Source organism: Pelodiscus sinensis, chromosome 5 (assembly GCF_052426305.1).
Source record: "Pelodiscus sinensis isolate ZL-2025 chromosome 5, ASM5242630v1, whole genome shotgun sequence".
In the NCBI taxonomy this organism is placed as follows: domain Eukaryota; kingdom Metazoa; phylum Chordata; order Testudines; family Trionychidae; genus Pelodiscus; species Pelodiscus sinensis.
Genome location: NC_143056.1, coordinates 135,089,538 through 135,199,710, shown reverse-complemented (window position 1 = coordinate 135,199,710; position 110,173 = coordinate 135,089,538). Strand labels below are relative to the sequence as shown.

The following is a 110,173-nucleotide window of genomic DNA, read 5'->3' as shown; positions in this document are numbered from 1 at the left end:
GGAGGTGGCACCATGGGTGCATCGCCTGTGCCTGTTGGATGGGCAGCCTGGGGCAATGTCTGCCCCTCCCCCCTCTGCCCGTGTGTGGGCGCGTCTGACCTAAGAGAAGAACAAGTTGTGGGGCCAGAGGGGGAGCCCCTCCCTTTAGTTCCTGCTGTTTCTTCCCCTTAGAAATCCGGCTGGATGGATTCCATTACTGCAGAGTGCCCAGACCAGGTCAGGCCAATGGCCCGTCCAGCCCAGGGTCCTGCCGGCCCACAGCAGCCAGCGCCAGGTGCCCCAGAGGGAGGGAACCGAACAGGGAATCCTCGCGTGATCCCTGCCCTGTCACCTATTGCCAGCTTCTGACAAAGAGGCCAGGGACCCCTCCCTGCCCAGCCTGGCTAATAGCCAGCCTGATCCTCCATGAATCTAACTAGCTCTTCACATCCTCTGGCGAGGAGTTCCACGGGTTGACTGCACTGCTGTGAGGAAGTGGGGAGTTTTGGGGGTTTAAAGGGGGGTTGCACACAGGGGGGCTCAGTGCCTGGAAGTTACTGGTTTAATGAGACAAAGGGGGGGGGGAGTTTTTTTGTTTCAGAGAACAGCCCAGAGTTGGAGCCATGGTGTCTGGTGCCCTGGTGACCCCGACCCTCCTTGGAGGACACGGCCGGTTCCGGCCAGACGCCAGACAAGGGGCTGCAGAGGGGACCCCGGCGACCGGCCCAGCTGACCCCAGCAAGGGGAGAACATTGGACGGAGGAGAAGAGAGGCCCAGGAGACCCTCTTACCTGGGGAGAGACAATGGACGGGGGAGGGGCTGTTGCTGGGGAGGCTCTGCTGGGAGACGGGGGCTGTTGTTTTGGGGGGCTGAGGGCAGAGCAGGCAGGACTCAGCTGGCTGCAGGGGAGGCTGATGTGGGGCTGAGGGCCCAGACTGACTGGCCTGAGGGATCCGTTGCTGTTCAAAGCTCAATAGACCCTCCTGTTGGGTGCTGGCTGGGAGTTGCTCTGGTCTAGAGAACGGGGGCGCTGCTCCCTCTGGGAGTGGAGGCCCCGGGAGCCAGAGGGAGAGGACCCCCCGAAGGGGCTCATGGCGGAGGCAGGCGGCTGGAGGCCCTGAGAGGCCCCAGCTCAGACGTGGAGGGATGAACCCCCCAGGGAAGAGGGCCCCCCAAGAGAGGGTCACCGCACTGGAGTGGACTCCCCGAGAAGGGGCCGTCTCGCTGCCGCTGGAGTGGAGGGGGTTCCCCGGGAAGGGGCTGCCGCACTGGAGGGGGGGGTCCACCCAGGAGCCGAGGGGCCAAGTGTGGGCACCTGTGAGCCGGGACAACAGCCTAAAGAAAAACTTCCTCAAGTTTCTTTTAAACCTGCTCCCAATGCTGATTCCCAATTTGACAGGGAGGGTCCCCCGAAGTCACCTGAGGGGGCAGAAGGGTCTGAATCATGGTAGCGGGCTAGGGAGGGCAACAGTAATGTGGGGACAGGAGAGTGGACAATGGAGGAGCCAAGGCATGAACCCAGGCAGCAGGCAGGGAAGCTCTGAATGGAAGTGTGAATGGGCCCCCCCTCCGGCTTGTGAATGGGCTGTGCCTGCCAGAGGATAGCTCAGTCCCCGTGCCCTGAATGGCCCCACCCATGAATGGGCCACACCTTTTGAATGGCCCGACCTGTGAATGGGACGCGCCTGTGAATGGTTGCGCCCATGAATGGCCTAGCAGGAGAATGGGCCGCTCCTGCCACAGAGTGGCTCAATCTGTGAATGGCCCCACCTGGGAATGGCCTAGTGGCCAGTGAATGGGAGGTGGGAGGCAGAGCCGGGTCAGCCCCAGGGCGAGGGGTAACTGGCAATGGGTGGAAATGGGGGACAAAGAAGCCAGTGAGGCTGAAGGAGCCTGCAGGGGCCTGTACTTGTCAGGCAACCCGCAGCCCCTGGCAGCGCGGGACGCAGGAGCAGTGGGAGCAGGACGGGTGCAGCAGGGAGGGAAGCCGGGCAGGGGCAGCACTGGGGGCAGAGGAGGGGCTGGGCTGAGGCCTGGAGGTAGGGGCTTCCCTTCCAGCATCTTCTCCCCACTCTCTGAAGTTGTAAATTGTAAAACGGTGCTGAAGCTTTGCTGGGCCAGGAGCTCTGTGACCACACGAAGAGCCAGCCGGGAAGGGAGGGGTTAATACTCAGTCCGTCCCCCCACCACGCGCGGATGTGTCCCTGCTGCCCTGTGTGTGTGTGTCCGTGTGTTCCTATGTCCCCTGCTCTGTGTGTGTGTGTCCCTGCTGCCCTGTGTGTGTGTCCGTGTGTTCCTATGTTCCCTGCCCTGTGTGTGTGTCCCTGCTGCCCTGTGTGTGTGTCCGTGTGTTCCTATGTCCCCTGCTCTGTGTGTGTGTGTCCCTGCTGCCCTGTGTGTGTGTCCGTGTGTTCCTATGTCCCCTGCTCTGTGTGTGTGTGTCCCTGCTGCCCTGTGTGTGTGTCCGTGTGTTCCTATGTCCCCTGCTCTGTGTGTGTGTGTCCCTGCTGCCCTGTGTGTGTGTCCATGTGTTCCTATGTCCCCTGCTCTGTGTGTGTGTCCCTGCTGCCCTGTGTGTGTGTGTCCGTGTGTTCCTATGTCCCCTGCTCTGTGTGTGTGTGTCCCTGCTGCCCTGTGTGTGTGTCCGTGTGTTCCTATGTCCCCTGCTCTGTGTGTGTGTGTGTCCCTGCTGCCCTGTGTGTGTGTCCATGTGTTCCTATGTCCCCTGCTCTGTGTGTGTGTCCCTGCTGCCCTGTGTGTGTGTGTCCGTGTGTTCCTATGTCCCCTGCACTGTGTGTGTGTGTGTCCCTGCTGCCCTGTGTGTGTGTCCGTGTGTTCCTATGTCCCCTGCTCTGTGTGTGTGTGTGTCCCTGCTGCCCTGTGTGTGTGTCCATGTGTTCCTATGTCCCCTGCTCTGTGTGTGTGTCCCTGCTGCCCTGTGTGTGTGTGTCCGTGTGTTCCTATGTCCCCTGCACTGTGTGTGTGTGTGTCCCTGCTGCCCTGTGTGTGTCCGTGTGTTCCTATGTCCCCTGCTCTGTGTGTGTGTCCGTGTGTTCCTATGTCCCCTGCTCTGTGTGTGTGTGTCCCTGCTGCCCTGTGTGTGTGTCCGTGTGTTCCTATGTCCCCTGCTCTGTGTGTGTGTCCCTGCTGCCCTGTGTGTGTGTCCGTGTGTTCCTATGTCCCCTGCTCTGTGTGTGTCCCTGCTGCCCTGTGTGTGTCTGTGTGTTCCTATGTCCCCTGCTCTGTGTGTGTGTGTCCCTGCTGCCCTGTGTGTGTGTCCGTGTGTTCCTATGTCCCCTGCTCTGTGTGTGTGTGTCCCTGCTGCCCTGTGTGTGTGTCCGTGTGTTCCTATGTCCCCTGCTCTGTGTGTGTGTGTCCCTGCTGCCCTGTGTGTGTGTCCCTGATGCCGTGTGTGTGTGTGTGTGTGTCCCTGCTGCCCCCTGCTCTGTGTGTCTGTGTGTTCCTGTGCCCCCTGCTGCCCCTTGCGCTGTGTCTGTGTGTCCTTGCTGCCCCCGGTGTGTGTGTATGTCCCTGCGCCCCCTGCTCGCTCTCTCTCTGTGTAGTGGTGGAGATGCAGCCGTGTTAGTCTGGTGTAGCTGAAACAACAGACAGGGCTGTGCAGCACTTTAAAGACTAACAAGATGGTTTATTAGGGGAGGAGCTTTCCTGGGCCAGACCCACTTCCTCAGATCAAACTGGAAGAAAATCAGCACGACCATATATCCCAAAGGGTACAACCAAAAAACAGTGAACGCATGTGAAATTGACAAATCAAATTTTAGAACAGAATGGGAGTGGGGGGGAAGGTAAGTTTCGGTGAGGTAGTGACATAGGAAAAGTTTTCCGTTAAAAGCATTTTCGGAAAAGTGCATCTAGATTGGGTCTAGCATCTTTTTGCAGAACAGTGTCCATGCCAATGTAGACGCGCTTTTCTGCAAAAAAGCCCCAATCGCCATTTTCGCTATCGGGGCTTCTTTGCGCAAAACAAATCTCAGCTGTCTATACTGGCCCTTTTGTGCAAAAGTTTTGCGCAAAAGGGACTTTTGCCCGAACGGGAGCAGCATAGTGTTTCCGCAAGAAGCACTGATTTCAGACAGTAGGAAGTCAGTGCTTTTGCGGAAATTCAAGCGGCCAGTGTAGACAGCTGGCAAGTTTTTCTGGAAAAGTGGCTGATTTTCCAGAAAAACTGGCCAGTCTAGACACATCCAGTGGTGATAATAGGGGACGTTTCTGTGAGGTAATGACATTAGGGGTGATTACAAAGAGCTTCTCCAATTATCACCCCTATGTCACTACCTCACAGAAACTTGCCTTCCCCCCTCCACCCGCATTCTGTTCTAAAATTTGATTTGTCAATTTCACATGCGTTCACTGTTTTTTGATTGTATCCTTTGGTATATGTGGTCGTGCTGATTTTCTTCCAGTTTGATCTGAGGAAGTGGGTCTGGCCCACGAAAGCTCATCACCTAATAAAGCATCTTGTTAGTCTTTAAAGTGCTGCATAGTCCTGTCTGTTGTTTCTGTGTGTGTGTGTGTGAGAGAGAGAGAGAGAGAGACACACACATAGTGGGGGACTGTCTGCTTTGGCTGTGCTGTGCGATTCCCACTGACTCACCCACATGTGCATTGGCCCAGACACCTAGTCCCAGCCTGGGCAGGTAACAAGGCTCATCCCAGGGGGAGAGACAAAGGGAGGGAGACGGACACCTGGCTGGGGGCAGGGCAGGGAGCTGGGCAGGTTGGCTGGGAGAACATGAAGAGAACAGACTAAGCCGAGTGCTGGGGGTTCAGGGGCCTGTGTCCCCTACCCCAAGGGGTCTGAGGCTGCCGGCCCCTTACTCCTATGTCCACATCGAACCCAGGCTGGGCTGTATCTCTGAGAAGCAATAAACTCCCTATTCTACTGGCTGGTGGAGTCACATCTGGCTGCAGATGGGGGTGCAGGGTCGGGGGTCCCCAATGTGCCGTCACAGTGTGTGTCCCTGCTGCCCCCTGGTGTGCGTGTGTGTCCCTGCACCCCTGCTGTGTGTGCATGTTTGTGTGCCCTGCTGCCCCCTGGTGTGTGTGTGTGTCTCCGTGTTGCCCCCTGCTGTGTGTGTGTGTGTGTGTGTGTGTGTGTGTGTGTGTGTGTGTGTGTGTCTCTCTCTCTCTGTGTTGCCCCCTGCTGTGTGTGCATGTGTGTGCATCCCTGCTGCCCCCTGGTGTGCGTGTGTGTCCCTGCATCCCTGCTCTGTGTGTGTGTGTGTGTGTGTGTGTGTGTGTGCCAGGTCCTCCCCGACTGAGCCAGGGTGCAGACGGGGGGAGGGGCCCCCCGGGCTTGCTGAGAGAGTTGTGGGAGGGGGAGGCCTCCCTGGATGAAGCGTCGGGGGTGGGGGACGCTGGCTTTCTGGGAAAGACTCGCTGGGCTCATGGGCCCGGCCAGAGAGACCTGGGCAGAGCCCAAGGGAAGCAGAGGGGCTGGTCCGGCCTCAGGGAGTGGGCCCGCGCCGGCCCCTCCAAGCCGTGCAGTAGCCCAACGGGGGGAGCCGGCTCCTACAGGGCAGCACCGCGGCCGCCCTGAGCCAAGGGGAGCCAGTGTCACCGTCGCTGCTGCACCCGGCAGGGCCCCAACTTCCCCAGGCCACAGGCGGAGTGACCCCGCTCAGCTCGCTCTGAGGGGGGAGAGATGGGACTCTGGGGGAGCGGTTCACTCTGGGGGGGCTGTACCGTTGGGGGGGCAGTCACTCTGGGGGAGCTGTACAGTTGGGGGGGCAGTCACTGGGGGAGCGGTTCACTCTGGGGGGCTGTACAGTTGGGGGGGCTGTCACTCGGGGGGGCTGTACAGTTGGGGGGGCAGTCACTCTGGGGGAGCGGTTCACTCTGGGGGGCTGTACAGTTGGGGGGCTGTCACTCGGGGGGGCTGTACAGTTGGGGGGGCAGTCACTCTGGGGGAGCGGTTCACTCTGGGGGGCTGTACAGTTGGGGGGGCAGTCACTCTGGGGGAGCGGTTCACTCTGGGGGGCTGTACAGTTGGGGGGGGGTCTGTCACCCTAGTGGCCCTGGCTCCGCTCTGGCTGGTTGCTGTGGGAGCTGGGGGGGCCCCGGGTTCCACACAGACAGCGGAGTCAGGGGCCGGCAGCCTCAGGGCCCTTGGGGGGTCCACAGGCCCCTGGTCCCCAGCACTCGGCTCAGTCTGTTCTCCTCATGTTAGCCCAGCCCAGCCCAGCCCAGCCCAGCCCAGCCTGCCCTTCTCCAACCACCGACCCCCCAGGCAGCCCCTCCCCTCCCCTCCCCTCCCCCTGTTCACCCCCTTCCCCTGGCCAGGGGAGGCATTGCTAGGCCACGGCCCACGGACCTGCCTGTCCACAGAGACCCCCCCCGGCAGTGCTACAGACACCGGCCAGTAGGGGTCACCCCCAGCCTACAGCCACCAGTGACTGCCCCACAAGAGTGGACGGCCCCCCCACTATGTCACATGTGCCCCCCCAGCCCCTGTGGCCTGGCGCCCCCTGCCCAGAACAGCCCCATCACCACACACAGCAACCCCATTACCACAACACTGCGCACAGCCACCCCGGTACAGCAACGACACCACACACAACGACCCCATCACCACGACACCACACACAGCAACCTCGTCACAGCAACGACACCGCACACAACGACCCCATCACCACGACACCGCGCACAGCCACCTGTCACAGCAACGACACCACACACAACGACCCCATCACCACGACACCGCACACAGCCACCTGTCACAGCAACGACACCACACACAACGACCCCATCACCACGACACCGCGCACAGCCACCTGTCACAGCAACGACATCACACACAACGACCCCATCACCACGACACCGCGCACAGCCACCTGTCACAGCAACGACACCACACACAACGACCCCATCACCACGACACCGCACACAGCCACCTGTCACAGCAACGACACCACACACAACGACCCCATCACCACGACACCGCACACAGCCACCTGTCACAGCAACGACACCACACACAACGACCCCATCACCACGACACCACACACAGCAACCTCGTCACAGCAACGACACCACACACAACGACCCCATCACCACAACACCACACACAGCAACCTCGTCACAGCAACGACACCACACACAACGACCCCATCACCACGACACCACACACAGCAACCTCGTCACAGCAATGACACCACACACAACGACCCCATCACCACGACACCACACACAGCAACCTCGTCACAGCAACGACACCACACACAACGACCCCATCACCACGACACCGCGCACAGCCACCTTGTCACAGCAACGACACCACACACAACGACCCCATCACCACGACACCACGCACAGCAACCTTGTCACAGCAACGACACCACACACAACGACCCCATCACCACGACACCACACACAGCAACCTCGTCACAGCAACGACACCACACACAACGACCCCATCACCACGACACCACACACAGCAACCTTGTCACAGCAACGACATCACACACAACGACCCCATCACCACGTCACCGCGCACAGCAACCTTGTCACAGCAACGACACCACACACAACGACCCCATCACCACAACACCACACACAGCAACCTTGTCACAGCAACGACATCACACACAACGACCCCATCACCACGTCACCGCGCACAGCAACCTCGTCACAGCAACGACACCACACACAACGACCCCATCACCACGACACCACACACAGCAACCTTGTCACAGCAACGACACCACACACAACGACCCCATCACCACGACACCGCGCACAGCAACCTCGTCACAGCAACGACACCACACACAACGACCCCATCACCACGACACCACACACAGCAACCTCGTCACAGCAACGACACCACACACAACGACCCCATCACCACAACACCACACTCAGCAACCTCGTCACAGCAACGACACCACACACAACGACCCCATCACCACGACACCACACACAGCAACCTCGTCACAGCAACGACATCACACACAACGACCCCATCACCACGACACCACACACAGCAACCTCGTCACAGCAACGACACCACACACAACGACCCCATCACCACGACACCACACACAGCAACCTCGTCACAGCAACGACATCACACACAACGACCCCATCACCACGACACCGCACACAGCCACCTGTCACAGCAACGACACCACACACAACGACCCCATCACCACGACACCGCACACAGCCACCTGTCACAGCAACGACACCACACACAACGACCCCATCACCACGACACCGCACACAGCCACCTGTCACAGCAACGACACCACACACAACGACCCCATCACCACGACACCACACACAGCAACCTCGTCACAGCAACGACACCACACACAACGACCCCATCACCACAACACCACACACAGCAACCTCGTCACAGCAACGACACCACACACAACGACCCCATCACCACGACACCACACACAGCAACCTCGTCACAGCAACGACACCACACACAACGACCCCATCACCACGACACCACACACAGCAACCTCGTCACAGCAACGACACCACACACAACGACCCCATCACCACGACACCACACACAGCAACCTCGTCACAGCAACGACATCACACACAACGACCCCATCACCACGACACCACACACAGCAACCTCGTCACAGCAACGACACCACACACAACGACCCCATCACCACGACACCACACACAGCAACCTCGTCACAGCAACGACATCACACACAACGACCCCATCACCACGACACCGCACACAGCCACCTGTCACAGCAACGACACCACACACAACGACCCCATCACCACGACACCGCACACAGCCACCTGTCACAGCAACGACACCACACACAACGACCCCATCACCACGACACCGCACACAGCCACCTGTCACAGCAACGACACCACACACAACGACCCCATCACCACGACACCACACACAGCAACCTCGTCACAGCAACGACACCACACACAACGACCCCATCACCACAACACCACACACAGCAACCTCGTCACAGCAACGACACCACACACAACGACCCCATCACCACGACACCACACACAGCAACCTCGTCACAGCAACGACACCACACACAACGACCCCATCACCACGACACCACACACAGCAACCTCGTCACAGCAACGACACCACACACAACGACCCCATCACCACGACACCGCGCACAGCCACCTTGTCACAGCAACGACACCACACACAACGACCCCATCACCACGACACCACACACAGCAACCTCGTCACAGCAACGACATCACACACAACGACCCCATCACCACGACACCGCACACAGCCACCTGTCACAGCAACGACACCACACACAACGACCCCATCACCACGACACCGCACACAGCCACCTGTCACAGCAACGACACCACACACAACGACCCCATCACCACGACACCGCACACAGCCACCTGTCACAGCAACGACACCACACACAACGACCCCATCACCACGACACCACACACAGCAACCTCGTCACAGCAACGACACCACACACAACGACCCCATCACCACAACACCACACACAGCAACCTCGTCACAGCAACGACACCACACACAACGACCCCATCACCACGACACCACACACAGCAACCTCGTCACAGCAACGACACCACACACAACGACCCCATCACCACGACACCACACACAGCAACCTCGTCACAGCAACGACACCACACACAACGACCCCATCACCACGACACCACACACAGCAACCTCGTCACAGCAACGACATCACACACAACGACCCCATCACCACGACACCACACACAGCAACCTCGTCACAGCAACGACACCACACACAACGACCCCATCACCACGACACCACACACAGCAACCTCGTCACAGCAACGACATCACACACAACGACCCCATCACCACGACACCGCACACAGCCACCTGTCACAGCAACGACACCACACACAACGACCCCATCACCACGACACCGCACACAGCCACCTGTCACAGCAACGACACCACACACAACGACCCCATCACCACGACACCGCACACAGCCACCTGTCACAGCAACGACACCACACACAACGACCCCATCACCACGACACCACACACAGCAACCTCGTCACAGCAACGACACCACACACAACGACCCCATCACCACAACACCACACACAGCAACCTCGTCACAGCAACGACACCACACACAACGACCCCATCACCACGACACCACACACAGCAACCTCGTCACAGCAACGACACCACACACAACGACCCCATCACCACGACACCACACACAGCAACCTCGTCACAGCAACGACACCACACACAACGACCCCATCACCACGACACCGCGCACAGCCACCTTGTCACAGCAACGACACCACACACAACGACCCCATCACCACGACACCACGCACAGCAACCTTGTCACAGCAACGACACCACACACAACGACCCCATCACCACGACACCACACACAGCAACCTCGTCACAGCAACGACACCACACACAACGACCCCATCACCACGACACCACACACAGCAACCTTGTCACAGCAACGACATCACACACAACGACCCCATCACCACGTCACCGCGCACAGCAACCTTGTCACAGCAACGACACCACACACAACGACCCCATCACCACAACACCACACACAGCAACCTTGTCACAGCAACGACATCACACACAACGACCCCATCACCACGTCACCGCGCACAGCAACCTCGTCACAGCAACGACACCACACACAACGACCCCATCACCACGACACCACACACAGCAACCTTGTCACAGCAACGACACCACACACAACGACCCCATCACCACGACACCGCGCACAGCAACCTCGTCACAGCAACGACACCACACACAACGACCCCATCACCACGACACCACACACAGCAACCTCGTCACAGCAACGACACCACACACAACGACCCCATGACCACGACACCACACACAGCAACCTCGTCACAGCAACGACACCACACACAACGACCCCATCACCACGACACCGCACACAGCCACCTGTCACAGCAACGACACCACACACAACGACCCCATCACCACGACACCGCACACAGCCACCTGTCACAGCAACGACACCACACACAACGACCCCATCACCACAACACCACACACAGCAACCTGTCACAGCAACGACACCACACACAACGACCCCATCACCACGACACCACACACAGCAACCTCGTCACAGCAACGACACCACACACAACGACCCCATCACCACGACACCACACACAGCAACCTCGTCACAGCAACGACACCACACACAACGACCCCATCACCACGACACCACGCACAGCAACCTTGTCACAGCAACGACACCACACACAACGACCCCATCACCACGACACCGCGCACAGCCACCTGTCACAGCAACGACACCGCACACAACGACCCCATCACCACGACACCACGCACAGCCACCTGTCACAGCAACGACACCGCACACAACGACCCCATCACCACGACACCACACACAGCCACCTGTCACAGCAACGACACCGCACACAACGACCCCATCACCACGACACCACACACAGCCACCTGTCACAGCAACGACACCGCACACGACCCCATCACCACGACACCGCACACAGCCACCTGTCACAGCAACGACACCACACACAACGACCCCATCACCACGACACCGCACACAGCAACCTCGTCACAGCAACGACACCACACACAACGACCCCATCACCACGACACCACACACAGCAACCTCGTCACAGCAACGACACCGCACACAACGACCCCATCACCACGACACCACACACAGCAACCTCGTCACAGCAACGACCCCATCACCACGACACCGCACACAGCCACCTGTCACAGCAACGACACCACACACAACGACCCCATCACCACAACACCACACTCAGCAACCTCGTCACAGCAACGACACCGCACACAATGACCCCATCACCACAACGACACTGCAAACAACAGCCCCGCCACCACAACACCACACACAGCAACTCCATCACAACAACAACACCGCACGCAACGACCCTATCACAGCAATGACACCACACACGACAACCCCGTTACCACAATGACACTGCACCCCACAGCCCCATCACTGTAAGGACATCACACATGATAAAGCCATCACCACAACGGCACTGCACACCACAGCCCCGTCACCACAATGACACCACACATGACAACAGTGAGGGGCACGGTGTGACGGCGCGTTGGGGGTTCCCCGTCTCCTGCACCCCGAAATGGCACAAACAGACTGCACCAGCCGGTGGAATTGAGGGTGGTTTATTGCTCCTCCAGCACAGCGCAGCACAGATGTAATCTGGTTACAGGAACTGGGGCTAAGAGGCCTCAGTGCCCCCCCTTGAGATAGGGGAGTCCCAGCCCCCTCCCCAGCTCCTTATTCCCTGCCTTCCAGCCAGGAACTAACTAACCCTCTATCAGCCCTGCCCCCCAGCCAGGGCAGCATCCACCTTCCTTTGTTCCTCTCCATGGGGGGTGTCTGGCCACTGGTTCAACAAGTTTGGCATTACCTCTGCCTAGTGAGGCTTTCCCTGCTGGGTCTTGCTCCAGACAGCAGGGGTCACCACAGCCCAGCAAGTACCCCCACTACGTCACACACTGGCAGGGCTGGGCCGGCAGGGGCTGTGGGGTGGAAGTGAGGGGCACTGGCAGGGCCGGGGGCAGAGCTGGGCAGGAGGAGCTGTGGGTCGGTGTGAGGGGGCAGGGTCAGAGTTAAGGAGGAATTTCTTACCACCCGGGCTGTGTTGGAGGAGGAAAGGGAAGGGTGGCCTGGCTCTAGAGTCTTTGGGGAGAAATGGGGGTGTGAGGGGCAGGGCAGAGGCTCCTTTCACAGCAGGCTGGTGCGTAGCAGGATGCTGAGCCCATGGGATTAATATCTAGGTGGGGCTCCGCTCAGGCTGGGCACCGCTGTGAGATTAGCCGGCTAAGCCGACCCCACCTCGGCCCTGCTGCCCGCCCGGGCGCACGAGAGCTCTTTCGGTCCCCTGCTGGAAGGAGGAATTGGCCAAGTGGTTCCCGTCGGTGAACGGCAGCCCTGGATTGCTCTGCCCCTAACCTTTGGCGGCCTTCCCCTTTGCTCTTCCTCTGGTTCTGGGAAGGAAACTGAGTCAGCAAATCTGGCCTCTCCCTCCCTTGAGTCAGTGGCTGCTGTGGCTGGGCTGGACGTTGTAGGGACGGGCCCACCCCTGGGACTCAGCCGGGCGGGCAGCAGGGCCGAGGAGGGGTCGTCTTAGCTGCCTAATCTCACAACGCTGCCCAACCTGAGCTGAGCCACACCTAGATATTAATCCCATGGGCTCAGCATCCTGCTACGCACCCTGCCAGCCCAAAGCGATTGGCGTATCCGAGATGGCGCCCGGCCCAAAGCGATTGGCGTCTCCGAGATGGCAGCCAGCCCAAAGCGATTGGCGTATCCAAGATGGCAGCCAGCCCAAAGCGATTGGCGTATCCGAGATGGCGCCCGGCCCAAAGCGATTGGCGTATCCGAGATGCCGCCCGGCCCAAAGCGATTGGCGTATCCGAGATGGCGGCCGGCCCAAAGCGATTGGCGTATCCGAGATGGCGCCCGGCCCAAAGCGATTGGCGTATCCGAGATGGAGCCCGGCCCAAAGCGATTGGCGTATCCGAGATGGCGGCCAGCCCAAAGCGATTGGCGTATCCGAGATGGCCGCCCGGCCCAAAGCGATTGGCGTATCCGAGATGGCGGCCGGCCCAAAGCGATTGGCGTATCCAAGATGGCAGCCAGCCCAAAGCGATTGGCGTATCCAAGATGGCAGCCAGCCCAAAGCGATTGGCGTATCCAAGATGGCAGCCAGCCCAAAGCGATTGGCGTATCCAAGATGGCAGCCAGCCCAAAGCGATTGGCGTATCCAAGATGGCAGCCAGCCCAAAGCGATTGGCGTATCCAAGATGGCGGCCAGCCCAAAGCGATTGGCGTATCCAAGATGGCCACCCGGCCCAAAGCGATTGGCGTATCCGAGATGGCGGCCGGCCCAAAGCGATTGGCGTCTCCGAGATGGCGCCCGGCCCAAAGCGATTGGCGTATCCGAGATGGCGCCCGGCCCAAAGCGATTGGCGTATCCGAGATGGCAGCCAGCCCAAAGCGATTGGCGTATCCAAGATGGCAGCCAGCCCAAAGCGATTGGCGTATCCAAGATGGCAGCCAGCCCAAAGCGATTGGCGTATCCAAGATGGCGGCCAGCCCAAAGCGATTGGCGTATCCGAGATGGCCGCCCGGCCCAAAGCGGTTGGCGTATCCGAGATGGCGCCCGGCCCAAAGCGATTGGCGTATCCGAGATGTCGCCCGGCCCAAAGCGATTGGCGTATCCGAGATGGCCGCCCGGCCCAAAGCGATTGGCGTATCCGAGATGGCGCCCGGCCCAAAGCGATTGGCGTATCCAAGATGGCGCCCGGCCCAAAGCGATTGGCGTATCCGAGATGGCGCCCGGCCCAAAGCGATTGGCGTATCCGAGATGCCGCCCGGCCCAAAGCGATTGGCGTATCCGAGATGGCAGCCAGCCCAAAGCGATTGGCGTATCCAAGATGCCGCCCGGCCCAAAGCGATTGGCGTATCTGAGATGGCGGCCGGCCCAAAGCGATTGGCGTATCCGAGATGGCGCCCGGCCCAAAGCGATTGGCGTATCCGAGATGGCCGCCCGGCCCAAAGCGATTGGCGTATCCGAGATGCCGCCCGGCCCAAAGCGATTGGCGTATCTGAGATGGCGGCCGGCCCAAAGCGATTGGCGTATCCGAGATGGCGGCCGGCCCAAAGCGATTGGCGTATCCGAGATGGCAGCCAGCCCAAAGCGATTGGCGTATCCGAGATGGCGCCCGGCCCAAAGCGATTGGCGTATCCGAGATGGCGCCCGGCCCAAAGCGATTGGCGTATCCGAGATGGCGCCCGGCCCAAAGCGATTGGCGTATCCAAGATGGCGCCCGGCCCAAAGCGATTGGCGTATCCGAGATGGCTGCCGGCCCAAAGCGATTGGCGTATCCGAGATGCCGCCCGGCCCAAAGCGATTGGCGTATCCGAGATGGCGCCCGGCCCAAAGCGATTGGCGTATCCGAGATGGCGGCCAGCCCAAAGCGATTGGCGTATCCGAGATGGCAGCCAGCCCAAAGCGATTGGCGTATCCGAGATGGCGGCCAGCCCAAAGCGATTGGCGTATCCGAGATGGCAGCCAGCCCAAAGCGATTGGCGTATCCGAGATGGCAGCCAGCCCAAAGCGATTGGCGTATCCGAGATGGCGGCCAGCCCAAAGCGGTTGGCGTATCCGAGATGGCGCCCGGCCCAAAGCGATTGGTGTATCCGAGATGGCCACCCGGCCCAAAGCGATTGGCGTATCCAAGATGGCCGCCCAGCGCAAAGCGATTGGCGTATCCAAGATGGCCGCCCAGCGCAAAGCGATTGGCGTATCCAAGATGGCCACACCCACAGCCACGGCCACGCCCACGGCCACAGCCACAGCCACGCCCATGCCCACGCCTTGCCTTAGGCTGGGGGAAGAGGAAGCAGGCCGGGCGCCGGGATGCCTGGGCTCTCCCCAGCTCTGGGACGGTGGGAGGGGTCTCCTGGGTTCGTCCTACAGGGAACGGGTCTGGGATGCGCCGTCACCGCAACAACACCGCATACGGCAACACTGCACATGACAACACCGCACATAACGACCCCATCACCGCAACGACACCGCATACGGCAACACTGCACACGACAACACCGCACATAACGACCCCATCACCACAATGACACCGCATACGGCAACACTGCACACGACAACACCGCACATAACGACCCCATCACCACAATGACACCGCACACAACGACACGGCACATAACGACCCCGTCACCCTGACAACACCGCATACGATGACCCCGTCACTGCAATGACACCGCACACGACGACACCGCACATAACGACCCTGTCACCGCAACGACACCGCATACGATGACCCCGTCACGCAATGACACCGCACACAACACCGCACATAACGACCCCGTCACCGCAACGACACCGCACACGATGACCCCGTCACTGCAATGACACCGCACACGACGACACCGCACATAACGACCCTGTCACCGCAACGACACCGCATACGATGACCCCGTCACGCAATGACACCGCACACGACAACACCGCACATAACGACCCCGTCACCGCAACGACACCGCATACGATGACCCCGTCACGCAATGACACCGCACACGACAACACTGCACATAACGACCCCGTCACCCCGACAACACCGCACATAACGACCCCGTCACGCAATGACACCGCACACGACAACACCGCACATAACGACCCCGTCACCGCAACGACACCGCATACGATGACCCCGTCACGCAATGACACCGCACACGACAACATCGCACATAACGACCCCGTCACCCCGACAACACCGCACATAACGACCCCGTCACGCAATGACACCGCACACGACAACACAGCACATAACAACCCCGTCACCGCAACGACACCGCATATGATGACCCCGTCACTGCAATGACACCGCACACGACAACACCGCACATAACGACCCCGTCACCCCGACAACACCGCACATAACGACCCCGTCACGCAATGACACCGCACACGACAACACCGCACATAACAACCCCGTCACCGCAACGACACCGCATACGATGACCCCGTCACTGCAATGACACCGCACACGACAACACCGCACATAACGACCCCGTCACCCCGACAACACCGCACATAACGACCCCGTCACCGCAACGACACCGCACACGATGACCCCGTCACCGCAACGACACCGGATACGATGACCCCGTCACTGCAATGACACCGCACACGATGACCCCGTCACTGCAATGACACCGCACACGACAACACCGCACATAACGACCCTGTCACGCAATGACACCGCACACGACAACACCGAACATAATGACCCCATCACCCCGACAACACCGCACATAACGACCCCGTCACCGCAACGACACCGCACACGATGACCCCGTCACCGCAACGACACCGCATACGATGACCCCGTCACTGCAACGACACCGCACACGATGACCCCGTCACTGCAATGACACCGCACACGACGACACCGCACATAACGACCCCGTCACTGCAACGACACCGCACACGATGACCCCGTCACTGCAATGACCGCACACGATGACCCCGTCATTACGACACGGGGTTCATCCTACAAGGAAGGGGATCAGGGATGTGCTGGCAAGTTCCCCGCTGCTGACTTAGGGTTTTGACATCACAATGTGGATTGGGGCGCAAGGCTGGGGTGGGGCAGCTGGCATATATTGACTCCCAGCAGGCAGGAAGGGAAGGAGAGAGCGCGGCGGGAGGAAGAGGAAAGGCGCCCCGGGAGCGGAACAGGTACCAGCACACGGGCCGGGCGGGGGTGCAGGTCCAGCGCAGGGAGCCGCTGTTGTGTGTCGCCACCCCCAGGCTGGCATGAGAGGGCTGGGGGCCCCCGTATGTGGGCCACGGAGGCAGAGCTGGGAGCAGGCCGCAGCTGCTCGTCAGGGTGGAACCAGAGGCGGCTGGACCGGTCCTGGGCTGAGTCAGAGCTGGAGGAGCCGAGGGAGAGCGGAAGGGAATGTGGGACTGGCTAGGGAGACGTGGGGAAGGGGAAATGGGAACGAGGAAGAAGGAAAGAAACTGAGAGTCTGGGCCAGTAAGGGGAAGGGAGGAAGGAAGGAGGAAGAAGGAGTAAGGGGAAGAATGAAGGCGAGAGAGGATGAGGGAATAAGGGTGAGAAAGAAAGAGAAAAAGGAGAAAAAAGAAACCCCCGGAGTGAAGGAGGCTGGGGTTACACTGCAGCTTTGTCCGATTTTTTTTCGGAAGAGGCTTTTCCAAAATGTGGCCTGTCTACACTGGGCTAAAGTTTGGAAAATCCCCCTTGCGGAAGAGCCCTTCTTCCTCCCACAAAAAAAAGCAGAAGAGCGGACGCGCTCCCTGGATGCAGCCGAGCTTTTCCGGGATCTCTGGTATCCCGGAGACCCCCTGCGGTGTAGACTTACAGAAAGAAAGAAAGAAAGAAAGAAAGACGAGAGACTGACGCAAAAGGAAGAAAATAAAGGAGGCAGAGAAAGGGGAATGAGAGAGAAGGAAAAGAGATGAGAGAAGGAGGAGAGGAGTGAACGGAAGGGAGGGAGGGAGGGAGGGAGGCACAAAGTAAGAGGAAAGAAAAAGGAGCCGAGCGCCAATGGGAGATGTGGGAGAATCCCCTCGCCAGGGTGGTGTGCGAGATGGCCAAGTGCTGGTTGGGGTAGGGGAGGGAGAGTCTCCGTGCCAGGGCAGTGTGCGAGGTGCCAGGAGGAGCGGCCGGGCGCTGTGGGGAGAGTCCCCGTGCCAGGGCGGCGTGTGAGGGGGCCGGGAGCTGTGGGGAGAGTCCCCGTGCCAGGGCAGCATGTGAGGGGGCCAGGCGCCGTGGGGAGAGTCCCCGTGCCAGGGTGGCGTGTGAGGGGGCCGGGCGCCGAGGGGAGAGTCCCCGTGCCAGGGCAGCATGTGAGGGGGCCGGGCGCCGAGGGGAGAGTCCCCGTGCCAGGGCAGCATGTGAGGGGGCCGGGCGCCGTGGGGAGAGTCCCCGTGCCAGGGTGGCGTGTGAGGGGGCCGGGCGCCGTGGGGAGAGTCCCCGTGCCAGGGTGGCGTGTGAGGGGGCCGGGCGCCGTGGGGAGAGTCCCCGTGCCAGGGTGGCGTGTGAGGGGGCCGGGCGCCGTGGGGAGAGTCCCCGTGCCAGGGTGGCGTGTGAGGGGGCCGGGCGCCGTGGGGAGGGTCCCCGTGCCAGGGCGGCGTGTGAGGGGGCCGGGCGCCGTGGGGAGAGTCCCCGTGCCAGGGCGGCGTGTGAGGGGGCCGGGCGCCGTGGGGAGAGTCCCCGTGCCAGGGCGGCGTGTGAGGGGGCCGGGCGCCGAGGGGAGAGTCCCCGTGCCAGGGCGGCGTGTGAGGGGGCCGGGCGCCGAGGGGAGAGTCCCCGTGCCAGGGCAGCATGTGAGGGGGCCGGGCGCTGTGGGGAGAGTCCCCGTGCCAGGGCGGCGTGTGAGGGGGCCGGGCAACGTGGGGAGAGTCCCCGTGCCAGGGCAGCATGTGAGGGGGCCAGGCGCCGTGGGGAGAGTCCCCGTGCCAGGGCAGCATGTGAGGGGGCCGGGCGCCGAGGGGAGAGTCCCCGTGCCAGGGCAGCATGTGAGGGGGCCGGGCGCTGTGGGGAGAGTCCCCGTGCCAGGGCGGCGTGTGAGGGGGCCGGGCAACGTGGGGAGAGTCCCCGTGCCAGGGCAGCATGTGAGGGGGCCAGGCGCCGTGGGGAGAGTCCCCGTGCCAGGGCAGCATGTGAGGGGGCCGGGCGCCGAGGGGAGAGTCCCCGTGCCAGGGCAGCGTGTGAGGGGGCCAGGCGCCGTGGGGAGAGTCCCCGTGCCAGGGCAGCATGTGAGGGGGCCGGGCGCCGAGGGGAGAGTCCCCGTGCCAGGGCAGCATGTGAGGGGGCCGGGCGCCGAGGGGAGAGTCCCTGTGCCAGGGCAGCATGTGAGGGGGCCGGGCGCCGTGGGGAGAGTCCCCGTGCCAGGGGAGCATGTGAGGGGGCCGGGCGCCGAGGGGAGAGTCCCCGTGCCAGGGGAGCATGTGAGGGGGCCGGGCGCCGTGGGGAGAGTCCCCGTGCCAGGGCGGCGTGTGAGGGGGCCGGGCGCTGTGGGGAGAGTCCCCGTGCCAGGGCGGCGTGTGAGGGGGCCGGGCAACGTGGGGAGAGTCCCCGTGCCAGGGCAGCGTGTGAGGGGGCCGGGCAACGTGGGGAGAGTCCCCGTGCCAGGGCGGCGTGTGAGGGGGCCGGGCAACGTGGGGAGAGTCCCCGTGCCAGGGCGGCGTGCGAGGGGGCCGGGCACCAGGGGGAGAGTCCCCGTGCCAGGGCAGCGTGCGAGGGGGCCAGGCACCAGGGGGAGGGTCCCCGTGCCAGGGCGGCGTGCAAGGGGGCCGGGCACCAGGGGGAGAGTCCCCGTGCCAGGGCGGCGTGCGAGGGGGCCGGGCACCAGGGGGAGAGTCCCCGTGCCAGGGCGGCGTGCGAGGGGGCCGGGCACCAGGGGGAGAGTCCCCGTGCCAGGGCGGCGTGCGAGGGGGCCGGGCGCCGTGGGGAGAGTCCCCGTGCCAGGGTGGCGTGTGAGGGGGCCGGGCGCCGTGGGGAGAGTCCCCGTGCCAGGGTGGCGTGTGAGGGGGCCGGGCGCCGTGGGGAGGGTCCCCGTGCCAGGGCGGCGTGTGAGGGGGCCGGGCGCCGTGGGGAGAGTCCCCGTGCCAGGGCGGCGTGTGAGGGGGCCGGGCGCCGTGGGGAGAGTCCCCGTGCCAGGGCGGCGTGTGAGGGGGCCGGGCGCCGAGGGGAGAGTCCCCGTGCCAGGGCGGCGTGTGAGGGGGCCGGGCGCCGAGGGGAGAGTCCCCGTGCCAGGGCAGCATGTGAGGGGGCCGGGCGCTGTGGGGAGAGTCCCCGTGCCAGGGCGGCGTGTGAGGGGGCCGGGCAACGTGGGGAGAGTCCCCGTGCCAGGGCAGCATGTGAGGGGGCCAGGCACCAGGGGGAGAGTCCCCGTGCCAGGGCGGCGTGCGAGGCGCCAGAGGCGGTGGAAAGCAGGGCAGGACAGGAGGACAGGAAAGAGCCAGGTCTCTCTCTCTCCACAGATGGCTACCATTGTTGCTGGCATCTCGCGGCTCGCCCAGCCGGCCCTGGGCTGCCTGTCGGAGGACACCAAATGCCGCGGCCTGATGCCCTGGTACTTCCTGACGGGCCTGCGCCTGGTGACGCTGGTGCTGGTGAGCTCGCCCTGGGAGTCGGACGACTCCATCCTCGCCTGCAGCTGGCCGGAGGAGAAGGGCGCGGACCGGAGCTTCTGCAACGCGCTCTGCTACAACCAGCACTTCCCCGTCCCCATGTTCGGCCTCTGGGCCTTCGCCTTCCTGGCCACCGTCTTCACGCTGGGGCTGATGCAGCTGGTGCGGAGCCGGGGCGTGCGGGCGCTGGCCGAGGGGCTGACGCCGGTGGGGACGCCCAGCTCGGCCGCTGGCCCCCCGGCGCGTGAGCCCTCCGGTCCGGCCGCCTGCGTGCCCTGGCGCCACCTGCTCTTTGGCCTGTGCGTGGGGCTGCTGCTGGCCACCGAGCTGAGCTTCCTGTGGGCCGTGCTGGCCCTGCAGTTGCCGGCCATGTCGGCCACCTCTTTCCGCTGCACCCTGGGGAGCCCGGCCTGCCCCCCCGCCCTGGAGTGCGCCCTGCGGAGCCAGGCCGACAAGCGCATGGCGCTGGCCTCCTTGGCCTTCACGGCCTGCATCAACATGGTCGTCTGCCTGGGCTTCGGCACGCTGGAGCTGCGGGGCAGGGCCTGTGGCAGGGGGCGACGGGGCTGTGGGGGGGAGGCAGAGGCTGTGGAGCGGGGAGCGGGGTCGGCCGTGGGGTGGGGAGGGGCAGGGCCAGAGAGCAGAGAGGGCAGGGGGGCCCAGGCGGGGCGGAAGGGGGTCTGGGAAGGGTGGGCTATGGAGATGGGCGAGACAGGGGGAGGTGGGGGGAAGGAGGAGGGGGAGATCCTGAGGGGGGAGTGGGAGGGGGGCAGCAAGGGGAGTGAGAGGCTGGAAGAAGGGGGGTGTGGGGGAGGGGGCTGTGGGCTGAGGGTGGGGGAAGGGAGGGCAGTGGGCAGGGGGGCAGGGACGGAGGGTGCCAAGTTTGTGGTGGGCAGGGGGAAAGGAGGGTTGTACACAAAGGGTGAGGGGGAGCTCCTAATGAAGGGACCCCTCGCCCGGCGCCGGGACATGGACCCTCTAGCGCACGGCAGGGCTGGGCACGCGGGGGACCCTTCGCCCGGCGCCGGGACATGGACCCTCTAGCGCACGGCAGGGCTGGGCACGCGGGGGACCCTTCGCCCGGCGCCGGGACATGGACCCTCTAGCGCACGGCAGGGCTGGGCACGCGGGGGACCCTTCGCCCGGCGCCGGGACATGGACCCTCTAGCGCACGGCAGGGCTGGGCACGCGGGGGACCCCTCGCCCGACGCCGGGACATGGACCCTCTAGCGCACGGCAGGGCTGGGCACGCGGGGGACCCCTCGCCCGACGCCGGGACATGGACCCTCTAGCGCACGGCAGGGCTGGGCACGCGGGGGACCCCTCGCCCGGCGCCGGGACATGGACCCTCTAGCGCACGGCAGGGCTGGGCACACGGGGGACCCCTCGCCCGGCACCGGGACATGGACCCTCTAGCGCACGGCAGGGCTGGGCACACGGGGGACCCCTCGCTGGGTTCCTCGCCTATGTGATGCGGCCACCTCTGGGGTGAGGCACCAGGGATGTAGATACTGTGATCCTTCCCCATGTGATGTGGCCACCTCTGAGGTGGGGCACCAGGAATGTTGACACGGTGATCCTCGCCCATGTGATGCGGCCACCTCTGGGGTATGGCACCGGTGATGTTTATATCTAGATCCTGCCCCATGTGATGCAGCCACCTCTGGGGTGGGGCACCAGGGATGTCGACACTGTGATCCTCGCCCATGTGATGCGGCCACCTCTGGGGTGGGGCGCTGGGGATGTTTATACCAGGATCCCTGCCTGACATGTGATGTGGCTGCCTCTGGGGGGATGTTTATGCAGGGATCCTCCTTACGGGATGCAGCTGCCTCTGGGGAGGAGCAGAGAAACAGAGGCGCGGTTTCGTGTCGAGTGATTGGCCTTTCCTTTGCTCTGTCAATAAACACTCACACGTTTCCTGCAGTCTCCTACTTGGGCTTCTGGGGCACGGCTGAGCGGGTCAGATCAGGGTGAGTCGCTCAGCGACAGGGCACCGCACAGCCCCCACCTCGGGGTTCTCCACTCTAAGGCACAAACCAGCACCGAGAGCTGCCTGTTTGCCACACTGGCCATGTTGGGGAGGCCCGGGCCCTGCCCCCCACCTGCAGCCAGAGGGACTGCCAGCCGGCAGGGAGCACAGGGGACCCAGCGTAGAGCAGACTTGTTAGCACAGGGGCCAGGAGCAGCCAGCACAGTCTTGGGGAGAGGGGGCCCAGAGCCAGGGCCCTGCCCCCCAAGTCAGCTGAGACCAACCCCCACTCTGCAGCTCATCCTAGCGCCCCAGCCAGCCCTCCTCCGGCCTTTGTTCCACTTTGGGGGGGTCCCCGGGTCAGGTTACAAAGGGCATTGTGTTCATGGGGAGTCTGTCACACTCAAAGTCCCACCACCAGCTAGGGACTGGTGCGGTGTCCAGGGAAACTGAGGCACACACACGGGGTTACTACAGGCCAGTAGAACTCGCATGCAACATCACAAGGGGAATAAAGTCCCCACAATCCCCCCTGAGAGCGAACCGAGCAGGGTCCCCTCGGCCGGGGCTGGGGAAGAGCTTCGGCTGTGACCTGGGGGGCCCTGAACACGACCCCCGGAGCAGCCTCCGTCTCGCACCGCGGCGCTGGCCCTTGTCCGTTGGGGTGCAGCCCCTGGAGCCGCCTGGCTGCTGCCAGCAGGGACGGGGGCCGACTCCCTGGGGCCGCCATCGTCCTCCAGTTCCCGCCCTCCCCGGCACCGCTCGCCAACGTGAGCGCTCCTGGCTGGCTCGCCAAATTCGGAGACCCAGGGTTTTCAGGACGCCCAACAGTGGCAACTTAACTATTTCACGCCAGGAACAGGGGCGGCCCGTCCACAGAGCCGAACTAGGCGGTTGCCCACGGCGCCAAGTGAAATGGGGCCCCAAACGGTGGCACAATCTCACTGAGGGGTTTGGGGGTGGGGTGCCGATCACATGGTTCGCTGAGGCGGCTCGTCTAGGGCCACCCCGGCCAGGGATAAATGAACGGGAGCGCGGCTATTCCGTCGCAAGGCCGCGTGCTCTTCCCTAGCCCTGCCATTTATTAGACGCAAGCCAGTGGTTCTCAAATGTCACTGCGACCCCCTTCTGACAACAGAAATTAGCACACAACCCCGGGGGGATCGGAGCCTGAGCCCTCCTGAGCCCCCTCAGCCCATATCGGGGGGGAGCTCGAGTCCCACCTCTCTGCGTGTGAGGGGCCCAAGGGGACTTCAGCTCCAGGCTTGGTACCCACAGGACTGGCGCCCTTGGGTGTGTCTCTGGTCCCAAGCAAGGGGGCTCAGGGTTCCGGGCGTCCCATGAAAAGCCGCAGCTTGAGAGCAGGTGAGGTGGGCACAGGCAGCCGTAAGCAGCAGGCCCAGAGCGTGGCAGGAGGGAAGGCGGGCGGGCGCCAGGCCGGCCGCGGGGCAGTGAGCTCAGTGCGAACGGGCCAGGCCGGAGTCGGGCCGAGCATGCCCAGTCGGTTTGCCGGGGCTCACACGCAGGGCAGGCGGCCGTGAAGTAGGAGCCCTGGGCTCCAGCAACGCCCCGAACGGATGGACACAAATCCCACAAGCACACGGCCACTGTCAGGGAAACGCCCGTCAAAGCCAGACGGAGGGAGAAGCGGCCGTGCTGGGATTCATCCGCCAACGGGGCCCCGTCAGAGGGGTCTGCACGGAGACCTGGGCCGGCTCGCTCATGGCACCCGGCCACGTCCCCTCCGGCGCGTCCCCTGCATCATGGCTAAAGGCGCACACACGCCCTCGTTTCGTTAGCGGATGCCACCCTCCCAGCTCCGCAGCCCGGCCTCTCTGCCTGCAAGCACATGGGGAAGGGAGCCTCGGCTCATGGAAGCAGATGCCCTAATACATCTGTAGGTGCTGTAGAAGCTATTTTATGTTTAGCTAGAAGCCATCTTGTGTATCAGAAACCATTTCAGCTTCTCTCTCTGGCACGTAGACCAGAGTGAACGTTCTGTCCCCCCGTGAGAAGAGGCCTACAGGATGGGCTATTGGGATGTGTTCATTGGGCTGGCTGGGACAGGAGATGTACTCCCTCGTACCTGTCCGCCATCTTGTTGGTAAGGCTTTGTTTTTCCAAATTTAATTGAGGATTTCTGTAATTGGATGCCCTGACGTCAGACTGTTTGGCTAAGGGTAGAAAGATACTAGGACTGATTGTATTAGCAGCCTTACTGGGCCCGACTTTGCTGGGACCACGTTTGGCTCACTTGGCTTTACTGATCAATAAAGCAAATCAGTTGTTAGCTGCCTAAACAGAGAGGAGCGTGGTTTTGCTTCGCCAGTGCCTCTGGACTCCTTGCCGAACAGACTCGCACGCGCCTCCCCAAGTGGCGTCAGAGGCCTGCTTTGGAGTGCACTGACTGCGAAACACAGAGGACCCCACTCAGGGTTACTTTCCAGAATTGCTACTAGCTGGTTCCTACTGGAGACCCTCGGCCGCTTCCTACTGGAGACCCTCGGCCGCTTCCTACTGGAGACCCTCGGCCGCTTCCTACTGGAGACCTTCGGCCGGTTCCTACTGGAGACCCCCGGCCGGTTCCTACTGGAGACCTTCGGCCGGTTCCTACTGGAGACCCTCGGCCGGTTCCTACTGGAGACCCCCGGCCGGTTCCTACTGGAGACCCCCAGCCGGTTCCTACTGGAGACCCTCAGCCGGTTCCTACAGGAGACCCTCAGCTGCTTCCTACTGGAGACCCTCGGCCGGTTCCTACTGGAGACCCGCGGCCGGTTCCTACTGGAGACCTTCGGCCGGTTCCTACTGGAGACCTTCGGCCGGTTCCTACTGGAGACCCCCGGCCGGTTCCTACTGGAGACCCTCGGCCGGTTCCTACTGGAGACCTTCGGCCGGTTCCTACTGGAGACCTTCGGCCGGTTCCTACTGGAGACCCCCGGCCGGTTCCTACTGGTGACCCTCGGCCGGTTCCTACTGGAGACCCCCGGCCGGTTCCTACTGGTGACCCTTGGCCGGTTCCTACTGGAGACCTTCGGCCGGTTCCTACTGGAGACCTTCGGCCGGTTCCTACTGGAGACCCCCGGCCGGTTCCTACTGGAGACCCTCGGCCGGTTCCTACTGGAGACCTTCGGCCGGTTCCTACTGGAGACCCTCGGCCGGTTCTTACTGGAGACCCCCGGCCGGTTCCTACTGGAGACCTTCGGCCGGTTCCTACTGGAGACCCTCGGCCGGTTCCTACTGGTGACCCTCGGCCGGTTCCTACTGGTGACCCTCAGCTGCTTCCTACTGGAGACCTTCGGCCGGTTCCTACTGGAGACCCTCGGCCGCTTCCTACTGGAGACCTTTGGCCGGTTCCTACTGGAGACCTTCGGCCGGATCCTACTGGAGACCCTTGGCCGGTTCCTACTGGTGACCCTCGGCCGGTTCCTACTGGAGACCCTCGGCCGCTTCCTACTGGAGACCCTCGGCCGGCAGGTCCTGTGGCCAGCAAGGCGGCTAGGGCGTGTCTGCGCAACCCGGCGTTCGGGGCCCCCAGCCGCGTTGCGCAAGCCCGGCGGTGTAAACACTTGGCGGCACTTTGCCGAGACACAACGTCCGCCCCCGGGGTGCTGCTGGCCTAGCTGGCAGGAAAAGGCGTCTGCGGACAAAGGCTGTTTATGCCGGGGCGGGGTAAGCACCTGTGAATGACAAAGGCTGTGTCACTCAATGGCCAGGGCAGACACAGCCGAGCCCTGTGGTAATTGGTTAATTACGCGACTGGCTCTGCCCCTGCTTTGGAGCCTGCGTCGGATGAGCCGGGCTCCGGGGCTTTGGAATGGCAGGAGCGTTGTGGGCGCGCACGCCCCTTCGCGCCAGGGCAGCAGGGCAGGGAGAAGGCATCTTGCTTGCTTGGGCCCTTCCTCTCCTGTGGCCGCCTGCCTCGGTGGGCCTGTCTGCTGGCGGCCTCCACAGGCGCCCGGCCTCACCATGCCTTGCCACCTTCTGCAGCCGGCCTCTCCGCTGGGGCCCGGCTCAGCTGGGGAGCTTTGCCCAGGCCCTCAGCGACCCGGCTCCCGGGGGAGGGACGTCACTGGGTAGGCAGAGATTGCAGCGCTGTTGATACCAGTCGCCCTCCCATGGCGCCCGGCCGCGCTCTGTCCGGGATCGGGGGGAGGGCAGGCTAAGCCAGGCCAGGGCTCTGAGCCGCTTCCCTACAGCCTGGTCCTGAAGTCTCCTCCCCGCACAGGTACCCGTCCGGGGAGAGAGCTTCCAGATCCGCTGCCCAGTGCTCAGATGCGGCCACCTCTGGGGCGGGGCCTGTCACGGCTCACAGGTGCCCACACTCGGCCCCTTGGCTCCTGGGTGGGACTCCCCTCTCCAGTGTGGCAGCTCCGTCTCGGGGAGCCCCCTCCAGCGAGACGGCCCCTTCTCAGGGAGTCCACTCCAGTGCGGTGACCCTCTCTTGGGGGGCCAATCTCACTGGGGGGGTTCATCCCTCCGCCTCCGGGAAGGGGCCTCTCAGGGCCTCCAGCCCCCTGCCCCTGCCGTGAGCCCCTCGGGGGTCCCCTCCCTCTGGCTCCCGGGGCCTCTGCTCCCAGAAGGGATGGTGCCCCCCTGTTCTCCAGCCCAGAGCGACTCCCAGCCAGCCCCAAACAGGAGGGTCTATTGAGCTTTGAACAGCAACGGATCCCTCAGGCCAGTCGGCCGGGCCCCCAGCCCCACGTCAGCCCCCCCTGCAGCCGGCTGAGTCCTGCCTGCGTCCCCCCAACTCAGCCCCTCTCCCAGCAGAGCCTCCAACACCCCAGCAACAGCCTCTCCCCCGCCAGTGCCTTCCCCCCAGGTCAGAGGGTCGCCCGGGCTCCTCTTCTCCGCCCCCTCCCCGTCCAATGTTCCCCCCTCGCTGGGACCCGCTGGGCCGGTCGCCGGGGTCCCCTCTGCCGCCCCTTGTCTGGCGTCTGGCCAGAACCGGCCGTGTCCTCCAAGGAGGGTCAGGGGCACCAGGGCTGTTCCCTGCAACAACAAACTCCCCCCCTTGTCCCATGAAACCAGTAACGGCCGGGCACTGAGCCCCCCTGTGTGCAACCCCCCAAGCTCCCCCCGCCTCACAGGGCCAAGAAGCGCGGGTGGATTGATGGGGCAGCCCCGCTTTGCCGAGGTCTTTCCTATTAGCGCTTAATGACACTTGCCATTCCTCTCCCCAGCTCCGGAAGGGAGTGGCGCCCAGGGGTTACAGCAGGGGCTGGCAGCAGGATGCCTGGGCTCTCTCCCTGGCTGTGGGAGCGGAGCAGGGCCTGGTGGATGGGAGCAGGTCGGCTGGGAGTCTGCACTTCTGGCTTCGGTTTCCACCGTGGGAGACGGGGCAGCCTCCTGGGTCCCTTCCAAGCCGTGACCCCGCCCAGAGGGGGTGGAGCAGCTACGCCCTTTGCCAGCTGATCTGGGAGCCGGGCGTGTGGGAAGATGTTGATGTCTGGGCCATAGCTCTGGCCCGTCTCTCTGTGCGGCTCCCCTTCCCGGGCTGCCTGGCTGGCAGGACGCTGCTGGGCGGGAGGAATCGCAGCGCCCCGCGGAGGGACAGGGGATCCCCGGACGAAGAGGAGAAAGGAGGGACGGCGAGCGAGCTAGGAGAGAGGCAAAGGTACCAGGGAACAGGGGCACGTGGGGGTGAGGGAAGGGGCCGGGATCCCGCTGGGCTGAGCCGAGACAGAAAGCGCGAGGGAATGAGACAGACAGGTGGGGGGAGGGGGTGTCTATGGGGCAGGGTCTGTCTCACTGGGTGTCTGGCAGGGCCCGGGGGGGGGCACCCCGATCTTGCCCTTGGAGGGGGGTGCAGTGCTCACCACCCCGCAGGCCCAGACCTGGGCGCAGGGAGGGAAAATTGACACCTGGAGCCGCCGGCGCCCAATCTCGGCCGAGGCCATAGACGGGGGCGAAGGGAGCGAGGAGCAGAGGACGCGGCAGGCGAAGTCACGAGAAGGAGGGAAGGGGCCGGAGAGCGAGGCCGTGGAAATGGGAACCGATGGCGGCCGGTCCCTGGCCCGGGCCCCACAGGAGACTGACAATCCCAGAGGTCCCCGCTGGCCCTGCAGTCGCCGTGTCCAGGGGCCGGTCTGGAAAGGCAGGTGCCTCCCAGGTGTGGCTCCCCTGTGTGGATGCCATTTATGCTTCCAGGAGGGGTTCTCCCGTCGCCCTGGTGAATCCACCTCCCACGAGCCGGCGGCTCGGTTGACAGAAACATTGTGCCGTTGACTTAGTGCCGTTTATACTGGGAGTTAGGTTGTCTTAATTGCAGCTGTATGGGGCTCAGTGCTCATTGTAGCCTGGCCCTGAGCTAGGCAGGTAGGCAGACAGACAGTCAAATGGATAGATGGTCAGATAGTTGGACAGGCAGGCAGGCAGACAGTCGGAAAGACAGACAGTCAGAGAGACAGTCAGACAGTCGGAAAGACAGTTGGACAGACAGCGAGATAGGCAGACAGTCGGAAAGACAGTTGGACAGACAGCGAGATAGGCAGGCAGACAGACAGTCGGAAAGACAGTCGGGCACACAGTCGGACAGACAGCAAGACAGGCAGAACGCAGAGAGGAATGGAAGCCTGCTAGCTCCCTCTCCCATGGGTGGCATGTGGGCATGCTGCCATCCCTCTCTGTTCCCGGTGCCACTCCCCACCGTGCCTCTCTCCTGCCAGATGATCATCATCTCCTCGCTGGTGAGCCTGCTGCAGCCGGTGCTGTCGGCGCTGTCGGGGTCGGTGCAGTGGCAGGGCCTGGAGCACTGGTTCTTCCTGCTGGGCCTGCGCCTGCTGGCCATGTACTTCGCCATTTCCTCGTGGGAGAACGTGCAGCAGGACATCGCGTGTGCCTGGGGCCCCGGGCAGGAGGCCGACACCCGGACCTTCTGCACCTCGGTGTGCTACAACCGCCACTTCAGGGACCCGGTCAGGCCCACCTGGGGCTTCTCCTTCCTCATCGCCCTGTTCCCCATCACCATCATCCGAATACTCTACCCCAAAGGGCCGGGCGAGGCCGCGGCGGGGACGGAGGCGGGGACGGAGGCCGCGGCGGCCCAGCCCAACAGGGCCTCTGAGCGCCGGTTGTCGGTAGGATCCGGCATGGCTGCGAGGCCGAAGCTGATGGGGGAATCCAAGATGGCCTCTAAATCCAATATGGCTGTCACAGTCAGACTCCTGGGCGAATCCAAGATGGCTGCCAGGCCCAAGATGGGAGAGGAATCCAACATGGCCACTAGATCCATCATGGCGGCCCCGGTCCAGCCAGCAGCAGGTTCCAGCACGGCCGCCGTCTCCACGCCGGCAACCAGCGTAGCTGCCAGAGCCACGGACGGCCTGAGCGCTGAGGCCGGGCCCCTCGTGGCACCTGACTTGTCCACCCACCCGCCCTGGCATGCTGGAGTCTTCACCGTGTGCATCGCCTCCCTGCTGGCCACCGAGACCGGCTTCCTCTGGGCCGTGCTGGCCCGGCAGCTGCCCTTGATGTCGGGGCCCACCTTCCGCTGTTTCTCCGGCACCCCGGCCTGCCCCCCCGCCCTGGAGTGCGCCGTGCGGGGGCAGGCCGACAAGCACATGGCGCTGGTCGTCTTGGCCCTCACGGCCTGCATCAGCATCCTGGTGTGCCTGGGCTACGGGGGCGCCTGCCTAGGCCAGGCCACGTGCTGCCGTGGGAGGCGGGAGGGGGAGCGGGCCCCGGAGGGGGGGTGCATGAGGGAGGGGAGCGTGTGCTGGGAGGAGGGGGAGGTGGGGGAAGGCAGGGTGAGGGGGGACTTCGAGGGAGGCGAGTGGGTGGGGGACGCCAGGCCTGGGGGGTGCAGGTCGCAGAAGGGCCAGCGGGAAGAGGGCAGGGAAGGGGAGGGCGGGCAGGGCGACCAGGACTGGGCCGTACTGGGAGAGGAGGGCCCGGAGCTGGGCCGGGGGGTGGGAGGGGAACAGAGGTGGCGGAAGGGAGTGGGGCTGGAGGGGGCCATAGAGGTGGGACATGGGGGTCTCCAGGCCTTGGTCTGAGGTGGAAGGAGGGGTGGGGGATGGGGGCCCAGGCAGGGGCAGTGTGGGGGGGCGGGCGGAGGAAAATATTCCACAAGGCCCTGTGAGGGGTCTCAGCCGGGCCCATGGGGCCTCAGCCACACAGGAACACGGCCCCTCCTCCGCCAGCAGCTAGCGGGGTATCCAGGCCTGGGGCCCGTCTCCAAGCCCCTTAGGCCAGCGGTCCAGGGGCTGCTCCGGGGGCCACAGCCACCTGCGCTGGGTGTGTGGGGGAGGGGGGAGGGAAAACCCATCAGTCCGGGTGCTCCTGCCGCCCCCCCGGGGTGTTGCTGCTGACGTTCCCTCTTGGGCCCTGCCCCCACCAGAGGCGCATGGGGCAGAAGGCTGCAGGGGCCAGCAGCTGGCGAGTGCCCCCTTCCCCGGGTGTGGGGCTCAGCTCAGGCTTTGGGCTCCAGCCTTGGCTCTGGCCACATGGCTTTGGCGTCTGCCCCCCGCTGCCTCCCCGCCGGGCTGAACAGCTCCCCAGCCATGCCGGGGCTGAGCCGCCCGGCAGTGGGAGGTGGCGCTTGGCTGGTTGGTGCCGTCACTCCCCAGAGCAGGGCGCAGGGCACAGAGCGCGGGGCACACGTATTTATTTGGTTTTGTGAAAATAAACATTTGCATTCGAAGTGGAAGGGCGGCCGCCCGCCGCCCTGGGAGCCACCCAAGAATTTGTCTGGAGAACCCCTCCCTTGGGCCCTTCGGAGTATCCACACAGGCGCCTACTGGGTGCTCTGGGAGGGGAGTGGGGTCTAGTGGTTACAGTGGGGCGGAGCGGGGGGTGCTGGGAGCCAGGACTCCTGGGTTCTATCCCTTGGTCTGGGAAGGAAGCGGGTCTGGTTGGTTTGAATTGGGAGCTGGGGGCAGGACTCCTGGGCTCTCTGGGAGGGGAGTGGGGTCTAGTGGTTAGAGCAGGGGGGCAGGACTCCTGGACTCTCGGGGGGGGGGAGTGGGGTCTAGTGAACCTTCCTATCAGTGTGCACTGAAGCTGCCAAACTTGCCCCAAGGTGCCTTCACCAGGCTGGCGTGTTTACGGCCTTCGAGAGCAGGAAGCCCCCGGGGTTGTGCCCTGTGTGTCTGAGCTCAGCCGCCCTCCTGTGCCCCGGGCTCGGCACGGTGACACGCCTTGGGCACCCGATGGGAGTCAGCGTCTCGCATAGGCCACTGGGAAGGGCTATGAGCAACCGGGGCCAAGCGCAGACGCCTTCCTCCTTCCGACAGGCGTGCCTTCAGCGGGTGTGTTTGTGTGTGGACGTGTGTGCCTGGTGTGTTTGCACAGGGATATGTGTGCCTGGTGTGTTTGCAGGGGGACGTGTGTGCCTGGTGTGTTCGCATGGGGACGTGTGTGCCTGGTGTGTTTGCAGGGGGACGTGTGTGCCTGGGGTGTTTGCAGGGGGACGTGTGTGCCTGGGGTGTTCGCACGGGGATATGTGTGCCTGGTGTGTTTGCAGGGGGACGTGTGTGCCTGGTGTGTTCGCATGGGGACGTGTGTGCCTGGGGTGTTTGCAGGGGGACGCGTGTGCCTGGGGTGTTCGCACGGGGATGTGTGTGACTGGTGTGTTTGCACGGGGACGTGTGTGCCTGGTGTGTTCGCACGGGGACGTGTGATCCTGGCGTGAGGACATGCGCGTGTGCGGGGTTTCTCTCTGGGATGCTCAAGGAGCACTAGCTGCTGCTGTCGCCAGCGGGGGAATAGCAGGTCACCAGACACACGGCCCGTCCCTGCAACCAGCACTGGGCGCTGGGGCGTGCAGGTGGGGGGCTGTGTTCAGATTGCTCCTGTGTCGGGAGTGGGTGCTGTGGCTCACGGTGCCACGGGGAGGTCAGGCTGCCTCAGGGCAGCGAGTGCTCCCGAAACTGACGTGTCCCACTGACGCTCGACTCCCCAGCCCACCCCAAACGGTGCTCCGGATGCCCCCTGGTTATGGGGCAGCTGAGAAGCAACCGCCCAGCTGTCTCTATTGGCTGCCAGTTCTCTGGCTCCCGCTCAGCCCCGATTCCCAGCGCAGCGAGGAAACCCGCTGCCCGCCGCACACACCGCTCTTGGGAGCCCAACGGCCCGGCCCTGGGACTGGGCCAATACGAGCGTGGGCCTTCCCCAGCATCCCGAGCCGCCGGCCGGCCCTCTGGCCCCCGGGCTCCTAGTGCAGGGAGGAGCGCTGGACGTGTGCGCCCAGGGACGGGCCCGGCCTTCCGAGTCTCAGCGGGTTCTCAGCAGCATGGGGGCGTATGCTGGCTGGAGGGACCCGGGCTGGCCTTTGTCCAGCGCGCTGGGGCCAGAGACGCTGCTCCGGAGATGGGAAGCTGGAGGGAAGACAAACCGGAGAAGATGCAGCTGCCTTGTGAGATTCTTTGCCATGTGGCTTGTCCGGCCGTGGCCCCAAACACCAGCTCGCAGCACACGGGAGCCCCCTGCCCACCAGCTGGCCTTGCCATGTCCCCCGGACGCCTAGGGCGACGTGGCTTTTCTCAGGGGGCTCTGGGAGCGACGGGCGTCCCTCGATGCCAACAGGCCTGGGGAGATCACCCTGGCGCCCAGCACAGGTCTGACACTCGCACACGCCGCGCCTGTTTCTAACGCACAGGACTAAGGCGGCGCGTGGCTACCAACGGGATGCGCACACCTAGCGCCTTGGAACTTTCCCACGCCCGCCCGCCGGCGCCTCTCTGGCACGAGGCGCTGCCGTTGGGTAATATCGCTCTCCGGAGGGTCCCGGTAAAGTCTCTCCCGCCTTGCAGGCAGTGCCACACGGGTATCCATAGAAGGAGCCCTGTGACAATCAGAGGGTTGTGTCCGTGGCCTCCACGTGGTCTTCGGCCACCCCTGCGGAGCCAGGGAGAGCAGATTAAGGGGGAATTAGGCGGGCTCTTGTGTGGGCACCCCAGAACCTGGTTTGGGGGGTAACACTTGGAAGCTAATCTCCTAGGCTGCAGCACAACCCGATTCGTACATTTCAAGGCCAGAATCCGGCCTCCCACGCAACCGGGGCCGCAGCCCTGCCCGGAACGAAATTGCTTTTGGAACAAGGGCTCTTAGAGAACATCCCCTCTGGATGTAGGAAAGCCCCAGGCTGCCATCCCCCATCGTAGCCTGGTCCCTGCACCGCTCCCACTAGTCCCAGTGTCGCTGGGGCCGCGCAGGGAGCACGGCGGCCAGTGAGCAGGGCCGGGGGGTCACCAGAGCCAGGTTCAGAAGCAAGAATCAGGACAGAGTCAGGCTGGGGTCAGAGATTGGAGGGTAGAGGTGACACCAGGCTGGGGTGAGGGTCAGAGGTCAGAGGTGATACCAGGCGGGGGTCAGATGCTGGAGATCAGGGGTGATGCCAGGCTGGGGTCAGAGGTCAGAAAAGAAGGGGGGGGCCCAGCAGGCCAGACATTTGGGGAGTTCCCAGGTAACTGCCCGGGCACCTCCCAGGGTTCAATAGGGCAGAGGTGCCGTCAGAGGGCTGCAGGGTGCTGTCCCGCTCTAACTTTTGGGCCTCACTTCCTGGGGTGCCTCCTCTCTGCTCTGCATGCCCAGCCCGAGTTCTCGTTGCGGGAGCCTATGGCCAGGTGGGAGCCAATCACCTGGGCACCGTCTGTCGACACGGCCTGATCTCCTGAAGCCCCTCACGCTCAGGGAGCACGACCCGCAGCCGCTCTCCCAGCGCCCCACTGAACCCTTGCTCTGACGGGCGGGGCACGGCGCTGAGGGGTGATCTCCAGCTATGGGGGGGGCGACAAAGGGGATTTTCCCTTGTTATTTTGTATATGAACCTACGGGAGCGTGACTGCCTTGCATGAATGCTGCACGTGCCTCAGTTTCCCTGCGTGTGGCACCAGTGTTCAGGTGGTGGGAATAAGGGCATGTGACTTTTGTGGGGGGCTGCTCCAAAGGCCTGCATGTGAGCCCCAGGAGGGGGAAGCGACCAGTGAATCAAAGTCTAGGGGAGGATGAGCAGGCCTGTCGGGGGCCAAGCAGCTGGAAGTGGGTCAGTCTCACCTGGCTGAGGGTGCGGAGCGAGCCACTTCCAGGCGCCTTAGATGGACTTGACCGAATGCTCCGTTCTATGCAGCCGACTAACAACCTCCCGTTTTGCATCCCGGCTGAGAGTCACAGCTGCCTACACAGCTGGGGTGCAGGCCCCCCGTCACCTTATTGGCTTTTATAATGAGCAGCCGGATCCCTGCTGCGCCGGGCGGGGGTTGCCCCAAAGTCTGTACAAAGGGGGCCATGTGAGGTGTCCAATGAAAGCTCGTGTCCTACTGATCCTGTGTCTGCTGCTCATGTGCTCGTGCGATGTCTGGATGTGGAGTTATGAATATGGGCTCTCTGCGGGTGCTGGGAACGCTCTCTGTCTGAGACAGCCATGGGCCTGGGCTGCCTGCTGTAAGGAAGGAGTGTCCAATGAATGACTGTGCTAACTAGCACGGCCCCAAGGACAACGGTGGCCAATTCACACCTGAGGAATGTGTCTGGAACGGGCAGACCAAGCAGGGCGGAATGGCGTCTGGCATGTGAAACAGACAGGTCACTTGATCATGTGACCCACTCCAGCTTGGGAGACACCAGGAAGGGCTATAAAGTGCCATGAAGCGGGATCCATCTTGTCTTCAATCTTGCTACTGATCCCAGACGCAGGCTTGCGAGGGACAGAGCCGGGGACAGAGCCTGACATTGGATGGACACCAGAGACTTTTAAGCTGGCAGTTTGTAACAGCTCTGCTGAGAGCCTGCATCAAGAACTTGGTGACGGGTGCATGTCATGTATTCTCCTTAACAACCTCACTCTCCACCTTTTCTTTCTCTTAGTAATAAACTTTTAGCTGTTAGATTCTAAAGGATCGGCTCAGCGTGACTTTGTGGGTAAGACCCAGAGTGTAAATTGACCAGGGACCTGTGGCTGGTTCTTTGGGACCAGGAGGATCTGTGCGGGGTAGGCGAGATCGGGTTCTATAACCCCTCACCTGTGTGTTAGGCCTGGGGCTGATTGTGGCACAGGGAGAGCTGGGGTGTCTGAGGGGTTTTGCTCGTGAGGCTTCCTGCTCTCCGGATTGACAGCTGGAGCGCTCAGTGTGACTGGTTTGTGGCCTGTGTGGAAGGTCTCCAGTCGAGGGCTGTAAGGAGCCCTGGTTTTCAGCAATTCGCCCTGAGCTGATGCCTTCAGCAGTGCCCAGATCCGGCCTGGTCCCTCACACCTCCGACTCCCCGAGGAGCTCCGCCAGGGTGGACTCGCAGCGGGGGGCACATGGGGTGGATGCCTGAACGCTCTGAGGTCAGACCCAGGGAGGGAGAAGTGGTGTGAGCGTCTTGCCCTGGGATTGGTGGGCTTGGAGAGAACAGGCACTGGCTGGCCTCTTACAGAGCAAGCAGGGCCAGAGCATCAACCCCACGAATCCCTGACAGAAGGGGCGAGAGCGGAAATGAATGTGCATCCTGCCAGACGTTTGTGCACCACTCGACCCAGTCAACAGTGCTATTCTGACAGCTGGAGGCCAGGCTGGAGTGTCTGATCACCTACTAGTGCACGGCCTTTGTCGTAATCAGGAGTGCTGACCAGCACCTGGTGACTAAGGGGTTAACTCTATACCTAGCAAGGTATCGAGTGGCCAGCCAATAACAATGCAGGTAGAAATTTGAAACTAGAAGAGAGGGGTTTTCTCTCTCTCTCTTCTGTGTTTGAGGGGACAGAGCAGTTTCTTCCAAGACTGAGGGAGATGGGAGACACATCCCGCTCCAAGAACGGACTTCTTAAAATGTGTAAGTAGGGAAAAGTTTAGATAGTCCGTCAGGATTTGTTGTTTTCCTTGTTTGGGGATGTGGAAATAATGGCTGAGCTGTTAATTGTGTTTTTCTTTTTTCTTTGTAACTAAGTTTTAGCCTAGGGGGTTTCCCTGAGTATCTATGTCAATTGGTGGCTCTTTCCATCTGTAGCCTTGTTTTTATAATAAAAGTTTGTTTCTTTTTATAAATTAACCGGTATTGGTCGATTGTTGTGCCTAGTTACAAGGGCAGAGTCCATTGTTGTCTGTGAATTCCCTCTGTTTTTCCCAACTCGAAGTAAAAAGGAGGTTTGGAGCAGGGGAGAGTTTTGCCTTAGGGAGATTGGCCAAGTGATCTCTTCCCTGGTTTTCTTGGAATTACTTGGGTGGTAGCAGCGGATTCCCTAAAATCTGGGTACCAGAGCCTGTAGAGACAAGGGTTTGGAGTGCTCTTGTGGGCCCCCACTTCTGCATTCATTGTTCCAGAGCGGGGAAGAGCCTTGACAGCGTTAGACGTCACTCAGCACTACCCTGAGCTGGGCAATTTGAGTTTGGCGGGAGAGTCTAGCAAGGCCTCCCATCCGTGTCTGAACGTCCTGCACCGTCAGAAAGATGTGGAGAGACTGGAGAAAGTCCAGAGGAGAGCAACCACAAAGAGCAGCGGCTTGGAGAACATGAGACACAAGGAGAGGCTGAACGAATTGGCCGTGTGCAGTCTACGGAGAAGACCGAGGGGGACTCGAGCCGCCTGTGAATGTGTCAAGGGTTGCTCTGAAGTGGGTGCTGAGCTGAGCTGCGTGTCCGCTGGCGGGAGGAGGAAAAAAGGGGCTTTGTTTGCAGTGAGGGAGTTGAAGGTGGGAAATGAGTGAAAACGTCCCAGCTCTGAGGTAGCTCGGCAGTGGGACGGGTTACCCAGGGAGGCTGGGGAGTCCCCGTTGCTGAAGGCTTTTAAGAAGTTGGACAGACATCACCAGTGCTCCATGGAGGGCTGGAGAACCCACCCCCCGTGGGAATTGCAAGTTGGGGAAGGGGCTGGCCTGGACTTGCTTGTAGGTTTGATGGTTGCAGGGGTGTCGGTTGGAGGGGTGTTGTTCACGTGTCTGCTTCCTGCTCACAGTCTGGAATATTTTTAGAAAACGCCCCGTTGGAATTGTGGCTTGTTTGGGGTGCACTTGTCGGGAGCGGGCTGTGCCAGCCGAACAGGGAACTGGCCTAGTTTGTCGCCAGGCAAATGGGTGAGGGTCATTCGGATCGGCTTCATTTTGCGGCTTGTTTTGTTTTTTTATCTTGTGCGAACTGGCTACTCCCCACCGCCGAGGAGCCAGGCCGGCTGCTGACCACTTCTGGGGTGCAGCCCGGTCTGCAGTGCCAGGACAGGCAGGAAGCTGCCTTAGCACCTCCACTGGGCACCTGGTCACCCTGCAGCCAGGCGCCCCAGTGTCTGACTAGCTGTGCGAGACAAAGTGGGGATTGCATTCGCTCAGTGCGCTTTGTTCTGTTGCATGGGATTCTACTGTCCTGTGGTAACTCCGTGTGTGTGCCTCAGTTTCCCTGGGCACTGCACTTGTTCAGTTGCATGGGATTCTACTGTCCTGTGGTAACCCTGTGTGTGTGCCTCAGTTTCCCTGGGCACTGCACTTGTTCGGTTGCATGGGATTCTACTGTCCTGTGGTAACCCTGTGTGTGTGCCTCAGTTTCCCTGGGCACTGCACTTGTTCGGTTGCATGGGATTCTACTGTCCTGTGGTAACCCCGTGTGTGTGCCTCAGTTTCCCTGGACACTGCACCAGTACATAGCTGGGGATGGGAATTTCTATGTGACAGCCTCCCCCATGGACACACTGGCTGATGCCCTTTGGAACCTGAACTTGGGGTGTGTGTGTGTAACTTTTGCCCAGGAAGCTGGACAAGGCTGGAGAGTGCTGGCTGTTGGGTGTGGGAGCATCCCTAGCTTGGGGTGCAAGGAGGGAGGTGGGAGTCCTTGGCTCTGAGTCCCCTCTCGCCAAGATGGATGGCGCTGGCTGCTTTTGGACCCTGTGCTGACAAGTCTGAGCTATGCTGTGTCCCTGCCAACTAATCAATCTGCTGTTCTCCCTGCCGGCTGGTGTCACGTCTGGCTGGGGATGGGGGGGGGAGGGTCTGGGAGCTCCCTACACCTTGGTGACACCACGACCCAGGAGTGGGTTGCGACCCACGCTTTGAAAATCACTCCCTGAGATCTCCTGCCCTCCCCTCTCTCAGGGTGGGAGCCTGAACTTCGGGCCTTCCCCCCCTGCAGGCCTGACATCTGCAACATCTGTGGTGGGCGCTGGCTTCAGCTCGTTAAGCAAAATAGCATGATTTGGGCAGAAGAAACGGTTTCTTTCTTGGCACCTTTAAACTCCTCTGCTGTTTGATTTTGGTTAAAGCTGGCCACATTCCAAAGGAACAGGTCTTTTGAAATGCAACATTGAAATATTTCTTTTTGGGAAGTGACTTTTCTGTGGGGTTTTTTAGGTCGTCTTGTTTTGTTAAATCTGGCTCTGTCTTGAAACAAAACGTGGTGTCAAAATAGGAGACCGAAGTGTTTTGGTGAGGGGTAGTGTTACCCCTTTCGGCAGTATTTTGGCGGGGAAAGGGTTAAGGGCTTAAATTTGAATATGAAACCTCATTTGGAAGTCAAAAGTCAGACTATTTCATTTTGTGCTGTTTTTTCTGTCCCATCTAGCTGAATTGCTACCCGAAACACCCTTCCTAAGGAAAGAGCCGCAAGGTTCTGTTTTGCCGAGAGTGAAAGGAGATATTCCTCCTTTCTGGAATTCTCTGAATTTGCAAAGAGCTTAGCTTGCCCCAGAACCATTGATTTCCTAGCCACGCACTGAGAAGTAACTCCCCCAGCCCTGCATCAGCCGGATTGCAATAGGAGAGTGGGGCTGTTCTTACCCCTGCACAGAAGAGCCGTCAGGAGGTCATCTAGTCCAGCCCCCCGCTCTAGGCAGGACCAACCCAACTAAATCCACCCGGCCAGGGCTTTGTCAAGCCGAGACCTAAACACCTCTAGGGCTGGAGACTCCACTACTTCCCTAGGGACCCAGCCCAGTCACTCACGCGGCGATGAAGGCATGTAACGGGGTACACAGTCGGTTCCTGACTTTGCTGGGTCAGGCGACAGGGCCTGAGTAGAACATTTGCCTTGCAAATATTACAATGTGGCTGAAGATTAAAAAAAAATCTTTACAAATTCCCCCTCCCCCCCAAGCTGCCATCAGGCTTGGGGGCACCAGGCGATAGTACTGTGTAGTCTTTGAACACCCCACCTGTCTATAGCATGGGGGGTTGCAGTGATCACAGAAAAGGTGGCGGGCTCAGGGAGGAGACCAGTTCTGTGGTGGATGAGGGGGTGCGATCCCCTAGCTAACGTCTTTCCCAGCAGTGAGCTCTCGGGACCTGGCCCTCACTGTGTGGCCTGTAAGGGTTGTCTCCTGGAATGCAGGGAAGCAGGAAGTGAGTTGGCAGGCGGCCAGCAGAGCCAATGGGAACAGGGTGCAGTGACCTTTCCTGCTCCTGTGGTGTGGCCAGGGCAAGGCTGGGAGACATGAAATAAGCCAGGGAGCCAGGCTGGGAGAATCCGGCGACATCCGCGCCTAGGGAAGGGCTAAACCTTGGGACAGCAGAGAGGTGAGTAGACAGGGAATGTTTAGTCAGATGCAATCAGGCAATTTGCTTCATTTCTGGGTCTCTTGGACTTCTCTGTGCTGAGCACTCGTGCTACCCCCTCACAGGGTCACTGTTAAATGGAATCCCAGGGAAGCAAAGGCCCAGCAAGCCAGTAACGTCTCAGCAAGTGTGTCCTTTTGGCTGTTGTTGTTAATTAGTCACCCACTTAAAATGATGATCTAATTCCCGTGTCCTAGAGGGCGGGAGGTTCTGGGTGCACGTGCCCACGGCTGCAAAGCCAAACTACAGTTTTCATGCTCTGTCCAGAGGGAGGGTTAAAGAGCGTGAGGGTACCCCCCACGCCCCCGGGGAAGACTCCCCAAACGCCCCTTGCTGAGATCTCAAGAGGGCTTAGCATTTAGCTGGTGGCAGCCGTACCAATCCCAGGCCAGGGACCCGGTGACCTTGGGGGGCTTTCCCACAAGCCTCTAGAGGCAAGGCATTTCCCAAGTCTCTTGCAAGCCCCCCACCCTCTGCCCTCGGAGTGCCAGAGTGGGGAACAGCCCGGACATGCTCACAGAGGCAGAACAGCCGAGGCAATGCTGCAGGACAGCACGAGCCAAGGGAGGGGTCAGAGGCTGCGGTGCTGTCTGCTTTAGTTCAAGGTGTGGAACCAGCATTAGTCAGGTCTGAGATGCAGCTACCTCTGGGGTGGAGCATACGGGCTGTTTATTCCGGAACCCTTTTCCTGGCATTGAGAGGCGGCCATCTCTGGGGCGGGGCCGAGAAATGCCATTGGATTGATTGTACAGCCTCGCTTTGCCCTGTCAATAAAAACAGAGGTGCAATTTATTTCCTTTTAGTTCTTAATTACACTTAATCTCCCCAGCTCCGGAAGGGAGTGGCGCCCAGGGGTTACAGCAGGGGCTGGCAGCAGGATGCCTGGGCTCTCTCCCTGGCTGTGGGAGCGGAGCAGGGCCTGGTGGATGGGAGCAGGTCGGCTGGGAGTCTGCACTTCTGGCTTCGGTTTCCACCGTGGGAGACGGGGCAGCCTCCTGGGTCCCTTCCAAGCCGTGACCCCGCCCAGAGGGGGTGGAGCAGCTACGCCCTTTGCCAGCTGATCTGGGAGCCGGGCGTGTGGGAAGATGTTGATGTCTGGGCCATAGCTCTGGCCCGTCTCTCTGTGCGGCTCCCCTTCCCGGGCTGCCTGGCTGGCAGGACGCTGCTGGGCGGGAGGAATCGCAGCGCCCCGCGGAGGGACAGAGGATCCCCGGACGAAGAGGAGAAAGGAGGGACGGCGAGCGAGCTAGGAGAGAGGCAAAGGTACCAGGGAACAGGGGCACGTGGGGGGTGAGGGAAGGGGCCGGGATCCCGCTGGGCTGAGCCGAGACAGAAAGCGCGAGGGAATGAGACAGACAGGTGGGGGGAGGGGGTGTCTATGGGGCAGGGACTGTCTCACTGGGTGTCTGGCAGGGCCCGGGGGGGCGCCCCGATCTTGGCCTTGGAGGGGGGTGCAGTGCTCACCACCCCGCAGGCCCAGACCTGGGCGCAGGGAGGGAAAATCGGCAAGCGGGGCGAAGGGAGCGAGGAGCAGAGGACGTGGAAGGTGAAGTCACGAGAAGGAGGGAAGGGGCCGGAGAGCGAGGCCGTGGAAATGGGAACCGATGGCGGCCGGTCCCTGGCCCGGGCCCCACGGGAGACTGACAATCCCAGTGGTCCCCGCTGGCCCTGCAGTCGCCGCGTCCAGGGGCCGGTTTGGAAAGGCTGGTGCCTCCCCGATGTCATTTACCCCAAGACAGGGGCTGTCCTGTGGGCTGGGGAGTTGACTGACCCCAGAGACTCTCGCTGGGTGGGCGGGGGGTTTCTGTGATTGAGCTGGTGCTGCTAATCCAGGGGTTAGGTCGACTTCAGCCTTCAGCTCTGCCCTGAGACAGACAGACAGACCCAATGCCCAGCTCGACAGACGCAGATAGGCACAGACAGACACACAGACAAATGCACAGGCAGACAGATGCAGAGAGACACACACAGAGACAGACAGACACACAGAATGCACAGGCTGACAGATACAGTCAGACATACCAAGAGACGCACAGACAGACACACAGAAAGGCAGACACACACACAGGCAGACAAATGCAGAGAGACACACACAGGGTATGCGCCTCTCTCCCGGCAGATGCTGATCCTCGTCTCCACGCTGGTGAGCCTGCTGCACCCGGTGCTGTCGGCGCTGTCGGGGTCGGTGCAGTGGCACGGCCTGGAGCACTGGTTCTTCCTGCTGGGCCTGCGCCTGCTGGCCATGTACTTCGCCAGCTCCTCCTGGGAGAACGCCCGCCAGGACATCGCGTGTGCCTGGGGCCCCGGGCAGGAGGCCGACACCCGGACCTTCTGCACCTCCGCCTGCTACAACCGCCACTTTCTGGACCCCGTCTCGCCCAGCTGGTGCTTCTCCTTCCTCATCGCCCTGTTCCCCATCACCATCATGAGGATGCTGTACCCCAAAGGGCCGGGCGAGGGCGCGGGGGGGCAGGAGGCCCCGGCGGCGGCCCAGCCCAACAGGGCCTCTGGGCGCAGGTTGGCCGTGGAGCCCGACAAGCCTGGTGGGCCCAAGATGGGAGGGGAACCCCCCACGGGCACTAAATCCAACATGGCGGCCACGGTCCAGCCAGCAGCAGGTTCCAGCACGGCCGCCGTGCCCACGCCGGTTGGGGCGAGCCCTGAGGCACCCAGCGCCGACATGGACGGCCTGAGCGCTGTGGCCGGGCCCCTGGTGGGACCGCATCTAACCACGCAGCCGCCCTGGCACACCGGCATCTTCATCGTGTGCATCACCACTCTGCTGGCCACCGAGACCGGCTTCCTCTGGGCCCTGCTGGCCCGGCAGCTGCCCTTGATGTCGGGGCCCAGTTTCCGCTGCGTCCCCGGCACCCCGGCCTGCCCCCCGGCCCTGGAGTGCGCCGTGCGGGGCCAGGCCGACAAGCACATGGCGCTGGTCATCCTGGCCCTCACGGCCTGCATCAGCATCCTGGTGTGCCTGGGCTACGGGGCCGCCTGCCTGGGCTGGGCCACGTGCTGCCGTGGGAGGCGGGAGGGGGAGCGGGCCCCGGAGAGGAGGTGTGTGAGGGAGGGGAGCGTGCGCTGGGCCCGGTGGGGAGAAGGGGAGGTGGCGGAAGGCAGGGTGCTGATGGGGGATGCCAGGCCTGGGGGGTGCAGGTCGCAGAAGGGCCAGCAGGAAGAGGACAGGGAAGGGGAGGGTGGGCAGGGTGACCAGGACTGGGCTGTACTGGGAGGGGAGGGCCGGGGGCTGGGCTGGGGGGTGGGAGGGGAACAGAGGTGGAGGAAGGGAGTGGGGCTGGAGGGGGGCAGAGGTGGAGGGGCTGCAGAGCTGCATGCCATGGTCTGAGGTGGGTTGGGGCCCTGTCTTTAGCACCTGTGATAATCCCCTTAGGCACATTAGAGTAACCAGCTAAGGACCAACTGTGTCATTGGTGGGCTGGACTCTCCAGCGTGGGGACTAGTGGTTAGAGCAGGGTGGCTTAGAGCCAGGACTCTTGGGTTCTCTCCTAGCTTGGGGAGGGAAGTGGGGGCTAGTGGTTAGAGCAGGAAGTTGGCTGGGCTGCTGTTCTTTGGGCTTCTGCTTCCACCTGTGGGTATTTGGGCAGGACTCCTATGTTATGTCATGCAATTAAATTATCCCTCCCAGACTAGGCGGAGCTGTTCTGGGAAGGGTCAGGGAGCCAGGTGTGTGGGAGTAGGTCTGCGATTTCCCTTTTGGCTTCAGCGTCTCCTTCTCCAGCTAGTTGGCTTGGGTGTGCGTCAGTCCTGCGGGAAGCAACTCAGGTCCCCTCCACCCTAAAGCCTGGAGCCAGCAGCCTGGAAGAAAGAATCCTTGGACAAAGGAGAGAAGAGAGTGATAGAATTGAGAGAAGAGAAAAAATCAGAAAAAGGTACCAGGGAAGAGGTTTGTTTGGGTGGGAAGGATGGAAATAACCCAGGGAGCTGGTCAAGCGAAAGAAAGAAAGAAAGAAAGAAAGAAAGAAAGAAAGAAAGAAAGAAAGAAAGAAAGAAAGAAAGAAAGAATAAGAAAGCAAAGCAAACAACGAACAAAACAACAAGGGAATGAGAAAGAAAGAAAGAAAACAAGGGAACGAGAAAGGAAAAAAGAATAAGAAAGAAAGAACAAGGGAATGAGAAAGAAAGAAAGGAAGGAAGAAAGCAAAGTAAAGCAAAGAACGAACAAAACAAGGAATGAGAAAGAAATGAAGGAAGGAAGAAAGCAAAGCAAAGAAAGAAAACAAGGGAACGAGAAAGAAAAAAGAATAAGAAAGAAAGAACAAGAAAACAAGGGAAAGAAAGAACAAGGGAATGAGAAAGAAAGGAAGGAAGAAAACAAAGCAAAGCAAAGAACAAACAAAACAGGGAATGAGAAAGAAAGAAAGAAAGAAAGAAAAAGTAAAGAACGAACAAAACAAGGAATGAGAAAGAAAAAAGAATAAGAAAGAAAGAACAAGAAAACAAGGGAAAGAAAGAAAGACTAAGAAAGCAAAGCAAGGAATGAACAAAACAACAAGGGAATGAGAAAGAAAGGAAGGAAGGAAGAAAGCAAAGAACGAACAAAACAGGGAATGAGAAAGAAAAAAAGAATAAGAAAGAAAGAAAGACTAAGAAAGCAAAGCAAAGAGCAAACAAAGCAAGAGGGGAATGAGGAAGGCAGAGGCAGACGGGCAGAGCCGGGGGATGCTGGCTGTCTCCGGGGGCCAGCATGCGGCTGAGCCCCCACACCACTCCCCGCCGTGCCTCTCTCCCGGCAGATGTTGATCATCGTCTCCACGCTGGTGAGCCTGCTGCACCCGGTGCTGTCGGCCATGTCGGGGGCGCTGCGGTGGCAGGGCCTGGAGCACTGGTTCTTCCTGCTGGGCCTGCGGCTGCTGGCCATGTACTTCGCCAGCGCGCCGTGGGAGAGCGCCCGGGATGACCTGGCGTGTGCCTGGAACCGCAGCCAGGAGGCCGAGACCCAGCGCTTCTGCACCTCCGTCTGCTACAACCGCCACTTCCTGGAGCCCGTCACGGCCACCTGGGGCTTCTCCTTCCTCATCGCCCTGCTCCCCGTCACCGTCATGAGGATGCTGTACCCCCCCGAGGAGAGCCAGGGCAACGGCGGGGCGGAGGCTGCGGCGTCGGCCAGGCCCGTCACAGACGCCAGCAGGGCCGCTGCCCCCGAGCCGGCTGGCGTGACCAACGTGTCTCCCACGGGCCGCGCGGCTGGCCTGAGCGGCGGGGCAGGGCGGCTGGGACCCGACGTGGCCGCCCAGCCGCCCTGGCACGCCGGCGTGATCACCGTGTGCATCGCCGCTCTGCTGGCCACCGAGGCCGGCTTCCTCTGGGCCCTGCTGGCCCAGCAGCTGTTCATGGCGTCGACTGGGCCCAGCTTCCACTGCTTCCCCGGCACCCCGGCCTGCCCCCCCGCCATAGAGTGCGCCATATGGGGCCAGGCCGACAAGCGCATGGCGCTGGGCTCCCTGGCCCTCACGGCCTGCGTCAGCATCCTGGTGTGCCTGGGCTCTGGGGGCACCTGGCTAGGCCGGGTGACGTGCTGCCGTGGGAGGCGGGGGGGGGAGCGGGCCCCGGAGAGGTGTGCGAGGGAGGGGAGCGTGTGCTGGGCCCGGTGGGGAGAGGGGGAGGTGGGGGAAGGCAGGGTGCTGAGGGGGGACTGGGAGGGAGGGGAGTTTGGGGGTGGCGCCAGTGAGGGGGTGCCCTGGGGGGGGAAGGCAGGTTGTGGCGAGCAGCAGGCAGGAGACTGGAGGATGAGAGGGGGTAAAGGGGGGGCCAGGAGTGGGGGACACTCGGAGGAGAGGGGGAGGTTGAGGAAGGCAGAGTGCTGAGGGGGGGCTGGGAGGGAGGGGAGTTTGGGGGTGGCGCCAGCGAGGGGGTGCCCTGGGGGGGGAAGGCAGGTTGTGGCAAGCAGCAGGCAGGAGACTGGAGGATGAGAGGGGGTAAAGGGGGGGCCAGGAGTGGGGGACACTCGGAGGAGAGGGGGAGGTTGAGGAAGGCAGAGTGCTGAGGGGGGGCTGGGAGGGAGGGGAGTTTGGGGGTGGCGCCAGCGAGGGGGTGCCCTGGGGGGGGAAGGCAGGTTGTGGCGAGCAGCAGGCAGGAGACTGGAGGATGAGAGGGGGCAAAGGGGGGGCCAGGAGTGGGGGACACTCGGAGGAGAGGGGGAGGTTGAGGAAGGCAGAGTGCTGAGGGGGGCTGGCAGGGGAGAAGGGGGGGGGGAAAGGTGCTTACAGAGAGCCGTGGGAGAAAGGGGGGCTAGGAACAGGGATGGGGCGGGGGGCTGGCGAGGTGGGGAGGGCCGTGGAGGTGGTGGAAGGGACGGACAGTGGAATGGGGCGCGACATGGCAGGAGATGGGGGGCCGGGGGTGGGAGGCAGGGCCGGTAATGGGGCAAGGCTCTGTGCCCGCTCAGGCAGGTTCACGTTTTCGAGCTGCTCTCTCCGATCACGGGAGCTGCAGACGTAATGGAGCGGGAGCCTGAGACGCCGGCTCCGTCTCCAGCCACGATGTCCCGCCCAGGCTCGGCCCGATGGATCAGCGCAAAATCCCCGGGCAAATGGCCGCGCGGTTGCCTCTGGAGCGCTCTGGGATTAGAGCAGAGCAAGAGCTGGTGGCCATGCCTGGCTCTGGCGACCCCTTTGGCCACACTGGGCGGCCATATTGGATTTGTAAACCTGCATTTGTAGCCATTGGATTTGCCAACTCGACCGCCGGGGGAAGCCGTGTCGGTCCTGCCAACCGGCCGGGATTTGGTGGCCATATGGATATGCAAATGAGACCAGGTTGGGAGGCCATAGCGGAGTTATCAGCTGGCCTGGATTTGGGGGCCATGTTGGTCAACCAGCTTGGGATCGTGGCCATGCTGATCTGTGGGGTATTGTTTTTTCATCTGGGGCTAAATGAGATGAATTTTATCCCTGAAAAACTAGCCCATATCTTTGCAGTGAATATATTTATAGATGAAAAATGGCTAATTTTGACTGCCCAAAACATTTTCATTCAGGTCTAGTTTTTTTTCCTATGGTGGCACAAAAAGTCCTGAAAGATTTTTCACTTTTGGAGTCCTGAATTTTCCATGTTTTGGCTTTTGTAAAAAACAACCGAGCGAGCGAGCGACCAACCAACCAAAAGATTTTGCCAAAAATTTTCAGATGCAAAACACAATATTAAGAACAACCTGAACTGGAACAAAATGTAGTTTGTAATGTAAAATTGCTTTTTTTTACCATTTACATTGGATAAAAAAGCTGCTAAAATGATTTAATTCCTTAGTGTATCCTTCAATAAGGATCAAGCTACTTATGGGTATGTCTACACTACCCCGCTAGTTCGAACTAACAGGGTAGTGTAGACTTACCCTATCTCTTTCTTTCTTTCTTTCTTTCTTTCTTTCTTTCTTTCTTTCTTTCTTTCTTTCTTTCTTTCTTTCTTTCTTTTCATTTCAGTCAATATTTTTCATCTCAGCTTGGTTTTTCTAGTGAAAACTTCCTAATATTCATTTTTTCAAAAGTCTGCCCTACAAAATTCCCATTTTCTCTCCGTTTTAAACTTTCCCCGCCTTTTTCTGGTGATCAAAGTAAGTCTGGTTTCTAACCCTAACCCTCTGCCCTCCCTCCCTCCCTCCCTCCCACACAGCCCGTCTCAGAAAAGCGTCTTTCCGACGCATTTTGTCCAAACACAGCCTGTATCACCCGAATGAAACCTCAGCGGTTCTGTAGAGCCATAAGGGGAGCAGGCAGGCTCAGGGGGTGGAGAAAGGGGTCAAAGGAGCCGGGACTTGGGACGGCAGAGGGAGGCTTGCAAGGGAACGCACTGCTCTTTATAAAAGCCATTGTTGGGGGGCGGGAAGGAAGTGTTTTGACGTGCTGCAGAAATGTCGGTCTGACCAGTCTGGGAGGAATAAAAGGATTGCAAAGTTACCTTCGGAAGTGCCTCCGGTTATTTAAGAGCCTAAGGGCAAGGGAGGCGGGGAGCCGGGACGCTTGGGTTCTCTCCCAGCTCTGGGAGGAGAGAGAGGCCTAGTGGTTAGAGCAGGGGGCCCAGCAGTCAGGGTGCCTGCGTTCTCTCCCAGCTCTGGAAGGAGAGAGAGGCCTAGTGGTTAGAGCAGGGGCCCAGCGGTCAGGGCGCCTGCATTCTCTCCCAGCTCTGGAAGGAGAGAGAGGCCTAGTGGTTAGAGCAGGGGGGCCCAGCAGTCAGGGTGCCTGCGTTCTCTCCCAGCTCTGGAAGGAGAGAGAGGCCTAGTGGTTAGAGCAGGGGCCCAGCGGTCAGGGCGCCTGAGTTCTCTCCCAGCTCTGGAAGGAGAGAGAGGCCTAGTGGTTAGAGCAGGGGCCCAGCGGTCAGGGCGCCTGCATTCTCTCCCAGCTCTGGAAGGAGAGAGAGGCCTAGTGGTTAGAGCAGGGGGCCCAGCGGTCAGGGCGCCTGCATTCTCTCCCAGCTCTGGAAGGAGAGAGAGGACTAGTGGTTAGAGCAGGGGGCCCAGCGGTCAGGGCGCCTGAGTTCTCTCCCAGCTCTGGAAGGAGAGAGAGGCCTAGTGGTTAGAGCAGGGGCCCGGCGGTCAGGGCGCCTGCATTCTCTCCCAGCTCTGGAAGGAGAGAGAGGACTAGTGGTTAGAGCAGGGGGCCCAGCGGTCAGGGTGCCTGCGTTCTCTCCCAGCTCTGGAAGGAGAGAGAGGACTAGTGGTTAGAGCAGGGGGCCCAGCGGTCAGGGCGCCTGAGTTCTCTCCCAGCTCTGGAAGGAGAGAGAGGCCTAGTGGTTAGAGCAGGGGCCCAGCGGTCAGGGCGCCTGAGTTCTCTCCCAGCTCTGGAAGGAGAGAGAGGCCTAGTGGTTAGAGCAGGGGGCCCAGCGGTCAGGGCGCCTGAGTTCTCTCCCAGCTCTGGAAGAAGAGAGAGGCCTAGTGGTTAGAGCAGGGGCCCAGCGGTCAGGGTGCCTGCGTTCTCTCCCAGCTCTGGAAGGAGAGAGAGGCCTAGTGGTTAGAGCAGGGGGCCCAGCGGTCAGGGCGCCTGCGTTCTGTCCCAGCTCTGGAAGGAGAGAGAGGCCTAGTGGTTAGAGCAGGGGCCCAGCGGTCAGGGCGCCTGAGTTCTCTCCCAGCTCTGGAAGGAGAGAGAGGCCTAGTGGTTAGAGCAGGGGGCCCAGCGGTCAGGGCGCCTGCGTTCTCTCCCAGCTCTGGAAGGAGAGAGAGGCCTAGTGGTTAGAGCAGGGGGCCCAGCGGTCAGGGCGCCTGCGTTCTCTCCCAGCTCTGGAAGGAGAGAGAGGCCTAGTGGTTAGAGCAGGGGGCCCAGCGGTCAGGGCGCCTGCGTTCTCTCCCAGCTCTGGAAGGAGAGAGAGGCCTAGTGGTTAGAGCAGGGGCCCAGCGGTCAGGGCGCCTGCGTTCTCTCCCAGCTCTGGAAGGAGAGAGAGGCCTAGTGGTTAGAGCAGGGGCCCAGCGGTCAGGGCGCCTGCGTTCTCTCCCAGCTCTGGAAGGAGAGAGAGGCCTAGTGGTTAGAGCAGGGGCCCAGCGGTCAGGGCGCCTGCGTTCTCTCCCAGCTCTGGAAGGAGAGAGAGGCCTAGTGGTTAGAGCAGGGGGCCCAGCGGTCAGGGCGCCTACGTTCTCTCCCAGCTCTGGAAGGAGAGAGAGGCCTAGTGGTTAGAGCAGGGGGCCCAGCGGTCAGGGCGCCTGAGTTCTCTCCCAGCTCTGGAAGGAGAGAGAGGCCTAGTGGTTAGAGCAGGGGGCCCAGCGGTCAGGGCGCCTGCGTTCTGTCCCAGCTCTGGAAGGAGAGAGAGGCCTAGTGGTTAGAGCAGAGGGCCCAGCGGTCAGGGCGCCTGAGTTCTCTCCCAGCTCTGGAAGGAGAGAGAGGCCTAGTGGTTAGAGCAGGGGCCCAGCGGTCAGGGCGCCTGCGTTCTCTCCCAGCTCTGGAAGGAGAGAGAGGCCTAGTGGTTAGAGCAGGGGGCCCAGCGGTCAGGGCGCCTACGTTCTCTCCCAGCTCTGGAAGGAGAGAGAGGCCTAGTGGTTAGAGCAGGGGGCCCAGCGGTCAGGGCGCCTGCGTTCTCTCCCAGCTCTGGAAGGAGAGAGAGGCCTAGTGGTTAGAGCAGGGGGCCCAGCGGTCAGGGCGCCTACGTTCTCTCCCAGCTCTGGAAGGAGAGAGAGGCCTAGTGGTTAGAGCAGGGGGCCCAGCGGTCAGGGCGCCTGAGTTCTCTCCCAGCTCTGGAAGGAGAGAGAGGACTAGTGGTTAGAGCAGGGGCCCAGCGGTCAGGGCGCCTACGTTCTCTCCCAGCTCTGGAAGGAGAGAGAGGCCTAGTGGTTAGAGCAGGGGGCCCAGCGGTCAGGGCGCCTGCGTTCTCTCCCAGCTCTGGAAGGAGAGAGAGGCCTAGTGGTTAGAGCAGGGGCCCAGCGGTCAGGGCGCCTGCGTTCTGTCCCAGCTCTGGAAGGAGAGAGAGGCCTAGTGGTTAGAGCAGGGGGCCCAGCGGTCAGGGCGCCTGCGTTCTCTCCCAGCTCTGGAAGGAGAGAGAGGCCTAGTGATTAGAGCAGGGGGCCCAGCGGTCAGGGCGCCTGCGTTCTGTCCCAGCTCTGGAAGGAGAGAGAGGCCTAGTGGTTAGAGCAGGGGCCCAGCGGTCAGGGCGCCTGCGTTCTCTCCCAGCTCTGGAAGGAGAGAGAGGCCTAGTGGTTAGAGCAGGGGGCCCAGCGGTCAGGGCGCCTGCGTTCTCTTCCAGCTCTGGAAGGAGAGAGAGGCCTAGTGGTTAGAGCAGGGGCCCAGCGGTCAGGGCGCCTGCGTTCTCTCCCAGCTCTGGAAGGAGAGAGAGGCCTAGTGGTTAGAGCAGGGGCCCAGCGGTCAGGGCGCCTGCATTCTCTCCCAGCTCTGGAAGGAGAGAGAGGCCTAGTGGTTAGAGCAGGGGCCCAGCGGTCAGGGTGCCTGCGTTCTCTCCCAGCTCTGGAAGGAGAGAGAGGCCTAGTGGTTAGAGCAGGGGGCCCAGCGGTCAGGGCGCCTGCGTTCTCTCCCAGCTCTGGAAGGAGAGAGAGGCCTAGTGGTTAGAGCAGGGGCCCAGCGGTCAGGGCGCCTGCGTTCTGTCCCAGCTCTGGAAGGAGAGAGAGGCCTAGTGGTTAGAGCAGGGGGCCCAGCGGTCAGGGCGCCTGCGTTCTCTCCCAGCTCTGGAAGGAGAGAGAGGCCTAGTGATTAGAGCAGGGGGCCCAGCGGTCAGGGCGCCTGCGTTCTGTCCCAGCTCTGGAAGGAGAGAGAGGCCTAGTGGTTAGAGCAGGGGCCCAGCGGTCAGGGCGCCTGCGTTCTCTCCCAGCTCTGGAAGGAGAGAGAGGCCTAGTGATTAGAGCAGGGGGCCCAGCGGTCAGGGCGCCTGCGTTCTGTCCCAGCTCTGGAAGGAGAGAGAGGCCTAGTGGTTAGAGCAGGGGCCCAGCGGTCAGGGCGCCTGCGTTCTCTCCCAGCTCTGGAAGGAGAGAGAGGCCTAGTGGTTAGAGCAGGGGGCCCAGCGGTCAGGGCGCCTGCGTTCTCTTCCAGCTCTGGAAGGAGAGAGAGGCCTAGTGGTTAGAGCAGGGGCCCAGCGGTCAGGGCGCCTGCGTTCTGTCCCAGCTCTGGAAGGAGAGAGAGGCCTAGTGGTTAGAGCAGGGGCCCAGCGGTCAGGGCGCCTGCATTCTCTCCCAGCTCTGGAAGGAGAGAGAGGCCTAGTGGTTAGAGCAGGGGCCCAGCGGTCAGGGTGCCTGCGTTCTCTCCCAGCTCTGGAAGGAGAGAGAGGCCTAGTGGTTAGAGCAGGGGGCCCAGCGGTCAGGGCGCCTGCGTTCTCTCCCAGCTCTGGAAGGAGAGAGAGGCCTAGTGGTTAGAGCAGGGGCCCAGCGGTCAGGGCGCCTGCGTTCTGTCCCAGCTCTGGAAGGAGAGAGAGGCCTAGTGGTTAGAGCAGGGGGCCCAGCGGTCAGGGCGCCTGCGTTCTCTCCCAGCTCTGGAAGGAGAGAGAGGCCTAGTGATTAGAGCAGGGGGCCCAGCGGTCAGGGCGCCTGCGTTCTGTCCCAGCTCTGGAAGGAGAGAGAGGCCTAGTGGTTAGAGCAGGGGCCCAGCGGTCAGGGCGCCTGCGTTCTCTCCCAGCTCTGGAAGGAGAGAGAGGCCTAGTGGTTAGAGCAGGGGGCCCAGCGGTCAGGGCGCCTGCGTTCTCTCCCAGCTCTGGAAGGAGAGAGAGGCCTAGTGATTAGAGCAGGGGGCCCAGCGGTCAGGGCGCCTGCGTTCTCTCCCAGCTCTGGGAGGAGAGAGAGGCCTAGTGGTTAGAGCAGGGGCCCAGCGGTCAGGGTGCCTGCGTTCTCTTCCAGCTCTGGAAGGAGAGAGAGGCCTAGTGGTTAGAGCAGGGGCCCAGCGGTCAGGGCGCCTGCGTTCTCTCCCAGCTCTGGAAGGAGAGAGAGGCCTAGTGGTTAGAGCAGGGGCCCAGCGGTCAGGGCGCCTGCATTCTCTCCCAGCTCTGGAAGGAGAGAGAGGCCTAGTGGTTAGAGCAGGGGCCCAGCGGTCAGGGTGCCTGCGTTCTCTCCCAGCTCTGGAAGGAGAGAGAGGCCTAGTGGTTAGAGCAGGGGGCCCAGCGGTCAGGGTGCCTGCGTTCTCTCCCAGCTCTGGAAGGAGAGAGAGGCCTAGTGGTTAGAGCAGGGGGCCCAGCGGTCAGGGTGCCTGCGTTCTCTCCCAGCTCTGGAAGGAGAGAGAGGCCTAGTGGTTAGAGCAGGCGCCCAGCAGTCAGGGCGCCTGCGTTCTCTCCCAGCTCTGGAAGGAGAGAGAGGCCTAGTGGTTAGAGCAGGGGGCCCAGCGGTCAGGGCGCCTGCATTCTCTCCCAGCTCTGGGAGGAGAGAGAGGCCTAGTGGTTAGGGCTGGAGGCCAAGGCGCCCGCGAGGGGCTAGCCGCCCTTGCAGAGCTGCGGCTGAGCCGAGCAGGTGACTGTCTGGGGGGCCGCGGTAGCGCGGTGGAAATACAAGCAGGTGCGGCTACCTGCCATTGCCCGTAAGGCGGGTCGCCTGCGTGTCTCCACCGGGGGGGGCTGTGGCTTGGTGCAAAGCCCGTTCCCATTCCCCAGCCCAGCTGCTGCGCAAGGCAGGCTCCGCCCCACGGCCTGGGGGCATTTCCCGCCCGGCTGCCTCCGGGTGCCCCCTGGAGCTTTGCCGTGGGGGGCCCTTTCTGCGAGGGGGTCCAGTTTCCTTTGTCCCGGCTGAGCAGTGGCGTTCGTGGTCCGTTGCGGGCTGCCCCGCCGGAGCCCCCATGGGCAGGAGACGCGGCCGGCTTGTGGAGTGCACCTGCCAGTTACCCGGGATGAGCCCAAACCAAGCGCAGGCCAGGGCTGCTTATGGGGCTTGGCCCGACCTGTGTCCTAGAGCCGCGCCTCGCTCCGCAGGGCTTCAGGCCTCAGCAAAGCGGGGCCGGGGGCTCCCGGCTCTTTAACTGCCCTGCCTGATGATGCGAACCCAGAGCGCCAGGGCTCAGCCTGTTCATCCCTGCGCCAAGCCGGCAGGGTCTTAGCTAATGAGAGCAGGGGGTGGTAGCAGCCCAGGGCTGGGGGTCAGGAGTGAGGGGCACCGGCAGGGCTGGCGGGCAGGGGCTGCGGAGCGGGAGTGGGGTCACTGGCAGGGCTGGGGGCAGGGCAGGGTGCAGGGCTGGGGGCAGGGGCAGTGGGGCGGAAGTGAGGGGCACCAGCAGGGCTGGGCTGGCAGGGTCTGGGGGGCGGGAGTGGGGGGCACCAGCAGGGCTGGGGGCAGGGCTGGGGGGCAGGAGGAAGGGGCTTGGGCTGGCTGGAGGGGAATCCAGGGGGGGCACAGGCCAGCCTTGGTGCGCTGCTGAGGCCTGGGGGTGGGGGGATGTGTGGCATCAGCTCTGGGTGCAGTACCTGAGCTGCCCACCGGGCGGCAGCGTGGCGCCACCTTCCCGCCAAGAGTGACCCAATGAGCGCCCGGGAATCGTGTCGCATGGCACCGCAGGGCGCCCTGCCCCCGGGCCAGGTGTGAACACCGCCCCCTGCTGGATCCCGCCGGGGTCAGCCGCCCGCCAGCCAATCAGCTGCGGGTTCTCCCGCGCCGAGCCAGGTGCGGAGTCTGGACGGCACAGGGAGCCGAGGGAGCCGCCCACCCACCGCCGGGCCCCCGGGCCAGGTGTGAACACCGCCCCCTGCTGGATCCTGCCGGGGTCAGCCGCCCGCCAGCCAATCAGCTGCGGGTTCTCCCGCGCCGAGCCAGGTGTGGAGTCTGGACGGCACAGGGAGCCGAGGGAGCCGAGGGAGGGAGGCAGCCGGGGAAGCCGCCCACCCACCGCCGGGCCCACCGGACAGGAAGCCTCGTGGGACAGAATCTTCTGGGTGCCAAGCTGGGGGCCAGGCCCAGGCGCGCCCGGCCAGTAACCCCCCAGCACTCCTCTCGGGCCCTTCCTCTGCCTGGCAGGCTGAGCAGGGGGTGCGCCCCAGCCCCCAGCTCCCTGAGGTGGCAGCCTTTGTCGCTCGATCACAGCAGCCACCGGGGAGCTGCCCCAGGACATGCGTCCGACCCAGGCGTGGGCCTTTCTATCCCCCTGGGCTGGTCCCGAGAGCTGCTGACCCCACCCGCCGCATCGCAAAGGGCAGCCATGCCCGGGAGTGGCAAGTGTAAGCAGGGGCTGAACTGCTGCTTGCTGTCAGCCAGCTGAAAGGGGGGGGGGGTGCCCACTACAATTGTTTAGCTCTGCAAGGTAATTAACTGTTAACTGTTGAGATGTAAATACAGCTCAGGAGAGACTCCGAGGTGGGGCTGTGGAAACCCCATTCGGCCGGGGGTGATGGAGGGTCAGTGTTGGGATGGAATGTGGAGAATTGTGTATAACTTGGGACTGTTGTGGGGGTCACTAATCACGCTTCCCCTAAATGTGGGAACTGTCAAACATGCCACCAGTGCTTGCAGGAGAGACACCATCATGGGAAGAGGTCTCGGAAGAACAAGCCTCCCCCCTTCCAGAGTTGAGTGGACAGAGCTGGGGGGGAGGGTTTAAGGACTTGAGTCAGCCTGCTTCACACCTGCCAGGTGTGAGCTATAAGACTGAGGCGGCAGGCGAGGAGCAGCCATCAGCGGCGTGGCGTGGAGCGGCGGCAGGCGAGGAGCGGTGACCAGCGGCGTGGCGTGGCGTGGAGCGGCGGCAGGCGAGGAGCGGTGATCAGCGGCGTGGCGTGGAGCGGCGGCAGGCGAGGAGCGGCGATCAGCGGCGTGGCGTGGAGCGGCGGCAGGCGAGGAGCGGTGATCAGCGGCGTGGCGTGGCGTGGAGTGGCGGCAGGCGAGGAGCGGTGATCAGCGGCGTGGCGTGGAGCGGCGGCAGGCGAGGAGCGGCGATCAGCGGCGTGGCGTGGAGCGGCGGCAGGCGAGGAGCGGCGATCAGCGGCGTGGCGTGGAGCGGCGGCAGGCGAGGAGCGGCGATCAGCGGCGTGGCGTGGAGCGGCGGCAGGCGAGGAGCGGCGATCAGCGGCGTGGCGTGGAGCGGCGGCAGGCGAGGAGCGGCGACCAGCGGCGTGGCGTGGAGCGGCGGCAGGCGAGGAGCGGCCATCAGCGGCGTGGCGTGGAGCGGCGGCAGGCGAGGAGCGGTGATCAGCGGCGTGGCGTGGAGCGGCGGCAGGCGAGGAGCGGCGATCAGCGGCGTGGCGTGGAGCGGCGGCAGGCGAGGAGCGGCGATCAGCGGCGTGGCGTGGAGCGGCGGCAGGCGAGGAGCGGCGATCAGCGGCGTGGCGTGGAGCGGCGGCAGGCGAGGAGCGGTGATCAGCGGCGTGGCGTGGAGCGGCGGCAGGCAAGGAGCGGCGACAGGTGCCCAGCGGAGTGTCCTGGGGTGTGGGACGAGACAGCTGGTGGAGCGTGGCCGGAGTTTTGTATAAGGTGCCCCCTATCTATCCCCCCACCCCCATTTCTACCCAGGTTGGGAGGTGAAACCCTGCAGGTGAACTTTGGGACTCTGGGTGGCACAGAGACTTGTGGGCACAGAGACTTTTGGGGAGTCGGTGGACTTCGGGCGAATCTTGGCTGGGGTGGGGGCTTGGCTCATGTTTGGGTTATGAACTCTGTTTGTGGTGTTTTCCCCAAGTTAATGCCGTATGAATTCTCTCTCTGTTTCATTAAATGTTCTTTTCCTACACTCAAAGGGTATGTCTACACTACCCCCCTGATTCGAACTAGGGGGGTAATGTATGCATACCGAACTTGCTAATGAAGCCCGGGATTTGAATTTCCCGGGCTTCATTAGCATAAAGCCGGCTCCGCCATTTTTAAAAGCCGGTTGTTCGAACCCCGTGCCGCGCGGCTACACGCGGCCCGGGCTAGATAGTTCGAACTATGTAGCCATTCCGATCTATCTGTATGCCTCGTTCCACAAGGTGTACAGATAGTTCGGAATGGCTACGTAGTTCGAACTATCTAGCCCGGGCCGCGTGTAGCCGCGCGGCACGGGGTTCGCACTAGCCGGCTTTTAAAAATGGCGGCGCCGGCTTTATGCTAATGAAGCCCGGGAAATTCAAATCCCGGGCTTCATTAGCAAGTTCGGTATGCATACATTACCCCCCTACTTCGAACTAGGGGGGTAGTGTAGACATACCCAGACTCAGTGCTTGCGAGTGGGGAAGCATTGCCTCTCAGAGGCGCCCAGGGGTGCGTGAATTTCCCAGATCACTGGGTGGGGGCTTGAGCCGGTTCTTTGTGAGATTGACCCCAAGATATTGAACCCAGCCCTGGTTACTGCCAGGCCTACCCTGCCGGCAGAAGGGTTACACAAGGAAGGAGCAGAGCCGGTCGGGAACAAAGCGCAGGTAGGTCCCGTCTCCCAGTGGCAAGGCTGGGGCCGCGCCAGCGAAAGCAACTTCCTCTCTCAGCCTGGCTGCAGCCCCGGCTGGGTGTAGCTGCCCGGGACTCCAGGAAGTGCATGAGCAGCCCCGGTCTGCAGGGGTGCGATAAGAGCGTTGTCCAGGGCGGGTCCGTCCCATCTCTTCATCAGATTGAGATACGGACAGAGAGGACACTTCTTGCGTTTGCGGATGATCCCAGTCTGGGAGGGGCGGCGAGTGCGTTGGAGGATGGGTCAGAATTCAAACTCATCTGGACTAAGCAGAGAAATGGTCGGAGGCAAATCTCATGAAGTTTAAGAAGGACGAATGCAAAGTGCTGCCCTTAGGAAGTGTGAACGAGCAGGGTTGCCCCCTCTCTCGTGGGGTCCCACGCACGTTTCCCGTTGGCCCTCTGCTCAGAGTTCTTCACAGGCCACCCTGCCTCTTCGGCCGTCTGTTAGGGCTTCGGCTTCCAACGGCTCGTACTCTGGCATCCGCCCTTGGCGGACGGGGTAGGGGGACCCGGACCTGCCCTCTCTCCCGGGTCCCAGCCCAAGACCCTAAGGACAGACACAGACACGTTCCTGTCCGGCTGACGGGGATTCCTGCCGTTACTCGTCAGCCCACGGGCCTTAGCAGGGAAGCCTGCCCTGGCTGCTTCCTACCCCGGCTACAGCTGGGGGAGGTCCGCACCCCTCCCGGCCCGGCCCTCTCCTCGACCAGCGCAGATGGCTCACTGGAGCCGGCCGAGCCCAGCCGCTCTCCCTCCCGCTCGCTCGCGGCGACCGTCCTCTCTCTCCTCCTTCGTCTCCCCTCTTCTCCGGTGTCCATTTCCCTTTTGTACCCCCAGCCATGTCTCTCCTGACCCACCCTTCTCTGTGACATCACCGCTACACGCCCTGGCCACCCCGCCCTTCTTGCATCATTCCTGGTGTGCTCGTAACACGCCCAAGGCGTCCTGCTCCAATTCGCGACGCCGCCCAGCTGTGCCATGGTGCACAAACATGCAGTGCAAGTGGCAAGACGGGCTCCGCGCTCCCCGCAGAGCGCCGCAAGGAAGGCATTCGGAGTGCAAGGCGATCGTGCCCCGCCACAGGAAGGAACAATCCATGTCTCACACACAATGGGAAGCGACTGTCTAGGAAGGAGCCCTGCAGAAAGGGATCTAGGGGTCAGAGTGGACCACAAGCTTAGTATGAGTCAGCAGTGTGACGCTGTGGCAAACAAAGCAAACGTGATTCTGGGCTTCATGAAGAGGAGTGTCGTGAGCCAGACACGAGAAGTCATTCTGCCGCTCTGCTCTGCGCTGGTTAGGCCTCAACTGGAGTCTTGTGTCCCGTTCTGGGCACCGAATTTCAGGAAAGATGTGGAGAAATTGGAGAAGGTCCAGAGAAGAGCAACAAAAATGAGGAAAGGTCTAGAGAGGTTCCGAGTGGGGCACGGCGGGGAACGTGGTTCCGAGCAGGGCGCGGTGGGGAACGTGGTTCCGAGCAGGGCACAGTGGGGAATGCGGTTCCGAGCGGGGCGCGGTGGGGAACGTGGTTCCAAGGGTGGTGCGCGGTGGGGAACGTGGTTCCAAGGGGGGTGCGCGGCGGGGAATGCGGTTCCAAGGGGGGTGCGCGGTGGGGAATGTGGTTCCAAGCGGGGCGCAGTGGGGAATGCGGTTCCAAGGGGGGTGCGCGGCGGGGAATGCGGTTCCGAGGGGGGGTGCGCGGTGGGGAACGCGGTTCCAAGGGGGTGCACGGCGGGGAATGCGGTTCCAAGGGGGGCGCGGTGGGGAATGCGGTTCCAAGGGGGGTGCGCGGCGGGGAATGCGGTTCCGAGGGGGGTGCGCGGCGGGGAACGCGGTTCCGAGGGGGGTGCGCGGCGGGGAATGCGGTTCCGAGGGGGGTGCGCGGTGGGGAATGCGGTTCCGAGGGGGGCATGGCGGGGAACGCGGTTCCGAGGGGGGTGCGCGGCGGGGAACGCGGTTCCAAGGGTGGTGCGCGGTGGGGAACGCGGTTCCGAGGGGGGCATGGCGGGGAACGCGGTTCCAAGGGTGGTGCGCGGTGGGGAATGCGGTTCCGAGGGGGGTGCGTGGTGGGGAATGCGGTTCCAAGGGTGGTGCGCGGTGGGGAACGTGGTTCCGAGGGGGGTGCGCGGTGGGGAACGCGGTTCCGAGGGGGGTGCGCGGTGGGGAACGCGGTTCCGAGGGGGGCGCGCGGCGGGGAACGCGGTTCTGAGGGGGGCGCGCGGCGGGGAACGCGGTTCTGAGGGGGGCGCGGTGGGGAACGCGGTTCCGAGGGGGGCATGGCGGGGAACGCGGTTCCAAGGGTGGTGCGCGGTGGGGAATGCGGTTCCGAGGGGGGTGCGTGGTGGGGAATGCGGTTCCAAGGGTGGTGCGCGGTGGGGAACGCGGTTCCGAGGGGGGTGCGCGGTGGGGAATGCGGTTCCGAGGGGGGTGCGCGGCGGGGAACGCGGTTCCGAGGGGGGTGCGCGGTGGGGAATGCGGTTCCGAGGGGGGCGCGCGGCGGGGAACGCGGTTCTGAGGGGGGCGCGCGGCGGGGAACGCGGTTCTGAGGGGGGCGCGCGGCGGGGAACGCGGTTCCGAGGGGGGCGCAGTGGGGAACGCGGTTCCGAGGGGGGCGCGCGGCGGGGAACGCGGTTCTGAGGGGGGCGCGCGGCGGGGAACGCGGTTCCAAGGGTGGTGCGCGGTGGGGAACGCGGTTCCGAGGGGGGCGCAGTGGGGAACGCGGTTCCGAGGGGGGCGCGCGGCGGGGAACGCGGTTCCGAGGGGGGTGCGCGGTGGGGAACGCGGTTCCGAGGGGGGCGCGCGGCGGGGAACGCGGTTCCGAGGGGGGCGCAGTGGGGAATGCGGTTCCAAGGGGGGTGCGCGGCGGGGAATGCGGTTCCGAGGGGGGTGCGCGGCGGGGAACGCGGTTCCGAGGGGGGCGCACGGCGGGGAACGCGGTTTCGAGGGGGGCATGGCGGGGAACGTGGTTCTGAGGGGGGCGCGCGGCGGGGAATGCGGTTCCGAGGGGGGCATGGCGGGGAATGCGGTTCCGAGGGGGGCGCGCGGCGGGGAATGCGGTTTCGAGGGGGGCGCAGTGGGGAATGCGGTTCCGAGGGGGGCATGGCGGGGAATGCGGTTCCGAGGGGTGTGCGCGGCGGGGAACGCGGTACTGAGGGGGGTGCGCGGCGGGGAACGCGGTTCTGAGGGGGGCGCGCGGCGGGGAACGCGGTTCTGAGGGGGGCGCGGTGGGGAACACGGTTCCGAGGGGGGCGCGCGGCGGGGAACGCGGTTCTGAGGGGGGCGCGCGGCGGGGAATGCGGTTCCGAGGGGGGCATGGCGGGGAATGCGGTTCCGAGGGGGGGTGCGCGGCGGGGAATGCGGTTCCGAGGGGGGCATGGCGGGGAATGCGGTTCCGAGGGGGGGTGCGCGGCGGGGCATGCGGTTCCGAGCGGGGCGCAGTGAGGAATGCAGTTCCAAGGGGGGTGCGCGGTGGGGAATGCGGTTCCGAGGGGGGTGCGTGGCGGGGAACGCGGTTCCGAGGGGGGTGCGCGGTGGGGAATGCGGTTCCAAGGGGGGCATGGCGGGGAACGCGGTTCTGAGGGGGGCGCGCGGCGGGGAACGCGGTTCCGAGGGGGGTGCGCGGTGGGGAATGCGGTTCCAAGGGGGGCATGGCGGGGAACGCGGTTCTGAGGGGGGCGCGCGGCGGGGAACGCGGTTCCGAGGGGGGCGCGGTGGGGAACGCGGTTCCGAGGGGGGCACGGCGGGGAATGCGGTTCCGAGGGGGGCATGGCGGGGAATGCGGTTCTGACGGGGGCGCGCGGCGGGGAACGCGGTTCCGAGGGGGGCATGGCGGGGAACGCGGTTCCGAGGGGGGCACGGCGGGGAATGCGGTTCCGAGGGGGGCGCGGTGGGGAACGCGGTTCCGAGGGGGGCACGGCGGGGAATGCGGTTCCGAGGGGGGCGCGGTGGGGAACGCGGTTCCGAGGGGGGCACGGCGGGGAATGCGGTTCCGAGGGGGGCATGGCGGGGAATGCGGTTCCGAGGGGGGGTGCGCGGCGGGGAACGCGGTTCCGAGGGGGGGTGCGCGGCGGGGAATGCGGTTCCGAGGGGGGCATGGCGGGGAATGCGGTTCCGAGGGGGGGTGCGCGGCGGGGAATGCGGTTCCGAGGGGGGCATGGCGGGGAATGCGGTTCCGAGGGGGGGTGCGCGGCGGGGAATGCGGTTCCGAGGGGGGCATGGCGGGGAATGCGGTTCCGAGGGGGGGTGCGCGGCGGGGAATGCGGTTCCGAGGGGGGCATGGCGGGGAATGCGGTTCCGAGGGGGGGTGCGCGGCGGGGCATGCGGTTCCGAGCGGGGCGCAGTGAGGAATGCAGTTCCAAGGGGGGTGCGCGGTGGGGAATGCGGTTCCGAGGGGGGTGCGTGGCGGGGAACGCGGTTCCGAGGGGGGCACGGCGGGGAATGCGGTTCCGAGGGGGGGTGCGCGGCGGGGAATGCGGTTCCGAGGGGGGCATGGCGGGGAATGCGGTTCCGAGGGGGGGTGCGCGGCGGGGAATGCGGTTCCGAGGGGGGCATGGCGGGGAATGCGGTTCCGAGGGGGGGTGCGCGGCGGGGAACGCGGTTCCGAGGGGGGCACGGCGGGGAATGCGGTTCCGAGGGGGGCGCGGTGGGGAACGCGGTTCCGAGGGGGGCACGGCGGGGAACGCGGTTCCGAGGGGGGGTGCGCGGCGGGGAATGCGGTTCCGAGGGGGGCATGGCGGGGAATGCGGTTCCGAGGGGGGGTGCGCGGCGGGGAATGCGGTTCCGAGGGGGGCATGGCGGGGAATGCGGTTCCGAGGGGGGGTGCGCGGCGGGGAATGCGGTTCCGAGGGAGGCATGGCGGGGAATGCGGTTCCGAGGGGGGGTGCGCGGCGGGGAATGCGGTTCCGAGGGGGGCATGGCGGGGAATGCGGTTCCGAGGGGGGGTGCGCGGCGGGGCATGCGGTTCCGAGCGGGGCGCAGTGAGGAATGCAGTTCCAAGGGGGGTGCGCGGTGGGGAATGCGGTTCCGAGGGGGGTGCGTGGCGGGGAACGCGGTTCCGAGGGGGGCACGGCGGGGAATGCGGTTCCGAGGGGGGGTGCGCGGCGGGGAATGCGGTTCCGAGGGGGGCATGGCGGGGAATGCGGTTCCGAGGGGGGGTGCGCGGCGGGGAATGCGGTTCCGAGGGGGGCATGGCGGGGAATGCGGTTCCGAGGGGGGGTGCGCGGCGGGGCATGCGGTTCCGAGCGGGGCGCAGTGAGGAATGCAGTTCCAAGGGGGGTGCGCGGTGGGGAATGCGGTTCCGAGGGGGGTGAGTGGCGGGGAACGCGGTTCCGAGGGGGGTGCGCGGTGGGGAATGCGGTTCCAAGGGGGGCATGGCGGGGAATGCGGTTCCGAGGGGGGGTGCGCGGCGGGGCATGCGGTTCCGAGCGGGGCGCAGTGAGGAATGCAGTTCCAAGGGGGGTGCGCGGTGGGGAATGCGGTTCCGAGGGGGGTGCGTGGTGGGGAACGCGGTTCCGAGGGGGGTGCGCGGTGGGGAATGCGGTTCCAAGGGGGGCATGGCGGGGAACGCGGTTCTGAGGGGGGCGCGCGGCGGGGAACGCGGTTCCGAGGGGGGTGCGCGGTGGGGAATGCGGTTCCAAGGGGGGCATGGCGGGGAACGCGGTTCTGAGGGGGGCGCGCGGCGGGGAACGCGGTTCCGAGGGGGGCGCGGTGGGGAACGCGGTTCCGAGGGGGGCACGGCGGGGAATGCGGTTCCGAGGGGGGCATGGCGGGGAATGCGGTTCTGAGGGGGGCGCGCGGCGGGGAACGCGGTTCCGAGGGGGGCATGGCGGGGAACGCGGTTCCGAGGGGGGCACGGCGGGGAATGCGGTTCCGAGGGGGGCATGGCGGGGAATGCGGTTCCGAGGGGGGCGCGGTGGGGAACGCGGTTCCGAGGGGGGCACGGCGGGGAATGCGGTTCCGAGGGGGGCGCGGTGGGGAACGCGGTTCCGAGGGGGGCACGGCGGGGAACGCGGTTCCGAGGGGGGGTGCGCGGCGGGGAATGCGGTTCCGAGGGGGGCATGGCGGGGAATGCGGTTCCGAGGGGGGGTGCGCGGCGGGGAATGCGGTTCCGAGGGGGGCATGGCGGGGAATGCGGTTCCGAGGGGGGGTGCGCGGCGGGGAATGCGGTTCCGAGGGGGGCATGGCGGGGAATGCGGTTCCGAGGGGGGGTGCGCGGCGGGGAATGCGGTTCCGAGGGGGGCATGGCGGGGAATGCGGTTCCGAGGGGGGGTGCGCGGCGGGGCATGCGGTTCCGAGCGGGGTGCAGTGAGGAATGCAGTTCCAAGGGCGGTGCGCGGTGGGGAATGCGGTTCCGAGGGGGGTGCGTGGCGGGGAACGCGGTTCCGAGGGGGGCATGGCGGGGAACGCGGTTCTGAGGGGGGCGCGCGGCGGGGAACGCGGTTCCGAGGGGGGCGCGGTGGGGAACGCGGTTCCGAGGGGGGCACGGCGGGGAATGCGGTTCCAAGGGGGGCATGGCGGGGAATGCGGTTCTGAGGGGGGCGCGCGGCGGGGAACGCGGTTCCGAGGGGGGCATGGCGGGGAATGCGGTTCCGAGGGGGGCACGGCGGGGAATGCGGTTCCGAGGGGGGCATGGCGGGGAATGCAGTTCCGAGGGGGGCGCGGTGGGGAACGCGGTTCCGAGGGGGGCACGGCGGGGAATGCGGTTCCGAGGGGGGCGCGGTGGGGAACGCGGTTCCGAGGGGGGCACGGCGGGGAACGCGGTTCCGAGGGGGGCGCGGTGGGGAACGCGGTTCCGAGGGGGGCACGGCGGGGAATGCGGGTCCGAGGGGGGCATGGCGGGGAATGCGGTTCTGAGGGGGGCGCGCGGCGGGGAACGCGGTTCCGAGGGGGGCATGGCGGGGAACGCGGTTCCGAGGGGGGCACGGCGGGGAATGCGGTTCCGAGGGGGGCGCGGTGGGGAACGCGGTTCCGAGGGGGGCACGGCGGGGAATGCGGTTCCGAGGGGGGCATGGCGGGGAATGCGGTTCTGAGGGGGGCGCGCGGCGGGGAACGCGGTTCCGAGGGGGGCATGGCGGGGAACGCGGTTCCGAGGGGGGCACGGCGGGGAATGCGGTTCCGAGGGGGGCGCGGTGGGGAACGCGGTTCCGAGGGGGGCACGGCGGGGAATGCGGTTCCGAGGGGGGCATGGCGGGGAATGCGGTTCTGAGGGGGGCGCGCGGCGGGGAACGCGGTTCCGAGGGGGGCATGGCGGGGAACGCGGTTCCGAGGGGGGCACGGCGGGGAATGCGGTTCCGAGGGGGGCGCGGTGGGGAACGCGGTTCCGAGGGGGGCACGGCGGGGAATGCGGTTCCGAGGGGGGCATGGCGGGGAATGCGGTTCCGAGCGGGGCGCAGGATGTGGACTTAGCACAGAGAAGTTTAACCAGACAATAAAAGAAAGAAAATAAGCTGAGCACGTCTAACTAGACATTCCCTGTCTACTCACAGATCTGTGTGTCAAGGGCCAGTCCATGCCCATGCCCATGCCCTGTACTCTTTGTACGCATGGTAGTTCTGCCTGGTTCAATTCATCGCGTTCCCCCAGCTCCTGGCTTCAACTCACATAAAGAAGAAAAAAGCAAGTCATCTTCCTTTCATTTCGAATCTCAACACCTTCTCCCATTGGCTCTCCTGGCTCCCTGCCAACACCTCCTAGCTACTTGAGTTTAACCCTTTAGTCACTGAATGCTGGGATGCCCAGAAGAGGACAGCCCTCCTGTCTATCACACCCCCTAACCTGAGACAAATACACCCCAACAGATTCACACCCCACAATGGAAACTCTAATTCAGGAACCGACCCCTGCAATGAACCCTGTTGCCCACACTGTCCACGCCGCTACCCTAGTGGCACCATCTCAGGGCCATCAGCCACGCCATCAAAGGCCGGTTCACTTGCACACCTACTACCGTGATATTTGCCATCATGTGCCAGCAATGTCCCTCTGCCGTGTACATCAAACAAACCGGACAGTCTCTGTGCAGAAGAATGAATGGACACAAATCAGACACCGGGAACGGCAGCATCCACAAGCCAGTGGGGGAGTCCTGTCACCTCCCTGGTCACACAGTCACTGACGTGCAAGCTGCCACGGCCAGCCTGAGAAACGTCCAAACCAGACTGCAGAGAGAAACGGTGACGCTGGGATTCATTCAGAAGGGGTCTGAACACAGACCTAGACCGGCTCGCTCATTACACCAGGCCACACTTCCGGCGTTCTCGCTTTCTCATCCCTGGAGATGAGCCACACTCACCCTGAGCTAATTAGCATGGATGTCACACTCCTATCCCTATCCTTTCCCCGCCTCCTTTTTCCTCTCTTTTCTCTTGAGCATCTGCGGAAGCAAACGGCAGCTCACAGATGCGTATGTCTCAACACATTCGTTCTTCAAAGTGTCACCAGACTCCTTGCTGGTTTTACCGGGAGTGATGACACCAACTGTGGGACGTGTGTGTGTGTGAATGCATGGGCTGATTTCTATGCTGTATTTGCAACACGCACGGGGTACTGCCTTTTGGGACATCGTGGGGGGCTGTCCACTCTTATGGCCCTGGGCCCACTCTGGCGTCGCAGTCACCGGTGGCTGTGTTGGGCTGTGGGTGACCCCTACTGGCCTGTGTGTGTGAACACTGCCCAGCGGGGGGTGGTCCCTGGGGGCAGTGCACATAGACCAGTGTTTCTTAAACTGTGTTCCGTGGCACACCGGTGTGCCGTGAGGAGGTGTGCTGCGGAGAACAACAGAATTCAAAATGGCTGCCCTTAAAGGGGCAGGTGACCTTTTTTTTTCTCAATAACTTTCCCCCGACCCTTTTTTCCCCCAACCTTTTTTTTTCTCAACCAAAAATCCTTGTTGTTCCTCATTTAAAAAAAAATATTGTTTGGTGTTCCTCGGTCTTAAAAAGTTTAAGAAACACTGACGGAGAGCATGACTAGCAACTTCACACCTGGCCAGGGGAAGGGGGTGAACAAAGGAAGGAGTGTGGCTACCTGGGGGGAGGAGTGTTCGCTGGTTTGGAGACGGGCGGTCTGCACATGGGGACGCAAGGAGGAAGGAGACTAAAACCAGTGTAGGAGGTTCAGGGGCCTGTGAACCCCTCCCCCCAGGGAACTAGGGCTGTCGGCCTATCTTTTGCCTGCATCGAGCCTACGCTGGGCTGTATCTCGGAGAAGCAATAAACCCATTTGTACTCTACTGGCTGGCGGAGTCACATCTGGCTGTGGACGGGGTGCAGGGTCGGGGGTCTCGGACGTGCCCTCACACTTTTCCCTTGAAACAGATCCTGTGTGCTTCTGGGTGTAACACCCGGGGGTGGTGGCCCCCTGGACTCACCAACTGTGTCAGTGCCCTGTCCTGGGGGCACCCCAAGGACCGACAGGAAACGAGGGCTTTCACCACCAGTCCCTTGACATTGAGCGTCATGCCCTTTGGAGGCTGCAGTGCCCCGGGATCATTCCAACGGCCTGAGAGTGGCAGATTGCACATCCGAACCCGTGCGTCCGGGCAGGCGCAAACTGCCATTCTCAGGCAAAAAAACCTTCCAAGCCAGACTGGAAGGAGAAGTGGCCCTGCTGGGATTCATCTGCCAATGGGGCCCCGTCAGAAGGGGTCTGAACAGAGACCTGGGCCGGCTCGCTCATTGCACCCGGCCACTTCCCCTTCCGGCGCTCTCGCCTTCTCATCACTCCAGACTCAAGCCCCCCCGGATGGAATGGGACCAGGGTGGGAGGGGCGGGTCTCTGTGCACCTGCTAGGAAGGGGGAGGGGGCTGGGGATGTGGGCAAAGGCTGCAACATCAGAGCTACAGACACGCCTGCCTGGAGTGAGCCCCGCCCCCACACGCCGCGTTGCCTGCTCTTCTGCTTGTCTGCTTTCGTCCTGCGGGACAAGACCTGGGGGAAGGGAGGGCAAGTCCCTCACGCCTCCCAACACCCCATCCCTTGAGCCACGTCTTGAGGCGCTCCTGGTCCCCCCAGGGCTCGTGCCTGTGTGCTGTCCCACTCCCACCGCCCTGGGGTGCAACCCCGCTCTTACAACTGCTGTGGCCCAGCAGGGGCCTGCCTGGAACGGCCGATCATAGCTCCCCTGGCATGGATTCGGGGCATTCCATGGCCGAGGCAGAGGGTCCCCAAAGGCCCCCTTCCAGCCCATGCATCTCTGAGGCCTGACGTTGCCTTTTGTGGCTACAGTTCCCCTCTCAGCCAGTGATGGAGCCTGTGAAACTCTTTATTAAATACACAAATATATAAAACTCTACAAGAGCAGGCAAGATTTCTTCTCGAGTGCCGTAAAATGCACAGGCAAGTTCCACAGGGCTTGGGCTCCGTGTGGGCAGGGGGCTGGGCTAAGGGGGTCTGTGGGTCAGGAGTGAGGGGCACCTCATCCTTCCTGTAGCAGAATCGGCCGTTAATTACCCAAGTCCTCAGAGTGAGTCAGAAGGAAACGGTGACAAACCGAGACACAAACTGAGCATCCTGCCCTGAACCATAATCCCAGGTCTGGCCCTGCCGGTTCCCCGCCCTCACCACCCGCAGCCCCTGCTAGCCCAGCCCTGCCGGTGCCCCTCAGTCCCGCCGTGCAGCCCCTGCCAACCCAGTCCTGGACTCCCCCCACCCCACTCCTGAGCCACGACTCCTGGGTTTCATCCCTGCCTCTGGGAGAGGTTTGGGGTCCAGTGAGTTAGAATGTGTGTGCATTGGGGGCGGGGGCAGAGCTGGGAGCCAGGACTCCTGGCGGGTTCCCACCCTAACCCCGTTCACTCCAGATTCACACTGGATTGAGTCAAACTGACATAAACAGGAAACTCGCAGCAGGGGTAGAGCAGAACGTCTTGCAAAAGAAACCAAGTGAGACTTGAGTAAGAAGGACAAAGGACCAGGGGCGGGGCCAGGTGGAAACAGCTGCGGCCTCTCCCAGCAGGGGGCGCTGTGGGGAAGGGGCAGGCGTTTGGGGTGTGGCTTACACAGGGGGCAAGACCTCCTGCTCCATAGGGGGGGGCGGAGGGAAATCCCCATTGGCGGGGGGCTCTGGAGGTGGGGAGGGGGGCCCAGGTGACGAGGGCACCGTGCCATTGGCTTCCCCTCCCCCCTGCGGGGCGGGGTCGCCCGTGTGGTTGCCTGTGGGCAAGAGGGGCTCCGACAGGGCCCCCTCGGCCTTTGCGCCGGGCACGTCCTCCATGGCCACCGAGGACACCCGGGAGTGGCGCTTCCCGAAGAAGGTGGTCAGCGTTGGCCGCCGGGACTCACCCGGCCCGGCCTCCTTCACCCCATCCCCGGGCTGCTCCCCTGCCTGCTCCTCCGCCAGGGGCGCCGGCCCCGCCCACTCCCCGGGCCCCGCCCGCCCGCCGTTGAAGCTGGTGGAGCCGGAGCGGCGCCGGCGCCGGCAGTGCAGCACCGTGGCCAGCAGGCACAGCCCCACGAGGACGGCTATGACAATGACCACTATGATGACGATGTTGGGGGACTGGGTGGAGGGGGCGAGGCTGGCGGGCGGCGCGGCTTGGGATGACTTGGAGCCCTTGAAGCCGGAGCCCTCTTTGGTCCCGGGTGGGGTGGAGGGAGAGGGCGTGGGCCTGTCCTTCGTGGGCTCGAAGGGGCGGGGCGTCTCCCCAGGCCGATGGGTGGGGGTCGGCCGCATCTTCGTCTCCCCAGGCCGATGGGTGGGGGTCGGCCGCATCTTCGTCTCCCCAGGCCGATGGGTGGGGGTCGGCCGCATCTTCGTCTCCCCAGGCCGATGGGTGGGGGTCAGCCGCATCTTCGTCTCCCCAGGCCGATGGGTGGGGGTCGGCTCCGCCTTCGTCTCCCCAGGCCGATGGGTGCCTCCTGCCTTGACGGCCGGTGAGGGGGGGCCCTTGCCTGGCTCTGTCTGGTTCTCCTTCCACGGGCCTGGGCTCTCTGTCTGCTGCCCCGCTGGGTCCGTTGGGCCCTTCTGCTGCGCCGGCGTCGTGAGGGAACCATGTTCCTGGGGCAGGGCGGCCACGACAGGGCCCAGAGTGGCCTCCTGAGAGGCGAGGTCGGAGGGTGATGCTGAGCCAGAGGAATTCTCCATTGCCGGTGTCAGCTGTGTGGTGGGCACCAGCTGTGCCAGTTTGGTTGGGTCCCTAGCCATGTCCGTAATGGCTGGGTTGGTGGGGAGCCCGGGGCTGGTGGAGGCTGGGTCGGGGGGATCCCGGTGCTGTTGGACGCTGGGTCGGGGGGGATCCCGGTGCTGTTGGACGCTGGCTCGGGGGGGATCCCGGTGCTGTTGGACGCTGGCTCGGGGGGGATCCCGGTGCTGTTGGACGCTGGCTCGGGGGGGATCCCGGTGCTGTTGGACGCTGGCTCGGGGGGGATCCCGGTGCCGTTGGACGCTGGGTCGGGGGGGAGCTCAGGGCTGATTTTGAACTCTGGCTTTGCCTCTAACAGGGGCGCCCCTGTGGCAGAGGCGGCAGCTGCCAGGAGAACCAGAAGCATCAGCAGGCGTTTGGGCGGGGGCCGGGCCCCCGGACATGCCATGGCGTCTGGGCGTCCCGCGCCACCACTCGGCAGACGGGCACGGAGCACAGAGCGGGCCCGGCCCCGGAGCTGCGCCGCACGGGCCCCGGCCAGCCTGGGAGCAAAAGGAAGGTGGGTTATTTGAAGGGCCTGTCCCAGCCCAGGGCACTGGGAGCCTCCTGCCCATTTCCGGAGGCCCTAGCGGCCCTGCCACCAAAGCCTCATTCACCATCAACCCAGAGGGAACTGAAAGGAGGCAGCTGGAGACAGGAGCAAAGGGGCAGGGAGCCAAGGGCCGGGCTGGCGGGGGCTGCAGGGTGGGGCGCCGGCCGGGCTTCCCTGGGTGAGTGCGGACGGAGCCCTGTGCATTCACCGACTGCAACGACTGGCACCCCAAAATGACCCCTCCCATTTCCCACTTTGTCCCTGGCTCCCCCAACGGCTGGGCTGCACCTGCGGAAACACGAGTGCACCACCCCCACCGCAGCAACCTCGGAAATGCCAGACGGTTCCCTGCACAACCCCACCCACATGGCACCGAGCCTGGCATCCCTCCCTCAGCCCCTGCCCCTCCAGCCCTGCCGGTGCCCCCCACTGCCGCCCCGCAGCCCCTGCCAACCCGGCCCTGCCCCCAGCCCTGCCGGTGCCCCCCACTGCCGCCCCGCAGCCCCTGCCAGCCCAGCCCTGCCCCCAGCCCTGCCGGTGCCCCCCACTGCCGCCCCGCAGCCCCTGCCAGCCCGGCCCTGCCCCCAGCCCTGCCGGTGCCCCCCACTGCCGCCCCGCAGCCCCTGCCAGCCCGGCCCTGCCGGTGCCCTCCTCTCCCGCCCCACAACCCCTGACATCCCAGCCCTGCCGGTGCCCTCCACTGCCGCCCCGCATCCCCTGCCAGCCCTGCCCTGCCCCCAGCCCTGCCGGTGCCCCCCACTGCTGCCCCGCATCCCCTGCCAGCCCTGCCCTGCCCCCAGCCCTGCCGGTGCCCTCCACTGCCGCCCCGCAGCCCCTGCCAGCCCAGCCCTGCCCCCAGCCCTGTTGGTTCCCCCCACTCCTGCCCCACAACCCCTGCCAGCCCGGCCCTGCCCCCAGCCCTGCCGGTGCCCCTCACTCCTGACCTGCAGCCCACTGATCTGTGGCTAGTTACCAGTCCCCTGCTGAAACTTCCCTTTGCACCGCCCTGCTCCCTCTCCGAGAGCTGTTTCTCTCGGCAATCCCACCGCACACACCAGTTGCCTCCTTGTACCTTGTGGCTGGAGATCCGGGACCAGCTCGCAGTTGCAGGTGGGGGCCCACGTCGGGGGGTGAGCCCTGGGCCGGCACACGGCAGCCCCCTGCCTTGCACGACGGGGCAGGAACGTGTGAACGAGAAACGTGAAGCGGACGGGAGGAAATGGTGAAAGAGGTGGGCTGTGCTGGAAGGGAAGTGGCCCGGGGCAGCTGGGAGAAGAGCCACGAGCTGTGGCAGGAAGGAGGGTGGCAGAGAAGAGGCTGGGGGACTTGGGCCCAGGGCCCCCGAGGGGCCGGGGGGGGCATTTGGCAGAGGGATTGGCTGGCTTAGGGGAGTGGGGGATGGGGCCTGTCCCCACTAAGAGGCAGTCACCAAAGTGTGGGGAGCCCCCGGGCCCTGCCCCCTCCCACGGCCAGGGGGGGGGGTCATTGGCTCTCTGGGACCCAGCGCAGCCCAGATTGCCCAGCACAGGGCCCGGGGCAGCCTGGCTTGGGGGGGGCCCGGCCTCCCCAGCGAGTGGAGACCGACCCACACCCAGCAGCCGGGTCCCAGCCCCCCAGCCAGCCCCGCCTCCGGCCCACGTCCAGGGCTAAAGCGGCCACCTGCTCGCAGCCCCCGGGCCCGGGGGCCGGCCAGAGAGCCCGTGGGCCAGGCACTGGAGCCCAGGGGCCCCCTGAGGTGTCTGCTGAGGGCTGAGCCCGGCCCGGGGAGGAGCCACCGGGGGGCCCCAGGATTGACTGGTCCGGGGTCAGCCCCTTCTGGGAGGTGCCAGCGCCCAGGAGAAGGGGATTCCCTCCCCGCGGGCAGGGGGGGACAAGGATCCGGGGGGGGGGGCACCTTGCGCTGCACCCCGGCCCTTGCCTAAGAAGCACCTTGGCTAGGGACAGAGGCTGGGAAGGGTTTGCAGACCCAGCCTGGCTCAGCTTGGGGGGGGGGGGCACAGGGAGCACTGGGGTGTGTGAGGGGAGGTGGGGGATGGGTTATAACCTCTCCCCTGTGTAAGGGGGCTGGGGGGGCACAGGGAGCACTGGGGTGTCTGAGGGGGGGTGGGGGATGGGTTATAACCTCTCCCCTGTGTGAGGGGGGCTGGGGGGGCACAGGGAGCACTGGGGTGTCTGAGGGGAGGTGGGGGATGGGTTATAACCTCTCCCCTGTGTAAGGGGGCTGGGGGGCACAGGGAGCACTGGTGTGCGAGGGGAGGTGGGGGATGGGTTATAACCTCTCCCCTGTGTGAGGGGGGTGGGGGGGCACAGGGAGCACTGGGGTGTCTGAGGGGAGGTGGGGGATGGGTTATAACCTCTCCCCTGTGTAAGGGGGCTGGGGGGCACAGGGAGCACTGGTGTGCGAGGGGAGGTGGGGGATGGGTTATAACCTCTCCCCTGTGTGAGGGGGGCTGGGGGGGCACAGGGAGCACTGGGGTGTCTGAGGGGAGGTGGGGGATGGGTTATAACCTCTCCCCTGTGTGAGGGGGCTGGGGGGCACAGGGAGCACTGGGGTGTCTGAGGGGAGGTGGGGGATGGGTTATAACCTCTCCCCTGTGTGAGGGGGGCTGGGGGGCACAGGGAGCACTGGGGTGTGTGAGGGGGGTGGGGGATGGGTTATAACCTCTCCCCTGTGAGGTGGGGCTGGGGGGCACAGGGAGCCCTGGGGTGTGTGAGGGGAGGTGGGGGATGGGTTATAACCTCTCCCCTGTGTGAGGGGGGCTGGGGGGGCACAGGGAGCACTGGGGTGTCTGAGGGGAGGTGGGGGATGGGTTATAACCTCTCCCCTGTGAGGTGGGGCTGGGGGGCACAGGGAGCCCTGGGGTGTGTGAGGGGAGGTGGGGGATGGGTTATAACCTCTCCCCTGTGAGGTGGGGCTGGGGGGCACAGGGAGCACTGGGGTGTCCGAGGGGAGGTGGGGGATGGGTTATAACCTCTCCCCTGTGAAGTGGGGCTGGGGGGCACAGGGAGCCCTGGGGTGTGCGAGGGGAGGTGGGGGATGGGTTATAACCTCTCCCCTGTGTGAGGGAGGCTGGGGGGGGCACAGGGAGCACTGGGGTGTCTGAGGGGAGGTGGGGGATGGGTTATAACCTCTCCCCTGTGAGGTGGGGCTGGGGGGGCACAGGGAGCACTGGGGTGTGTGAGGGGAGGTGGGGGATGGGTTATAACCTCTCCCCTGTGAGGTGGGGCTGGGGGGGCACAGGGAGCACTGGGGTGTGTGGGGGGAGGTGGGGGATGGGTTATAACCTCTCCCCTGTGAGGTGGGGCTGGGGGGGCACAGGGAGCGCTGGGCTGTGTGAGAGGAGGTGGGGGATGGGTTATAACCTCTCCCCTGTGTGAGGTGGGGCGGGGGGGCACAGGGAGCACTGGGGTGTGTGAGGGGAGGTGGGGGATTGGTTATAACCTCTCCCCTGTGTGAGGTGGGGCGGGGGGGCACAGGGAACACTGGGGTGTGTGGGGGGAGGTGGGGGATGGGTTATAACCTCTCCCCTGTGAGGTGGGGTGGGGGGGCACAGGGAGCACTGGGGTGTGTGAGGGGAGGTGGGGGATGGGTTATAACCTCTCCCCTGTGTGAGGGGGGCTGGGGGGGCACAGGGAGCACTGGGGTGTGCGAGGGGAGGTGGGGGATGGGTTATAACCTCTCCCCTGTGAGGTGGGGCGGGGGGGCACAGGGAGCACTGGGGTGTGTGAGGGGAGGTGGGGAGATGGGTTGTAGCCTCTCACCTGTGGAAAAGGGCAAATCTAGTGCCCATCTATGCAAAGGGAAATCAGAACAACCCAGGAAACTACAGGCCAGTGAGTTTAACCTCTGGGCAGGGAAGAGAACGGAGCAAGTCATTGAGGAATCCATCTGCAAACACCTGGAAGGGAACAGGGTGATGGGGAACAGCCAGGGTGGATTTGTAAAATGTCATGACCATGCGGGTTGGCCAGCAGCCTGGGGACTCAGGGGCTAACCAGGTACCTTGCCAGTATCTGCTCAGCCAGTAGAAAGGCAGGCAGGGATTTCAAACTGAGACCAAGGGGTTTGGGGGTTTCCCTCCTTTGTCTCTGGCCCGTTTCCTCTCGGGGAGACAGACGACAAGAAGAGGACTCTTCATGACGGGTCAGCAGGGCCAAGTCTGACAAACCCGCCAGGTTTGATTGGTTTCTCTTTTGGAATTTGGATCTGGTGTCTGCTGTTAGAAATGGGGTTTCCTCTCTTTTGCAACTAAGTTTTGGCCCACGGGGGAACCCTCCGTGGTGGCTCGTACCATCTAGCCATTCTCACTGTGCGTGGAACTGCGCTATTGTTTGAATAATGAAAGTTCTGTCTTTTTGGAATTCACCTGGTCTTGGTTCAGTTCCGGGGCCTGGACAATGTCTGGGCTCTGCAGGCCTCTGGCGAGGGGACAGATACCTCGGGCTGCAGCCGGTAGGTTCCCTTTTCTTTTCACGCTCTTTGGGGGAGAGCGTGGGGTGCCCCGGGGTGGGGTTCAAGTGCCCACCCTGGCTGTGGGCTCCAAAGCGCTCGATGGGGCAGCGGATTCCCTCAAAGCCAGGGATTAGGATTTTGGAGGGAGTTTTGGTACCAAAGCCTGGAGAGATCGGGGTTTGGGGGTGCTTTTGACAGGCCCCCACTTCTGCATTCGTCGTGCCAGAGTGGGGAACAGCCTTGACATAAAGGAACAGATCCCGTCAAACCAGTCGGAGAGCTTTCTCTATTGGGTAACCAGCCTTGTGGCTACGGGCGAAGCGGTGGACCTGGGATATCTGGACTTTAGTAAGGCGTTTGACATGGTCTCACGTAATCTCATCAATAAACTAGGAAATGCAGCTGAGACGGTGTGACGTTGTGGGGGGGCTGTCTACGTTGTAACCTTGTGTTTCTGCCTGTCTGTGTCGTGTTCTGTGTGATTCCCAGTGTCAAAGTCAGACAGGACTCACAGATTTGGCAGACTGCTCTGTTTATTTCAGCAAAGCTTTGCTAAAATGCATGGAGAAAATGTGAGTACCCTACAAGGTTCAAACCCCTTGATTTTATACAGTCAAAAGGAAGCCAAAATTAACAGGATTAAAAGGGGGGCAAAACTTCACATAATTAGTGTGAGGCTACTCAAGTACTCTTCATTTCAATATTAAGCACACAGCAATCTCCTGGCTATATCTCCCTGATTATCTGGAATTGTTTCCTAACACTTAATGTTTCTTTTCCTGTTAAACTCAGGCCCAAATTGGCTAGCACCTTGATCTGCATACCTACAATCAACATTAACATACTTTTCTTCTTCCTCTTAAAAAGACAAACAGAATTCCTTCAACTTATTCCATTATTACAGCACAATTCATCTTTTTCTTACAGTATAATTCTTTCTACTTTCACACCAGTGACCCACTCCAAGGCTACGTCTACATTGGCAAGATTTTGCGCAAAAGCACCTGCTTCTGCCCAAAATCTTGCCACCTGTCTACACTGGCCGCGAGTACTTGCGCAAGAGCACTGACGTTCTAATGTGTGAAATCAGGGCTTCTTGCGCAAATACTCTGACGCTCCCGCTCAGGGATAAGCCCTCTTGTGAAACTGTTCTTGCACAAGAGGCCAGTGTAGACAGGCAACATCAAGTTCTTGCGCGAGAAAGCCTGATGTTTAAAATGGCCATCGGCGCTTTCTTGCACAAGAGCGTGTCTACACTGGCCCGGATGCTCTTGCGCAAAAGCACATGCCAGTGCAGACGCTCTCTTACTCAGATATTTTGCGTTACAGAGTATTTGCGCAAAATCTTGCCAATATAGACGGAGCCCAAATGTGTATTGGCTGCAGACACTCCGGTACGTCTAGACTACGTGGCTCCGTCAACGGAGCCATGTAGGTTTGTTTGTTCGGCAAAGGGAAATGAAGCCGCGATTTAAATAATCGCGGTTTCATTTACATTTAAATGGCTGCCCTGCTCTGCCGATCAGCTGTTTGTCGGCTCAGCGCGCTAGTCTGGACACCCTGCCAATCTGAAAGCCCTTTATCAACCTCTCCGGTAAACCTCATCCTACGAGGCATAACGGGCAGGTCGACAAAGGGCCTGGAGCCCTTCCCGCGGTGCCTGTGCTAACATGGCCCCTATGCTGCGCTGTGTCCCTGGGAACCAGTAACCCTTCGACCCCAGCGGCCGGCGGAGAGTCCCGTCTGGCTGCGGGCGGCGGGCGGGGTCGGGGCCGTCACAGAAGGGTTCCTATGAGGCGGGTGCAGAACTGGCTGGAGAACCGTTCCCAGAGAGGAGTTATTAACGGGGGCTGGAAGGGCAGCAGGGGGGCTCCACAGGCTCCGTTCGGGGGCCGGCTCTGTGCATCGCCCTTTTCCATACGGGCCCAGAGCGCGAGCTCATTGAGTCTGCAGCTGCTAGAGGCTGGGAGGGTTGCAGGTGCTAACGGTCGGGGTGAGACACTGGAATCCGTCGCCCAGGGGGTTGTGGAACCTCCATCCCTGGAGACACTGACCAGCAGGTTGGACAGAGACTTGTCAGGGAGGCTCTCGATGTTCCTGGGTCCTGCCGGGAGGGAGGGGACTGGACGCGAGGCCTCTCTGGGTCCCTTCCAGTCCTAGAGTTCTAGGGTTCTGTGATTTTATAATGTGGGTGCTGGGTGGGGCACAGGGAGCACTGGGGTGTCTGAGGGGAGGTGGGGGATGGGTTATAACCTCTCCCCTGTGTAAGGGGGGGCTGGGGGGCACAGGGAGCACTGGGGTGTGTGAGGGGAGGTGTGGGATGGGTTATAACCTCTCCCCTGTGTAAGGGGGGCTGGGGGGCACAGGGAGCGCTGGGGTGTCTGAGGGGAGGTGGGGGATGGGTTATAACCTCTCCCCTGTGTAAGGGGTGGCTGCTGGGGCACAGGGAGCACTGGGGTGCGCGAGGGGAGGTGGGGGATGGGTTAGAACCTCTCCCCTGTGTAAGGGGGGCTGGGGGGCACAGGGAGCACTGGGGTGTCTGAGGGGAGGTGGGGGATGGGTTATAACCTCTCCCCTGTGTGAGGGGGGGCTGGGGGGCACAGGGAGCACTGGGGTGTCTGAGGGGAGGTGGGGGATGGGTTATAACCTCTCCCCTGTGTGAGGGGGGGCTGGGGGGCACAGCGAGCACTGGGGTGTCTGAGGGGAGGTGGGGGATGGGTTATAACCTCTCCCCTGTGTAAGGGGGGCTGGGGGGGCACAGGGAGCACTGGGGTGTGTGAGGGGAGGTGGGGGATGGGTTATAACCTCTCCCCTGTGTAAGGGGGGCTGGGGGGCACAGGGAGCACTGGGGTGTGTGAGGGGAGGTGGGGGATGGGTTATAACCTCTCCCCTGGTTAAGGGGGGCTGGGTGGGGCACAGGGAGCACTGGGGTGCCTGAGGGGAGGTGGGGGATGGGTTATAACCTCTCCCCTGTGTGAGGGGGGCTGGGGGGGCACAGGGAGCACTGGGGTGTGTGAGGGGAGGTGTGGGATGGGTTATAACCTCTCCCCTGTGTAAGGGGGGCTGGGGGGCACAGGGAGCACTGGGGTGTCTGAGGGGAGGTGGGGGATGGGTTATAACCTCTCCCCTGTGTAAGGGGGGCTGGGGGGGGCACAGGGAGCACTGGGGTGCCTGAGGGGAGGTGGGGGATGGGTTATAACCTCTCCCCTGTGTAAGGTGGGGTTGGGGGGGGCACAGGGAGCACTGGGGTGTCTGAGGGGAGGTGGGGGGCTGCCTGCTGGCCAGGCTGGCAGCTGACGTGCTCGGTGGGGCTGGCTTGGTGCCTTGTCTGGAGGGCCGCAGGCTGGGGCTGTGAGTAGCCTGGTTGTGAGCAGTTTGCCCTGATTTGCTCCCTCAGTGAGAGTCACACCCGAAATTCCCCTCCCCATCTCGCTGTTGGGGCAGTGCCCAGGGAAACTGAGGCACACACTGGGCTGTAGAAGTCACAGGCAGCATAGCAATAGGACTGGAAACCCGCCCCATGTCGTCTGTCGCAGGCGGGAGGTCCCACCGGAGCCAGGACGGGCCCTGGCTGGCTGAGGGGACCGTCCCCCCTCGGGGCAGCGTTCGCCCCACGGCACAGACCACGCAACCAGCCGCTCCGGCACGGGAAAGTCTTTATTGTGTGAGCCGGCGCCGGCCCCTTCGTGCCGTGAGCCGCCGCCGAGCGGGCCCAGCCGCCAGGGCGTCGTCCATGCAGCCGAAGGGAGAATCGGCAACCGGGGTCACACCGGCCCCCACAAGGTTCTTGCGGAGCTGGCAGCTTCAGCCCCTTCTGCTCCCTCCGTCGCGCTGTGGGGCAGCCCCCCCAGTCTCCGGGCGGAGTCCCACGCCAGGGGAAAAATGGAAGCCCCCAAGTTTCCAATCGGTCCCCCCACAGCTCCGCACTGCTCCAGCGTCCGGGGGGCAGGCTCCGGGGCTCAGCGCCCCCTGCCCAGCCCGCCCCCCCCGCGCCGGAAGAAGTCGGAGATGTCCTGGAGTGTGACGTGGGGCTGGGCCCCCCAGGTGGGCTCCTCGCCGTCCGTCAAGGCCGCGGTGCTGCCGGTGCTCTCGGGCGCTCCTGAGGGGGCGCTGCTGGACGCGCCGCTCCCCGAGCCGCTGGTGGGGCCCTGGTACCAGGCTTCGGCCCCGGGCACGGGACACGGGATCCACAGCTCGGCCGCCTCCTTCGGGGGGGCTCTGTCCGGCGGGGGCAGGGCCGGCGGCTCCATCCACAGGTCCCCGCCCCGGCGCCACACGCTGGGCACCCCGCGGGCCCGGGCGCCCCGGAACAGCCGCTCGCCCAGCAGGGCGGTGAGGATCACGAAGATGCCAGCCAGCCCGGCCAACGCCAGCATGGGCACGAGGCAGGCGGTGCAGGGCGGGGCGGGGGGCCAGGAGGGGGTCGGGGCCCGGAGGGTGGGGGACGAGGACGGAGCCATGGGCGGCGCTGGGCTGTGGAGAGAGAGAGAGAGAGATGGGCAGATAAGGGCACCGGGCAAAGGGCTCCCAGCTCACCCGCTGCCCCACCCCAGAAGCAGCTGCAACTCGGCCATGCCCTGGAAGGAAAACACCGGCCGCCGTGTGGGGGCGGGGGCTCTGACCAAGGACCGGCTGGCTCGGGGGGGGGGGCAGGGGGGGTCACAGGGCCGCTCCCTTCCAGGGGGCCCCGACTCCCACCCGGGTGGGGGCAGGGCCTGGCTGGTGTGGGGGGAGGGAATGGGACACAGCCTGGTCCCCCGGGGGCGCGGTCTCCCAAGCGGGGGTGGGGCAAGAGGCTACTCACGTCACGGCGGGGAGCGGGGGTGCCTGGTGCCCCGGCGGCTCACCGGGGGGAGCGAGGACCCACGGGCCGGGCCGGGCAGTGCCCCATGGCTGCCCAGGGACGTGCTGTGCAGCGGGCGCAGCCAGAGGGGATGTGGGCGACGCCGTGACGCAGCGTTTCCTGCCCAGCACCATCGGCCCAATGACGTGATGGAAACAGTCTGTGGGGGAAGAGGGCTCGGGGGGGATGCTGTGGGCCAGGGAGTGGGGTGGCGGGCTTGGTGGGGGATGCCGTGGGGCAGGAAGCAGGGTCGGGGATTCAGCAGGGGGCACTGTGGGGCAGGAAGCAGGGTGTGGGGCTCAGCAGGGCATGCCGTGGGGCAGGAAGTGGGGTGGTGGGGCTCAGCAGGGGACACTGTGGGGCAGGAAGTGGGATGCCGAGCTCGGCGAGGGATGCCGTGGGGCAAGAAGCGGGGTGGGGGCTCAGCGGGAGCACTGTGGGGCAGGGAGTAAGGTGGGTGGCTTGTCAGGGGATGCCGTGGGGCAGGAAGTGGGGTGGGGGACTCAGTGGGGGTGCCGTGGGGCAGGGTGCTGGGCTTGGAAGGGCTCCGAGGACTCTTGTCCTCTGCCCCTTTCCACGTGCGCCAGGCTGTCAATTTCTGGGGGAACAAGGGTGTCCCCGAGGTGGGGAACCCCCGGGCCCTGCCCCCACCCACAGCCGGGGGGCTCCCAGCCAGCAGAGAGTACAGGGGCTCCCAGGCTCCCAGGCTCCCAGCGCAGCACAGGGCCCGGGGCAGGCAGGGCAGCCCGGCTTGGCGGGAGGGGCCCAGAGCCAGGCCTCTGCCCCCCGCCCTGCATCCTCAGCCAGCCAGAGTCACTGCAGGGCCTGCCCCCAAACCTGCCCCCAGCCCTTGTCCCGCTTCCCCCCGCTCCGCGTAGGGCAGGCTGTCACCTGGAAATCCCCATCCCAGCTCACCAGTGGTGCAGCACCCAGGGAAACTGAGGCACAAATGGGGCTACGACAGGACAACAGAAATCACAGGCAACATAGGAAGGGGGGTTCCCCCAAGTGTGTCAGCCCCTCCCCCCACGTTCTCTTCTTCAGCGCCACCGGCTACCCCAGGTCTGTGACCACCTGGCCACACACAGGTGCAGCTCTGCTCCCTCCCGCCCCGCGACCCCCACCCCGCCGGCCCTGTCCCTCCCACCCTGGGACCCTGCCCCCCCCGCCCTGCCGGCGCAGCCTCTCCCTCTCCCCCCCCTTCCCCCCACCCCGCCGGCCCTGTCCCTCCCGTCCTGGGACCCTGCCCCCCCCCGCCCTGCCGGCGCAGCCTCTCCCCCCTGCCCCCCCCACCCCGCTGGCCCCGTCCCTCCCGCCCCGCGACCCTGCCCCCCCCGGCCTGCCAGCGCAGCCTCTCCCCCTGCCCCCCCCACCCCGCCGGCCCCGTCCCTCCCGCCCCGCGACCCTGCCTCCCCCGCCCTGCCGGAGCAGCCTCTCCCCCCCCCGCCCCCCCACCCCGCCGGCCCCGTCCCTCCCGCCCCGCGACCCCCCCCCGCCCTGCCAGCGCAGCCTCTCCCCCTGCCCCCCCCACCCCGCCGGCCCCGTCCCTCCCGCCCCGCGACCCTGCCTCCCCCGCCCTGCCGGAGCAGCCTCTCCCCCTGCCCCCCCCACCCCGCCGGCCCCGTCCCTCCCGCCCCGGGACCCTGCCCCCCCTGCCCTGCCGGCGCAGCCTCTCCCCCCTGCCCCCCACCCCGCCGGCCCCGTCCCTCCCGCCCCGGGACCCTGCCCCCCCCGCCCTGCCGGCGCAGCCTCTCCCCCCCTGCCCCCCCACCCCGCCGGCCCTGTCCCTCCCGCCCTGGGACCCTGCCCCCCCTGCCCTGCCGGCGCAGCCTCTCCCCCTGCCCCCCCACCCCGCCGGCCCCGTCCCTCCCGCCCTGGGACCCTGACCCCCCCACCCCGCCGGCCCCGTCCCTCCCGCCCTGGGACCCTGCCCCCCCCACCCTGCCGGCGCAGTCCCTCCCGCCCTGGGACCCTGACCCCCCCGCCCCGCCGGCCCCGTCCCTCCCGCCCTGGGACCCTGCCTCCCCCACCCTGCCGGCCCCGTCCCTCCCACCCTGGGACCCTGCCTCCCCCACCCCGCCGGCCCCGTCCCTCCCGCCCTGGGACCCTGTCTCCCCCGCCCTGCCGGCCCCGTCCCTCCCGCCCTGGGACCCTGTCTCCCCCGCCCTGCCGGCCCCGTCCCTCCCGCCCTGGGACCCTGCCCCCCCCACCCCGCCGGCCCCGTCCCTCCCGTCCTGGGACCCTGCCCCCCCCACCCCGCCGGCCCCGTCCCTCCCGCCCCGGGACCCTGCCCCCCCCCACCCCGCTGGCCCCGTCCCTCCCGCCCCGGGACCCTGTCTCCCCCACCCCGCCGGCCCCGTCCCTCCCGCCCTGGGACCCTGTCTCCCCCACCCTGCCGGCCCCGTCCCTCCCGCCCTGGGACCCTGTCTCCCCCCACCCCGCCGGCCCCGTCCCTGCCGCCCCCCCTGCAGCCCCTGCCAGGCAAGGTGACTGGCAGTGAGAAGGGGTGCGTGCAGACAGACGGATGGTGTCAGTGTGTCTATCCGCTTCTGTCACGGTCACAGGGGATGGGCTGCAGCCCGGGGGCTAAGGGGTTAACTGGACCTAGCCAGGTAGCAGGCAGCCAATAGAAAGGCAGGTAGGGATTTCAAACTGGGATGAAGGGATTTGGGGGTTTGTCTCCGGCCGGTTCGCTCCAGATCCCGGGGGGCAGAGGACCTGCCTCTCTCCAGGAAAAGCCTCTTCGGGGCGCGGCAGCAGGGCACAGCCTAGCTAAACCCCTCGGGGTTGACGGTTTCTCTCGTGGGGCTGTGGGGCTGGTGTCAGCGCTGTTAGAAATGGGGGTTCTCTCTTTGGTACCCGCGTTTCGGCCCACGGGGAATCCTCCAGGAGTATATTAGCTGGTGGCTTTTCCGTCCAGTCATGGGGCTTGCAACAGGAGTCTTGTTTTCATAATAAAAGTTCGTTCTTTTTAAAAAAATTCAGCTGGTCTTGGTTCAGTTCTGGGGCCTGGACAATGTCTGGGCTCTGCAGGCCTCTGGCGAGGGGACAGATACCTCGGGCTGCAGCCGGTAGGTTCCCTTTTCTTTTCATGCTCTTTGGGGAGAGAGCGTGGGGTGCCCCGGGGTGGGGTTCAAGTGCCCACCCTGGCTGTGGGCTCCAAAGCGCTCGATGGGGCAGCGGATTTTTTTATCCCCAAAATCTAGGTTTTTAGGATGGGGGAGGGGGGGAGTTTTATACCAAAGTCTGCAGAGATCACGTTTTGGGGTATTTTTCCGGGCCCCAATTTCTGCATGTATCATGCCAGAGTGGGGAATCAGGCTTGACAGCTTCAGATCCACGTGTCCCCCCCACGGGTGTCAGTCTGTCTGTCCGCTTCAGATCCACGTGTGTGTCCCCCACGGGTGTCAGTGTGTCTGTCCGCTTCAGATCCACGTGTCCCCCTCCGCGGGTGTCAGTGTGTCTGTCCACTTCAGATCCACGTGTGTCCCCCCCGCGGGTGTCAGTGTGTCTGTCTGCTTCAGATCCACGTGTCCCCCTCCGCGGGTGTCAGTGTGTCTGTCCACTTCAGATCCACGTGTGTCCCCCCCGCGGGTGTCAGTGTGTCTGTCTGCTTCAGATCCACGTGTGTGTCCCCTGCGGGTGTCAGTGTGTCTGTCCACTTCAGATCCACGTGTGTCCCCCCCGCGGGTGTCAGTGTGTCTGTCCGCTTCAGATCCACGTGTGTCCCCCCCGCGGGTGTCAGTGTGGCCGCTTCAGATCCATGTGTCCCCCCCGCGGGTGTCAGTGTGTCTGTCCGCTTCAGATCCACGTGTCCCCCCCGCGGGTGTCAGTGTGTCTGTCCGCTTCAGATCCATGTGTGTCCCCCCCGCGGGTGTCAGTGTGTCTGTCCGCTTCAGATCCACGTGTGTCCCCCCCGCGGGTGTCAGTGTGTCTGTCCGCTTCAGATCCACGTGTGTCCCCCCCGTGGGTGTCAGTGTGTCTGTCTGCTTCAGATCCACGTGTGTCCCCCCCGCGGGTGTCGGTGTGTCGATCCGCTTCAGATCCACGTGTGTCCCCCCCGCGGGTGTCAGTGTGTCTGTCTGCTTCAGATCCACGTGTGTCCCCCCCGCGGGTGTCAGTGTGTCTGTCCGCTTCAGATCCACGTGTGTCCCCCCCGCGGGTGTCAGTGTGTCTGTCTGCTTCAGATCCACGTGTGTCCCCCCCGCGGGTGTCAGTGTGTCTGTCCGCTTCAGATCCACGTGTGTCCCCCCCGCGGGTGTCAGTGTGTCTGTCCGCTTCAGATCCACGTGTGTCCCCCCCGCGGGTGTCAGTGTGTCTGTCCGCTTCAGATCCACGTGTGTCCCCCCCGCGGGTGTCAGTGTGTCTGTCTCCTTCATATCCACGTGTGTCCTCTCCGCAGGTCTCAGGGTGGATTTCTGCAGCTCATTTTTTGGTGGCTGGAGATGTGGATTCAGTCTGTGTCCGTGCAGGGCTCCACGGCCGATCCCGGGCCATCCCACATTTTGTCTCGTGCTGCCCGCTCAGTGTGTTCAGGAGCCAGGTCTGCGCGGGGCCGGGTGGTGGGTCTGCGCCTCCCCTTCCACTTGTGCTCTCGGCCAAGGCGCGTGGTGTTGTGCTCTGCCCACGTGGGGCTTTGCCGAACGTGGAGGAAATTGCCGGCTCTGGAGAACGCCCACTTCAGGAGCAGGAAAGCCAAAGTGAAACTGGCCGCTCTTGTCTGGGCGTGAGATCTTTAAACAGCCTGGCTCTTCTCACTTCTTTGGCCACAAGCCCAGAGGGTAAATTTGGTGAAACTCCACCCACCTCATTCATCACGTAGGCGTGTGACACTGGATGTTTGCACGGACACCACAATTGTTTGAGCTTGTTGTGTGTTTAGAGAGAAGCCCCCCCCCACTCCCAGGGCACCTTGGCACACGTGTGTTGCTTCTTGTGTAGAAAGCGACAAGCTCACGTTTTTAGGGAAGCCTGCTTGCAAGAAGTAGGCCCAATGTGCCGGCGTGTTTGGTTTGCCACAGACGCTGTTGTACCATCGTCATTGGCCAGGACCCTCCCGCACCGCTACGTCAGCTCCGGGCTGTCCGATGCGTCCCGATCAATAACAAACAGAACCGACATCTAAAACAAAATTGGCAATCAGTCACTGCAAACCCGCAACCACAACCAAAAAGCCATTGCAAAAAATCAAATAAAAAAAAATCACCATAACAACAAGACCGTTGCAAAAAACTAGGCCAAATTGCAAAATTGGCATGGAATCCAAATTGCAAAAGCACCAAACGCTAAATATTGCAGACACAAGGGCAAAGATTGCAGAAAACAAAGTCTGACACAAATTTGCAAAGAGGCCCAGAAAAAAGATGCAAAACCAAGAGAAAGCATTGCACACCCAAACACAAAAAGACAAAAGAATATTGAAAAACCTGCAAAAACAAAAATCCAAACATATTGCAAGAGCAAAAGGGAAAATAATTGCCAAAAAAAAATCAGCAACAAAAACACAAGGGACAAATTATAACAACAAAACCTTTGCCAAAAGCCTGCAATGAAGTCATTGCATAAATTACAAGGAAAACATATTGCAAAAATACAAAACATGAAAAGAATGCAAAAACAAGAGAAAACCATTGCGAAAAACCATAACAAAGACATTGCATAAATAACATAAAAAATGCAAGATGAAGCCAAAAATATTGCAAAAACAAGTAAGAAAATTATTGCAAAAAAACGCAAAATCAGCAACAAAACCATTGCAAAGACACAAGGAAAAACATGGCAAACCCCCCCCCCCCCACAACATTTCAGAAATGACAAGGAAAAAACATTGCAACAAACCAACACTGTCACAAAACCAACCCCAAATTAGCAGCACAAACATTGCAGAGAATCAGGAAGGCTCCTTGCAAAAGTAAAACAATTAGCAAAACCACAGGGCGTTTACTCTACGTGGTGGTTTGAGACTGAAAAACAGCAGAGCAGCCCTGAAGTGAACTGGATTTGGTGGACAAGCAGGCTGGCCTACTTTGATTTCAGCACAATCCCACGTTTGCAACGGGACTGTCGCCCGTTTCCAGCGCTTCGCTTCCTCCACGTTTTCCCCAAAAGGCTTTTTCACTCGGCCTTTACCGCCCGATCTCAGGCCCCTCCGAGCCGTGGGGGGGACACAACTGAAAAGCTTTTGATAAAAGACTTGAAACACGACTAACTTTCAACACTCGTGTAAGTGTGCCCCCAAACCTGGGCCTCCTTCGCACGTGGCGCTCAAGCCGGTGCCTCCTTCGCACGTGGTGCTCAAGCCAGTGCCGAGTTGGTGCTCAAGCCGGTGCCTCCTTCGCACGTGGCGCTCAAGCCGGTGCCTCCTTCGCACGTGGTGCTCAAGCCGGTGCCTCCTTTGCACGTGGCGCTCAAGCCAGTGCCGAGTTGGTGCTCAAGCCGGTGCCTCCTTCGCACGTGGTGCTCAAGCCAGTGCTGAGTTGGCGCTCAAGCCGGTGCCTCCTTCGCACGTGGCGCTCAAGCCGGTGCCTCCTTCGCACGTGGTGCTCAAGCCAGTGCCGAGTTGGAGCTCAAGCCGGTGCCTCTTTCACACGTGGCGCTCAAGCCGGTGCCTCCTTCGCACGTGGTGCTCAAGCCAGTGCCGAGTTGGTGCTCAAGCCGGTGCCTCCTTCGCATGTGGCGCTCAAGCCAGTGCCGAGTTGGCGCTCAAGCCAGTGCCTCCTTCGCACGTGGCGCTCAAGCTGATGCCTCCTTCGCACGTGGCGCTCAAGCCGGTGCCGAGTTGGCGCTCAAGCGGGTGCCTCCTTCGCACGTGGTGCTCAAGCCGGTGCCTCCTTCGCACGTGGCGCTCAAGCGGGTGCCTCCTTCGCACGTGGCGCTCAAGCCGGTGCCGAGTTGGCGCTCAAGCGGGTGCCTCCTTCGCACGTGGTGCTCAAGCCGGTGCCTCCTTCGCACGTGGCGCTCAAGCGGGTGCCTCCTTCGCACGTGGCGCTCAAGCCGGTGCCTCCTTCGCACGTGGCGCTCAAGCCGGTGCCTCCTTCACACGTGGCGCTCAAGCGGGTGCCTCCTTCGCACGTGGCGCTCAAGCTGATGCCTCCTTCGCACGTGGCGCTCAAGCCAGTGCCGAGTTGGCGCTCAAGCCGGTGCTGAGTTGGCGCTCAAGCGGGTGCCTCCTTCGCACGTGGCGCTCAAGCCAGTGCCGAGTTGGAAATGTAAGTCTGTCAGAGCAGATCGGGTGAGGTCTTATGAATGTAGCGGGCTTTGGCCAATCAGGGCGTGTGCCCCCAGGGCCCCTTGTTGCCGGCTGGTACCCGAGTGCCACACTTGCGGCTCCGCTCCGCCTCCTTGGGGCGCTCCCGTTTGCTGTTTCCCATCCGCTCCAGCCGGGGGGCGAGGTGCCTGGGAGGCGGCGTGCCAGGGAAGCAGGGTGGGGGGCGCAGGGACAGACCCGAGGGGGAGCGTGCACCCCAGGCGGAGGGAAGGGCGTTCCCTGGGCCGGCTGCTGTTGTGCAGAGCCAGAGCTGAGTGTTCACGGCACCGGCCACTCGCCTCCTCCAGGACGGGCGCCGGAGCTCCCTGCCTCGGGGCGCTGGTAGCGGTAGCAGAGTGCGGAGCTGGGGGCTGGAGCCAGCCCTGGGAGGGGAGTGGGGTCTAGTGGTTAGAGGGGGGCTGGGAGCCAGGACTCCTGGGGTCTCTCGCTCCCACTCATTCCCTAGTGCCGCTTGAAAGGTGACAGCCTGAGCGTGTGACATTCCCAGGGGGTGGGGGGACAGGTCTCAAGGCCTTTCCTGGGGGTGAGGGACCTGCTCCAGCCCCTCCCCTGAACTTTCCCCGGGACCCAGCCCTCCTGCCTGGGTGTGTGCGGAGGCCGGGGGCGGGGCCGTGCTCCCAGCGGGCGGGGGCGGGCGCTGGCACCAGCTGCGTCCCCGTCTGACCCCAGGTCCATGAACCCCCAGGTCCCCCGGGCGCCGCGCCGCAGGGACTGGGAGCCTCGGGGGGCCCGGCGCCGTGGGGATGGGCGCCCTCGTTCCAATGCGGTTTAGCTTCACTTCCCCAGGCCGTGTCTGCGCGGGGCCGGCCGGGGCTCCCAGGATCCGAAAGCCTCCGGGAAGCCTGGGGCTGCAGGCCAGGACTCTGCCCCATTGGTGACGTGTGCGCTCAGCCCGCCGGGCCCTGGTGATTTGCACCAGCAGCGCACGCCGAGAGGCCCCCATCGGATCAGGACCACAGCGCCCGGCCCCACGGCCGTCTGTCCCCGACGCCAAGGCCTGCTCTCCTCCGAGGCTGTTCCCAAGGAGCGTCCCTTAGCCAGGCCTTGTCCATCCGGAGCCGGCCTCAGGCCCGGCCTGTGCCCCACGGGCGCGTGGGTCAGGCCCGGTCCGCGTGCCTGGCGGGCTGGGTTCCATGGGGACGCAGGCGTGTGAGAACCGGCTGGGCGTGGGCAGGACGGTGGCTCCCGGCCACGGGGCAGGGGCAGTGTCACCCGGGAAGCGCCTAGACACGGCGGGGGGCGAGCTCTCGGGAGTCTGCCCCGGCTCTGTGGTCCCGGCCGGGCCCCGGCAGAGCCGCTGTTTCCTCTCGGCCCAGCCTCGTCCCCCGCCCGCCGGGCCCTGGCCTGTTCCGCTGGCTGTAGGGCTACGTGCCCCACCTTCCCGGCTCTCCGCCCCGGGGACAGACGCCCGCCACGCCGCCCGGCTCCGCAGCGTCCTGCTCCATGGCAACTGCTTATTCAGCTGGTCACAGCCAGGGGAAGAGCTGGAGTGAGGGGAAACTGAGGCAGGGAGCCCAGAACATGATGGGGTCTCCTTGATCTGCAGGACTTGGGGCGGCAGCGAGACCTTTGGGGGTTTCAGTTTGCTCCCTCCCAAAGTCGCACTGTGCCCCTCAACCTCCACTCGATGGTGCCTGATGTAAAGAAAAGGGTCCAACCCTGTCTACAGGGGCCATAGGAGTGGAACAGGGCCCAGCAGGGGGCGCTCTCCCCTGGCAGGCAGGGCTGGCCCAGTGCCCCAGGGAGGCGCTAGGGGGCGCTGTGGGGCAGGGAGCAGGGGGTCAGCAGGGGGCGCTCTCCCCTGGCAGGCACAGCTGATCCAGTGCCCCAGGGCGGTGCTAGGGGGCGCTGTGGGGCAGGGAGCAGGGGGTCAGCAGGGGGCGCTCTCCCCTGGCAGGCACAGCTGATCCAGTGCCCCAGGGCGGTGCTAGGGGGCGCTGTGGGGCAGGGAGCAGGGGGTCAGCAGGGGGCGCTCTCCCCTGGCAGGCACAGCTGATCCAGTGCCCCAGGGCGGTGCTAGGGGGCGCTGTGGGGCAGGGAGCAGGGGGTCAGCAGGGGGCGCTCTCCCCTGGCAGGCAGGGCTGGCCCAGTGCCCCAGGGAGGCGCTAGGGGGCGCTGTGGGGCAGGGAGCAGGGGGTCAGCAGGGGGCGCTCTCCCCTGGCAGGCACAGCTGATCCAGTGCCCCAGGGCGGTGCTAGGGGGCGCTGTGGGGCAGGGAGCAGGGGGTCAGCAGGGGGCGCTCTCCCCTGGCAGGCAGGGCTGGCCCAGTGCCCCAGGGCGGCGCTAGGGGGCGCTGTGGGGCAGGGAGCAGGGGGTCAGCAGGGGGCGCTCTCTTCTCTTGCACACCAGGTGTTTTGTAATGGGTATTGGGCTGTCTCCGGTGTAAATCCATTTCCCCCCAGCAGGCTCCCCACGGCGATGGCCCCCGGCGGGCTCCCGGGCGGGCGGGACTGGGATGGGCCCAGGAATCCCTAGGGCCAGGATGCTGTAATGGGCTTATGGTGTTTGCACAGGCAGCTGGTGCCCGCCCCATGGCCGCTGTCAGAGCTGGGGTCACCCCGTAGGTCTCAGCGCCTCAGCTGCAGCCAGACAGGGACGGACACGTTGTGAGTGATGGGACGGGGGCCTGGCCCTCCAGGGGGTGCCCCCCAGGGCCGGGTGTGACGTGGTGGGGGGGCTGTCCACTCTTGTGGCCCTGGCTCCTGTCTGGTTGGACGTGCACTGGTTCCTGGGTGGGCTGAGGGTGACCCCTACTGGCCGGTGTCTGTAGCACTGCCCGGGGGGGCAGTCCCTGAGGGCAGGCGCGTAGGCCCTGGCTAGGGGAAGGGGGTGAACAGAGGAAGGGGGGGCTGTGGGGAGGAGTGTTCGGTGGTTTGGAGAAGGGGTCTGAGCGGGGGAAGCAAGGAGGAATCCGACTAAAACCAGTGTAGGGTTCAGGGGCCTGTAACCCCTCCCCCCAAGGGAACTGGGGCTGTCGGCCGGTCCTCCTGCGCCTGCAGCGAGCACGTGCTGGGCTGCATCTCGCAGCAATAAACCCTCTAGTCTACTGGCAGGCGGAGTCCCGCCTGGCTGCTTCGGGGGAGCAGGGTCGGGGTCCCCGCCGCGCTGTCAGAGTGGTGTCAGGAGTGGGATGTGCTGCACCCCGGGGATGGAGCGTCCCGCAGCACCAGGCCGGTGAGTCTGCGCCCCAGGGATCGGCAGGGAGCTGTGGGGCTGTGCAGAGGGAGGGGCCTGACCATGGGCAAAGCACCCAAGGGCCAGCTGATTGCCCGGCTGGAGGAGAATGATCCTGTCCCAGCGGGGAGCAGCCAGACCCCCCTGGGGAGCGTCTCAGGCTCCCAGACCGGAGGGGGCTGGAGCCCGCCAGGCAGACGGTGCCCACCCGGCCACGCTCCGCCAGCAGCGGTTCGTCCAGGGCGGGGTCCCTCCCGGCAGAGCCGCGGCGGCTGGAGATCGAGCTGGGGCTGAAGGAACTGGAGGCACAGGACCGAGAGGCAGCGGCAGCATGAGCTGGCCATGGCGGAGCGGAGACGCCGAGGGGCCCCGGCTGCGGTGAGAGGGGAGGACCCCAGGGGGCCCGGGGAGGCCAGACGCTCACGTTGGCCCAGTGTAAGGACGTGGGGGACACGGACGGGTGCTCAGCTCCTCTGAGCGGGCCTGTGAACTGCACCATCCCCCAGCGGACCAGCTCCAGCAGCTCCCCCCTTGCTGGATCAGGAGGCTGCGGGGGGGCTTAGCCAGCTGGAGGATCTGCAGCCGGGGGGCTACGAAGGGTCCAAGAGGCCCTGCTGCACAAGTCCGGGCTGACCCCCGAGACGCACAGGAAGAAGTTCGGGGGGGGGGAGAGGCGGGGGCGGCGCTGAAGGAGCCAGGGGAGACCTGTGTGGATCTGGCCTCCGGCCTGGCGCGATCCTGCCGCGAGCGGGTGTGCGGGGCCGTGGCCCAGACCGCAGGGACCTGCTTACGCTGATGATGCTGGACCGGTTTTATGAAGCCTGCCCGCCCAGCCTGAGCTGTGGCTCGGAGGCCAGAGGACGCCGGGAGGCTGGCGGGTGAGTTCGCGGCCGGCCGGTCCGGGTGAGAACGGGCGTCCCGGAGACAAAGGGAGTCGCGCAGGGACCGGCTCTCGGCCGAGCGACGGAGGAAATCACCTACGGGCGAGCCCAAGAGACAGGGACCAGCCACCGCCCCCCGAGGGACAGCCAGGGCCCGGACAGAGTCAGCCCGCGGGTCCTAACCTGCCAGCGCTGTGGGCAAGGGGGCCCCAAGAGGGCTCAGTGCCCCAGGCAGCGGGACAGGGCCCACGACCTGGGACTGTCCAGGGGTAACTGGCTGGGGCCGGGGAAGGGCAGGCGCCCCAGAGGCAGGGGCTGGCCAGCAAACCTCAGCTCAGAGGGGGGGACGGCTGCTCAGGCCAACCCCTCCTGGAAACCTGACGCTCTGCAAGGGGCTTTCTCGCTGTACCAGGTGGGGGCAGGGCGGAGGGGGCAGCTAGTGGCCCTGGCTCCACTCCGGTGGCTGTGTGGGCTGTGGGTGACCCCTACTGGCCGGTGTCTGTAGCACTGCCGGGGGGGGGTCAGTATCCCCGCATGCCTACATCAGTCCCATGCTGTATCCTGGAGAAGCAAGAAACCCTCTTGTGGGGAGTAACGCGCTCTGGCTGCAGGTGACGAGCGGAGGGTTTATTGCACACCCAGCGCTGGGGGGCGTCACCCAGGGGTTGACCTGGTGAACACGGCTTAACCAGAACAGTACAGTCGATTGTAGGTGGTAGGGGGACGGAGGGGAAGTGGTTTGCTAGGTCTAGCAGCAAGACGGAATGAGCACGGAAGTCAATAAACCACCGGCTGTGACAGGCTGTGTCTACACTGGTGCGGTCTTGCGTGAAAACAGCCGCTCTTGCGCAAAAACGTGCTGCCTGTCTACACGGGCTGCGCGTTCTTGTGCAAGTAAATCGCTGTTGTGCTGTAGAAAATCAGGGCTTCTTGCACCAGAACTCTGACACTCCCGCTCAAGAGGAAGCCCTCTTGCACGAGAGCTCTTCCAGAAGAGGCCCGTGTAGACGGGCAACAGGAATTTCTTGCGCAAGAAGCCCCTATGGTTAAAATGGCCATCGGAGCTTTCTTGCACAAGAGCGCGTCCACACTGCCATGGATGCTCTTGTGCAAACGCACATCTCTTGTGCAAACGCACATGCCAGTGTAGACGCGCTCTTGTGGAAGAGTTTTTGCACAAGAACTGTTCCGCAAAAGAGCTCTTGCTGAAGAAGCTGCCTGTGTAGACGTAGCCTTCAAGAGATGACCTAGCGTCTCCACCGTTGCCAGTTAGCTCATAATCTCAGAGGGGCGCCGTGTTAGCCTGGATCCGCAAGAGCGCCGAGGAGCCCTGTGGCACCTCACAGACCCACAGACGCATGGGAGCAGAAGCTTTCGTGCGCAAAGGCCACTGGGCCAGATGCACGGAGTGGAAATGCCAGAGGCAGGTGGAAATTCACAGCACAAGAAGAGAGGGCCAGTCACAGCAAGGCTGGAGATAAGGTCAGGTCAGCCAGGGAGGAAGAGGCCCACACACCACACCAGCTGCTAGACGTGGGCCTCGTCCGGACTGAATCGACCTCGTTATCTCCAGCGTGTTCTTGGCTGGCTATTTCCACCTGCCTCTGGCATTTCCACTCCGTGCAGCCGACGAAGCGGGTCTTTGCGCACGAAAGCTTCTGCTGCAAGCCTAGAAGGGCCCCGGGCCCCGCGGCGCGTTAGCTCACCCGTCGTACCGGTGGTTATCCCTGACACGCTAAGTAAGGCAGCAGCAACATCCGAGGTTTCCCGGGAGCTTGGCGATGACGCTGATTTGTGCCTGCTGCGGGGTGATCCTGCCGCGCTGGCATGGCCCCCTCGGGGGCCCCGGCTCGTTATCCGGGGTTAGCACAACGGACGCTCGTTAACGTCGACCGTTTCTTGTGGCATCGGCCAGTGTCTGATCTGAGGGCAGTTGCCGGGGTAACCAGGGTCCCGCTACCAGCCTGTCTCAAATTTAGGCTGGAATTGGGGTTCTTAGCTAAATACCATGGGCTGCCTCAGTTTACCCTCCACCTCTCTGTTCTACTGGCTGGTGGAGTCACATCTGGCCGTGGGTGGGGGTGCAGGGCGGGGGTCCCCGACGCGCCCTCCCAGGGCCTGGCTGACTATGGGGCAGGTCTGCATCCAGGCTCGATGGATTCGAAAACCTGCAGCTCAGCTTGGTTTCATGTCCCTTTCTCGCCAGGCACGTCGCGTCCTCCTGCCTCGCCCATTGGCTGGGCACCGCTGACGATGCCTGGAGAGGGGGGCAGGGCCGGGGGGGCTGAGCTGTGGGGAGCAGCTGGGTGTAACCCCTTTACCTCTCCTCTCTGGACCAGTCCAATCCAGCGGCTCGTCCTTCCCCGCCACCCCCTGCACCCCCGGGCTCTGTTGTGCGGCGCCCTCCTCGACGCCATCGGCTTCCCATGGGCACCTGGCCCGGCCCCTGCCAGCGCTGCTGGGGGGCGAGGGGTGGGGAGGGAGCCCTGGTTTGGGGGCGCCAGGGTGGATATCCTGGCAGGTGCTGGGGAATCATGGGGTGACTGGGGGTCAGTAGCGGGGGGGGACAGTCCCGGGGGGGAGGCGACGGACCCCTCCGTGTCCCCAGAGCCTGCTCCATCCCCCACCCCGCCTGCAAAGCTGTTTTCCCTTCCCCCCCCGCCTGCTCCCCTCCTGCCTCCCTTTGGCTTTGCCCCCCTGGCTCCCACTGCCAACGCCTCCCCCCACCCCTCAGTCCCCCCTTGCTGGGCCCCCCACTGGTAACCCCCCCAGCCCAGCCTGGCAATGCACCAGCAGCACCAGCTGTCTCTTTGTTGTGTCTTTGGGGCCCCTGTGGGATGCAGCCCCCCCCAGAGAGCCCCCCGCCCTGCCACAGCACCCCCCCCCCCGGCTGGGCATTGCACCCCGGCATTGAACAGGATCCGCCACTAGGTGGCAGCAGGAAGCAGCGACACAAGCCAGCGGCGGACACGGGGCCTTTCCCCTCTGGGGGGCGCTAGCCCGGTTCTGGCCTCCTCTGGGCCCCCTGGGAATTAACACCTGGGGGTCGGTCGCAGGGTGAGGGAGGGAAACGCCCTGGGCTGGGCACAAGGCGAGAGAGGGAGGGGCCGGTCGAGCCAGCTACGCCGTGCGGGAGAACCCCCGGGGGGCGCCAGAGGAGCGGGTGCAGGGGGGCTGCCCTGACCCATCTCGGGGAAGGGGCAGCACGGTTCGGATCTTGCAGGTGGGGGAGTCCCAGGCCTGCCACCCCAGGGGCCCCTCCCCCCCTGTGACCGTGCCTGGGTGATCAGGGACTCGAGGGGAGCTGGGAGCAGGCAGCCGCACCTGGGGCCTGAACCCACGGCAGCACAAGTTACCGCGAGCCCAGGCAGGGCCTGTGTGACAGGGCGGGGGCCGAGTCGGTTCCCGTAGTCACTCTGCTTTGTATTCGCTCCGTGTGCTCGGTGGTGTGCTGTGATTCTGCCGTCCTGTGCTGGGCGGGAGTAACCCTGTGTGAGCGTGCCTCAGTTTCCCTCGGCACCGCAGCACTCTCTGCATGAGACGGGGGAGCTGGGCTGGACTCACTGGGGGTATGTCTACACTACCCCGCTAGTTCGAACTAGCGGGGTAATGTATGCATACCGCACTTGCTAATGAAGCCCGGGATTTGAATTTCCCGGGCTTCATTAGCATAAGCGGGGAGCCGCCATTTTTAAATCCCCGCTGCTTCGAACCCCGTGTAGCGCGGCTACACGGGGCTCGAACTAGGTAGTTCGGACTAGGGTGCCTATTCCGAACTACCGGTACACCTCGTTTCACGAGGAGTACCGGTAGTTCGGAATAGGACCCTAGTCCGAACTACCTAGTTCGAGCCCCGTGTAGCCGCGCTACACGGGGTTCGAAGCAGCGGGGATTTAAAAATGGCGGCTCCCCGCTTATGCTAATGAAGCCCGGGAAATTCAAATCCCGGGCTTCATTAGCAAGTGCGGTATGCATACATTACCCCGCTAGTTCGAACTAGCGGGGTAGTGTAGACATACCCTGGGGAAGTATAAACTTAAAAACCAACAAATCAGTCTCTTGGGGCCAGGTGACAGCAGATAGCACCGCGGGCCTGGACGCAGGACAAAGCGGGGGGGCGGCCTGGGGGCTGGGAGCAGTGGCTATGACGGGGTTAGTCTGTGGCTGGCTGGGGGAGCAGGGAGTGTAGCTGGCCTGGAGGGCCGGGCTCCGGGCCCCCGTTTCCCCAAGAAGGACAGCGCTGACGGCTCCCGGCTCCCGTAACCAGAAGGCTGAAATAAGCCGTGTCCCTGGGAACCGAGAAACCTTCTGTTCTGCCTGCCGGAGAGTCCCGCCTGGCTGCTGATGGGGCGCAGGGCCTGGGGACCCCCCACAATCTGTGACACCCCGGCTGCTGGACAGGTGCTGGCTGCTGGGACGGGCGCTGGCTGCTGGAAGGGGGTTGGCTGCTGGGAGGGGGCTGGCTGCTGGGAGGGGGCTGGTTGCTGGAAGGGGGGCTGGTTGCTGGTCTGGGTGCTGGCTGCTGGAAGAGGGTTGGCTGCTGGAAGGGGGCTGGTTGCTGGTCTGGGCGCTGGCTGCTGGAAGAGGGTTGGCTGCTGGAAGGGGGCTGGTTGCTGGAAGGGGGCTGGTTGCTGGTCTGGGCGCTGGCTGCTGGAAGAGGGTTGGCTGCTGGAAGGGGGCTGGTTGCTGGAAGGGGGCTGGTTGCTGGTCTGGGCGCTGGCTGCTGGAAGGGGGCTGGTTGCTGGTCTGGGTGCTGGCTGCTGGAAGGGGGGCTGGTTGCTGGTCTGGGCGCTGGCTGCTGGAAGGGGACTGGTTGCTGGTCTGGGTGCTGGCTGCTGGAAGGGGGCTGGTTGCTGGTCTGGGTGCTGGCTGCTGGAAGGGGGGCTGGTTGCTGGTCTGGGCGCTGGCTGCTGGAAGGGGGCTGGTTGCTGGTCTGGGCGCTGGCTGCTGGAAGGGGGCTGGTTGCTGGTCTGGGTGCTGGCTGCTGGAAGGGGACTGGTTGCTGGTCTGGGCGCTGGCTGCTGGAAGGGGGCTGGTTGCTGGTCTGGGTGCTGGCTGCTGGAAGGGGGCTGGTTGCTGGTCTGGGTGCTGGCTGCTGGAAGGGGGCTGGTTGCTGGTCTGGGTGCTGGCTGCTGGAAGGGGACTGGTTGCTGGTCTGGGTGCTGGCTGCTGGAAGGGGGCTGGTTGCTGGTCTGGGCGCTGGCTGCTGGAAGGGGGGCTGGTTGCTGGTCTGGGCGCTGGCTGCTGGAAGGGGGCTGGTTGCTGGTCTGGGCGCTGGCTGCTGGAAGGGGGCTGGCTGCTGGAAGGGGGCTGGCTGCTGGAAGGGGGCTGGCTGCTGGAAGGGGGCTGGTTGCTGGTCTGGGCGCTGGCTGCTGGAAGGGCGCTGGCTGCTGGAAGGGGGCTGGCTGCTGGAAGGGGGCTGGTTGCTGGTCTGGGCGCTGGCTGCTGGAAGGGCGCTGGCTGCTGGAAGGGGGCTGGTTGCTGGTCTGGGCGCTGGCTGCTGGAAGGGGGCTGGCTGCTGGAAGGGGGCTGGCTGCTGGAAGGGCGCTGGCTGCTGGAAGGGGGCTGGTTCCTGGTCTGGGCGCTGGCTGCTGGAAGGGGACTGGTTCCTGGTCTGGGTGCTGGCTGCTGGAAGGGGACTGGTTGCTGGTCTGGGTGCTGGCTGCTGGAAGGGGGCTGGTTGCTGGTCTGGGTGCTGGTTGCTGGTCTGGGTGCTGGCTGCTGGAAGGGGGTTGGCTGCTGGAAGGAGGTTGGCTGCTGGAAGGGGGCTGGTTGCTGGAAGGGGGCTGGTTGCTGGTCTGGGTGCTGGCTGCTGGAAGGGGGCTGGCTGCTGGAAGGGGGCTGGTTGCTGGTCTGGGCGCTGGCTGCTGGAAGGGCGCTGGCTGCTGGAAGGGGGCTGGTTGCTGGTCTGGGCGCTGGCTGCTGGAAGGGGGCTGGCTGCTGGAAGGGGGCTGGCTGCTGGAAGGGCGCTGGCTGCTGGAAGGGGGCTGGTTCCTGGTCTGGGCGCTGGCTGCTGGAAGGGGACTGGTTCCTGGTCTGGGTGCTGGCTGCTGGAAGGGGACTGGTTGCTGGTCTGGGTGCTGGCTGCTGGAAGGGGGCTGGTTGCTGGTCTGGGTGCTGGTTGCTGGTCTGGGTGCTGGCTGCTGGAAGGGGGTTGGCTGCTGGAAGGAGGTTGGCTGCTGGAAGGGGGCTGGTTGCTGGAAGGGGGCTGGTTGCTGGTCTGGGTGCTGGCTGCTGGAAGGGGGGTTGTTGCTGGAAGGGGGCCCACACTCCATGCGTGCTCCCAATTCCCGCTGGGCCGGTGTCAGGCTCCTGTGTGTCCCTGGCCGTGTCCCTGTGCGTAGGAGGCAGCTAACCCTGGCCCTGCCGATGCAAAGGGCCCGGCGCTCCTGGCCGCTGCCTCAGGCCCATGACCTCGCTGCCGGAGGGCCAGCTGGTGAGCTCCAGACAGGCTCCTGCCCAGGCCTGGCCCTCCGGGGCACAGAGCAGACACCCCTGCCTTGCTGGGGCCCAGTGAGGCTGGTGGCCGGAGGCAGCCAGGCCCTGGGTGAAGCGAAGGTTTGTCTGCGGGACGCTGGCCCTGTTAACCCTGCGTTGCCCGGGGCCGGGCCCAGCCCTGTCGCTGGCGGCTCCATGCCCTGGGCACACCTGTGCTGGGCCGTAGCCACAGGGCTGGGGCATGAGCACTGGGTTGTTGGCAATGCCCGGGCTGGGCACCCTCACTGCTCAGCCAGGTCCGTGGCCTCCCGGGCAGCTGCAGCCGAAGTGTCGGGTGCGTGTTTGGCTGCGAGCCGAACGGGTCCCGTGGGGGAAGCCTCCCTGGGCGCCGTGAACCCGCCCTGCGCAAGGAGCTGTGCGGGGCTCGGGGTGCGTCCGACGAGCGGCCGTTGGGAGGTGCGCGGCGGGGAAAGCTGATAAGCGCAGCCCCGATGCTGCAACAGGAAGAGACCGTGACAGCCGACGGCCAGTTCTTTCTCCGCGCGCCGGCTTCGTTCCTGGCGCGCGGCTCGTGTGCGTTGCACAGCAAGTTGTGCAAGGTTCTTTTGTAACGTCTTTACCAACGGCCAAACGGCCAGATGGGGTGAGACCAAAGGCCCATCCAGCCAGGGTCCTGTCTGCCCACGGTGGCCAGGGCCAGGTGCCCCAGAGGGAGTGAACAGAACAGGGAACCATCAAGCGATCCCTCCCATCACCCAACCCAGCCTCCGACAAAGGCTAGGGACACCCTTCCTGCCCAGCCTGGCTAATAGCCACTGATGGACCTATCTAGTGCTTTCTTGAACCCTGTTAAAGTCCTGGTCTTGGCAAGGTCCTCTGGCGAGGAGTTCCACAGGTTGACTGTGCACTGTGTGAAGAAATACTGCCTTTGGTTTGATTTCAACCTGCTGCCCATTAATTTCATTGGGTGACCCCTAGTTCTTGTGTGATGGGAACATAACATCTCCTTGCTCACTCTGTTCACACCAGGCCTGATTTTAGACTGTCTGCCCTGCAGTGCGTATAAATCCCTTTGTAAAACGTGACCCTGTCTGAACTTCTCGGGAGCTGTGTGGTGGGAGGGGCGGTGCCTCGTTAGGGACACGGGGAGAACCCGCAGTCATTGTCTTTGGTCCATCCCCTCTGGGGCACCTGGTGCTGGCCGCTGTCGGCAGACAGGTACTGGGCTAGATGGACCTTTGGTCTGACCCAGTGCGGCCGTTCTCACGTTCTAAGCTCAGGGCTCAGGGTCGGGGATCTCACTGGACCAACTTGATTTTCATGCAAACCTGCTCCTGGGTTCGCATGTGGCTGCGTTCCTGTGCCTAGTGCGGAGGTCGTGGACGTTGGAGGCCTCCCCCCAAACCTCCATGAGGTCCACGATCTCCGCACTAGCCCAGGCGGGCGCCCGCCTCTTGCAGCCCCGGGCAGGTTCCTGGGAGCCGCCAGCCTGGTCCCGGGAAGAGGCGGAGGGCTGGGGGGCATCGGGTGGCTGGCTCGTGCCGTGCCAGGTGCAGGGTCTGCTGGCTGGGTGCTGGCAGGCTTGCACCTGGCACGGGCACCGTAGCCAGCCCATGCCCCTTTAAGGGCTCCAGGGCTGGGAGGGGGGCAAACGAGTTTCCCTGGTGGTGCCCAGAGTGGCCACCAGGGCAAGCTGGGGAGCTCTAGCCTCCCACTAGTTCGAATTAAGGGGCTACACAGCCCTTAATTCGAACTAGTTAATTGGAAGTAGGGTTAGTCCTCGTGGACTGAGGTTACCTAGTTCCAATTAAGCGCTCCGCTAGTGCGATTTACATTCCAACTGGCGGTTCGCCTGTGTAGCGCCTATGAAAGTTAATTCAAACTAACGGCTGGTACTTCCAATTAACTTTGTAGTGTAGACAGACCCTGATTAGAGACTAACAGCTGGGTTAGAGCAGAAGCTTTGGTGGGCAAAGACCCACTTTGTCAGATGTGACAAGGCTTCTGTTAGTCTAGACGGTGCCACAGGGCTCCTCGTCGCTTTTAGGGTGATTAAAGTCCCCCATGAAAACCAGGGCCTGTGATGCGGAAGCTTCTCTCAGGGTCTGTCTGCACCGCCCCCGAGTTCCAACTAGGGTGGCTACTGGCGGCATTCGAACTTGCAAATGAAGCCCGGGATTAAAATATCCCAGACGTCATTTGCATGTTCCCGGACGCCGCCAGTTTTAAGTGCCCCGTAGTTCGAACCCCCTGCCCGCGGCGACACGCTGCACGGGCGAGGCAGCTCGAATGAACGCTCCTAATTCGGACTAGCGGTGCTCCTCCTGCAGCGAGTCAGGGCCGCCTCTGCCGCTCCTTCCCCTTTGCGTTTCTTCCCAGCATCCCACATCCCCGTTCTCCTCAGGGTTTTGGGCCCTGTCCCCCAACGAACCTAGTTTAAACATGTGTGTGTGGGGGGGGGAGTGAGTGTTTGTGTGGGGGGAGGAGTGTGTGGGGGGAAGTGTGTGTTTGTGTGGGGGGAGGAGTGTGTGGGGGGAAGTGTGTGTTTGTGTGGGGGGGAGTGTGTGTTTGTGTGTGTGGGTGTGGGGGTGTGTGTGTGTTTGTGTGTGTGTGTGTGTGTGTGTGGGTGTGTGTGTGTGCATGTGTGTGCGTGTGCGCGTGGATGTGTGTGTGTTTGTGTGTGTGTGTGTGTGTGTGGGTGTGTGTGTGTGCATGTGTGTGTGTGTGCGCGTGGATGTGTGTGTGTTTGTGTGTGTTTGTGTGTGTGTGCGTGTGCGCGTGGCCATGCTGCTTTTCATGTTGTTTTCAATCCATGCAGCGGTTGCCATGTGCCGGACGAGAGCACAGAGCAGAGTCGGGGTGCCCCCCCCAGGGCCCACACTGCAGCCAGACACCCCACTCCTCTAGCTCCCAGCTGTGAAGGGGCTCGGCAGCAACTGGGGGCCCAGGCCCTGGGGGCGGGTGGCTGTGTGCAGGGGGTGGGGTGGTGGGGGGCAGGCCCTGGGGGCGGGTGGCTGTGTGCAGGGTGTGGGGTTGTGGGGGGCAGACCCTGGGGGCGGGTGGCTGTGTGCAGGGTGTGGGGCAGGCCCTGGGGGCGGGTGGCTGTGTGCAGGGTGTGGGGCAGGCCCTGGGGGCGGGTGGCTGTGTGCAGGGTGTGGGGCAGACCCTGGGGGCGGGTGGCTGTGTGCAGGGTGTGGGGCAGGCCCTGGGGGCGGGTGGCTGTGTGCAGGGTGTGGGGCAGGCCCTGGGGGCGGGTGGCTGTGTGCAGGGGGTGGGGTGGTGGGGGGCAGGCCCTCGGGGCGGGTGGCTGTGTGCAGGGGGTGAGGTGGTGGGGGGCAGGCCCTGGGGGCGGGTGGCTGTGTGCAGGGGGTGGGGTGGTGGGGGGCAGGCCCTGGGGGCGGGTGGCTGTGTGCAGGGGGTGGGGTGGTGGGGGGCAGGCCCTGGGGGCGGGTGGCTGTGTGCAGGGGGTGGGGTGGTGGGGGGCAGGCCCTGGGGGCGGGTGGCTGTGTGCAGGGGGTGGGGTGGTGGGGGGCAGGCCCTGGGGGCGGGTGGCTGTGTGCAGGGGGTGGGGTGGTGGGGGGCAGACCCTGGGGGCGGGTGGCTGTGTGCAGGGTGTGGGGTGGTGGGGGGCAGACCCTGGGGGCGGGTGGCTGTGTGCAGGGTGTGGGGTTGTGGGGGGCAGACCCTGGGGGCGGGTGGCTGTGTGCAGGGTGTGGGGTTGTGGGGGGCAGACCCTGGGGGCGGGTGGCTGTGTGCAGGGGGTGGGGTGGTGGGGGGCAGGCCCTGGGGGCGGGTGGCTGTGTGCAGGGGGTGGGGTGGTGGGGGGCAGGCCCTGGGGGCGGGTGGCTGTGTGCAGGGGGTGGGGTGGGGGGCAGTGGGGGGCAGACCCTGGGGGCGGGTGGCTGTGTGCAGGGTGTGGGGTTGTGGGGGGCAGACCCTGGGGGCGGGTGGCTGTGTGCAGGGTGTGGGGTTGTGGGGGGCAGACCCTGGGGGCGGGTGGCTGTGTGCAGGGGGTGGGGTGGTGGGGGGCAGGCCCTGGGGGCGGGTGGCTGTGTGCAGGGGGTGGGGTGGTGGGGGGCAGACCCTGGGGGCGGGTGGCTGTGTGCAGGGTGTGGGGTTGTGGGGGGCAGACCCTGGGGGCGGGTGGCTGTGTGCAGGGGGTGGGGTGGTGGGGGGCAGGCCCTGGGGGCGGGTGGCTGTGTGCAGGGGGTGGGGTGGTGGGGGGCAGGCCCTGCGGACGGGTGGCTGTGTGCAGGGGGTGCATGGGGGCTGGGACCCTGGCAGTCATGGCTGTCCAAGGGCCGGGCCCAGTGCCCCCCAAGCGGGGGTCTGGCCGCAGGGGCTGAGGCCGGGCGGTTGGGGGGCGGGAGGCCGTTACACCGCAGGGCCGGCTGGCCGGGGGCCGCGGAGCTGATAAGGGGCTGGTGCAAGAGATGGGTATCGGTGCGGGGGGGGGGCGTGGGCGGGGGGGCTGCTCCTGTTAAGTGGGGCGCACGCCCGGCACCGCTGCACCCGGACCCACCGCCTGGCCCGGCTCCTGGCTCCCGGCTGCTCCGCCGCGCGCCCCTTCTCTCCTCTGCCCCGGGCTTGCCCTGGTTCACGTGAGTGCCCCGGCCCCCGGCCCCTGCCCCGGCCCCTGCCCCTGCCCCTGCCCTGGCCCCTGCCCCGGCCCCAGCCCCGGCCCCAGCCCCAGCCCCAGCCCCTGCCCCTGCCCCTGCCCCGGCCCCGGCCCCTGCCCCTGCCCCTGCCCCTGCCCCTGCCCCTGCCCCTGCCCCTGCCCCGGCCCCGGCCCCTGCCCCTGCCCCTGCCCCGGCCCCGGCCCCCTGCCCCCGGCCCCTGCCCCCGGCCCCCGGGCCCCGGCCCCCTGCCCCCGGCCCCCTGCCCCTGCCCCGGCCCCGGCCCCGGCCCCGGCCCCGGCCCCTGCCCCTGCCCCGGCCCCGGCCCCGGCCCCTGCCCCTGCCCCTGCCCCTGCCCCTGCCCCGGCCCCGGCCCCTGCCCCTGCCCCGGCCCCGGCCCCTGCCCCTGCCCCTGCCCCTGCCCCTGCCCCGGCCCCTGCCCCTGCCCCTGCCCCTGCCCCTGCCCCGGCCCCGGCCCCGGCCCCCGGCCCCCGGGCCCCGGCCCCCTGCCCCCGGCCCCCTGCCCCGGCCCCGGCCCCTGCCCCTGCCCCTGCCCCTGCCCCGGCCCCGGCCCCTGCCCCTGCCCCTGCCCCTGCCCCTGCCCCGGCCCCGGCCCCTGGCCCCTGGCTGTCCCACCCCGGCCAGCTCTGCTCCGGGCACCAGATTGGAGCCTTTGCCCCTGACGCCGAGCCACTTCCCGCCCCTGCCCCGGCTCCGGCTCCGGCTCCGGCTCCAGCTCTGGTCCTGCGCCCGCGCCCTGGCTTTCCCCACAGCGCCTGTCTGCCCGGAGCTGCCCCCGGCTGCGGGATGGGCCAAGGTGTGGGGCAGCCCTGCCTCGGGGGGAGAATCTGCTTGGGAGACCACTGGGAGCACCCCGGCGGTGGGGCGGGGGCTGGGCTGGCTGGGGGGTGACGTGGGGCGCTCAGCCTGTCGCGTGGCCCTCACAGGATGCTGCTGCAAGTCCTGCTGGTCAGCCTGGCCCTGCTGGGGCACTCGGCCGCCGAGCGCACAGGTGAACAGACCCCCCCTGCCGGACCCCCACTCCGCCCTGCGGCCCCCCCGCCGGACCCCCACTCCGCCCTGCGGCCCCCCCGCCGGACCCCCACCCCGCCCTGCGGCCCCCCCCGCCGGACCCCCACTCCGCCCTGCGGCCCCCCCGCCGGACCCCCACTCCGCCCTGCGGCCCCCCCGCCGGACCCCCACTCCGCCCTGCGGCCCCCCCGCCGGACCCCCACCCCGCCCTGCGGCCCCCCCCGCCGGACCCCCACTCCGCCCTGCGGCCCCCCCGCCGGACCCCCACTCCGCCCTGCGACCCCCCCGCCGGACCCCCACTCCGCCCTGCAGCCCCCGCCCCCCCGCCGGACCCCCACTCCGCCCTGCAGCCCCCGCCCCCCCGCCAGACCCCCACTCCGCCCTGCGGCCCCCCCGCCAGACCCCCACTCCGCCCTGCGGCCCCCCCGCCGGACCCCCACTCCGCCCTGCGGCCCCCCCGCCGGACCCCCACTCCGCCCTGCAGCCCCCGCCCCCCCGCCGGACCCCCACTCCGCCCTGCAGCCCCCGCCCCCCCGCCAGACCCCCACTCCGCCCTGCGGCCCCCCCGCCGGACCCCCACTCCGCCCTGCGGCCCCCCCGCCGGACCCCCACTCCGCCCTGCAGCCCCCCCGCCGGACCCCCACTCCGCCCTGCAGCCCCCGCCCCCCCGCCAGACCCCCACTCTGCCCTGCGGCCCCTCCCGCTGGACCCCCCCTCCGCCCTGCAGCCCCTGCTCCCCCGCCAGAACCCCCACTCCGCCCTGCAGCCCCCGCCCCCCTGCCGGACCCCCCTCCGCCCTGCAGCCCCCCGCCCTCCGCCGGAACCCCCACTCCGCCCTGCAGCCCCTGCCCCCCTGTTGGACCCCCCTCCGCCCTGCATCCCCCGCCCCCCGCCGGAACCCCCCCTCCGCCCTGCAGCCCCCGCCCCCCTGCTGGACCCCCCCTCCGCCCTGCAGCCCCCGCCCCCCTGCTGGACCCCCACTCCGCCCTGCAGCCCCCGCCCCCCTGCTGGACCCCCACTCCGCCCTGCAGCCCCTGCCCCCCCTGCCGGAACCCCCACTCCGCCCTGCAGCCCCTGCCCCCCCTGCCGGAACCCCCACTCTGCCCTGCAGCCCTCACCCCCCCACTGGTCCCCCCACTCTGCCCCGCTGCCCCCGTTCCCCCCGCTGGTCCCCCCACTCCGTCCTGCAGCCCCCACCCCACCGGTCCCCCCACTCCACCCCATAGCTCCTGCCCCGCTGGTCCCCCCACTCTGCCCCACAGCCCCCGCCACCCCCACTGGTCCCCCCACTCCGCCCTGCAGCTCCTGCCCTCTGCCCCGGTTTCACTCTTTCTTTCTCTGCCAGGCCACAAGCGACACTCCTTCTCGGGGGAGTACGGCTCCGGCTCGGGGACCCCGTTCTCCTACTCGGGGCTGCACCGACGGGGCGTCATCACAGCCCTGCGGGTCTGGGAGTACTCCTGCAGCTACATCGCCGGGTGCGTGGGCGGCGGCCGTGGGGGCAGAGTCAGGGTGTGGAGGAGAGAGGACAGTGGGGAAGGGACTGGAAGGGGGGCGCGGCTGAAGGAGCATTGTGGTGGGGGGCAGAGCAGGGGCTGGGGAGTCCAGGGGTGGGGCGGTGGTTTTGGGGGCATAAAGGAAGGTTGAGATTCGGAGCATGGGTGGTTGGGAGGCAGAGAGGGGAGAGAGGGATTGGGGGGGTGACGGCGCGTTGGGGTCCCCCGACTCCTGCACCCCCGTATGGCACGGACAGACTCCCCCAGCCGGTAGAACAGGGGAGTTTATTGCTTCTCCAGGATACAGCCCAGCACAGATGGAATCTGGTTCCAGGGCAGGCCTGGGATGCCTCAGCCCCCCTTGATATGGGGGAGACTGGGCCCCTAAATCCCAGCCCCCTTCCCTTCCCTAGGCTGTCTCCCCAGCCAGAAAAGTAACTCTCTTCCAGCCCTGCCCCCCAGCCAGGGCGGCATCCACCTTCCTTTGTTTCCCTCCCTGGGGGGTGGCTGGTCAGACCGGTTTGGAGCCCCCTTTGCATAATGACTCCCCCCCTGCCCTGCTGGGTCGTGCTACAGACAGCAGAGGTCACCACAGCCCCAGCAAGGTACCCCCCACTACGTCACAGTGGGTCTGTGGTTTGGGGTCAGAGAGAGATGGGGGGGGTTGGTGGTTTGGGGGCAGAGAGAGATTGGGGGGTTGGTGGTTTGGGGGCAGAGAGGGATTGGAGGGGTTGGTGGTTTGGGGGGAGAGAGGGATGGGGGGTCTGTGGTTTGGGGTCAGAGAGAGATGGGGGGGTTGGTGGTTTGGGGGCAGAGAGAGATTGGGGGGTTGGTGGTTTGGGGGCAGAGAGGGATGGGGGGTTGGTGGTTTGGGGGGAGAGAGGGATTGGGGGGGGTTGGTGGTTTGGGGGCAGAGAGAGATTGGGGGGTTGGTGGTTTGGGGGCAGAGAGGGATTGGGGGGGTTGGTGGTTTGGGGGGAGAGAGGGATGGGGGGTCTGTGGTTTGGGGTCAGAGAGAGATGGGGGGGTTGGTGGTTTGGGGGCAGAGAGAGATTGGGGGGTTGGTGGTTTGGGGGCAGAGAGGGATGGGGGGGTCTGTGCTTTGGGGGCAGAGAGGGATTGGGGGGGTTGGTGGTTTGGGGGGAGAGAGGGATTGGGGGTCTGTGGTTTGGGGGGAGAGAGGGATTGGGGGGGTTGGTGGTTTGGGGGGAGAGAGGGATTGGGGGTTGGTGGTTTGGGGGGAGAGAGGGATTGGGGGTTGGTGGTTTGGGGGCAGAGAGGGATGGGGGGGTCTGTGCTTTGGGGGCAGAGAGGGATGGGGGGGTCTGTGGTTTGGGGGCAGAGAGAGATTGGGGGGTTGGTGGTTTGGGGGCAGAGAGGGATGGGGGGTCTGTGCTTTGGGGGGAGAGAGGGATGGGGGGTTGGTGGTTTGGGGGCAGAGAGGGATTGGGGGAGGGTCACTGGTTTAGGGGGCTCTATGCAGATTTCGGGGGGCCGCTCTCACCCCGCTCTGCTCCTTCCCCCAGCATCCAGCTCCAGTTTGCCTACACCTGGGGCCAGGCGTTCGGGGGCGAGCGGGGGACGAAGCACGAGGTGAGCCTGCTGCGGGGCGAGCGGATCACGCAGGTCTCCGGCAAACACTCCACCTACATCTACCAGCTCATCGTCTCCACCAACAAGGGCCGCATCTTCTTCTTCGGCCAGCCCTACGGGGTCAGCTTCAACGCCATCCCCGAGGAGCCCGTCGAGTTCCTGGACTTCATCACCGGGCACCACAACGGAGCGGCCCTCACGGGCATCGGCATGCACTGGGCCGGCCCTCGCAGGCAGAGGGGGGGGCGCCGGGCCATGGTCCCAGTGGCAGGGCGTTCCCCAGGCTATCCCTTTGAATAGCTTTTTGCGGCCCAGAGAAGCACGTTCCTCACCATTAGTTGATTCATTAGAGCCGGTTAGAGGAGCTCATGAAATTAACAAGCAGCCTAATCAAGTGGCAGGATGTTCCGCAAGCTAACCCCGATCCCTGTCGCTTTCCCTCCTTGTACCCTCTCCTGAGAGCGCTGGGCTGCCAATGCTTTGCCAGGATTAGCGGCTGATGAATTGCAGCCTGTTTACTCTAACAACGTGCTAATTAAAGCCTTAAGCATCAAACTCGGTCTCTGGGTTGTTGACTCAGGGGTGTGTGGCTGGCGGGCGGTCGAGGGCGGAACCGGAGTCAGGCCTAGTGGTTAGAGTGGGCGTCGGTAGCCAGGAAACGGTGCCGGGGTCACAGCTGAGGGAGAGCCCGGGGGGCCCAGCAGGATGGGAGCGCAGTGCGCAGGGGCCGTGGAACCAGAGACTCACAACCCCAGGAGGAGCTGTGCCGTGGGGCAGAGCAGGTGGGGCGCGGGTACCCTGTCCTGGCACTGGGATCCTTTCGCACCGTCGGCCGGGTTAGGGGCACGCGCCAAGCTGCCAGGTCTGGGAGCCGGGTGCCCGTCTGCCCCCCATCCCCCAGGCCCAATTCCCAGCACACATAACGCATCCTTGGCTGCGTCCGTGCATCGTCCCCGGGGCCGCCCGCAGCCACACAAACGCCTCTGGCCTGGCTCTGCCACCCGGACGGAGCCCCAGCGATCGCCCCTCGGCCGCCCAAACAAACTGGCTCCCTTTCACCATCTCGGGAACCCAGACAAACGCCGCCTCTTGCGCCCGCCAGGCACCCGAACACGGGGCCTTTCTCCTGGAGCGGCGCCCGGGCTCCCACCCAGAGCCTGCTCTAACCAGTACACCCCACTGCCCTGCCAGAACTGGGGATGGAACCCAGGAGTCCTGGCTCCCAGTCCCCCCTGATCTACCCACTAGACCGCACTTCCCTCCCAGAGCAGTGGGGAGGGGGAAGTCTGGCCTGCCTCGGGCCCTGGCAGCCGGGAGCCGGTCCTGAGCCCCACGGAAGAAGGCTGGCCCAAGAGAAACGCCATCCACGTGCGTGCCGGCGAATCCGGGGAGCTGAGCTCAGGCCTGAGGATCCGGCGAGGCGTGTGCGTTGTGGGCTCCGAAACGTGTCGGGAGTCGCTGACGCCGGGTGGCCCCGGAGGTCCAGACCCGCTGCAGGTTCCTTGGGCTGCGGCAGCCAGAGCGACGCGGGGCCGGAGTAACAGGGTGCGACTCCGGATTGACCCTGAGAGCAGCACCCGGCTCTCCCCCACTGCAGGCGGGTGACTCCGGATTAGCCCCTCCCGGGGCCAGGGCCTAGCGCAGACACGGCCGCACCAGGAGTCAGATGTAAGGAGCCGGGTTTCCTCTGTACGGGGGGCTTGGAGCCCCCAGGCCTCACTAGGGCTGCTTAGGCTCCTGACTGCCATGGGGTTCTCTCTCAGCTCCAGGGCAGTGGGGTGCAGTGGTTAGAGGAGAGGGGCTAGCAGCCAGGACTCTGGGTTCTCTCCCAGCTCCGGGGCAGTGGGGTGCAGTGGTTAGAGGAGAGGGGCTGGCAGCCAGGACTCTGGGTTCTCTCCCAGCTCCGGGGCAGTGGGGTGCAATGGTTAGAGGAGAGGGGCTGGCAGCCAGGACTCTGGGTTCTCTCTCAGCTCCGGGGCAGTGGGGTGCAATGGTTAGAGGAGAGGGGCTGGCAGCCAGGACTCTGGGTTCTCTCTCAGCTCCAGGGCAGTGGGGTGCAGTGGTTAGAGGAGAGGGGCTGGCAGCCAGGACTCTGGGTTCTCTCTCAGCTCCGGGGCAGTGGGGTGCAGTGGTTAGAGGAGAGGGGCTAGCAGCCAGGACTCTGGGTTCTCTCCCTGCTCCAGGGCAGTGGGGTGCAGTGGTTAGAGGAGAGGGGCTGGCAGCCAGGATTCTGCGTTCTCCCCCAGCTCCGGGGCAGTGGGGTGCAGTGGTTAGAGGAGAGGGGCTGGCAGCCAGGACTCTGGGTTCTCCCCCAGCTCCGGGGCAGTGGGGTGCAGTGGTTAGAGGAGAGGGGCTGGCAGCCAGGACTCTGGGTTCTCCCCCAGCTCCGGGGCAGTGGGGTGCAGTGGTTAGAGGAGAGGGGCTGGCAGCCAGGACTCTGGGTTCTCTCTCAGCTCCAGGGCAGTGGGGTGCAGTGGTTAGAGGAGAGGGGCTGGCAGCCAGGACTCTGGGTTCTCTCTCAGCTCCGGGGCAGTGGGGTGCAGTGGTTAGAGGAGAGGGGCTGGCAGCCAGGACTCTGGGTTCTCTCCCAGCTCCGGGGCACTGGGGTGCAGTGGTTAGAGGAGAGGGGCTGGCAGCCAGGACTCTGGGTTCTCTCTCAGCTCCAGGGCAGTGGGGTGCAGTGGTTAGAGGAGAGGGGCTGGCAGCCAGGACTCTGGGTTCTCTCCCAGCTCCGGGACAGTGGGGTGCAGTGGTTAGAGGAGAGGGGCTGGCAGCCAGGACTCTGGGTTCTCTCCCAGTTCTGGGAGGGGTCCCTCACCCTGGTGCAATGTGGGTTTGTGCCGGTGGGAGAGGGGACCGGGTGGGGCGTCTCCCCCCTGTGGGCAGGACCCCCAAGACACGTGGCAGAGACCTTGTGCTGGGTCCATATTTCTGCTGGCTCTGTGCTGACACAGCCGTATGGAGGGGGCAATATTTGGGGGGCTGGGGAAACCCAGCAAGGGGCCCCCCCATCTGCTCCGCACTGCACAGGGCCCCTGCCGAGCCCCCAGTCCTGCCCCATGCACCCCCCCCCCCAACGCCCTGCTGCTAGATCAGAGCTGGCACCCCCTGGAGGAGATGGGCCCCATGCCCCATCCCCCGCCCCCGGGAGCCAGCCAGCCAGACCCCGCCCTGCCCCCATGCCCCCAGGAGAGGTGTGACTGGCCCTTTAAGGGTGAAACCCAGCCCTGGGAGAGGGCAAGGCCCCAGCTGAGGCAGGAACTAGCCAATCAGAGCCCAGCCCAGGGGAGTATAAATACAGGCTCCTGGACTCAAACTCACTCTTGCACCAGCTGGGGCACAGGAGGGGCCTGGCTACTGGGGAGGTCCTGACTTGGGGCAGGGCTGGGGAGCTCTGGCCAGGCCACCCCCAACCCCTAGCTGCAGGGCTTGAGGCACTAAGGCTGGGGAAGGCAGCAGCCCCACCCCCACCCCCCTGCCAGTGCTGAGTGGCAATTGGTGGTCTGCCCCTGAGGCAGGGGCTAGAGGGTGACTGGCCGTAGGTCACTGAGGCATGGTGGGTGTAGGGGGCTGGGGGTTCCTGGAGAGTGGGGCCCTGTGGCAGGGCGGTTCCCGGCATGCAGTGACAGGGGGGAAGCCCTGGCCAGGGAGGCGCCCTGCTGATGAGCTAACTCCCCGTGCGACCAGCAGGAGGCGCCGTGGCGCCGAGTTGGCCCGGGGACAAGGGGATGATCAATGTGTATTTGCAGCTGTGTCAACACCGTAGCAAATAGCGCCCGGCGAGCAGCAGTCACGTGATCGAGGGCTGGGCCGGCGCCAGGACGGGGTGTGGCTAGCGAGGCGGGCTCGTTGAAACCAGCACCGTGGGCGCTACCGCGAAGCCAGGGCCGGGCCCCGCCACGTGGCTCCCGCAGACCAGCCCAGAGCCGCGCGTGGGACCCCTCGCCCAGCCGGGAGCGGGTTCCCCAGCGGCCCGTGCACAGCACCCAGGGGCGCCCGGTGGCTGGCGGGCCAGCGACGTGCGCAGGCCTGGCAGGGCCCCAGTGGCCAGGTGGCCGGCGGTAAATGCTGACGAGACCAGACGCCTGGTGTTTGGACTTCGGCTTCTATAGGACCCTGTCCCCTCCCCCCTTGCCTTGTCCCGACGTCCCCCCCCCCTTGGTCTCTGGGCCCTCCTAACGTCTCAGCACTCCCACGGACTGTGGGGGGCCCCGGCCCTGCACCCCCGTCTGCAGCCCGGCGGGACACTCAGGCGGCAGGTAGGAGAGAAGGGTTATTGGGTCCCAGGGACACGGCGCAGCCCAGACTTGTTACAGGAACCAGGAGCAGCCGGCCCAGCCTGGGGGCAGGGGGCACCAAAGCCCCAGCTCTGGCCCCCTGCCCCCCAGGCCAGCTCGGCTCCCTCCTCCCCCAGCCAGCCGCAAAGTAACTCACCCTCACAGCCACCTGAGGCAGCCCCGCCCCCTGCTTTGTCCTGCTTCCAGGCCCGAGGTGCTATCTGCTGCCACCCGGCCCTCAGGCCCTGACAGGCTGAATGTACTTCCCCGCCTTGTCCAGACAGTGCTGCGGTGCCCAGGGAAACTGAGGCACACACCGAGTTACTCCCGGACAGCGCGGGGCAGTACAATCACATCCCCCACCACCCAGCAGAGGGCCTACAGGGCCTACAAGAGTGAATACGGCCCTCGCTACGTCACCATGGACAGGCGCTTCCCTTGGGCACGGCCTGGGCAGCTGCCCTAGGGGCCG

The 110,173-nt window shown here is 64.5% G+C and overlaps 4 protein-coding genes across 5 annotated transcripts; 3 read left to right on the top strand and 1 right to left on the bottom strand.

Annotated features, from left to right (window-relative positions):
• Positions 1–27,934: 27,934 nt before the first annotated feature.
• LOC112545593 (uncharacterized) lies at positions 27,935–33,531 on the top strand. Its single transcript, XM_089778870.1, has 3 exons — positions 27,935–28,356; positions 29,408–30,509; positions 33,494–33,531. The coding sequence occupies exons 2-3, from the start codon at positions 29,408–29,410 to the stop codon at positions 33,529–33,531; spliced, it is 1,140 nt and encodes a 379-aa protein (XP_089634996.1). The 5' UTR covers positions 27,935–28,356.
• LOC102443745 (zymogen granule membrane protein 16) lies at positions 31,714–105,724 on the top strand. 2 transcript variants are annotated; one of them, XM_089779103.1, is made up of 4 exons: positions 31,714–36,494; positions 69,398–69,598; positions 103,681–103,813; positions 105,358–105,724. In XM_089779103.1, the coding sequence occupies exons 1-4, from the start codon at positions 36,452–36,454 to the stop codon at positions 105,722–105,724; spliced, it is 744 nt and encodes a 247-aa protein (XP_089635229.1). In that variant the 5' UTR covers positions 31,714–36,451. The 2 variants fall into 2 exon arrangements, with proteins under 2 accessions (XP_089635229.1, XP_075773471.2); XM_075917356.2 differs by lacking the exons at positions 31,714–36,494; positions 69,398–69,598 and adding exons at positions 101,163–101,288; positions 102,251–102,315.
• Positions 36,514–46,961, top strand: LOC142825361 (uncharacterized). Its single transcript, XM_089778254.1, has 4 exons — positions 36,514–41,454; positions 42,311–43,414; positions 44,946–45,719; positions 46,872–46,961. Exons 2-4 carry the CDS (start codon positions 42,311–42,313, stop codon positions 46,959–46,961), a joined length of 1,968 nt encoding a protein of 655 aa, XP_089634380.1. The 5' UTR covers positions 36,514–41,454.
• SPN (sialophorin) lies at positions 67,203–69,425 on the bottom strand. Its single transcript, XM_089779077.1, has one exon. It carries the CDS (start codon positions 69,099–69,101, stop codon positions 67,953–67,955), a length of 1,149 nt encoding a protein of 382 aa, XP_089635203.1. The 5' UTR covers positions 69,102–69,425; the 3' UTR covers positions 67,203–67,952.
• Positions 105,725–110,173: the final 4,449 nt, after the last annotated feature.

Coding starts and splice junctions, on each gene's coding strand:
- LOC112545593 (XM_089778870.1), top strand. CDS start 29,408: ATGATCATCATCTCCTCGCTGGTGAGCCTGCTGCAGCCGGTGCTGTCG. Junction 30,510..33,493: donor GAGGGGGGACTTCGAGGGAG/GCGAGTGGGTGG, acceptor CCCGCCTTGCAG/GCAGTGCCACACGGGTATCC.
- LOC102443745 (XM_089779103.1), top strand. CDS start 36,452: ATGGGAGACACATCCCGCTCCAAGAACGGACTTCTTAAAATGT. Junction 36,495..69,397: donor GAACGGACTTCTTAAAATGT/GTAAGTAGGGAA, acceptor TGCCTCTAACAG/GGGCGCCCCTGTGGCAGAGG. Junction 103,814..105,357: donor TCCTGCAGCTACATCGCCGG/GTGCGTGGGCGG, acceptor TCCTTCCCCCAG/CATCCAGCTCCAGTTTGCCT.
- LOC142825361 (XM_089778254.1), top strand. CDS start 42,311: ATGCTGATCCTCGTCTCCACGCTGGTGAGCCTGCTGCACCCGGTGCTG. Junction 43,415..44,945: donor AGGGTGACCAGGACTGGGCT/GTACTGGGAGGG, acceptor CTCTCCCGGCAG/ATGTTGATCATCGTCTCCAC. Junction 45,720..46,871: donor GGGGCACCTGGCTAGGCCGG/GTGACGTGCTGC, acceptor CTGCATTTGTAG/CCATTGGATTTGCCAACTCG.
- SPN (XM_089779077.1), bottom strand. CDS start 69,101: ATGGCTAGGGACCCAACCAAACTGGCACAGCTGGTGCCCACCACACAG.